Source organism: Euprymna scolopes, chromosome 1, assembly GCF_053919585.1.
Source record: "Euprymna scolopes isolate OS-2025 chromosome 1, ASM5391958v1, whole genome shotgun sequence".
Lineage (NCBI taxonomy): Eukaryota > Metazoa > Mollusca > Cephalopoda > Sepiida > Sepiolidae > Euprymna > Euprymna scolopes.
The window spans coordinates 183228354-183372532 of NC_136482.1; the positions used below are offsets into that span (position 1 = coordinate 183228354).

At 34.0% G+C, this 144179-nt stretch overlaps 3 protein-coding genes across 6 annotated transcripts; 1 reads left to right on the plus strand and 2 right to left on the minus strand.

Annotated features, from left to right (window-relative positions):
• Positions 1 to 11401: 11401 nt before the first annotated feature.
• LOC145277999 (uncharacterized) lies at positions 11402 to 17251 on the minus strand. The gene is made up of 2 exons (XM_080130172.1): positions 17113 to 17251; positions 11402 to 13083 (listed from the first exon to the last, which is right to left on the minus strand). Exon 2 carries the CDS (start codon positions 13007 to 13009, stop codon positions 12299 to 12301), a length of 711 nt encoding a protein of 236 aa, XP_079986298.1. The 5' UTR covers positions 13010 to 13083; positions 17113 to 17251; the 3' UTR covers positions 11402 to 12298.
• Positions 17252 to 17255: 4 nt separating this feature from the next.
• Positions 17256 to 59876, plus strand: LOC145277985 (double-stranded RNA-specific adenosine deaminase-like). Of its 4 annotated transcripts, XM_080130138.1 has the most exons (13): positions 24103 to 24271; positions 30507 to 30683; positions 32629 to 32882; positions 37520 to 37700; positions 38488 to 38644; positions 41908 to 42031; positions 42332 to 42467; positions 49630 to 49756; positions 53429 to 53593; positions 54127 to 54236; positions 56760 to 56942; positions 57747 to 57972; positions 59267 to 59876. In XM_080130138.1, the coding sequence occupies exons 3-13, from the start codon at positions 32670 to 32672 to the stop codon at positions 59511 to 59513; spliced, it is 1869 nt and encodes a 622-aa protein (XP_079986264.1). In that variant the 5' UTR covers positions 24103 to 24271; positions 30507 to 30683; positions 32629 to 32669; the 3' UTR covers positions 59514 to 59876. The 4 variants fall into 4 exon arrangements, with proteins under 4 accessions (XP_079986274.1, XP_079986256.1, XP_079986264.1 ...); XM_080130148.1 differs by lacking the exons at positions 24103 to 24271; positions 30507 to 30683 and adding an exon at positions 17256 to 17389; XM_080130130.1 differs by lacking the exon at positions 30507 to 30683 and having other exon boundaries at positions 24053 to 24271.
• An 11297-nt stretch (positions 59877 to 71173) lies between these two features.
• On the minus strand, positions 71174 to 90817 carry LOC145278006 (elongin-B-like). Its single transcript, XM_080130183.1, has 4 exons — positions 90687 to 90817; positions 77921 to 78064; positions 76202 to 76301; positions 71174 to 71588 (listed from the first exon to the last, which is right to left on the minus strand). The coding sequence occupies exons 1-4, from the start codon at positions 90687 to 90689 to the stop codon at positions 71473 to 71475; spliced, it is 363 nt and encodes a 120-aa protein (XP_079986309.1). The 5' UTR covers positions 90690 to 90817; the 3' UTR covers positions 71174 to 71472.
• Positions 90818 to 144179: the final 53362 nt, after the last annotated feature.

The window sequence follows — 144179 nt, forward strand, 5'->3', positions numbered from 1 at the left end:
ATTCATTGGACTACTGTTCTCATCTTGAGTGTAACATTTTCGGTTGATGTAACCTCTGACCTTCTTCAGGTGTATTTTGTTGAACTCGGGAATTTGAAACAGAACCCTTTTACTTCATGGTAGCATGCTCTTGTTCTGTCAACCACGACTGGATAGAGGTCCTAAGTAATTTTCAATTGTATTTTTTAGTTGCTCACACTAAAAATTGAACCTTCAATCTTGGGGGAGAATATCACTTCTACAATTATTTTTTTCCTATTACTCTAACCATTGCACCACAGGTCCTTGTGGACATTTCTAGTATGAATTTTAAGAGCCTTAAACTTATTTTTATTTCTAGTTGTAAATATCACTATTTATTACTAATTATTATCACTATATATTACTTTATGTATATTATTGTCTTACATATTACTGTATATATAATCTATTATTTATAATTAATGGTTCCTATATCATGTTAAATTCTCTACTAGGTCTACTTAGTGAAGATACACCTGAAAAAGGTCAGAGGTTACATCAACCGAAACGTGAAAATGAAACACAGGATGAGAACAGTAGTCTGATGAATCCAAATAATACAAATAACCAATCCTCATCTCAAAAATTCAGAAAAAAAAAAAATGAGTCAAGAAGAGTTCCGTGTTGGCTCACTTTAGTTTGTACAAGACTGTTGCAAGAAAGTAACGTGTTATATACGGATTGTTATTTTTAATGTTTATTCACAAGTTTGTGAAACAAAAAGTTTATTTTTCAGCCAAGTTTAGCCATCTTTTTGAGTCTGTCATTAATAATTATTGCAGGTCGGTTTTGTTCATATTTGTGGGTTGGATTGTAGACTTTGTTTCAGTGAGATTTCATTCATTGCTCTTGCATTGAAATTGTTGCTTGTTTAATGTGAGATCGGCGATTACTTTTGCTTTAATTAAAAACAATGCTGATTTTTAAAAAAATTTTTTTTATGATTCAATTAATTTCCATAAATTAGACACATATCTGATCACCAATGTTTAAAAAGTAGATACTTACATATTCCTTATATCTTTTCATAAATCCTCCATTATTCTTGACATTTCCATCATTCACCTAAATATGCATTTGAATTTAGTCTTCCAATATGCTGTTCTTATTTCACATTAAAAAAAATTCTAATAAATCTTTACCACAGTTGTTTGATTTCTATTCAGATTGTTTAGAGAAAGCTCTCAATACCAACAAATAAACAATAAGTTAAATCGGATACAATACAAGGCATGTTTATTTTTTAAAGTGCTCTGATAAACTTATAGCACTTGTCCCCCCCACCTCGACATACATTCTCTCAACCAACTTGACAAGCAGCAAAATCCAACCCCTTCAGTGTCAAGGTCCCTAGATGCCAGAAAGCCTGCTAGTTTAATAAGTTTCTTCCCTCAAACTGCCAGACCTTGGAATTCCCTTCCTGTCTCCTGCTTCCCTGACTGTACTGACATGCAGGAGTTTAAATGTAATGTGAACAGACATCTCGTTACTCAACTCCCGACAATCCCATGTACTCCAAATCATAGCACTTTATGACCAAGTGACAATATATCTTGTTCAGAGTTAAAAGGAATAAATGAGATGTAAAGAATTCTCTGATCTGAAAGGAGGCATTCCCAGTCAGCAATTGAGTATTGATACCTTCTGTGCTGGAAAGCGACATCGGAGGTTTTATTGCACATTTTTTATATCTTAATTGAGACAACTGAGTTCTTGGAAGAACGGTCGATAGGTGCTGTTTAGGACAAACTGTAAGGAAAGAATCAAGAAACTTGCAAAATGTCTGCCAGCATTAGGTGTGTGAGCAGGTCTGCTGACAGTCTGTGATAGATAAAAAAGAAAAAAGCAAAGGAAAATCATGACATGTCCTTTTTTCATCATCAGTAGTAGTAGTCTTGCTTGAGTGGATTAGCCATTATTAAAGTGGTTATAGTCAGCTAACATACTTCCTAACTTCCGGTGTACCGCTACCAACATAATTTGTCTTTTTCCATAGACATCTGCAAGAATTCTTGTGGCAGTGGAGAATCAAAGCCAACTATTTTGGTAATATTATGTATTGGATATGTTTTTTTATATTTGAAATATTTAAAAAAAAATCGTTCCTTCATGACAATTCAGCCATACACGCATGAACAAAAAACGTTCTTTCTTGAAATATAAAAAACCCATCTACTTCCGCTCACGCGGTCATAGCCCAGTCGGTTAAGTAGCAACGTCGTTATCTTAAGATTGCACGTTCGAGCTGAGATGTCAGGGTTTTTTTTTTTTTTTTTTTTGATTTTTAAAGTGTTAATATTGAAACGGGGTATTTACGCCATTTTTTTTTTCATCACGTTTGCTGTTTTTTTTTCTTGTTTTTCTGATTTTTTTTTTTAAGAAGTTCTAACATCGTTCGCTTATTTTTATTTTGCATCACATTCCCCCCCCCCCACCATCACGTTCGCTGTTTTTTTTGTTTGCTTTTCCGATTTTTTTAAATTTTAACATCGTTTGCTTATTCTTTATCTTTTTTTTTTTTTAATAATAATTAAAAAAAGGTTATGACATTCGCTTATTTTTCATTTTCCATTTTGTTTTGATTTATCCCCACCCCCACCTCACCATACCCGGGCAACACCAGGTACCCTCCCCCTAGTATTTATTATATAAATTATTTTTATAATTTCATAAACATATTTCTTAGAAAATTTCAAGTTTTATTTTTTTAGATTTTCTTATTAAAAGTGCAAATAAAGACTAAAGCGTTATTTTTATCTTTTTATAATTTTGTTAATTTTTATTGTATACTTTTCAATAATCTCCTTTTCTTATATTTTATTTCAATAAATCACTTCACAATAGAAATACTGAATAATAAAAGTAAAGGAACTCATTTGCCTTGTCACTACTTCCGGTAGCAGCCACACCAAAAGTTAGGAAGTACGTTAGCTGACTATGACCATTGAAGTTCATATTAAATATTTCGCTATTTATGGTGCTTGTATAGAATAATAATAAATAAAATGAACTCATTTTTTCCCGTCTGATTTTGACATTAATAGGATTAAAAATCAAGATATTTCATGCAAATATAATATGCACAAATGGCAGAACAATATCTGAGGTGTGTTATAGGCTTATTATTTCTCAAATTCCTCGATAATCTTAGATTTCTATACTTTTTCTGCTGAGAAGTCACGGCCAAAATCGGTTAAGATCAATGGAAGTGGTAAAATATTTTCTCTCTAATAAATTCCTCCTCCCCCTGCCACCACTTAACACCGTTTGGGGATCGTTCACAAGGAACAGTTGAGAAGAGAACACCGGTTTGGCTTCGTAGTTCTTTCATGTGAAGTTATTTAAAATCACTAAACTAAGCTGCAGTGCTCTGTGGCGTAGTGGTTAGCGTGCTGGACAATTCACATTATATTTTCATGTTCGTGCCGACCTACCGTAGTCGTTTTTTTTTTTTTTTTTTTCCTAAACAACTGGAATGGACTTTTCTTGGTGGCCGAACTGTTAACGTTGCAGATGTTTTTTTTTTTTTTTTTTTTTTTTTCACACTTTATTTTCCTACTTTTACTCATGACTCCGGGTTTGATCCTTCCTACTTACCTACTATAACATTTTTAAAGACCCCCCCCCCCCCCGTCCCGGAAAGAAACACTCGGGCAACGCCGGGTACCCCCGCTAGTATAGAATAATGGGATTTCAAATAAATGCATTTTAGGTAAAAATATGATGACACACTTACATGTCATGTTGACATATGTAAAAATTCAAATAATCATGAAAAATGATAAAGTAGAAAAATAATTACAAGTAAAAATAAAATTTACCGAATTATAGAAATTCATTGTATGTTACCGTTGACCAATTCAGTATGCTAAACTGACTTACCTCCCTTGCTTTCAATTAAAATCAACCATTTCAAAATAGAAATTGGCGGACCAATGTTTTTTTTTTTTTGTTGTTGTTTGTTTAAATAGTTCTAGCAGATATACTCGAACATTTTTTGTACTTTTGGGAAATTTTTTTTTTTTTTTTTTTACAAGGTGGTCATCACTTATCAAGGCTTGGAAGCCACTCAGGAGTAAGGGTTATTGCGTGTACAGTACATTAGTATTGGAGATTTGATAAAATATATTAAGGGGGCGGTTCATCAGGAATTTGTTTATGTTGGACTTGAAGACATCCAGGTTGTAGTCAGGTGGAAAACATGCAAGCGGAAGAGAGTTCCACAGGCGTGCACTTCTAAGAAAGAAGCCTTGTTCATGGAATCTACGTTTTGATTTTGGTACAGATAAAGAGTGGGGAAAATTTTTGACAGTGGTTTCAGTAAGACGCGTGTTTTTCATGAAAGATTGGTGAGAGGGGACCAGGGATTGGAGCTCAGTAATATGCCATGGAAATATTTACTAATTTTGACAGGTAATAGTGTTTTCACATAAAATGCATTCATCGCCCCATTAGCCTCCTCCCACTTTTCGCCAAAATATTTGAGACCATAATTAACCATGCTCTAGTCCGGCACCTTACAGATGCTAAACTTCTGACTGACAAACATTATGGATTTAGACAAGCCTGTTCCACCACAGACATCCTCACTGTAATCTCTGAACGTATATACCATTCACTGGACAAAGCGGGGGAGGGCAGAGCGGTAAGGTTTTTGACAGGGTATGGCATGAGAGTCTCCTCAGGAAATTAAATCATACGGTATCACTGGTAGAATACTTAACATAATTAAATCATTCTTAGATAAGAGAAAAATCCAGGTTGTCCTCGACGGTCGTACATCCAAACAATAGGATATAAATGCGGGAGTGCCTCAGGGGTCTATCCTTAGACCTCTATTGTTCCTAATATTTATTAATGACCTCCCCGACAAAACTGCCTCTGAGATGGGTATATATGCTGATGACACCACACTCTATAACAGGCATGACTGGAAAACAAATGAACACATAACTAAAAAAATGGCAAAAACACTAGAGGATGACCTCCAATCTGTAGTGGAATGGGAACAAAAATGGATAGTCACATTCAATACTGCCAAGACTAAACTGGTTTCCTTCAATAATTACAAGAAACCTTCTCTGCCACCAATAGCAATGGTCAGTGACTCCCTATCTGAGAGTACATCTTTCAAACTGCTTGGCTTAACGTTCACAGGAAACAGGAGTTGGAACAATTACATTGAAAACATTGCCAGGGCCGCTGCGAAGAAGGTAGGCTCTCTCTACCGTGCTAGAAAACTACTGACACCTGAAAGTATCCTGTACCTCTATAAGGCCACCATTCGCCCATGTATGGAGTATTGCTGTCACATTTGGGCTGGTGCATCTGCTGCTAGTCTCTCGCTCCTAGACAAGGTTCAAAAGAGAGTCACCAATCTGATAGGTCCTGAACTGGCATCTAAGCTTCAGTCTGTCCCATCGACGAAACGTTGCATCTCTCTGCCTGTTCTACAAGTATTTTAATGGTGAATGCTTTGACGAACTGCAGACACTTGTGTCCCCACGACGTAGACACCCTCGACAAACCCAACAGGCAGCTAAATCCCACCCCCACGCAGTAGAGATCCCTAGATGTAAAAGATCTTTCTACTCCAGTAGTTTCTTCCCCAGAACCGCTAGACTCTGGAATTCCATTCCAGGTCCCTGCTTCCCCAACTGTACTGACATGCAGAAGTTCAAGTGTAATTGAACCAACATCTTGCTGCCCAAATCCCAACATAGTCCCCAGTAGTTGCTGCCCCTGATAGTAGCCCCCTATACCAAAGTGGCAATGTGCCTTGTTTGGGGTGAAAATGTAATAAAAAAAAAAAAAAAAAAATTGAAATCTCATTATTCTGCACAAGCACTAGTCACATCTCAAACCACAACAAAACATTAATTCTTCAAATGGATATTTTTCTATGCTTAAGCTTACACACTTAATAAAATGCTTTCCTCAAGATGATTTCATGATATGAAAGCTATTTGTTTTTTTTATTAAGTTGTATGGAAAATGTTTGTCAAACTTTAAAAGTAAATTAAAAATATTTAATCAACCAAATATGAACTTTCTTGGATTCCTGTACAGAATTTCACAGTCAGCGATTGAGTATCGATACATTTCTGCGCTGAAAATCTGTATGATATACGTACCTGTGACAAATATGTTCCAATCTTTAAAAAAAAAAAAAAAAAAAAAAAAAAAAAAAAAAAACGGGAAATAACTCAATAATTCAAACTTATAGGATTTATATTTTTAAAATATGCCTACAAATTCCCATTAATCACTTACAAATGATTTTCTTTACAAAAATGAAACTACTTGATCAATTTATGTAATTTTTGGAATATTATATTTTTGTTTTGTCACGGCTATATGCATCATAGAAGTTTTTGTCGCTTCTACACAATCAGAACGAAATTTCGGAAATTGTAATACTGAATTTCACATATTTTTAAGATGATTATATCAAAAACTTACAAAAATCTATAAGGTATAAAATTTTTGAAGAAAACGATTGTATTTGCAAGACACAGAAGAGTTCAAAAGGGAGGTAATTTTCCATTTGATTTATTTTATAAAAACAAACAAGATGACCGTAATTTTTCACCTGCTAACACGATTAAAGTTTTTTTTTTTTCAATAATTTAGTAATATTCAGTTAGTCTCGACTGCATAATTTGGAAGCTAACCTTGTAATTTATTAGAATTGACAAAAAAAAAAACAATTGGTTATCTGAAAACTTTGTTCTAATAGTGTAGAAGCGCCAATTTTTCTTTTAATATAGGGAGAATTCTGGACAAGAACCGTTTCTTGTTGCACACCTTTCCTTCAACTTCAAAATTCTATTTTCCCAGAATTGTAATAGCATCATTGCAAAGAATTTTTATTTTGTCATCCAAAGTTTTTTCCCCTTTGAGATAATTCTGCAAAGATCTGAATAAATTTATAGAAGCTAAAACTCACTGGAAGAGTGAAATAGCTGCAGCCAAGAAAAAGTATAAAGTTGCAGAAATTAGGAACTCACGATTTCTAGATTTCTAATAATACGGTGAATAATGGACAATCAACAGAAGAGCTAGTTATCCACTTGTCTTTATTCTCAAAATATCTGACAACTCGTATTTGGTGATATTAGGATACTAGCAAAAACTTTAAAATGGACACAGTTAATGCAATTCAGTCTTCAAACATTGATTTGGTCTTCGCTCAGTCTTTACAACACTAACTAATTATCAACAAGTTTCAAATTCCAAAGGCATTGAATAAAAAAACAAATAGAAGCAAAATTTACAGAAAAATATTTTTTAATATAATCTCAATAAAAACTGGTAAAATAAATTGCAATGTTTTTATTTTGAGGTGACGTCTGTTTTAGAGATTTAAAAAAAAATTTTTTTTTCAGAGGATATCATTTTGTAAAAATATTTGAATTGCTTTTTTTTTTTTTTTTTTGTATGTACAGTTTTTTGAGAATGTAATTTTAAAAAAGGGGGGGGGCACGCGCACACACACACACTTTTAAAGAAATGATATTACTGTCCTAGAAACATGCATCGACACACCAGAATGACGAAAATAATGAAATCAGAAACAAAGAAAATTATTATTTCTTAAATAGTTGGAAGTTTTTTTTTTTAACAATAAAAACTTTTTTTAGTTAGGAAGAAAGTTTCAATCACGTAATCAAAGGGACACAACCCAAATTTAAACAGTTACACCCTTTGGCCATTGTTTCCAATCATATCACTGCACTGTAAAAATAATATACACTCTTTGTAAATTGTTAAATAAATTTCTTGTTAATCAAACGGATTGTTTGCCATTCATTTGTATAATGTGGATTTATACACTTCAAGAGGCTCCATTTAATTCCCTTGTTTTTGTTTTCATTTAACAGAGTTGACAAAGTCAAACTGTAATGAGATCTCAACACTTATGGCCTAAACTTGCCTTGGTGACTGTCATACTTCCCAAATTTCACCTTGACATTAAATCTCACAGACCAATGACTGGCTTTACAAGTATAAGGCCATTTTCTGTCAGGTGGAGGTATGGTATGGTTTGATTTTAAGAAGTACACTTTCCCAGGCATTACCTCTCTTTGAGGAAGGGGTTGGTTTATTGTCAATTACCTGACGTGACCCTACCAGAAATGTTGACAAATCTGTTCATGGTTATTTTTGCATTGTCTTGCGTCACGTCTTTCTGCTGTGAGAAGGACATAAATACCTTTTGTGGCCTTAAACAAGATTTACCTTACATTAGGAAATACAAATCCAATTAATTTTTCTTTCAACAACCAGAGCAATAGGACTAAATATAGATAAGACTTAGTACATCTTTATATAGAACTAGCGGGGTGTTGCCCGGGTGTTTGGAGGTGTAAAAGAAAATAGTTCTGATAGGTAGGTAGGTAGGTAGGTAGGCTCGAACCCGAACCCTTGGGGTCAATAGGCTGATAACTTACCCCCACGCTACGCGGGCAGAGAACTGAGAATGGGTGAAATTAAACGATTAAAAAGTTATGTGACAGGTGCGTAAATTTAATGAGGTCAAACATCACGCTATAGGGGAAATGAAATCCCGCACTTAACTTTTGCTGTGAGGCAGTTTTTTTTTTTGGTGTCCCCAAGTTGTTGGGGGGAAAACCCAACTCTCCATAAAAAAGGGGGGGTGTCTAAATGAATAGCAATTGTTTGATATGACGGTTTTCACCGCATTGATCAAAGCTGATTTGCTTTCTGGACGTTCCCGGCATGAAAGCCGAGGAAGAGTGTCATCATTTCAATTTAGTTTCACTTTATTTATACTAAAAAGCCGTATAAACACGCAACACAGCGAAAAAGCGCAAATTTTATAAAAGTCGATGCAAATAAATCTAGGCACAACGTCCCTTCACAAATCGTAGATATTATTATCTAGGGGGTATATAAACAGTTCTAAGAAATAGTACCCCCCCCCCGAGAACCCCAGCCAAAAAAGTCTTTCTTGGACATACAATCATGCGTGCACCACTTTTGCCTTTATATATATATATATATTATATATATATATATATATATATATATATATGTGTCAGTATAAAAAATACACTTGTACGAGCGAAGACTTGAACCGAATTTAACAAGTCATTTTTTTTTCTAGGAGAAGGGGGTAAAAAACAGTTAAAGGATCCGTGGTGTAACAGATAAAGTACTAAATCATAAATTAGTTCAAAGTGAGTCTTCTGAAGGTTGCAGGTTCAATCCTTAGCACAGTCAATATTAAAACAATTATGAATTGCTGAAGAAATGTACCCAATATATAATAGTGATTTCAAAAGTATAAAAAAAGAAAAAAAACCTTTGATTTCATCGAAACCAAAACAATTAGCACTCCAGCCTTAGTCATTACCATTTGAGTTCTTGTCAGATGGACAAGAAATAGTTACAAATGAACCGACTTTAACATAAATATGTTGTAACTTGCAAGTTCCAATTTTTTTTCAATTTTGATCTCTTAGCAGCTATTTTTACCTGCATTTCTATATATAAAACAACAGGAACTGCAATTATTTGGTGAAACAAAAAAGCAAGCTATGAAATATTAAGACGACAATTATGAATTGCTGAAGAAATCTACCCTGTTATGGCTGAAGGAACAAGAACAAACTACCGCCATGGATTAAATAAAGTGTTGCAGTTGAAATTTTATACAGATTTCCAGAGTTGGACAGAAAAATTCCCTTCTAGAGTTTGACGAGATACATCTGAAAAAGGTCCGAGATTATATCAATGAAATGTCTGAATAAAATTCAAGACGAGAACAGCAGTTCAAATAATCCAAACTAGCAATCCTCATCAGGGATCATAGGTTTTTGATATCTTACAAATTCACTCTAGTAGTCCTCACAGTTCAGTGATCTCTAAACCCCACTTCATATGGTTTTTTCAATCATTTGTTTTGAAGAAACATATGCCATCCAGACATATTTCACTGTATCATGACTTTTCAGCATGGCGAATGTTTCAAGTAAAGATTTGAAACTTGCGCATTTGGTCAGCAGTTGGAACCTCCTGCACTTAGATAATACATCAGCTGAAAACAAAGATGGGAGTGGGGGGGAGGGTCAACACTACCTATGGAGGAGTCACCAATATTGTTAACTATATTCCTCTTTTCTTTTTTTTTTTTTTTTTTTTTTTAAATGTAAAGAATAACGGTTCAAATCTTTTCCTTCACCTCTTTATGTTGCTTGGTTAATTACAGAATCAGAAAATGTGACTTGCAATTAAAAATGGAAATAAAAATCTCCATTTGTATATGTGTGTGTGTGTGTATATATATATATATATATATATATAATAAAATAAATGATAAAAGTTTATATTCCAAATTTCATAATGTTTACTATCTTACAATTTATTCCTTCATTTTAGTTGACATTTATAATTCTTGACAGTATTTGTTGCGTATCACAAAGCATTCACTTAATTATTATATCAATCAGTGAATCTATTTTGCCCTTAACTCATCAGATGTAAGATGGTCAACATCATGAAATTTGGAATATAGACTTTTATACTTTGTAATTACATTGAGCTTCTTAAATAAGAATTGGTAGATATAAAAAGGAAATATAAGCGAATAAAGAGTATTTCCACAGAAATATATATATATATATATATATATATATATATAAGTGAACGTGTCCGTGTCTGTCTGCGTGTGTGTGTACATTTCCCTACACAATAACTCTGTCAATGTTTAGTCTACAGACTGGAAATCTGATATACAGGGTACTGAGATTTTGGAAAATCTATGTGATCGGTTTTCGACCAGAAATTTGGCTGTTAAGGGGTCAAAGTTAAACGATTTGACCTTTGAGAACTCTACCAAACTACTCTGACGATTTTGGGTCAGAACACTTGAAATTTTAGATATAGGTTCCTTGGACATGGATAATAATGTGATTTGAGCCCAAAACAATAAATGTTAAGGGGTCATAATAGGGGTCAAAGTTAAAAAAATTTACTTTTTTTTCTTCTTTTTTTTACTCAGCATACACCTCCAAACACCTAGGCAACGCCGGGTACCCATGCTAGTATATATATATATATATATATATATATTTATTTATTAATATAAACAAATTTACAAGGCCGCGACACTGGACATGTTAATGTTTTGGACAGACGGTCAGTTAAAACCACGTCCTCGTCAGGAGACTTAAAAAATGGTTGCTTTCTTAAGTCCTCAAATGAAGGAGAAAAAAAAAAAAAGAAAAAAGAAAAAGTTCTATTAAAATGTTATAAAATTTAAAAGGAGAGTGGGCATAACTCACTATGTCTGTGTGTTGGTCTGCCTCTATTTTTTCAAACTGCATCTCAAATGAGATGAAGTTTGCAGGGTGGTGCAAGGTGGGGTTCAAATTATTGCATTTTTTGTGAACCGTTGTTTTGTATATATAGAAAAGCAGGTAAAAGTAATTGCTAAACTGTCAAAATTTTTAAAAATTGGAACTTGGAAGGTGTAAGTCGACTTAAAAGCTCTTCTATTGATGTGCAAATATACATTTATATATTAAAGTCCATTCATTTTTAACTATTATGCATCTAATGACAGCTCAAATGGTAATGTTGGAACGCTAAATGTTTTGGTTTTAATTCTAGCTGATGGCACCCAAGTAATTTTTCTGTTTTTGACATCATTACTATATATTGAGTACAATATAATAGAGAATTGGATCTATAATAAAAAATTTGCATAAATTAGAATATCATTTTACGACTGGGCAACATTGGGCACCCTGCTAGTGAATTATTAAATTGCTGCATACAAATGTAAGTTTCCAGTTGTTGAAAAGCTTACTTTATCAGAAAAAATAAAATAATATTTTTTTTAAAAAAGTGAACAAGGTCTATTCGACGTTATCAGAATATTGCTTAAAACTGTCACTTAATAATTCACGAGCCACAATGGGATTAAGGGTTAGGATTATCCCTATTTACGTGCCTCCCTACAAGAGTAGAGTTAAATACATGGCTGATTTTTAATGTGGGGAAAATACAGTTCCTCAATAAGGGACACAACAGATTGAAAATAAAATTGCCTCAGTATAGAAGGATTTTTGCTTCTGATTGAACACAGAAAAATGAAATGTATTAGAACATATATTACACTTTGCTCCTAGCTAAAAGGCCAAAGACAATGTGTGTGTGCATGTGTGTGCGATATAAAAACATATCTTAAACTTTTGCAAAATGATATCATTTGAAAGTTTTTTGTTTTTTTTTATCGGTTGCCATGGTATCAGCTTTTTCCTGGAGGCTTATCCATCATAGCATGAGGACCTAATTGTAAAATATTACTTGACCGTTTTGCTAATAAGATCTGGTGTCGTTTGAAAAACGTTATCACACTTGGGGATCGCATCAGTAAGAGTTTCTTCTCTGACAAAACCTCATCCAAAAGACTGGGACGTAAACTTGACTCGGCAGAGACGTCACCTGACTCTAAGCCTTTCAAGGGTGACGGTGTGGCTGCTGCATCCAGAGGCTGTGGGGTAAGTATTTGTCCATCTTTAGGACAGACATCTTTCAGCACATCTGTTTTATTATTTGAGTGAGTTTTAACCGTTAACTTACGATTGGTAGGAGGTTCATATGGTGTTTTTTTGTCGACTGCTGAATTAGTGGTGCCACCTTTGGTAACCGCATGTTTACATTTCATCCTTTTGGGTTGATTGCCGGTGTAATTGGTGCCACAAGAACTGGTTGCAGCTGTAGAAGGAGGACCAACAGAAGCCGTCATTGGATGTGTGGAGGAAGCAGTTACAGCAGCTGAAGAACTACCAGCATTTCTGTTGGCACCTTGTCCAATGGAATGGTTTCTTGGTTTTCTTGTTTTGACACTTTCTTCGTCACTGTCGACAAAGTCAAAATGCTGTAATGTCTGTGTACGATCAGGATCCAGTTTTACTTTGACTGGCTGTGCTCCTGGGTCAGGTTTTTCTACTCCCATAATTCCTGTTTGGGAGGGACGGGGACGCAAAAATCGGTATTAATCACACGGGTAACAAGCATCCAGATGAATTTCTGTAAAAGAAATTTGTTTTATAAATATAATATGCATAGAGAAACAGAAGTGGGTTTAAAATCTAATAAATATCAGTGCTCTGATAGCAGAACAGAATCAAATTAAAATAGTAATGCCCACCAACCATAAAAACGTTTTGGATATTTCAAGATCAGTTCTATTAAAACAGTCATATTTTAAAAACAAAAATACTTCAAGTCCTCAAAATACCATTATTTTGTTCAGAAATGGATTTTCACATGCTTTAATAAATAATAATCTATAGTTTGAAAAGTTTTTAGGAAAGTTAATGATAAAATGAAAAAAACATTATACAACGGTCATTTTATGTCAGATATTTTGTTTACCCCACAATGCTTAGAAGCTCAGTACCAATCCCCTAAGAGAAATTTTGTCATACAATCAGAAAAACATAAATCTCACTTATTCATGAGGTAGAAAATAAACTAGCCCATTAGTTTTATTTGTTGTCTTAAAAATAAAAATTCAACATAACGGGTTTTGAACATTTTTTCTAAATATTTTTCGTACCCCAAATACAAAGTAAATGAATGTTTTTATTATGTTTATACATTAAAATGATAATTTTATGTCGATTTCTCTTTTAGTGCCATTGGTTTTTAGGACAGTGCTTGTATTATTTGGATTCTTCAGTCTACTGTTCTTGTCTTTCGTTTTATTCATACAACATCTGGATTGATGTAACCTCCGATCTTCTTCAGGTGTATCTTGTCGAACTCAGCATGCTTATTGTATCGTGCTATTTTTTTTAATAGCATTTTCAAGTTAAATTCAAGTTCTACGTATTTTTTTTTTTTAAATTACATTTTTAGGTGAAAGTACAGAATTGTTACAAAACACTCCCCTCCCCATATTAAGAATGGGTTTCTAAATGTTATTTCAGCATCGTACAATAAATGTATAAGTACCAAACTTTCCGTCAAAATACAAATACTGGGAAGTATTTTGTTTTATTTTCAAATTTTGAGCTGTTCTCGAGACCCCAAAAGTGACAGCCTCATGTCTGCCATCTTATCGTTTTAACTTAACTACTTCTGTTCCATAAACTTAAACGCCATTATAGCTGATTTTATAAAGAAAATAATCCATTGGAAAAATATTAATATCTCCGTAACTATTAATTTGCGACGGATATAGTTTTCCGATTCTTTTTTAGCAGACCGAATTCTACAAAAACATTTTTATCTACTAGTTTAAGTTCACGCTTTTTCTTAAATAATACCCATTTTTCAAGAAGTCATAAGCTTCGAAAGACAGTAAGTCTAAATATTCCAGTGTTTACCACAAATTTTTAATGGCGATTTTTAACACTGCTAGAACACGACCGTTTTTGTTTTAATAATTATTTTATTCTAAATAACTATAATCTCCGACCAAAACGAATATCCAGCTAAAAAAAACAAAAATAAAATAATCCGAAAAGCGCAAAGTTCAAGCCAAAATAAAAAAAAAAAAACAAGGGCACACACGCCAAAATTCTTTCCTTTCCGGATTAATGAACGCTCCTTAGAACGTGTTGTGTACAACATCGGAGCCGATGCGTATTTCGCTATGGGGGTCTCACTCGTGTATGTCAGCCAAAAATTGTCCTGTCGACTATCTTAACAGGCACTAAAATTCACCAGCCACCTTTTTCCCCATTGCACCACGTGCTCAAGATCAGAAGAAAGAGAATCAAAGATCTTTCTTACTTCAGTCTATTGTAAAACAAGGAACATTGTCCGCAATATATTTGTTATGTGATCATTTTTTTTTTTTTCTTGTGTTTGTGTATTGGTTGAAATTATGGGTTTGTATTACTATACATAGATTTGAAAAAGTTGTCGAAAAAAAACCCAAATATATAACAAATAAATGTTATCAAAGGCAAGATAAGTTACATTTCTACCTAACTGGATAATTTTTTAGTGTTTTTATTGAATGTAAAATGTTTAGGGTTTGTATTACTGTACACATAGATTCGAAAACGTTGTCAAAAAACAAATATATAACAAATAAATGTTATCAAAAGCAAGGTAAGTTACTTTTCTACATAACTGGATATGTTTTTAGTGTTTTTATTTAATGTAACATGTTTATTCAGCTCAAAGAATAGTGTTTACCGAGGTATTGGAAAATTTTAAATGGCGCCCAACTCTCTCTTTCACACGGTAAGTTTGGGAAAAGGAGTTAAAAATTTAAAAAATATGCCAAATACTGTTAAAACCCCACCGAATATATGTCAGCCTATGTTACGATAACATATATTAAGCGAGTTTATAACAGTATTTCGTCTAGTTTTTTATTTATAACTCCTTTACCCATACTTACCGTGTCCGAACGCCATTTTAAATTTTCCAATACATCAGTAAACACTTTATAGCTGCATAAACATGTTATATTAAATAAAAACACTGAATAAACATGTTACATTAAATAAAAACACTTGAAAATTATCCAGTTAGGGAGAAAAGTAACTTATCTTGCTTTTGATAACATTTATTTGTTATATATTTGTTTTTTGACAACTTTTTCGAATCTATGTGTACAGTAATACAAACCCAATGTTTATTCGGCTTGAAAAAATAGTGTTTACCGATATATTTGAAAAATACGGGTTTGTATTACTGTATACATAGATTCGAAAAAGTTGTCAAAAAACAAATATATAACAAATAAATGTTATCAAAGGCAAGATAAGTTACTTTTCTACCAAACTGGATATATTTTTTGTGTTTTTATTCAATGTAACTTATTTATTCAGCTCGAAAAACATGCAGTGTTTACCGATGTATTGGACAATTCAAAATGGCGGCCGACTCTCTCTTAAACACGGTAAGTTCGAGAAAAGGTGTTATAAATAATAAACTAGACAAAATACTATTAAAAAACACCGAATATATGTCAACCTATGTCACGGTAATATATATTGAGCGAATTTCTAACAGTATTTTGTCTAGTTTATTATTTATAACACCTTTTCCCGAACTTACCGTGTTTAAGAGAGAGTCGGCCGCCATTTTGAATTGTCCAATACATCGGTAAACACTACATGTTTTTCGAGCTGAATAAACATGTTACATTGAATAAAAACACAAAAAATATATCCAGTTTGGTAGAAAAGTAACTTATCTTGCCTTTGATAACATTTATTTGTTATATATTTGTTTTTTGACAACTTTTTCGAATCTATGTGTACAGTAATACAAACCCACAAAATACTGTTAAAAACCCTACGAATATATTTCAGCCTACGTCACGGTAACATATAGAGTCTCTAACAGTATTTTGTATAGTTTTTTAGTTTTAACTAATTTTCCCAAACTGAACCTGTTCAACAACACAGTCCGCCGCCATTTGTATTTTTCAAATACATCGGTGAACACTGTGATTTTCGAGCCGAATAAACATTTTACATTAAATAAAAACACTAAAAGATTAGCCAGTTAGGTAGAAAAGTAACTTATCTTGCCTTTGATAACATTTATTTGTTATATATATATATATATTTTTTTTTTTTTTTTTTGACAACTTTTTCGCCTTTATGTGTATAGTAATACAAACCAAAGTAACTTATGCCTTTGGTAACATTTATTATTACATATTTGTATTTTTTACACGCATTGGGGGGGGGGGGCATTCTCGTACAGATCCTCAAAAAAAAAAAAAATAGCGCGGTAAAATAAGTGCATAAGCACCGATAAAAGAAATATATATTACAAGGTGGTCACCACCACTTATCAAGGCCCGGAAGCCACTCAGGGATAAAGGTTATTGTAAGTACAGTACGTTAGTGTGGAGATTTAATAAAGTGTTTACTTAAGGGTGCGGTTCATCAGGAATTTGTTTACGTTGGACTTGAAGACATCCAGGTTGTAGTCAGGTGGGAAGCAGGCAGACGGAACACAGGCGTGCAATTCTAAGAAAGAAGCAAGCTTTGTTCATGGAATCTACGTTTTGATTTAGGCATAGATACACACACACACACACACACACACACACATATACATATATATTTCCTTTCTTACCTTTAGCTTAACGATTGTTTAAGCTGTCGCAACGAGGGTTTTCTTCTCTGACATTGGTTTCACTTGAACCTGTTCGCTTTCCAAAAATGAATCCAAATCGTAGATAACTTTTAACAAGAGAGAACAGCTGGGGCATTTAGCAACATCTTCACCGTTTTGCAATTCTTCCAGAGTTATTTCGAATCTATCACCGCAAGGACAAGGAAAATGATAAACCTCCGCCTCTTCGTCAAACTCCATATCTTCTATTTCGACTTCATCGTGGAACACAGACATGGTAAAACGAAATGGTGAACGAAAACCATTAAAAAAAAAAAAAAACTTTCTGTAAAAGGAAAACAATTTTGTTATATCTTATTTTTCCAGACCATGTAAGAATATAATATTTAATTAACAATTAATTCCGTTAAAATAATTAAAAAAAATAGTTTAAATATATAAAGGTTTTAAACGGAATCACTCGGGTAGAGAAATAGATATATATAAAATACGAAAATAACTTATATGAAAGTCAACATGTGAGGTAAGAAAGCGGAAGTGACGTTACCAGCAATACTACGGATGACCAAAAGTGCCAATATTTGATTTATATATTTTATTTCGCCAAACATGTTTAACAAAACAATTAGGCACAAGGCCAATTAAAAAGTGGTGAGAGGGGGGGGGGTTCGTCATCCTTATCACGGTATCTATGATGTGTTTGTTAATCCTAGTTAGAGTTCTCACTCATCATAATACCACAAACATATCAGGGGTCGTCCCACTTAAGATTTCCAAATCAACTAGTTTTTTAAATCTTATTATTATTATTATTATTATTATTATTATTATTATTATTAAATCTGTCTATATATATCTATAAAAGTGAGAATGTGTGTGTGAGAGAGTACACTTCTCAACTTATATGTTCAACCAATTTTTGTTCTACAGACTTGAAATTTGGTATATAGGGTATTCAGACATGTGGGAAATTTATTAATATGTTTTTATCCGGGGGAAAAAGGGATGTTAAGGGGTCAAAATGGTAATATTTGTGCATGGAAGCCCACAGGATTTTCATCTGTTTCACGACTGTGCATGCATAGTCGTGAATGTTGGAATTTTTTTGTGCATCCCTCCCCCTGTTTACTTTTATTATATTTTTTTTCTAGTTCTTATATTTGATTTTTTGTATTTCGTATCTTCTATGATTCTTAGTTTCGTATATTTTGGGTTTGTACGAAACTCCCTTTAATTTGAAGAAAAGGGAAATGCTAGCTCCTCGATGACGTCATGAGTCCAGTGCAAAATTCGCCTTCTTTTGAAATTCCAGCGACGAGGATATTGGATGTTATTTCATTGCCCGGTGCTCAAAATGGAATTTTGACGAGCCTCCTTCAAAGAAGAAAACCCAGCAAGAATACCCCGAACATGCGACGAGGCATGCTTCTGAAGACTATTTACGGGGATACGGTCTGCACGTATTTGGAAGGAGTGTAATTTTTAAAAAAAAGACCTTATTTTATATGGCTACAGTCTGCACGTAATTGGAAGGAGTATAATGATTTAAAAGGACTTTAAATTGAGATAAAAAAGAAAAAGGCACGTGCCTGACTGGCTTTCAATTTGTGAGTACATTCCTAAAATTTATTACATATGAGAGAGAGATTAGGAATTACCTTTTGAATTATGTTGTATTCATTCATGGATACAACATCTTCATTATAAGAACCAGCGTTATTTTTTTCATTATATATGTTACCTTGGCGTTCTTTGAATTTAATGCTCGCAAAGGGAAAAATTTGCAACCAATTTTATTGTAAATAAAATCTCTTCTTCGTTTTGGAACAAGACCTTTATATTTTATTCTTTACCCCCCCCCTTTTTTATTTCATGCTTTTATTTTTTTTTTTTTAGGCTAGTTACTCTCGTGTCAAATTTATCTGAAAGAGGATAAATTTCCGACATGAAATATGACAGCCTCCTTATGTTAAGCATGAGTTGCTATGTTAAGCTGGTGTAATGGTTATCATACTTGACTCGCTGTCTTTAGGTTTTGGTTTCGATCTCAGCTCTAATATTTTTTTTACTCACAAGAAGTTAACTGCTTAGAAAAAATAACATAATATTTACATGCACATGTCTCAGTTTCTTTCCGTTTTTTTATTTATTTCATTTTTTTAAAGGAATTTAATGTTACATTTAATACTGGTACATCTTTTAGTATATATATAAAAGTGAGAATGTGTGTGTGTGTGTGTGTGTGTGTGTGTGTGTGTGTGTGTGTGAGTGTGTGTGTGTGAGGACACTTCTCAACCTATACGTGGTGGTGAGGGGTGGGGGTTTATCGTCATCCTTATCACGGTACCTATGATTTGTCTATGCTAGACCTAGCTAGAGTCCTCACTCACCATAATACCACAAACACATCAGGGGTCGTCCCACTTAAGATTCCCAAATCAAATAGTTTTTAAATCTTTTTATTATTATTATTATTATTATTATTATTATTATTATTATTATTATTATTAAATCTGTCTATAGATATCTATAAAAGTGAGAATGTGTGTGTGTGAGAGAGGACACTTCTCAACCTATATACTCAACAAATTTTTGACCTACGGACTTGAAATTCAGTATATAGAGTATTCAGATATGTTAAAAAATTTTAATCCATTTTCAACTGGAAAAAAGGGCTGCTAAGGGGTCAAAATTAAAAAATTGATCTGTGGGAGGTCACCAAATTTTTTATCACAGTCGTGAAATATGACAGTTTCTTTATGTTAAGTATGAGTTAATTTGAAAATACCCTTTTGTAAGTTATGTCAAGCTGGTGTAATGGTTATCGTACTTGACTCACTGTCTTTAGGTTTTTGTTTTGATCTCAGCTCGAGTATTTTTTTTTGCTTAAAAACATAATACTTGCATGCACATGTCTAAGTTTCTTTTTTTTTCAGGAATTTAACATTATGTTTAATATCTATGGCTTTTCTGTTTATAATAAATAAAAATACTGCATTAATTAAAATATGCATATTATTTTATGACTGGGCAACGCTGGGTGTACATATACTAGAAGATGCACCCAGCGTTGCCAAGTCATAAAATATGCATATTTTAATTAATGCAGTATTTTTATTTTTAATTTCATTGCTGTCGCGTGGGGGAAAGTAAATAAACAAAATAGAAGTGTTAGTAAGGCCCCCCCCCAAATCTTTCTTGAGTGTTGGCATCTTGAAGGTTTCTGATTGGGAGAGGAGGGGTATTCACTCAGCAACACAGGGCTTACCTTAAAGGGTCTGGGGTCTAACAGAACCTGGAACCATCTACCTGGCTAATAGCAAAATTAAATGCCTCAGGCTCGAAGATCCTAATATTTTGGGGATGAACTGCTGAGTTACAGCCATGGTTGAAAGCTATATTACAAATGGCCAGAATATATGAACTATAGATATATGGTAGCACTGGCTTGTGATCACTCCAAAGAAGAGATGTTGGACTGCATTGAGAAATATATGGATATCAACTTAAACCCACATGGACTCAACTAGAAGCCAAGGTTAGCTGCCAATATAGCAACAAAGCCACTATATTAGAGACTATCAGGGATTTGTTTTGAATGAAGTTGAGAGAGGATGAGAATCTAAACTCCTTGTGTGAAAGGATTTGTACGCTAGTTAAGACCATAAAAACAAGGATTTTTTTACTCTTATTAACTCCAAACAAGGCATTTTTTTAAAAATTTATTTACATAGGAATCACCACTTATCAAAGCCCACTTTGACATCAGAGGCTACTATTTGGAACCATGTTTACATGGACACTATGTAGGGAGTTGAGTAGCAAGATGTGGCAACAATACTCCATGCATGGGCGAATGGTGGTTGTACAGATACTGTTAGGTGTAAGTAGATTTCTAGCATATTAGAGAGCGCCCACTTTCTTTGCAGCAAACTTGACAATGCCTTCAATGTGCAATGCATTTGTTCCGATTCATGTTGGTTGTGAATGGTATGCTGTTGAGCAAACAACTTTCTGGTTGTGTATTATTAGTCATGGCAATTGTTGGTAGAGAAGGTTTCTTGTAATTGTTAAAGGAAAGAAGCTTAGTCTTAACAGCATTAAATGTTAACATCCTGGCTTTCTAAATGCAGTTGACCAAGTACTTTATAGACATAGCTAGAAAGACCTAGACCCATTTAGAAGTAGTGTTTAAAACAGAGCAAGAGTCTCTTAGAAATGCTAGGTAAAATAGATACCGAAGGTTGGTTGAAGAGTGAGGAGGCCATGATAGGTGGAACACAACTGGAAAGAATGTCTACACCAAGTAAACTGGGAGCAGAAACCACCCAATAAAACACATTGGTTACGGGGTGGGGGGTAACTGTTGGAAACATGACTAGAGTGGGGGTCAGCATCCAAGAGATGGTTCAATTACAAGACTAAACTCCAGAGGGCCAGAAGGAGAGACATTTGGCCCAAGTAATGTATTGAAGTGAATTTATCGAACAACAGATGCCACTTTATTGAGTATTTTTGGACCTTACAAAGGTGTTTGACACCATAAACAGACAGGCCTTGTGGGTAATTCTTGGGAAAATTGAATGTCCTACTTTTGTCAAGATGTTTCAAGAACTCTACAGAAACATGAAGGCTCGTGTTGCATTTAACGGGCAATTATTTGGTGAATTTGCTGTTGTAGAACAGAGAGATATTCCGACTCCAACTCTAGTCTTTATTTACTTCACAATGCTTCTTGCATACGCATTTAAAGATTGCAATAAAGGTGTCTTTCTCCACTTTAGAATTACTGGATCCACAAAATATAATGGATTGTTTTTCAGCAGTATGTGATGCCTTTGGATTAACTATCAACATTAAGAAAATGAACGTGATGTTCACCATTGCACCTGGTGCTCCATACACTGAACTAATGTGATTGAAAGAAGGCTACATGTTGTAGACACATTTGACTGCTGGACAACACAGTATCACCACTTAAAGCAACTTGAGAAATTCCATCAGAAATGTTTCAGGCAAATTCTGAATATAAAGTGGTAGTCACTAACACCTGACACGGACATTCTCAAGAAAGCTGAGTGTTTGAGTATTGAATTGATGGTGATGAGAAACCAGTTGCACTGTGCAGGTCATATTGTTCAGATGGAGATTGTGAGGCTACCCAAACAGTTGTTTTACGGTGAACTTAAAACTGGGAAGCGCCCTCAGCATAGTCCAAAGAGGCACTTCAAGAATTGCATAAAAGATGATCTTATAGCCTTCAAGATTCTTGTTCAGAACTGGGAAACCCTAGAAAAATCCCAGCCCAAATGGAAAAGGTTACTTAGAGGTGGCTCTGAAGTTTTTAAAAGGGAAAGAATTGAATCATGCTGAGCTCAAGAAATCTTAGGAAAGGCAATGTGTCAGTTTTAACTAATACGTTGAACATTTGGAAATGTGAGGCTTGTAATCGGATGCTGCTCTTAAAAGCTGCTTACATTAACCACAAAAATATAGAGGAAGCAGAAAAAGTGGAGGCAGAAGTGAAACAAGCTTCAACAGACATTTTTATCTGCCATACATGTGGCAGACTGTGCAAGTCAAATGTTGGCTTGAAAAGTCACCTTTGGGCCCACTGACATGGTTTGGGTGTCACTGGCAATTTACCCAGTGAGGGTGGTGATGAGCATTAAGATGGCTAGCATCTGTTAAGATGAAGCAATTGCCATATATTTAACCGATAAACTCTTAAACTACTAATCACATAACACTAAAATTAACAAGAAATAGTAAGGATGGTTTATAATGAGTAAAATCTTTGTTTGGATGGATGAACAATGTGTACAGAAATATGTTAACAAGTTCAAATGCGAAATGGTCATTTCAACGTGCCGACATATTTTTATTACTTTTTGCATATGTGCAAATTAACTTGAAGTGCTTTAATTTTAAATCATTCTTATCTATCTGTCGATAGCTCAAATGGTAGGGAACGCAACTGGAGTGCTAAATGTTGTGGTTTTGATTCAAGCTTCAATTCATCCAAATCACATTTATTTTTCAACCAACACATTCCAGATGAAAACATTAACTTATGCATCATGGCGAAATTAGTAAAAAAATTCTAAAAATATTGCGAAAAATGATCTAGTAGAAAAAAAACAAATAAAAATAGAATTTATCGAATTATCGAGTTTTATCGTATGTTTTAATGTGGAACCAAATCAGTATGGAAAACAAGGGGCATAATCCTTGACTTAAATTGACAAACTAAGGGTCCGCCATTTTTAAACCAACGCATTTTAGGACGAATTGTGGCTATTTGTTGTTGTTGTTGTTGTTGTTGTTGTTAAAATACATCTAACACGTCTTCTATTGGATCATTTTTCGTAATTTTTGGAATGTATACCAATTTCGCCATGACATGTAAATACGTAATACTGCTTTCACCTGAAATGAGTTAGTTCAAAAAATCATCAATATAAACAAGCACATATTTATTATTATTATTATTATTATTATTATTATTATTATTATTGGCTCACATGGAGCTTTCACACAAGTTAACAAACGATCTGATTGGAGACCTGTGGTGTTCTCTAAAAGCTGAGTGACAACAAGTCTCCCCAGACGTCCAGCTCTCTCCTCCTCCTTCGATAGCATTTGCAAATAAATTTACATCATCACAACAGCCTCTTACCATTGATTTCTCGCTGGCAGTGGCCATTGGTTTATACTGGAATTTGAGTGGCACTAAGCCTCCCCAAGATTATTATTATTATTATTATTATTAATAATAATAATAATAATAATAATAATAATAATAATAATAATAATTTAAAAAAAAAAAAAAAAAGGAGGAATTCTGAACAAGGACTTTTTTTTATAGGGGTAACTCTGGACAAGCACCCAAAAGAAAAAGAAAATCGTATAAAAATCAGCTGCTGATTTAAAATGAATCATAATTATCTCCCCCTTTTCTGTGTAAGTTTATTGGGTGGCGGCGCTGTCATTTGACGTATAGAAATTGAACATGTTTGATTTTCACTTTCTGAATCGAGATTGTATTTCCAAGAAAAACAAGAATTAAAACAAAAGTATTTGAAACTTTTTTTATTCAACTAACAAGGTCTTTTATCGTTTCCGGTTGAAGTCCTTTCTTCCTACAACTGTATTACAGGTAAATATGAATAATAGAAAAAATACAAAAACGTCTCTTTCTAAAACATTTTTCGTTTCTTAAAAATTGTTGACTTATTCTCAATTCTTAAAAATTGACATTTTCACTTTATGAAAATGTTGGAATTCTCGACTTAATATTTCTCTTGTTAACAACCACGCCGAAGCCAGGTTACTCTAGATATAATATTTAGTTAGCTTGTCAAAAGTTAAGTCGTTCAGTTCTTTAAATTAAATGAATTCGGTTTCTTTTTTTTTGGTACTAGTTATTGATCCGTGCTGAAATAATGTTATTATTTAAAAAGCCATTCTTAACATGGGGAGGGTGTTTTGTACCTATTCTATACTTTAACCTTACAATTGAATAAAAAAAATACAAACAAAACTTTAATTAAATTTGGAAATACGATTTAAAAAAATAGCGCGGATCAGTAAGTGCACTAGCACACTTTTTTTTTGCGTTAATTTACGTCTGGTGAAAACAAAAACAATTCTAAGAAACCGCATTTTTTTTTTTTTAAATCCGGTCCTTATGCTGAGAAGGTACCGTGCTATTAATTTTTTTTTTTTTTTTAATAGTATTTTAAAGTTCAAGTTTTACTGTATCTTAATTAAATGGAATAAAATTGACTCGCTTCCGCAAAAAAAAAAAAAAAAAAAAAAAAAAAAAGGTATTATTATACAAACACCGTGACAGGGTTAGGGTTAATTCGCTGTCACGGTGTTTGTATAATAATACCAAAAAAAAAGTTCATCTTAAAGTTGATTTTTAAGAACAAAAACAGGGTTTGTATTACTGTACACATAGATTCGAAAAAGTTGTCAAAAAACAAATATAGAACAAATAAATGTTATCAAATGCAAGATAAGTTACTTTTCTACCTAACTGGATATAATTCACGTGTTTTTATTCAGTGTAACATGTTTATTCAGCTCGAAAAACATGCAATGTTTACCGATGTATTGGAAAATTCAAAATGGCAGCCGACTGTCTCTCGGAGAGGGTACGTTTGGGAAAAGGTATTATAAATAATAAACTAGACAAAATACTGTTAGAAAACAACCGAATACATGTCAACTTATGTCACGGTAACATATATTGAGCGAATTTCTAACAGTATTTTGTCTAGTTTATTATTTATAATACCTTTTCCCAAACGTACCCTCTCCGAGAGACAGTCGGCTGCCATTTTGAATTTTCCAATACATCGGTAAACATTGCATGTTTTTCGAGCTGAATAAACATGTTACACTGAATAAAAACACGTGAATTGTATCCAGTTAGGTAGAAAAGTAACTTATCTTGCCTTTGATAACATTTATTTGTTCTATATTTGTTTTTTGACAACTTTTTCGAATCTGTGTACAGTAATACAAACCCCAAAAACAGAGCCGAAGTTGAAAAATGAAACTAAATAGTTTTCTTTCTAGAATAATAATTTTAAGGTCTGTTGGGGTTGGGAGTCTCAAAACTCGGTGGGGTGGGTTGAAAAATACTGATTAAATACTGACAGAAATCCCAATAAATTTAATAAAATCCACAGAATAAATGTACTGATATTTATTCGACAGATTTCTGTCAGTAGTTTAATTTTTTCGACTTACATTTCTTTTGTAATTTTATTCAGGTTCGAATAAAAAAAGAAACCACCATATGAACTGAAAATAAATTAAAAAAATTTAGATGAAAAAAAAAAAATTCGTTTCATTTTCCATTTCCGGTTCGGCATTTTGATTTCTTAAATCAACTTGGAAGCAGACTTTCGTTCGCGGTGAATCCCCACGGAAGTAAGCTATTAGTCAATTTTACCATAAATTGTTAGTTGAACGTTACAAAACACCCTCCTTTCTCCATGTTAAGAATGGGTTTCTAAATAACGTTATTTCAGCACGTTACCTTACCCATATTTTATTTCAATATAAAGTGAAATAAAATTTAAACTTTTTTCTTTTTTTTTTAAATAAGGAAGCAACAACATTCAGATGCTTCTTCGCGTCTCAAATTCTTTTTTTCAAATACGTCATTGTATAACGGTATGTGGTTTTAAAATTTAATTTCAGATGTCGTAACAAGTAAAAATATCAAGAAAAATCTAATTTAGTGTTGATTCTTTTTTAGGATAACTTAATATTTTCTTAACTTTGGTACTTATGCAGAAAATGTACCGTACTAAAATAAATTTATAATTTAGAAACCCATTCTTAACATGTGAGGGTGTTTTGGTTTTGTTACTATTCTATACTTTCACCTAACAATTTAATAAACAAAAGATACCATAAACTTGAATTTAACTTAAAAATACTACAAACAATTGCACGGTACATTATCTGCATAAGTACCAAAGATAGATTGTTAAAAATAGATTAGCGTTCTTTAATTATGATTACTGCTATTTTTTATGTTGGTATTTACTGCAACAAGATATGACACGAGGCCAAGAGATGGAGGGGGGGTGTCTTCTCCAAGGAAGACACCTTGAATGCCCCCCCCCCATCTCAACCCTCCGGGATATCCAAGAAGAACGGATCCGTCAGCATGCCCCAGTAGGGGCGCTTCTGGCAATCGGCAATTAATCACGCACATCCTATTAGCGTAGAAAGAGGTAATACCTGGGAGGATCCACCACCTAGGATCGTGTCTCCTTTCGACAAAGAAGGATCTGGCTGGTGGTTCCCCAGGATGATGCCGACGACGGACTTCGTTTTGTATGACAGCTGGTGGCCAATGTCCGTGGCCACAACTACATTTTTCCGTTACGATGACGCAATTTAAAACTCCAAACTTTATCCAACTTTATTATTCAAATCTAAGTTTAATGTGAACGGATGGGGTATAATATAAAAAATATGCACCTTTTTATAAAATTCGTTCTTCAATCTGGGAAAATTACATATTGTCACAATTACCTAATTTTTGGTAGTTTTTTTAAGAGAAACTCCGTCAAAACAAACTTTACAACCCACCTCCATTTTGTTTGTCGCTAATTTAGTACTTCTGTAGTTTACGCACCTTGCTATTTTCGATAGGGGTTTCTCAAGTTAAAGTACTTGTACAATTTAATCAAGACATTAAAAAATGAAAATATCGAAAAAAGGTTATATTGTACGTATTCGTTATGGAACGAAGTTCTCCGAAAAAAAAAAAACAAACAAACAAAACATTTCACTTCATTTCATCAAGTAGTTTTTATTTTACAGCGAAAAAACAATTTATGATACCGAGCAAAAGGTTCGATTTTTAGGAAGAAAAGTTAGTAATTAAGATGAGGAGGGAGTGTCGACGCTTTAACTGGAGTTATCTCCCCCGTTCCGTGTTCAACGAATTTCCTAATGGCTTACTTCAACGCGCTCTCATAAAAACGTGTTTTTCTGCTGTAAAATAAAAACTACTTGATCAAATTAAATGAAATTTTTTTTTTTTTTTTTTCGATATTTTTATTTTTGAATGTCTTGATTAAACTGTACGGTACAAGTACCAAAAATTTAATTTGATCGCGTAGGTTTTTTTTTTTATTTTTTTACAGCGGAAAAACACCTTATGAGAGCCATTATGGAATTTGTTAAACACACCGCAACGGGGAGATAACTCTAGTTAAGGCGCCGACACTCTCCTCCCATCTTTAATACTAGCTTTTCTTTCTAAAAATCGAACCTTTTGTTCGGTATTATAACAAAGTGTTTTTTCGCTGTAAAAAAAACAAAACTACTTGACGAAATTAAGTGACTTTTTTTTTTCTTTTTTTTTCTTTTTTTTCTTTTTTTCTTTTTTTTTTGAGAACTTCGTTCCATAACGGATACGTACAATATAACCTTCCTTCGATATTTTTATTTTTTTAATGTCTTGATTAAACTGTACAAGTACCAAAAAAGGTATTTTGATTAAATTGTTAGTCGAAAGGGTTAATTTTTACATTAGGTCCAACTCCAATTTTCTTTAAAATGATGACATTTAAAGGTTTTCGACAATGCTGAATAAGAAAATCTCATTTAAATTTTGCAAAGACAAGTAGTTTTCGAGGTATAAAGACCTGTATTATGCACTGTAATTCACTCGCTGCCATGTTTGTACGCACACGTAGGTGTGTCAAAAATTTCATGAAAAATATTGAATAATTCCACCTCGTCTTTCCAAGCTTATAACTCCTCGAAAAATGTAATTCAAGCCCTAATTTTTTTCAATTAAAGGAGCGAGGACCAAGGTTTCATTAAAAAAGAAAAAACAAACAACGTGGGGTTTCTTCTTTTTTTTTTTTCTAAAAAGGTTTTAAACTTCAGACTTTATAGGTAAATTTCTAAAAAAAACACTACTTTTTTTTGTTTTAAATTTGAATATATTATTTGATCTTTTATCTTCAATTTGTGATATATAACACTTTGGTGAGTAAATTAATTTACTTTTTAACAGATACTTGAAAATTGGGGGGGGGGCGTGAATTTAAAAAAAAAAGTTTGTCTAAAATATTATATTCGGTTAATTGGAAAGAGCATAAAATTTCACATTAACCCTGAAAATATCGTAAAAATTGAATCAATAGAAAAATTTTGATAGATTTTTAAAGTTTAAAAATTGAAAAATACTGAGCTCATAAAATGCAATTAATTTCATTAGTTTAAAAAAAAAATATTTTTATTACTTTTAAAACAGCTCTAATAGTTTATTTTGGAAGTATAATCCATAAAGAAAATAAACAACACACTTTTAAAAGAGAAATTAAGAGTTTTTTATATTTTATTTGCAGTTTCGTGTTAGTGGTGCCAAAAATTCCTACAAAAATTCTGATACACCTAATGCACGCGTGATAAACAAACTTCTCTGCGACCGACACTGCCACCTGGCAGAAACAAATCCACTTTTTTTTCACAACTGAGAAATTATTAATGTGCATGCGTGTAAAACAAAACAATTACAACTTTTTTCACTTCCTTGAGTAATTTTGTTACGAACGGCTTTTGTATTAAATGCCCACAAACTCTCCACATTAGGAACAGCTTTCAGAATAGACACCCCAAACCTGCCCATGTTAAGAACAGCTTTCGGATACACCCCGAACCTCCCCATGTTAAGAACGGCTTTTTGAATAAACAGCCCATTTTTGGGGCAGTGGATGAAAAATAATTGCCTCAAATTTAGCTGTGATATTCGTTGTCAGCATACCTACCTGCAAATACTAAAAAAAAAAAAGAGTTGGGAGGGTGTGGCAGTGTTGATCGCAGTGAAGTACATTTGGTTATTGCATGCGCATACAAGTGAATTGCAGTGCATAATACGGGTCTTTATATCTCAAACTACTTGTCTCATAGTTGAAAACTTCTAAAAGTCATCATTTTAAAGAAAATTGTGGAGTTGGATCTAATGTAAAAATTTATCGTCAAAAGTACAGAATGGTTAACAAAGCCAGCTTTCTAAATGTTATTTCAGTAAGTACCAATTTATTTAAAAACTTGTTTTATATCATAGATAATTTGTAAACACTACTTCAACGTATTCTAGCAACTGGAGCTATTGAAATTGTTTGCTGTGATAAAGTATTTAGTTTCAGTGTATGTAAACTCTGTTCGCGTTTTACATAATAACTTGCTTTAAATATACGATCATGTAAAAACTTCCATTGTGTGCTTAAACGTGTTTGTTTTACAATAGACTGAGGTATGCATAAGTTAAAACGAAAACAGATATGGCGCCATGATGCTCTTGCTTTTGGAGTGCCGAAAATCGTGAAAATCTCAAAAAAAAAAAAAAAAAAAAAAAAAAACTAACAGAAATCCACTGCATAGATGTCACGGTGATATTCAGTGGATTTCCAAAGCGAAGACCATCATGACACCATGTTTGTTTTCGATTTCACTGTAGCACTCAGCACGACTTGCGTTTTATACTTAAAACATACTTTAAAATAAGTTAAAACACAAGAGTAGCTTATCTTACCTTTGGTAACATTTATTTGTTGTATATTATTTCTTAGCTTTTTCGTACCTCTGTCTATTGTTGTAAAACAAACCCGAATTTATCTTCAGATTTCATGTGTAATACTAAACAGGTTTTTTAACTTGAAATGGCTCATGTAATATTCCTAAAAAAAACATTGCATTCAGTTTAGAACGCCAATCTCATTTCGCCTTTCGCAAAAAATATTCAACGTTTTTATAAAGAAACTTGGGTGGTTGTGTAAATTAGTGATATTTTAAATCCATGCTTTTAATTTAAAAAATTTTTTTTTTATTGGAAATCGCTCCAGACCAGGCATGAAGCCACTTGATATAAGGAGCTAAGAAAAAGAAATACTACTTAAAGGTCAGAAACCAGCCAACGATAAGTGTTAGATGAATAGATTCCAACATAAAAAACAGCAATTTTTCCTCCCGTCAGAGACATCGCTCATGGAATATGAGAACTAAAGGACAAAGTAAGGAAAGTGAGTAACAAGGCTGCCAAAAGTCAATCTGATCCACTCTCTACTCTTCAGGTGGAAACATTACTATATACTTACATGTCATGTTGAAATTTGTATAAATGTTGTGCAACCAATTTAGTATGACAAACTGACTTATCCCCCTTGATTTAAAGGATCTGCCATTTTTTTTTTTTTTTTTTTTTTTTTTAACACCGTCTCAAAATGTAATTGTGGATGATTTTTGTTAAAAATACAGGTACTAGTGCACTTATTGATCCATGCTGAAATAATGTTATTTAAAAAGCCATTCTTAACATGGGGAAGGTGTTTTGTAACTATGCTATACTTTAACCTTACAATTGAGTAAAAGAACAAAACTTTAAATGTGGAAATACAATTTATAAAATAGTGCGGATCAGTAAGTGCACTAGCACCAAAATACATCTAGCACATCTATTTCATTTTTCATAATTTTTTAAATTTGTACTAATTCCAACATAACATGTAAGTACGTAATGTTTTTACTGGAAATGTGTTGATTTAAAAAAATCACCAATGTATACAAACACTGAAATTTTTTACAAATGTCGTAACTTTATTAAAATTGTTTAGTCAATCGCAACTTTAGGGTTTTTTCTTTTTTTTTTTTTTTTTTTTTTTTTTCTTTTTTTTTTTGTCTTGAAATAATTTAAATAAAAAAATAAATAAAAAAATTTTATAAATGAACTATTTCATCCATATTAAAAAATAAATTCAATAATTAAAAAAATTATGGTAAAGATTTAAGTACTGAAATTCAGTTCCTGTGGCTGCTTTGCAAACAAGACCATGTCAATGCAGAAAGTGCCCCCCTATTACATTTCACATAAGAAAATCAAACCTTCTTAATTGAATTTTTATGCTACCTTTGTTTATTAAATTGTGAAGATACTGAATAGTTAAAAATCCTTATCCCCATGCTAAGAATAGATTTCTAAATAACATTATTTCAGCACGGTCCATAAACTGCAGAATACCAATAAAATATTTTTATTTATAATCTACAACAGGACTTTGTTTTTTTTTTTTGTTTTTTTTCTTGTTATTACATATCGTTTACATTTCAGTTTTTTGTATAACTTCTGGTGCCATGATTGGTTTTTGTATGGCTGCATTGAAAGAATGGATGAAAGTTCCTAGATTAGATGTAGAACAGTTGAAGTAGCAGGTTCAGTTTACAAGAGAAGGCTAAGGAAAACATGGGAACAAGTAATGAGGATGGATTTGAGAAAAAGGGATAAAGGTGGTCAGATGGGTTGATTGGAAGTCAATTTCTAAAAGCTGTCCAACACATGCCATCATGTAAAATGAATGTTTAATTGAATAATGATAATTATTTAATAAGAAATGCAGATTATTCTAAAATAATCATCTAAATTTCTTTAACAAAATTGCAACAAAATGTAATTTAGTAATTTGTGCAATGACAAAACTTTTAGAAACGGCAACTCAATAAATTGGTTAAAATTGATATATTAACATTTAATCAATTAAAAAAAATTGTCAAATCTTGTCTTTAAAATATATGAAAGAAATCGTAAGAATGCAAAGTTTCTCAAAATTGTTTTTTAAAAAAAAAGAAACTGAATATCTTATGAATTAGTCCATGATTTCAAGTAATTTTTTTCATGTCAATTTTAAACCCCAAATTTTCTAGCTTTAAATTCTCATAAGTTTTGAACCACTATGAATATTTGCATAATTCAGTTTTGAATTCCATTTATTGAGCTCTTTTTAACTACTGTCATTAAATAATAGTCTAAATTAAAAAAAAAAAAAAAAAATCACAATATTAGAGGTTGACTCTCAGATATTGACATGCTTATCATGATTATGTCCTGTTCTAAAATTGTTCATGTAAATTTTATCGTTGAAAAAAATGTTTTTTCACTTTTTTTTTTTTTTTTTTTTTTTTTTTTTCCACCAGTCTGAAGCTCCTCCAGTCGGCTGTTCTTCTCTTTCTTCATTATGTTTCAAGCTACGCAGCAAGCTCATAAAAAATATGAGACAAAAACTCAACCATCACGTTACATTCCTGGTATGGATGATCCGCCACCAGATATGCTTCCTGTTTGCAATAATACTGTAAATTTTTCTGCAACTCTTATTAAAGAACTCAAGTCCAAGGCAAAAACGGCCTCCCAGTGTTTACATGAATATGCAAGTCAAATTAAAGCTCAGGTAAGTGTAGTTAGATGCTTTTTTTTGCTAAACTTTTCATTTGTGAGAAAAAAAAAATGACAGCTTGAAAAAAAACATGAAATTTTTAGAAACAATTTATCTTCCAAACATTAGGTTGGAGAATTTTCTTTTATCACAAATCTTAAATACATTTTTTTCAAATTTATTTTTATTTCAGAAACTGCTAACATTTTTATTTTTATTTTAATTAAATTTGTAGCAAATCTCTACGTGTGTGTGTGTGTGTGTGTGTGTGTGTATATATATATATATATGACATTTTGTGAGTTCATTCCCTATGGACTCCAAAATGGCTGGGCTATTCTGTTTTGTCTCTTTAATTTCATACAATTAATGTACTTTATGGGTCTGACAATGTTCTTAGATAGGTTTTGTATCAGAATGTCTCCAATAGGTATCAAAAAGATTCCATTAAAGAAGCATTTCAAGTTTGATCTAAGTTAATGCCTTCATATAGCCTAACATAAGTGCATTTGAGAAGTGATCACTGCACAAGCAGAAGGGCCTGGCGTATAAACTCAACAGGGAATTCTTTAAGACAGGTGCGTTGAAAACGAATGTTTGTTTTGAGTAAAATTGAACTATGATACTTGACTTTTGCATTTTGAATTGTAATTTAAGCCATTATATAAAAATAATTTCATGAAGTCAACAGTAGGTTCTGTACAGTGCAATGTAGACTACAATGTATTGTGGACTGTTACTGCGAAGAGGCATGTGAAGCTTCTTCCCAGTGCACTACGATGAGTCCCAGACTAGAGCAGGCACACTAATCAATTTGATTGAAAAATGTATTTCGCTGATTTTGATGACAATAAAAATATATTGAAAGTGTGAAACTGTCATTGATCCTCATTCAATTCTGGGCAGCGTTGAGTCTCCCTGCTAATTGTAAATATGATTTGAAGTCAATAAAAAATATATATTCAAAAAATTGAACTAAAACAACTTTTAGGATAGATTATTCTTTTGATTGTAATTCAAATTGAAGATATTTTTCATGTTAAGATATTTTTAAAATGCTAAAAAAAAATTTTCTTTATACTAATTCGACAATCAAATCAACTGTAGATTTTTATTTGTGTTATTTGGATTTGAAATAGAATTTCATCTGTGTATGAAGCTGCATTCCTAAACCTATTGTGATCAGTTATTTTAAGCGTTAATCCTGTACATATGAATATATATACTCAGTCACGTCTGATTGAACATGACTGAGTTCTTTTTTCCGATTCGCCGAGTGGTCTTTTTTATTTTGGCTGGCATGTTATATTTTATGGTGCGCAGTAGTTGTTCAACCATATTCTCAAGCGCTTTCAATAATATTCAATATCGCATTTCAATTGTATTCAATAACTAACAATAAAATATGAAATAAGAAAATCAATATTAAATGTATTTGGGCCCTACCCATCCTACATTCACCTTTTTTATAACCAACATGAAAAAAATAGAACTGTAAATATGTTGTAAAGCTGGGGTCATATTGGGAGACATATCGAGTACTTTTTAAAGAGCACCAAAACGACATGTTGCATAAGGGACATTCATATTGGAGATCATATTAACAGTAACGTTAGCGATAATACTGAGGGGAAACATTTATAACCATTCTGGAGTGTTTCTTCTTATAACATATATTAGCGAGGGTTGGGATACGGGATGCACATTCTTGGGAGAGTTACATAAAGTTCATAATAACGATGAGGGAGACAAAGTTCATATTAAGGATGTTTCACACATTACCTTTTCCTGTTGAATGATGACACGACACAGTTTTACATGATGACATGAAGTTTTCAGTAGATGCGAATAAATAGTTGCAGGTATTAAGTGTGTTTCTACTATTGAAGGAAGAAAATTTCAGCTTTCATTTAAGAGTAATGGAGCATTTTGCATAACAAGGAGTATCGGTTCAGTTTTGTATTAATCGGTGCAAAGCTATCTAGGAAGAGGCATTGTTATGTAATGAAGATCGCTCTGCATCTTAGTACATACTTTGGCTGATAAGTACCTAACTGGATAAGAGTGAACTCTTGTCATGCATGTCTTAGGAAGTAGGAATGTATAGATGTTTAGTGATCACTGTTAAGCGGTCAGCATGTGAAGGTTAGGTAAGGATTCCACTACAAAGGTGTGTGTAATGTAGGAGTTTTAGTGGCAGCTTGGGGGGGGGGGTAGAGCAGATTGTTAGCTTTCAAGAGACAGGGTTTTTAACTAACAGAATGCAGTAGTTTCATTAGGATTTAGTTTCAAGTAATGTTTTAGTTTGGGAAACAAAAAATAATTTTTTTTCTTCTATGTAGCATGCAAGTTTGACAGAGGCAGTTGTCTTGGAGGTAAAGAGAAACAATTAGTACATGGCGATTTGGAATTCAAAAAAACTTTATCAGATCAACCGGTCGAATGATGATGACGTCAAGGAACTTAGTCATTCTACATGATTAAACATTCTCCCTTCGCTTCTAAAGGGACCCTCCTCTTATCATGTCAGCTCTGTCCGACCGACTCTGCTGACTGTCCGATCCTGGCTGCCCGACTGCCTCTGATCTTCCTGGCTAACTCCTATATTGAGAATTCATTTGAATTCATGTGACGAACTCACGTGGCTTAACATACGTGGCTTGGCACATGTTCCAAACACACTTCTGCAGACAAAGAATTCTCACTTACCTATTTTTCAATATATTTTTAAATTGTATTGTTTTTTTAATTCAATTTCCATAAAAGAATGAACAATTAAATTCTTTTTACAAACATATCTACACTATTTTATATGAAATTTAACAATACGAAATTCTAATATTCCATTTTCTTAATCTATTTCTGAACCTTGCTTACAAAGTTCGAATCTCAGTCTATCCTAATCTCATTTTCCACTTATCTAAAGTTCTTACTTACAGGAAAAGGGGACAGCCTTTTTTCCTGTAACAAATACACCAAGCCTCAAAGAAAATGACAACAGCAGTCGCTCCTGACGATGATCGTATTTACAGATTAAAATCACTGAGAAGAATATGGCCAAACAACAACTACTGGGTGCCATAATATACAACGTGCCAGCTGAAATAAAAGACCACTCGGCGAATTGAAAAGATATCCAACAAAATCAAATCAGAAAAAAATAATTCAGACGTGCTTGAATGATGACTTGCTGCCAAAATATTCAAATATATATATCAGGTTGACAAAGTTTTTGCAGTTTTTAACTTTTAAATTTAGGTGAACATATCTTGGCTCAAACAAGTTTATTGATCGAAATAAGCACTATCAGAATCAACACATTTTTGTCAGTGCAAAACAAGTGTATTTAGGCCGGTGATGTAAAACTTTTGCGTTCTGATGCCGATGAAGTCACTGAAGGCGTTTTTGATATGACTTAGATTTTTTAAGCATTTCTCGTGCAGAAATTTGTCAAGATGCTTGAAAAAGTGGTAGTCGGTAAGTGAGAGGTCTGGAGAGTATGGCGAATGAGGCAGTTTCATTGCCCAATTCATTCAACTTCTTCAGGGTCGGTTTAGCAACATGCAGTCGGGCATTGCCATGGAGGAGAATTGGGCCTCTTTTGTTGACTAATGCTGGGTGTTAAAGTTTCTGATGCATTTCATTCATCTGTTTAGAGTACTTCTTCGCCATAATGGTTTCGCCTGTATTTAAAAAAAAATAATAGATGAGACCTGTCGCAGATCACCAAGCAGTCGGCATGACCTTCTTTTGGAGCAACTCTGGCTCTGGTGTCTAACCACAGAGCTGAGCATCCCCGGTTGTTGTAAAGAACCGACTTTTCATCACAAGTCACAATCTGGTCGAAACGGGTCGTTCTTTTTGCATAAAAGAAGGGAAGATGACATTTCATAACGGCATTTCTTTTGGTTGTCATTCAGTTTGTGAGGCGTCCATTTGTAAAGATTTTTGTCTTTCCAATCTCTCAAGTGGTTGGAAATCATAAACGTAACGTCTAATTCAGAAGCAAGTTCTTTAACAGTTGTGCATGAATTGGCTTCGACTAAGGCTCTTAATTGACCGTTGTCAACGTTTGATGGCTAACCACTACACCACTCATCTTCAAGACTCTTGTTGCCGCCATGAAAATTCTTAAACCACCATTGTGCTGTATCTTCAGTAATGGTTCTTGGGCCAAACACTTTGTTTATATCGTGAGCTGTTTCAGCAGCTTTTTTGGCCTAGCTTGAATTGAAATAAGAAAATTGTGCAAATTTGCTTTTCTTTTCCCCTTGTATTCAACATTCTGAAAAGAGAATTGTTTTCAAACAATTGTAATTCAAACGATTACATGGAACGAAAAATGCTCGTTAAAATCATACATAAAGTAAAGGTATTATAATGAAAAATTCTGCAAATACATTTGAAATGAAAAATTAAAAATCCTGCTAGAACTTTAGCCTAATATATTATCTCTTAATGGTTACTTGTTTATAAACATATGCTACGTTTTGTTATGAGGATATGGTCTTTGAATTTGCTGTCAATCATCAACATTAAAATTGAATATAATTTTTATTTTTTTAAATTCCAAAATGAAGAAATTGTTTGTTCAAATTCTGTGTTTATATATTGTCATTGTTAATGCTATTTGCCTTCTTTTGTATTTGTAGTTGACTTTTCATGATGTGGAACTCGAATTTGATCCTAAATATCCACTAGCCATATTTGCAGTTCAGGTGACGATGAATGGTAAACGCTACCCTCAAGGTGTTGGTAGAACTAAGAAAGAAGCTAAAAACAGAGCTTCACGTAAAGCCTTCGATATTGCTGTACTTCATGAAGAAGAGAGTGGTGAGAACGAAAATCAATTTTTTTAAATTTTTATGCATACTTATGTGTTGAGCCCCCCCCCTCTCTCCGGTTAGGGATTTTTACCCTCGGCCCTCAAAATAGATTAGACCATTCCTGTAATAACCTGGTCCCTGTTGATTGCAGTGTAATGTTGGTTCTGTTCAGTTCTAGGAATGCCTGTCCCTCCCAGGTTTAGCCTTCTCTCCACCAGGGAATGCTGATGGGGCTGTTCAGGGACTTATGCAGGTCAGTGTGCTCCTTCTCAATCCCACTTTCCAGCTCCGGTATCGTAGTTCTTGCAGTGGGAGAGAATTAAATATTCCCCTTTCCTCTAACATCTTTTAAAATCTTAACATCCGTTACTCAGTAAAATTTCAGATTATAAAATAAAAAGTAATTTGAAAAAATTACTTGTTCAATTTTTTGGCAAGGTGATTGAGTTTTCTATGAAAGTTTAATGTAAAATGCTCTTGGTGATTTTGTTGACTTGATGAATTTGGTTTAACATCTGTTTTATGTGCTGGCATTGACTTCCAAACTAACCAGATTTTTATCACTCTTTCTCTCAAGTCCATCCTTATCATTTCCACCCATGTTTTTTTTTTTTTGTTTGTTTTTGTTTCCCGTCTTACCACAACTTTTTTACATCTTACTAACATAACAACTCTCATCACTTACAAAAGTCTCCCGTTCTGCACACGTCTCGCTATCATAAACTTATTTCAATAACAAACAATTAGTTTTTTTTGTGTTTTTTTTAATTTTCCTCATTACATTTTTTTTGCAGGCCAAGCAGAACTTATAGAGAATCAAGAGGGAGTTGCCTCTGCCAATAACAGTAACATTTCACAAGAAAAGCATCCAGTTATGAAACTTTATGAATTAATGACATCAATGGGCAGAACTTGTGAAGTTATTTTGGCTGATGAACGAGGACCAATGGGGTAGGCTTTTTGTATTCAAATCTGTTTAAATCGGCTCTATCATTTTCATGGCAAGTGCTCGTCTGAGCTCCAATCTATGGTCACCCCCTTGCCAAACTTTCACAAAAACAAACACTATCAACAATTTTCCCAACTCTCTATCTGTGTATAATTCTAGACGTAGATTCCATGAACAAAGTTTATTTTCTAGAACTGCCAGCATGTGGAACACTGTTCCATTGGACTGCTTCCTGGAGTATTACAATATGGTAGCCTTCAATCTACTGTAAAGAAGTTCTTGTTGAGTCGTCCCCTTAAATAATCCAATTTTTACTCCATTTTCAACAGTAACAATTACTAAACTACCACCTTATATTTATTAACCCTTATCCTCAAGTGGCCTTTGGGCCTTGATAAGTGGTGTCTCCCTTTAAAAAAATCTAAGTTTTGATAGCAATAAAAAAAAATATATATATAGTGAATTAATATATGCCCATTCAAGCTGTTTCATGATGGAAAGCTATCTCAAACTTTAAGCATTTTACACATCCTCTCGAATATTTAGTAACAGTATGAAAATTTAGTAAATGAAGAAAAAGTAAATTTCTCAGTTATTTTATAAGTCTTTATTTTGTTTTAGTTCTTAAAAAAATTAAATTATTCATAAAACTTAATTTTTAATTTTTTTTGTAAATTTTAAAAGAATTCACTAAAAAAAAAAAAAAAAAACCCAAAACTTGGAAACAATATTGGGTACTAAATCAAAACCTGAAAAAATGAAAATATTGAAAAAAGTTTATATTGTATGCATTTTTTTTTTTTTTTTTTATTCAATTCGTACGGTCAAATTTGGTTTGGACCAAAGATCTCCGAAGAAAAATTTCACTTAATTTGAGTAGTTTTTTTTTTTTTTTTTCACAGCTGAAAAACATGCTTTTATGACAGCGCGTTGAGGTAGTCATCTTTGAATTTTTTTAACACACCACGGGGAGATAACTCACTTTAAAGTGCTGACACTCCCTCCCCATCTTTAATACTAGCTTTTCTTCCTAAAAATCAAACCTTTTGCTTGGTATCATAACAAATTATTTTTTCGCTATAAAAAAAACTACTTGATGAAATTTAGTGAATTTTTTTATTTTTTTCAGAGATCTTCATTCCATAATGGATATGTACACTATCACCTTTTTTCAATATTTTCATTTTTTTTTAATGTCTTGATTAAACTGTACAAGTACCCAATATTGAGACTAATTTTTGTAAAACTCCAACTTAATTAGCAAAATTTTCTTTTACAAAAATGTAAATTATATCTTTTACGATTAAATAAATTATCATGTGTGCCTACTTTTTATAACAAAATGTTCAATTTTAATATAGATTAAATTTTTTTTTATGGAATTAAAAATAGAATTATCTCCCTTAGTTGCTTGGTTCTAAAACCGGAGTGACTTAAGTTGAAAAGCAATTAATATTGTATAGTTTCCAAAAAAACGTGTCCATGTAACTCGCCATATTGCCTAGAATTAATCAGTGGATTAGTTTAGGAGATAATCCTGCATATCAAAATATAAACACATACACATATTAACTTTCAGAAAATATTCATTATATATATATATATATATAATAAAATGTATTTAGTTTAACATTAACAGTTTAATAACATCACTGATCATCAGAAGTGTATCCAACTAATTTGAGATACTTTTGATGATGCTGTGAAACTGCAGTAGTGTTCAGTTTACTATAATTTTATTATAGCTCTATCCAATAAAATATTGAGTTCTTTGTTTGTCCACGATCTGTTATCTTAATTTGGTTCCCATTGCGAGGTTGATTTTCTTGTTTTCAATATAACTGAAAATATGTTACTCGAAAGTTGATAAAAAAAAAAATATATACAAATAAATAAATAGCTTCCTTCTCTCCCTGCAAAAATTAATACTGGAACTAGTTATAAATTTTATATTAAAGTAAAATATTTATAGCTTTTCTGATTTTCAATTTTACTTTTTGTCCTGATTTTTGTTGCATAGTTCTTTAGAGCCGTGTCATCCCTTCTTTGGTGGTGCAGTTTATGTGGCTTGGATTCAATTCTCTTGAGCAGATATCTAGAACTCTTTAAAAAAAAAAAAAAAAAAAAAAATGAAACTACAAATGCTATCATTCTAATTTAAATATACTTTATTTGGATATTCACTCCTTGACTAAAACTGTCTTCTGGGTGGAAGTAGGTATGCATGTGTTTTTCCTCCCTTGTTAAATTCTCTTCACTACCTGCTTATTTAAAATTGCACTTACAATGAAAATTTTTTTAAACATGCACGAAAGTCTTGATGCCAACCATGGGACAAAGATGTCATATTTCAAAATTCACATTTGTTCAAGTAGCTTCTTTTTTGTTGCAATATTTTGGACTTGTAATGGGGTATGGTCCCACACAGTCAGACGATTCTATTTATAAACGATGCTGCTATGAACTGACGAATCGAATTAATTCATGTTCTGCTACCAACCAATCAGAAACCAGAATTGCTTCATAAATATTAAACCTTTTCTGGAGCAATTTCACATGCCCCCCCCCCCCATCGTCTCGACACAGTAAGAATATTTTGCTCTGTGGAACTGTCTACTGCAAACAAGTCACCTCTCAAAACTTGTTTAGAACAACGAACCATCAAAAACTGTTCTGTCTACTGCAAACTAGTCACCTCTCAGGACTTGTTTAAAACAACGAACCATCTGAAACTTTTATGAAACTAAACATGGCTTACACTTCTAGATTTTTTTTTTTTTTTTTTTTTTTTTTTTTTTTAAGAAAATCAAATTCTATGATAAGCTGAATGGGGGAAAAGTAGTGGGTGCCAGGTTTTGAATTTTGCTAAAATTGAACTTAATTTGACTACAGAGATTTTGTTTGTATTCAAAATAATAAACTCTTTACTCGCTAAAAATCGTAAAAAAATTTTCTTAAAAGAAAAATAACAAAAACTACTTGATTAATTTTTGTGATTTGTAAAATATAACATCTTCATACCGTGACAAGTTGGTACACCATAAAGACTCCCCCCACCCTTAAATAAGTGCCCAAATATCTACTATCTTTGGTCACACAGCTAAATCAACCCTTCCTCTATATGCTCCTATATAATTGGAAATGAGTAAATATGAGGTCAGACTTGGTCAATCATACCTAAATGAATTTGTGAATATCCAATAATAATATTTATGCTTAAACTGTTCAGTTGAATGTAAAAACAAAACTATTTTGTATTTTTCAGATTTAAGGCTTGTGTCTTGATTGATAATGAATATTTTGCTGAAGCAGTTGCATCTAGCAAAAAAGAAGCAAAAAGACTGGCAGGAATTGAGGCACTAAAGAAGTTAAATGTACAAGTTTCAAGTGTAAGTTTTGCATGAAACTATATTTAAAATTTGTTTTTTCGGGTGCAAGTAGTGGGTGAAACCAATTTTTATTTTCCCAGTGTATATCAAAGTTTGAAAGTAAATTTTTTTTGTTGCATATAAATTTTAGGAATTCAAATCAGTTAAAATTTTGGTATAGTACGCGATTATAATTTACGAAAAATATTAAGATGCATCCATTCAGTATGCATGTTTAGTTATTAAAATACCGTTTCAGAATGAAGCTTGGTAATAATATATGTACTAAAAGGTTGTAAAATCAAAATATTTTGTTTTCAGAATCCTACTCCTGAAGAAAAGAGTAAAGGTCAAAAGATAACAGATCTTGTCTACAAACACCTTTACATGTACCTGGAACAGTTTCCGGATCTGAGGAATAAAGAAAAATCTGTTGCTAGTGTTGTACAGATAAGTAGTAAGTGTTTCCCAACAGTGATTTTTTTTAATTTTTTTTTTTTTACTTTATACAAAATGGCCGAGACCTATCCACAAGTTATATTTTATGTAGAAGAATATCCATTGATGCTTCAAACAAAATAGTATTGCATCACTTTTATGTTCGCTTACAAAGATTAAAAATCAAGATATAAAAATATTAAACTTTGTGTTTCCTTATTTCAATTTTGATCAAAACCCATCCATGATTTTCGTTCTAGAAAATATCTAAAAATTTAAGGCTCAACAGGTTCATTGCATCTAATGACTATGAATTCAATTCAGTGCAATTTTTTCTTTATAAGGGAGTCACCACTTATCAAGACCTGGAGGCTGCAGGAGAAAGTTTAGTGAGGGTACGGTATTCATCTGGACAACAGCGTAGTAATCGTTAGGAGTAGAAATTGGGAATAACTTGATTATTTAAGGGGGATGGCTCAATAGGAATTTGTTCATATTTAATTTGAAGATGACCATGTAGTCAGCTTGAAAGCAGGACAGTTCCACAGGCATGCAGTTCTAGGAAAGGAGCTTTGTTCAAAGAATCTTCATTGAGATTTAGGTACAGATAGAGTAGGGGAAATTATTAGGGGATTTTTTTTTTTTTTTTTTTTTTTTGTAAAAGTTGGGGGGGGGGGCATAAATTAAAGCTCAGACAAGCACTTGCCATGAAAATGATAGAGCAGAGACAGGCTTGCAGTGACTCTTCTGTGGTTTCAAAGCGAGTTTTGAACTCTGTCAAGGCAGGATAAGTAACTCTGAGCAGCTCCTATCCAGATGTGACAATAGTAGTCCATCCTAGGACATATTTGGCTTTTATGCAGGTAGATGATTGCTTTGACAGTGAGATATCTACTGAAGTGATAGAATGATCCAATCATTTTTCTGGTGATTTTGGCAATGGATTTGATGTATGTGTTCCATTTCAGATCAAGAGTGAAGAGTGATGGAAAGAGCGAAGCTTCGTTTTAGATACATTAAAATTAACCAGACACCTTTTTCCTCATTGTACCATGTGCTCAAGGTCAGAAGAGAGAGAATCAGAAAGATATTGGTCATTGCCGGTCTTTGAAGTATTGCCATAGATGATAGTGTTGTCTGCATAAATATCTACAGATTTAAGAATGTGATTTGGGGGAGATCATTAATGAAGATCAGGAAGAGAGTTGGGCCCAGGATGGAACTCTAAGGGATGACAGTGTTAATACTATAAGCTTCTGATTTCTGCCCATTGACGACACAACAACTATTATGAACCTATCCGACAGAAAGGATTTAATAACTGAGAGCATTTCCAGCTATTCCGTAGTTGGCAATCTTGTGAAGTAGACCTTTATGCCACACTCTATCAAAAACATTTTGATATGTCAAGAGCAATTGCTCTAGATACGAAGACTCCGTCAAGTGAATCACTAATCCTGTGTGATATTAGTTAGCACATCTGCTGTAGATCTAGCAGAACCGAAACTGTATTGCATGCCACTGAGTAGATTATTTTTACTGAGGTGGTTGATCACTTCTTTATTTATTCATATTCCAGCAACTTATTCATGGTGCACAGAAGTCAAATCTGAAATATTTGAATTTTCAAATGTGATGTTGTCCAAATACCCCCCCCCCTCCAAGCTTTTGAAATATTGTAAAGAAACTGAAATTTGGGGAATTAATTGACGTCTAATACCTATTACTAAAATTTCACAAAAAATCTTTTTGTGAAATTTTAGTAATAGGTATTAGACGTCAATTAATTCCCCAAATTTCAGTTTCTTTACAATATTTCAAAAGCTTGGAGGGGGGGGGTATTTGGACAACATCACATTTGAAAATTTCTCAATTTTCGTTAAAAGCTTTTATCCTCTTTGTATAAAAGTAAATTATAGTCCATATTTGGCTCCCTTATGCCTAGTAGTTGTATTCCAAAATTCATAATGATCTGTTAATTAGTTTTTAAGTTAATCCTGTGCATAAACATACCTTGCTTTATGAAGATAACATTTTCCAATTTTTGTTTACTAATGTTGGTCTTCTGTATGAAATACCAACTTATTATGCAATGGAATATTGAATGTGGAGGTAATTTACTTTTAGTTCACTTGTTTTACACTTGGAATAAATAAGGTAAACTTATTCCAAATTCATTGATACTCCCACTCATTCTACTTATTTCCATTCAGCATCTTCAGCCATAGTGTTCTCTGATTATCTAAGTAATAAACTATGATGTATAATAACTAGGGCTATGACAACAGCATATTTTCATTGTTTGGACTCTCGAGTATATATCCGACATAGTTAGATAGTTAATCAACCGAGAACCAGATCACTCTATATAAAAGCATATAAGATGTCAACGGATACACACTCGAGAGTCAAAACAATGAAAAGAATATGCTGTTGTCATAGCCCAAATAATAATACATCTTTAACATTTTATTTAATCCTTAATTTTATGCTACCTAGCTGAACACCAAGAAAATACTGTGCATTCAAGTTTGTTTTTGTTTTTTTTTGTTTTTTTTTTACATAGGCATCACCACATTATCAAGGCCAAGAGGCCACTCAAGGATAAGGGTTAAAGAGTGTACAGTAGAAATTGGGCATTATAGTAATCATTAGTAATGAAAATTTGGTAAAGTTGATAACTTATATGGAACGGCTCATCAAGAACTTATTTACGTTAGACTTGAAGACAACCATATTGTAGTCAGCCGGAAAGCAGGAAAACGGAAGACAATTCCACAGGCGTGCAGTTCTAAGAAAAAAGCTTTGTTCATGGAATCTACGTCTAGGTTTAGGCACAGATAAAGAGTGGGGGGAATTATTGATAGTGTTTACAGCTAGTTAAATGCAGGTCGCCATATCCCATGATTATAACAGAACATGGCAATTTTCTTCACTCTCCAACCATGCTCCAGTGTATAATTTAGTGAGGTATCTCTTCCCCTACATTTATTTTTTTTTTTGATTCCTCAAAATCCAAGTCTATCTCTGACATCAAAATTTCCTATTCATGAATCCTTCTCATCTAATTCCTCATGATAGATCAACCCCCAAGATCTATATAAAAAAATCATTATCTATGACTCATCACTTATGGAGTGTCGTTCATCTTTATACCTCACCATATACATCACACAAAGATTATCTAGCCTGAGCCCAGACTAACAATAAAGAGAAAAAAATATTGTAATTATTATTCTTTATGTTCTATCTCTATTCACTCTGCGAATCTGAATCCAGAAAATTATGCAGGAAAGTACTAGTTCTGTCCTGCATCCGAATGGAACATACACACCTAGCACACTTCTTCCTGCTAAAAAAGGAAGACCCTCCAAAGTGTTTGGCGTGCCAAGAGCCCCTTACGGTGAAGCACTTCCTTCTAAATTGTAGCAACCTCTCACATATCCGAAAAAAAATGTCAACAGCATGGGGGAACTTTTTGAGAAAGTGAATCCAAAGACAATACTGGCATTTCTTAAAAAAAAGCAAACTTATACCAAAAAGTATAATCTTTATCTACAGAATGAGTTTAAATACATAAAAATACAAAAAAAAAATGCAAATCCCTGTAATCGGCATCAAATGACCAAAAATAAAAAGGTTAATATGCCACAAAACCAAACCAAAATTTCCACGGCCTTAAATGACCATAGAAAGGTTGATAGGTCGTTAAACACAAACAAATAATTGGCTAATCTGAACTATAGATTCACATTTCAAAAAATGAATTCTAATTTATCCTCATTCATCCATCTATTTACTTAAAACAATTCATGTGTCAGCCTGTATTGAGGATTATCTCTCTAATTTAATCTAACCTAGAAACTTGGGTACTTCTGCAGTTTAAATCCTGCCCCCCCCCCCAGCAGACGACGAAAACCGGCTCGAAAAATGCTGAGTGAGCTTATTCACTGAGAAATCGAATGGCAAAAAGATGTGAGCAGAAAACACCAAATTGTGTGTGTGGGGGGGGGGTGAAGAGTTTCATTGTGCTTCAAACAGCAAGTCTTTATCTTGTGACAAGAAAGGAAAATTGTTTTCCTTCAACCGGCAGAAACTACTATCCCTAAGGAAGTAGCCTATCCTCAGAAGTATTGAACTTGTTAGTTGAACTACTTCATTTACCCCAGCTTTCTACTTGTGTCGATTTCTATTTTAACATTTCCATAGTACACAATAATTACTTGGCTATCATTTTCTGCTCTGAGAGGTCCTCTATTTGACATCTCGTTTCAATAGAGGTATTCTGACTTTGGTCCTGGATATGACCTTAAACTATATCCGATGGTGAGGGCCCAGCTTGTGGGCTTTGGGGAGTGTGGAGCCACCCTTTAATTACCATTGCTCCCAGGTCCACTCTGACACGGAGTGGTAGTACCTGTTAGGCTCCCAACTATGGGTTAAATAGAAACCGACTTGAAAAAAAAAATATTCTATTAAAAAATTTTTCTTCAAAATAACTGGATTCTGCATTAAATAACCTGAAAAGGGTTGATATGCCGTAAAACAAACAACCAACCAACCAACCTGTCTTCGTTTTTCATAATTATAGCAAGTTCTACAAACTTTACATGCACTTATTCTATACCAGTGTAATTTTCTCAAATATTCCTGGAGGCTCTTGCCTCAAAAATGGTCGAAGCATTTCTTGCCCGCATCTTTTCTAATGTCCTGATTCGAAAGGACTAAGTATTTAGCTAAAACATTCAAAAAGCCTGTTCTATTTTGGCTGATAGACCAGATCCTACTTGACAAGACTGACATGCTTTCATTCTCGTTTTGTCTGATCTTAATTCCCTGATGATCTGTCATCCTATTGACAAACCTCGGCTTTTATTTTGGCAGGTTTTATCAGATCAGGTTTACACAAATTTGAATAATCTCCAGTGAAATCAAAACCTCTTTTTCTGGGTTGTCATATCATAGAACTATCATTTCCATTTCTAATAACTTGTACATATGATCCCAACATTTTGTTTTTATATGGTGGTTAACTTGGATGCATACAACCCCATTTTTTTTTGGTTGTATGGATTTCTTCCTTTATTTTTTACATTTTTTTTTTATTCTAATATATAATTCAGTTTGTGTCAATTTTTTTTATCTGTTTGACAATTTCCTTGCCTATTTTATTTTTGTTTTACATGATGTATACTTTAGGCTGGTGTAAAGAAGGTGAGCTCCCTCTATCCTTCTAGAAGATTACTCTCACTTGAACCTAACACATTCTTACCTCCTAAAAGGAGAAACACAACCTCAATTTATTCCCTGTCAAACACCGTTTACTATAAAACACCTAACCGAATGTATAGATCTCTCACAAATTAGAGAAAAACACTACAAGGAAATAAATCTGAAGAAAATCTTCGATAAGAACAACACTGGAAAAATCTTATCCTACCTCAAAGAAATAGGACTCTTCCAAAAAATATACTCCCCTCTCCCCCCAAAAAACCCTCATGTTCTGCAAAAACAAAAGCAACTCATCTTTTCCCACTTTTCCTTCCTCTTATTTTTCCTTTCTCTTTCTATCTCCCCCACTTTCTGACTGGTTTTCTAACTTAAAATATACCAAACATTAATACTGTAACCTTTTCCCCTCTCCCATTGCAAAACCTATTCATGTTCTGCAGGACAGGGAACAAAAATGATAAATCCACTTTAAAACAAAGAAACCAAACACTACAAACTAATGATTGAAGATACATAGAGCTTGAAGAATAAAAACAAAATAACTGAATACAACATCGAATACTATTTCCAAAATAACTGGATTCCGAAAAGGGTTGATATGCCGTAAAACAACCACTCAATTCTCACTTGAGAGTATCCTGTGCCACTACAAAGCCACCATTCACCCAGGGATGGAGTATTGTTGCCACATCTGCGCTGGTGCATCTGCTGCTAGTCTCTACCACTTGAAGAATAGCGTCTAAAAAAAGTGTCCAATCTGAAGATCCTGCTTTGTCAACTTAGCTCCAACTGTGCTTGTTTTACAAGCATTTTAATGTAACATGCTCTCATGAACTTCTTGCACTAATGCACCATCGACGTATATACCCCCCCCCCAACAAACCTGCTTAACAAAATCCCACCCCTTCACTAAATTAAATACCTGAAAGCTTTCTACTCAAATAGTTTCTTCCCTCGAACAGCTGGACTTTACATTCCCTCCCTGCTGCCTGACTATACTGATATGCATGTAGCAGTTAACAAACTATTTACAATAAGCGGATCAATGCCTGGGGCCAAAGTGATTCGGCCACACTGACCAATCGGTTGGCAGGGCGCATTGATTTGAGCTGTCCCTTTAAGGACTATTTTTAGCCCTTTGGGATCTCAGCTGCGATCGCCAGAGAGACGCCAGCAAGCGACCTATACAGACCTCTCTCACTCACCCCTCCCACTGCTACTTGTTGATAACAGCAGTCTGATGGCAGACATTTACACTCTTTCTCTCCAGTTTGAGATACAATCTCGCCTTTTTTAAATAAACCCTTTATTATTGTTTTGTTAAAAGCAATGTCGTTTGGCCTTGTGTTTATTTAAGTAATTATTAGGAGAGAAATGCACAACATTTCTCTCCTATATGCAGACATTTAAATATAATGTAAACCAACATCTTGTTCATTTTCTCTAACCATGGTTCCAAACAGTAGTCTCTTGTGTCCAGGTGGTGATGTGCCTTGTTTGTGGTGAACATAAGTGATTAAAAAAAAAATAAATAAATAACTTGCCATTCAGTCAACTTTTGCAATACATATTGTGATGTGGGGAAATTGTACCATTTTATTTATATATCTAAAATTTTCTTTATGAAAGTTTGTTAGAGGTCAACTTTCTTGATCTTTTCGCTTTAATGACCTTTTAGGATTGCTGTGACACTAGTATATATTTGTATATTTCAAAGCTGATCGCTTTTGTCGCATGAAACTTATAGTAACATAAATTGTCGTTTTATGTTTTATGTCTTTCTTTTTAAACTTATGCCCCACCAACTAAGAATTTCTAGTTGTAGAATGTCTCTGCCTTTTATGTTTTTAAATGATTTCCAAAGGAACTAAAAATCTCAAGTTAACCTTCAGCATTAAAGATAAATCCGGTTCACAAATTTAAAAATATTTTTTTCTTAATTGTTTCAGATAATACTATGCAAGTTGTTGTCCTGGCAATTGGAAATCGGTGTATAACATCAAGCATGTTAACAACTGATGGCAGATGTATTGTTGATAGCCATGCCGCTGTAATTGCAAGAAGAACATTCCGTCGGTAAGTTTGGTACTTTGCAATAAAATCCAGCTGAAAACGAACAGTCAAAGATTGCATGTCATTAAATAACCTAATTTCTTTAATGTGCCAATAATAATGATGTTCTAGCTTTGTATTAGACTTGTGTCCAAGCAGAATTTTGGGTTGATAACTAATTACTGAAAGTAGGTATTTATACATATAATCACTATCTTTATAGCTTGCATATATTTCGTTTTTATATGCAAAAAAAAAAAGAAGTCATTTAGTGTTCAGCAGTCACTTGCTAGTGTGTCTACTGTCTAATTTACATATGTTGACATAAGAGAGTAGGGAAAATAAGATCTAATATATAAAAGGCTATATGTCTGTCTGTCTCTATATTTTCAAACTCTCTCTCTCTCTCTCTCTCTCTCTCTCTGAAACTAAGTTGCAGAGCGGCGCTAGGGGTTTCAAATGATTGGATTTTTTTTTTTTTTTATGAACCATTCTTTTTTGGGTCTGTTAAAATAGTTTTTAAGGGGTCAAAATTGAAAAAATAGTTCTACATTTTGTATATTCATCTTTTTTAATCGATTCATATGCCTATCACGTTGGTACAGTGGTAACATCATCAGCTTTGAATGCTACAGTTTTGCTTTCAGTTTCGATTCTAGCCGAAACAAAATTATACAGATAAAAATAACAATAAGTTTCTATTTGCACTTTTAATAACAGAATTTAAAGTTATTTTATTTAAAATTTTATAAGAAATATGTTTATGAAATTATAAAAATAAGTTTTCAAATAACTTTTCAAAGTTTTGTATAATAGGTCTTTCATTATTGTTTTGGTGATGCACAGTTCCGTGGCTGACATTGCTTCATAAACTAAATAGTTAATTATTCAAAGATTTTTAATTCTTTAAAAAAAAAATTCCAATGCTTTTTAATTAAAATAAGATCGAAAGAAAACGTTTTAATAATTATTAAATATAAAAAAAATCAAAATGTAGAGTACATGCACAGGGAAGATATAGGTCTTGGAGAAAAAAAAAAGCAAAAGATCTGATTTGCCTTGTTACCACTTCCAGTAGCAGACACACCAGAAGTTAGGAAGTACATTAGCTGACTATTAATTTTTTTAAAAATTAACTAAAAAATCTTCACTTGCCAAACTTGTTAATTTTGAATATTAAAATGTGTAAATGTCTTAATCATGTGATTGACTTTTTCTTTAAAGTACATGATTCACCTGAACATAAATTATGAAATCTTTTAAGTTCAAATCCAGGCTCTTGTGGTCATTCACTACCTGGTACTGATGGAGAAAAAGTTGAACTCAATGGCTATGGGTAAAAATAGCAACTTGTATTCAATGAATAGTTCTCAGTAGATATTGTTTCCATGAGTTGAGCAGACTCCTATTGATCTGATAAAGTTTTATCTTCCTGCATGCGAGTCGTGACAGTTTTGGGTTTCCTTGGTTATAATTGCAATCAACTTTTGATTCCAATGTGTTCAGATTACACAAGAGTTCATGGTCTGCTTTGACATCTTCAGCTGACCACCTAGTTAGAGGTCTCAGAGCTATCAAGTATTATGTCAGTGTCCTTGGTTCGGGGCAAAGCACATTATTAAACCAGTGAAGTCCCCTCCTAATGGCATCTTCCATCATCTGAATAAGGGTATTTCCGACTTTGTCAAGTGGACAATTTCTGAGAATTTGTAAGCTTGACCAGCATCAACATAAAACATTACAAGCAGCAAAAAAAAACAAAAAAACACTGTTTTCTTAATGTTACTTTTATTTTCTTGTTTTGGGTAATCATGGATCCTAGATGTTTGAAATTTTCCAATGATTGTCCTGTCAGCTTGGGTTGTAAAATAAGGCTGCACTTCTACAGAGTTCTACAAGACTTTGGGTGGCAAAAATGATGCCTGAGGCCGAGATCCTGACAGTTGGGCAGCTGATCAGTAGGGAATTAAAACATTAGATTCAAATCTTCTCATTGGCCCTTTGGTGAACTAAATTGATGGTGGGGCCCGATCGTGTTATGTCAACCACTATGATATACATACCGCTAACACATATTCCCAAATTTGATGGAAAGTGGTGGCTGACAATTTGGAAGAAAAGAACTCGACATAGCTGCTAAGCCTAGACAATTTACTTTGATATCTTCAGCTAAGTGCCCGGTTAGAAGTTTCATAGCGATCAGATATTGTCAGTATACCTGAATTATACTTAGCAGAAATATGGATGCTAGAGGACCCCCTTCCTAAGCGAGTTTACTTCCTACATGGCCGTGTTTCAATTTTGCCTGTGAGGTAGGTAAGGAACATAGTTGATAAAACAAATTCAAAAATTATTCATGGCCCAAGAAGAACCATTTATCTTCAATATGAACTCTGATTCAGAGACTTTTTGTAATCTGATTTGAGATGAGCTGCATCAACATTGTGATGAATAATAATGATGCATGTACATGGTAAAAGTTTGTTTCCACCACTTTAAATGGTTACACATTCTAATAAGTCAGTGTACAATTTAGGGTGTACTAGCGGTAGTATCTGGCGTTGCCCGGGTGTTTGGAGGGGGGTTGAGCACCCAAAAAAAATGCGTTAGTAGGCAGGCAGGCTCGAACCTGTGACTCGAAGGCAGAAAAGAAAATGAAAGAAGTGACATCTTACCGCTAGGCTATGACGCTATAGGAAGTGAAAAGCGTTCAAATTTAGCGATGTCGATCAAAAAGTTGACTTACTAAGTGAATTAGTTCAGGTGGAGAAATGAACAACGTTCAGCTTTCTGCTGTTTCATTTGTTTCCCCACGATATTGGGGAAAACCTGCTCCCCACAAAAAGTGTCCAAATGAATAGCAATTGTCTGATATGAAGGGTTTCCCTCACATTGATCAAAGCTAATTGCTTTCTGGATGTCCCTAGCTGCCTCCGCCTTTTTTTTTTCTTTTTTTTTCTTTTCTGTTTTTTTTTTTTTTCTTTTTTTATAAAAAAAAAACACAAATACGAGAGGACGGAATAGCGTGAATTTTGTAAAAGTCACTCAAATAAGATAGACAACTGCCATTTGCAAATCATAGATATAATATATGGAGTATATAAAAAATTCTAAAAAAAAAAAAAAAAAAAAAAAAAATAGTACCCCCCCCCCTCCGAAAAAAGCCTTTGCTGGACATACAAAAATGCGCGCGGCCGTTTTGCCTTTTCTATATGTAGATGGTTTTCATCCTTTGCATTTGGCCATTACTGTAGCCTCTTTGAGAGGAGGAGAGGGACACATCATCGAATTGCTTTTCAGTTGTTTTGTACTGAAGGAAATAAGTGATAAGTGTTTACCAATAAATGTCATCTTTTATATCAAACATTTTTGATTAGTAAAGTTTGTGAATTGGCAAAGGACAACATGATTTTGTTGTTTTTGGTTTCTCTGATTCCTTCTAGAAACAGATACCTAAAGGTTGCCAATTATCCATCGTAAAAATAATTCTATGGAATTGACACTATTCAAATTTGACACCCAGAATGTCAGTCCTAGTTGTTATCCAATTTCTCACTATTAGCTCCTACTTTCGATTAAAACTCGCACATTTAATGATCACATGTTAATCAAAGCATGCTAATTCAAAATAAATGTTAAATTTTTTTCTTTCCTTTCCTTATTACTGTTTTAATTGGTAAACTTTCACCTTTTCAGCTACCTGACCATTGAGCTTCAACGTTTTTTAGATCACCCAAATTTACCAACTTGTATCTTCTATTTGCCACCAAATGAGAAGCAGCTGAAAATCAAAAATGATGTTACCTTCCACTTATTTCTCAGTGATCCCCCGACGGGTGACTATGAAATTTTCTACAAAATGTAAGGCATGGCTTTTTTTCCCTCTCTTTCTCATCCAATGAATTGCGTTCTTTTTGTCTACAAATTTACAAGATGTCTTATTAGGCACAGACCAATGAAAAGATTACTAAATAAAGTTCTGCCAAAATGTTTGGTTTTGTGGAAAGATATAATTAGGCCATTAATTCTATCTATTACTAATAAACTAAGCCACATTATTTCTTTGGCTTTAAATGTTGCATTGTCTAAGTTCTACATTGAAGCTGTTCTTTTGATATTTTTCTGAGGCTTGTCATACTTATGAACAAGACTATGACTTTTTACACATAATTCAAATTTTATTTAACTAATGTATATCTGTTTTCTGAGAAATTTATTCTGCTTGAACAATCCTCATAGGAAATCTAACCACTTTTTCTCCTTCAGTTAATTTCTTTTTACAGTAAATCCCATCTTTCATTCAGTGATCTGTATTTGAATTTATTAGATAGCATTAAAATTAGCAAAGGTGACGATTTTTGTTTAAACTAAGCATTTTTTTTTTTTTTTGTAAGGCCAAGTCGGTTACTTACACACGAAGACAATGAATTGGTTTCTATGGGAGCCCATAAACCAGCTTTTGAATTAGAAGACCATGGTGCACTCAGTACAACATCTGAAGAAGGTTTGTATTTATATTTGATCTCGAGTCAAAGTTCAGGTTTTACTGATTTTTTTTTATCACGTAAGAATTTGATTTTTAAATAATTCATTTTAAAATGGGTAAAGTTTAAATTTTTGAGCCACAGTGACATTTTTCAATGACTTATAGCATTTCATTTTTATCAATCACGTTAGTTTTTCAAAATGGATTTAGGTGATAATACACAAACTATGATGCATCACAAAAAACTGTTCAAAATATTTGTAAAGCAGAATAAAAAAAACTGATAATTACTGAAAATCTTATTGAAATTTGATCCAAACATTTTAATTTTTAGATCGTGTATAAAAGATTTAGTAAGAAAATTGTTGAATGAGAATTTTGTGATCTTTGACTATAAGTAATTGAAGTGAAATTTCTTCAAAATCAGCTGTGAATTTTTCAATAAAAAAAAACAAATAATTATTGCCCCCCCCTCTTTATTGCAAATTCCAATCCCACTTTTTTTTTATAGATGCCTTAAAAGCACTATAATCAAATCCATTTCATTTTTATAATAAACAAGCAATACTTTTCTCCAGAATTGGATATTTTGCTTTTTTAAACAGTGAAATTTTCAGATTTTCCTCCAATTAGCAATTCATTTGGCATATCCATGCTGAATTTATACTAGTGACTTCCACTGTTATTAGCAAGAAAATAATTTTGCACGAGTTACTTGCTGAAAAAAATTTTGCATTAGTTTTCTTACTCATCATTTATTATTAAACATTAAAGGGAGGTAATCATGTCATGACTTATTTCCCTTGACTTGGACAAAAATATTTCTTTATTAATAACAGCTTGATCTCTTAACATGTTTACAACACAATTCACACCATAAATTTTTGTTTAGTGATTCACGTCAATAAATAGAACCTTTTTGTAATTTACTCTAACCTATGCGTTAATGATATCATTTGGTGATTTGGATTAAAATTGTTTAATTTCGTAGCAAGTAAAATGTAACTTTAATCAGTTGGCAAAAACAATGTTGTATAATTTTTAAAGTTTTTTTTTAAAAATCTGCTATAATTTTTGTAGATTTCGATGACTTATGTATAATTTAAAAAAAAAAAAAAAAAGAAATTAGATTTTTTAACGCATCACTTGGGTAGATTTTTTTTTTTTTTTGTCAACATCGGTCAACAAGAGAAGAATTTAACATTTTACTAATTCTTAAATGATAGAATGCTGTATCCAATCAGTTGAAATAAGCGAACATTGAATAATACTCTGCGATTAAATAGTTCACAAAATTATGCTATGAATTTATGTCAATATTAACAATATTGAAGTAAATTTACACAATTATCAAAAATTATTTGAAATTCACATCTTAATTTTTCTGTACATGGCAGATTAAAACACAAAAGTAAAAATCTGTTTAAATACTTTTGCTTTTCCAGAATAATCCTTTTTATGTACAAAAGAAAATTGCACAAAAAATTGTTCCTACCTGTTAGATTAAAAGATCTGGAACCAAAATTTATGCAAATTTAGTGTTTTTTTTTAATTTTTTTTTTTTTTTTTTTTTTTTATTCTTCATTATTGTAGCGGAATTTGAAAAATATTTAATTTTAAGTGAAACCAATGGTATATACTGAATTATGTTGCAGTAATGAAAATATCCAACAATTATGAAAAACGATTAGGTAGAAAATTAGTTATTAATGAAAAGTTTTTGAAGACAATTAGCGAAAATTAAGTTTTGCTAAATTGAACAAAACTTTTAAGGTTTCAGAAAATAGCTACCTTCCTTTCGCTACAATTAGAACTCTCCAGTTTTTATTTATCTTTTTTGCAAGACTCAATTGTTGCTAATAATCCTCAAAAGCTATTTTCATTAATAATTAATTTTCTACCTTTTTTATTTTTCATAATTTTTGGATATGTTCATTACTGTGACATGACAATTCGGTAGATATCGCTGGTTTCACTTAAAATTCAATTTTTGAATTTTATTAAAATAACAAAGGACTAGTTTTATTTTGTTCTTTAATTTTTATTTTATTACGATTCAGCTGCTATTGCCGGCATAAGTTAAACAGTAATGCAAGCAAATTTTTTTAAAACTCATTTTTAGAAAAACAATATAAAAATATAAAACAAAGACATGAGATTCTATTAAAATCCTATTATACTTATGCATTTGAATGAGGGATGTTAAAATGCACAAGACCAAGAACAGGAGTTTATACTTCTCTTGCTTGAATTTGTCCATTGATCTTAATAAGGCCGATTTTAATAAACTCTTGCGTTTTGTCTTGTATCATCTATTTTTCCAAAAATAAATTTACAAAAAAAATCTTGTTTGACTTATGTCCCTTGATATTTGACAATGGTGACTAACGATTTCCAACAATAAAATTTTATTTTTTAAAAACAAGAAATACTGGATGAATTAGTCATTTTTGACGCATTGTCTTTTTTTTTTTTTTTTTTTTTTTTAACAGTTTTTCAATTTAAATTTATAATTTCCAACCAAATCTTTTACTTCTCCAGGAAAAACTGAACACATTATTGAAAATGAAGAGGTTCGAGAATTACTGACAGATCTCACACCAGCTCACATGATGAAAGTAATGTCCATCAGTGACAAACTACTAAAATGGAATGTTCTCGGTGTTCAAGGCGCAATTTTAAGCCATCTCATCTACCCAGTTTACTTTTATTCGATCACTCTTGGTAAGCATTAGAGAACCTTTGTCCTCACTTTCAGACCAAAAATGTTATTTCAAAATTAAAGCTCAAATGGTGATATTTAGCTGTAGCAATATATCAAGAACAAAATAAAAACCAGAAGTAAATTGGTGAGCATTTTGATAACTTTAACAATTCTAGCCTAATCCTAACCATTGCCTTTTTTTTTTTTTTTCAAAGATTATTAAGAGCTACTATGGAATAAAAAAAAAAAAAAAACAGCATAAGATTATATTAAGGGTCTTTTAAATACTATTTAGGTGTCACCACTATTTGCAGAAATTTGTTATCTTAACTTTTTTATCAATTCTTTTTCTTCTATTCCACCTTCACTGTCCTCTTGATGCTTTTAGGACTGTCCTCTTAATTTCTACTTCATATCATTTCGGGTATTTTTATCTGAAAGCTTTTACAAGTATATAAATGTTATTTTTAAGTGTTCTTTTAATATAATTTTAGACATGTTTACATGTCTCAGCAAGAAGTGTTGAGGTGACAGTGGTTAATGACACTGAATGACCATCTGGCAGAGCAAGGTTCGAATCCAGTTTATTCCACAGACTAGCTTTCATTAAAGTTAGTTTTATGCGTTAATGAGCTTAATGAATTAAACATTCAAGGTTTGATAAAATCTTGGTTAAAAACTCACAAATTCAAAGGAAGTCAAATATGGTTTTTTTCATTTTCCATAAAATTGACATCACAATTAAAAAGGAATCTTATTTATTTTTTAATTTATTTTTTTCATGTAGCTGTTTTAAAAATCTTCTGGGCCATTTTGTTTTGTAGGCCAAACCTTTGATCATGGTCACCTGTCTCGCGCCATGTGTTGTCGTTTGTATGAGGAACTGAATTCCGAATTACCCCCACCATACCATATCAACCACCCTAACCTGAATGAAGCATTCATCCCCTCATTCCAACAAAATGATTTGACTGACTTGTCTGTGAATTGGGCAAAAGGACAGGAATCAATTGAAGTAACAAATGCAACGACTGGAAGGATCATACCAGAGTAAGAAATTCTGCAAAATTGTCTTTTTTTTCTTATTTATTTATTTTTTTTTTTTTTACATGTTTTCAATGTGCCTTTTTCTAATTACCTTTCATTTATACTTTTCCAATGATATTAGTGCATAATTGAGCAGTAGAATTCTAACTCAGTCTTATTAATTACATAGTCTATCAGGATATACATAAAGCCACTCATAAACCAAATTTAGAATACTTAAATTATAAGTTCAAGTATCTTAACATGAACAAAAACCAATATTTATTTATTTTTTTTTTTCAAGTCTTCAATATGTGCATAGAGCTTATAAATAAAATTGTATAAGCATTGTAAGGAGTTTATACAGATCGATCAATGTTTTGATATTTGCATGTTGTTGAACTCCAAATCAATCTTGCATTGAGAGAATATTAAAATACAATCGAGAATCAGAAGGAACAGTCAGATTGTTACTTCCCCATGTTTTGTGGGCATTTGTACCTCTATCCCCCTCCCTTCTGCTCACCTGACCCCCCCACCCCCCGATCATCTGAGAAAATGTGTATAGTTGAGGCTTGCCCATTCATCTTGCATTGTCCATTCTCCTACACCCAACCAAGTACAGCAGTTGAGATAGAACTGTACACACAATCAATATTTCTATAAATGTCCTTCAAACTGTATGGATCTTTACTTTTTGGATTTTCAATTTCTGCTTTTACTTGCATAATGTGAAGTCTTGGAATGTCAATCATTTTAATTGATCTTAAAATAAAGATTTTTATTGAGTGTTCTTCGTCTTCTGACAGGAAATTAGGTCATTCAAATGACACAGAAATTTAGATTTATGCAGACGTATTTTCAGAGATGAATTAACACGGCATACATTGAAGGTTGTTGCCTTGCTCACTTGATAGAATCAAATGAATTGCCTGCTTTGTTCTGATCCCAACAGATTTTTCTATTTGGAGTTTCCATTTCTATCAACTTCAATTAGGAAGTCAAACACTTAAATTGTTAATGGAAGCCTTGGAATATTATCCAACTTTTAAGTCTGTCATGATCGACTGGAAATTGACCAAACTGTTTATATCATTATGCAGTTGTTAATGAAAGATACATTATAAAAAGGCAAACATTAGACTTTTAATGTTTTATGATCAACAACTGTTTGTAATTTCCCTTTTCATTTTTTTTTTTTTTTTTTTTTTTTTTTTTTTTTTTTTTTTTATATATTATTGTGCTGAAACATTAAATTCTTTTTCATCAAATTTGGATTCATTCAACTTTTTGATTCAATCTTCCCTTTTCTTTGCAGGTCTCCTTCAAAAAGTGGACCCACGATGGCAAGTCGCTTGTGCAAAGCAGCAGTCCTTTATCGTTTCCGACAATATTGCACAGATAGTCATAGGGAAGACATTACTCTCAACTTGAGTTACAGTGAACATAAAGCCAATGCTGTCTCCTATCAAGCTGCAAAACGTTTGTTTTATAAACATTGTATTGATGCTCAAATTGGAGGCTGGTTACGCAAGCCACAAGATATCGACAACTTTAAAGAGTGAAAAATGACCTCCCTTTATTTTGTGGACGTACTGCTGACTGACTACATGTCTTTCTCGGATTTGACTGATAAAACTAATCCCAACAAGAGATTTTCTTTTCCTTTAAAAAAAAAAAAAAAAAAATTATGAACTCAACTGTGATAGAAAGATACATTGGACAGAATACGTTTCATAGGAATTATCGTTTTTCTTTCTTCTCTTGAGTGAATTTTTCAAAGGATTTGATAATTGTCTGTGATTTTTAAATATTATTTTTGTTTACATGCAAAACATGTGCAAATATTTTGTCAATTCTAAAAAAAAAAAAAAAAAAAAAAGGGCGGGGGGGATACTTATTTAGAATTTTTTTTTTTTTAATCAAAACTACAGAAAAATCATGATGTACATACTCACCACAAAACAAAGATGTCCTATTCCAAAATCACAAATTGATCGAGGTAGATTTTATTTTTTTTTTTTTTTTAAGAAAATAAAATTCCACGATTTTTAGTGATTTTTAAATATTAGATATTTTCATTCTTTCACTTATTTATGTTGGATCAAAACATAACCGATGAAAAATCCTACGTCTTGCTTAGTCGTAAAATTTTATTTTAGTTTATATAAAAAAAAAAAAAAACGCTACTTCATCAACTCCCTTCCCCTTAAAGACAAAATTCACCCTTGTCACTTTCTCAATAACTAAGCTTTGGAATTTTTAAAAAATTTTACACAAACATTAAACAGGAGTAAAAAAAAAAAAAAAAATGAGTGGATTTTCGGGGAAAACACTGGTTGCTCTTCTAGAGGGGACTTTCGGGCTAAAATTGACACTTTTGTGCTTATTAAAAAAAAAAAAAAAAAAAAAAAATTGATGCCTTGGATTTTTATAAAACTTTCTAAAAGGTTGTAACTGATTTCTATATATAATTTTGTTTGTCTATACTTCGCAATAACTCTTGGGTGTGCCCCAGAGGCTCTTTTAGGGCTAATAAAAAACACTCCATTTTTTGGATTATTTTACCATATTTGTCCAAATTTTTTGTGTGTGTCTATTTAGCAGTTTTGCATGGTGCTGAACTCAAATTTAAATATGTTAAGGTCTTGGGGACTTATCCTCAAGTGGCCTTTGGTCCTTGATAAGGGTTAATGGATGTAAGGTAGTAGGGAAGTAATTGTTAATGATGTGTATTGGATGAAATTTGATTATTTATGAGGACGACTTCATAGGAACTTGTTTACATTAGATTTGAAGGCTACCATATTGTATTTAGCTGGGAAGCATGCCAGCAGAACAGTTTTCCAAAGGCATGCAGTTATGAGAAAGGAGCTTTGTTCATGGGATCTGCATTTACATTTAGGCACAGATTGTGGGGAAAATCCTATATAGTGGTTTTAAGTTTGGCAGGGGGGGGGCGATAGATTTGAAATCAGATTAGCACTGACCATGAAAATAACGATAGAGCAGAGACAGGTTTGTGACATCTCTTCTGTGGGAAAGAGAAAAGGACATCACCTATTAGGTTTCGAAGCCGGTTTTGAACTTTGTCAAGGCATGATTTTGATTTTTAGAATATGATATTTGTGTTCTGTGATGAATATGTGCATTATAAAGATTTTTCTGTATTTTTGTCTTTTTAATAAGTGTAATTCTAAATAAGTATTAAAAAAGTTCATTTCCACCTTGGCTGTTTTTTTTTTTTTTTTTTTTTTTTATTCTTCACTGAATATATATGTCAACTGCGAGATGATAAACATTGGCCAAATTTGATTACATCTTTAAAAAAAAAAAATTTTTTTAAACATATCTGCGCTTAAATATATATATATATATATGTATATATATATATATATATATATATATATATACACACACACCAGCTGTACACTGGCATGCGTTGCTGTGGCTCGAGTTGGTGTAACGGAAGAATCCCCCATCCCCGCTGTTTTAGCACTCCGAAATCTACCCAGCAAATATGTTATATACGAACGTGAGACGGACGTTTCCAACCCAAAAAAAGAAAGGAAGAATGAAAAAAAAAAAAATTGGTTCCTAGTGCCGCCTCTAAGGGAAACCTTGAAAAAAAATAAATAAATTAAAAAAAAAAGCGAAATGTAATGGAAATGATGTATGTTTTTATAAAAAAAAAAGATTGGAAAAACAGCGAACAAAGTGCAAATTTTATTTTTGGGGAGGGGGGGGTAAAAAAGTCCAGCTGTATTACAAGGAAAGAATCTGTTAAACTTGCCGAAGGAAGAGGAAAAACGGAAAGAGAAAAGAAATAAACAAACTGTAAAGTTCGTAGAAATAGAGGAAAGTTTATAAAAATGATTAAATGAAAAGAAACGATGGTGAACTTGCCGAAAAAAGATGAAACATGGAAAGAGAGAAGAAATAAATTTGAGAAAGGGAAAGATCGGGAGAACGAAAAAGAGGGAAGATACAGGGACCCCCACCCCACCTCCCTATAGAAGAAAAAATGAGTTCATTTTATTTAGATAGATAGAAGATATATAAAAACATTATTTTTGCACCAATATAGTTTTGTTTTTTTATTTTTTTTGTGTATGTGTTTAAGACTCGCCTTTTCAATGGTTGTGGCCTTAGGATCCAGCAACATTCTTTTGAGGTTGCATACAAGGTGGTGACTTAAAGAAAAATTTATTCATCCCCATAGCTTTTCATGAGTACAGAGTTTTATAAAAAAAAAAAATAAAAATCATTCATTTAAGTAAAAATGAAAAACAAAAATTAATGATTTTTTTTATCAAATTCACATCTGCCCAAATGAAGTGCTGATAACATTTGCGCTATTGAGATGAAAACGCGATTCACATGCTCACAAGTTACATTGCTACGAATTGTCTACTGCTCTCAGCTGTTATATAACGACTAATTTGTAAAGCTAAAAATGCAGATTTCCATGCTAAATGAAGTATTAATTGAAGCAGTTTGGTATTATAAATTTTGAGCCAAGATTCTGACTGTGAAATTAGTAAGACATGTTGCACATGAATGAAAGATTGTGTTATGAGTAGAACAACCAGATTTTACTGAATGCTCAACTGACCTTGCTCTTAAATTTATTTTTCATGAAACTCTCAAAAGGCAAACATGTCTTCAGTTGACAGAAAACAATGTTACTCATCAGACATGCATCTTTCACCCTAAGTAATACCCATTTAAAAAAAAAAAAAAGTACCTCCTTCATTTTGTAGTTGTTCAATTCAATACTCCCTCCCCCCCACCTCCTCATTTAAATCTAAACTGAATTTTTTCTGGAAGAAGTGAGAAATTTTCAATTGAAATAATTTATAATCATTCCTGTGGAGAATTTTTAAATTTTGTACTTAAATTAATTTATAATTTTCCCAGCCTGTCAAGTTAGACACACAACCACTTCCCTAAAGTTTTTATTTTTTATCAAAAAAAAAAAAACTTTTTGTCAATTGAACAACTTTTTTTTTTTTTTTTTTACATCCCAGTTATTTTCAATTTCATGTAACTTATCAGCTGCTAATAAAAAAAAATTGATTTGAATACTTGACTATTCCTCCCCATCTCCTCTTATTGTAAATTTGACATAAACAAATGAGGGAGTTTAAGGAAAGAAAAGATAGATCCATTAAGAGACTTAACTTTAAAAAAAAAGAAAGTGAACATTTCAGATATGAAAAAGTGACAAAAATTATACTTCATTTGCCCATTGTTTTAGAAATATGTTGAAAAAAAAAATATATACTTGAAAGTTTTTTGACAGTGCTAAGATAAGTTTCTTGGTGAGTTTTTCTCTCTCTCTCTCTAACTGGGCATGGGGCATCCTACTGAATGCTAGACATTCCAACAGAACGTTTTAAGATTCTAACTGTCCTTTTAAGTACAATTGTTTGAATCTTTCTTGCATTTGGTTCAGCAGCTGTTTGCCAGAGATTTTTTTTTTTTTTTTTTTGTCTGTTTGTCCTAAAATTACTGAAACGATTACATTGAGTAAAAAAAAAAAAAAAAAAAATTTGTAAAATTTGACTTGTTCAGATCATCGTTCTCACTTTTTCTCATATCCCATTCAATATATAACCTGACCTTCCTCGGGTATATCTTCTCAAACTTTGGGAATGTGTATGGAATTTTGAACAAAACCTTTATTTAATCCATGACCAGGTAGAAGCTAAATAATTCTCAATTGTATCTTTAGTATCACCCAACTCTGAAGATTGAACCTTCAACTTTCTGAAGAATAGAAATTTAATTTGTCTGCAAGAATCCATGCCATTCCTATTCTTAGGAACCTTGCCCCCCCCCCCCTTTTTTTTTTTACATAGGAATCACCACTTATCAAGGCTAAGAGGCCACATGAGGATAAGGGTTAAAAGTGTACAGTAGAAATTAGACAATATAGTAATTGTTGGTAATGGAAATTCGGTAAATTTGTTAAGTGGAATGGCTTATCAAGAACTTATTTATGTTACACTTGAAGACAACCATATTGTAGTCAGCTGGAAAGCAGGAAAATGGAAGACAGTTCCACAGGCGTGCACTTCTAAGAAGCTTTGTTCATGGAATCTACATTTAGGTTTAGGCACAGATAACAAGTGTGGGGAATTATTGATAGTGTTCTCAGCTAGATGAGTGTTTCTTGTGAAAGTTTGGTGAGGGGGGGCCCTAGATTGAAGCTCAGTCAAACACTTTCCATGAAAAAAACGATAAAGCAGAGACAAATTCACAACATCTCTTCTGTGAGCTAGAGGTTGCAGGGAAGACAAAAGGACATCTGAGGCTACGAAGTCTATTTTGAACTCTATCAAGGCAGGACAAGTCCTTTCTAACAGCTCTTGCCCAGATGTGGCAGTAGGGCAGGTCGATTTGCAACTTTTTTCAGAAAATCAACATGGCACTGGTGATGATAGTTGGGATTTGATGTGATAAGAACATATACCAAAAATTACATTTCCATCTTGAACAGAAAATTGAGTATTTAATTTTAAAAATCGTGTAGAAAACTGCTGAAAAATCGTTCATTTTCATAGCATTTTTCACAACACGGACTTTGAAATTTCACTTTTTATAAAATATTCAATTTAAATTGATATATTTATATGAAATACATTCAAAGAAAATAAATACATGAATTATTTTAATTATGAATCACAACTAGCAAAATATCAACTTTTACTGCATTGATTTAAAAAAAAAAAATTGTAAAAAAAAGCTAATTAGCAACTAAGTCTTTTAAATTTCACAATTCATAAAGATATGTGGAGATGTATTACACAATATAACAACTTGATACAAGTTACAGATCCATGTATTTTAATTTTTTTTTATTAAACGCAATAATATAAACATATAATAGAACTAAATTGTTCTGTATACTTTCCTTTCAAGGAAAATTAAGGTCTAATTTGCTGGCACGATGACTTTGTAATAATGTGTCTAGGTCTTGCTTCCTGCCCATATACAACTTTGAGAAAAATCAAATTTGACCAGTGTGTGGCTGCAAAATTGATAGCAGTAATCTTTTACATGTTTGTTTTTCACTATTTTTAAAAAAAATTACTTGAAAATACTTATTTTTTTATTTTTTGCGATGTAATATGAATAAAACTAACTATTGTTTGGGTAAATTAATAAAATTTAATGGATAAATATTTACCTAATGGACAAAATCGTTTTAATGCCCTCTTCTCTCACATCCAATTCATCTGAGTTTATCATCGATATTATATTTTCCGGAAGTAGTGTAAAAGCACTATATTTTGAACAGTTTAAAACTAATTTGGATTTCCATTAACTGTTTTGTTCTCTGAATCATATTAAAAATATACTGTTGGTTAAAAAAAAAAAAAGTCGGTTTTGATTTCAAACAAACTGCATACACTTGGATGATAAATTTGACCAAAATGTTTAATTTATTAGTGTTCGAGGATAGAAAACTCTAGTCCATAAACACATTAATCTTGTGGCTTATCTTAGCCATCTTCCTTGATTCAAGGGCCCAATTTTCTAAGTTAACTTCTCCACAAGAAATGCCAACAGCATACTCAAAAAGTAGCCTCTGGTCTTCACACTTCAATTGTTTCTTACACTAATTTATTAGAATTGTACTTGAGGAAAATCTTGATAATTATTGATACAGTTTCCCCAAAGACCAGTAAATGTTATTAGGCTTTTTGTTGTTCCATCAATTAATTTAAAAATTGCTGTAAATGGCAGTTCTACCAGTGGAACCTGAAAATTGGAAAATTTGCATGTTTAATAAGAGCCAGATTACATAATACCACTATTTTATTTTCCACAAACAAAAAAAAAAAAAAATAATTGCAAGTGAATCTATAGAATTAATTTTACCTCCTTGTTAGGACAAGTGCAGATTATGTGCCTTGTTTGACAATTTTCTGTCTTATACTTTACTGCAAAGTCATCAAATCTCAAGACAAAGTTTACAGCTACAAGAAGTTATATCAAACAGTCTGTCTAGCTGTTCCTTCATTCTTTTCACTTTGATTGCTGTAAGAGATTTCCTGTCAATCTGTTTGGCCCTCTTATAGCAAAATATATTGACCTTCTGTCCTATATAATATTACCTTAACAAGGGCAATTGTGGATTGACTGCTTGCCGAATACTAATTATTTCCTTGGCAATTAACTTAGAAATCTCACTATTTTTTAAGTGGGGATAACTTTCTAGGAACTAACTAAACTGGATGACTTGTCGTAAAGTTGGGGGTGCTGTTTCATCCAAACGACAAGGTGGACCAGCAAAGTTTGTGAACCACGGATTAAAACTGAACATTGTGCTTTTACTGACATTCTAATCTGAAAAGTAAAATAAATGGATTATAACTGAAGGAAACTGTTTTAGGCTATCTTCTAGTTTCATACGTAACAAATAAGTGCTATTTATAAGAAATAATGAAAAACTTTGTAGAGTTGAATTAGATGTATTGAAGAGAGAGGTCCAAACCAAATCAGAGGCATAGTAGTGTTTAGTGTAGACATTTTTAGCTCCTCCTTCGATAACATGAATTTATCCATAAAGAGATTCATTCTTGCTGTAGCTGTGCCATTTTAAACGAGTGTTTAGAGTTTGAAAAACCAGTGCTTGTCCATCTATGCTATTTTTAATAGTATTTTCAAATTAAATTTAATTTTTGTTTATTAAATTTTTAGGTGAAAGTACAGAATAGTTACAATACGACCTCCTTCCCATATTAAGAAGGGCTTTTTAAAGTTATTTTAGCACAATAACAGATGCACAAATAACCAAAAACCTTTAAAGGAGTTCTCTTATTACTTGTATTAATCTGTGGGTTATCTGATTTGAAAACTATAATTTTAGAAGAAAAACACTGCTTAAAAACAATTACTCCCTAAAAATAAAAGAAATTAAAATTTGACTAATTTTCTGCAAGGTATTTTTTTTATTAAGTAGAAAAACTTGAAAATTTACGTGGTTATGTTTCGTAAAGATTGTAGAATAAAATTGTATGGACTTTTTTTTTTTTTTTTAATATAAAACTGGAGTATTACCATATTTAAAAAAAAAAATTTCAAATAGAATTTGATTTGAAATATTAGGTTGATGCAAAAATGTTTGACGTTCATTTGAATGTCAAAAAATGCCATTATTTTTTTTTGCACCAACCTAATAGAAAAACAAAAAAAAAAAAGATAAAACGAATGTTTAAATTCACTGCAGACACTTGAAATATAATATATATTTTAAACAATTCTTTTTCGTTTTTCCTTTCGAAATAATTAAACCTAAATTGTAAAATTAAATAAACAGACGTTCATTTTCAATATCAATAACGAGCGTGTTTTGCAACGGTGAAATCTAAAATGTTTCCACCCAAAAAAGTTCCTGAAATGAAAAAGCGAACTTTGGCTGTTATTTAAAAAACAATTTTGCCTTTACAGTTAATATTTTAATTCATTATTCTCACTCATTTTATTTAAAAATGTAGTTTAAAATATATTCTAAATAATGATTCCATTTTCTTAACAGTACGGATTGTTTTGATGACCGGATGTTCTTGACAATTCACTAAAAAACTTTTAATCGCTTCAATTTTTCAACTTTTTAAAGTCATTTCCTCAAGCAAAGATAACGATTGAGAAAAATATTTCATGTAGATCTTTTCTATGTCAATAGTTGTATCATCACCATTGCCTCACCGGGGGTTCCAAAATCGACCTGCCTTAATGTGGCTGCAGTATTTCATCCTGTATTAAATTCTATACTAGAATTTTTTTTTTTTTGCATGATCAAACAAGTGCTGTTTCTATCATTGCCTAATTTTTACTTCTACCTATAAGGGTAGAAGTTTCTTTTCTCAAATTTCTTCCAATATCTTATAACGTTCTGACCTTCCTTTCAATCGGTAATATTTCCTGGTTTGTGAGAGCTGTTTACAAAATTTACAGAAATGCTCAAAAGGTGTTTCTTATAACTAAGGCTATGACAACAGAATATTCTCAACATTGTTTTGACTCGAGTATATATCTGACAGTTAACCAAGAACCACATAAAAAGCATAAGATAAACAGATCTGCACTCAGAGTCAAAACAATGAAAAGAATAGGCTGTTGTCCTAGCTCTAACAATTTTAAAATTGAAGATGTCACTGTACATCAATTGCACAGAGGAGATGCTGATCATTTATCACTCAAGTTAAAGACTTGAAATATCCAAAATAAATTAAATCATAAATACCAAAGTTTTAGTAGTGGAAAACTTTCCACAAGAGGAAAGTTCCCACCTGCTCAGTTTTGCATTATGTGAGGCATTGACTACAGATGTGTAGTATAATTACTGGTAGATTGCAGTGTAAACATTGGAGATGCGTATGAATGGCTGACTAAGCATTAGATGTTTGATCAATAGATTGCACAACTAAAAATATCTGGCCAGAGTCTGATAACCCAAGAAATATTTGCTTTAAAAATAAGTACCTTATGCAATGGAAAAATCTTTAAGAAAAACCATGTCCAGAGTTGGGTGGAAGTCTTGATAGCAATGACTAACAAAAGGCCAAGATTAGTCAGGAATAAAGTTTGCAGCAGCCATAACCAACTTCCCAGGAGGAGTAACTCAGCCAGACAGGTGGAGCCCTTTGAGGTTCTCAGCAAAAGGACAGGGTGACGGGACTTGGGTTTTGATCAGGTAAAGATCTGTCATTCAACCTTGTGAATTGATTACCACCTCTAGAGTGTTTAGAAAGAACAATCTTATTACAGAGCTGATTGTTTTGTGAACAATGCCATATTCATAGAGGTTAACCATGTGTAATACAATTGAATAAAGTATATCTGGATGGCAAAGCTCTTGAAATTTTGTTATCTAGTTGACGTCATTAGGTTGGGCAAGAATGTTAGTAATGGCAAAAGTTCAGAGCTTTCACCATTATTACCAAGCACATTCCTAATCCAATTGTAGGGGGGGGGGGGTACAGATGTCTTTTTTTCATTTCCGGTATTGTAGATACAAGAGTTACATCCCCTTTGTCAAGAAACTAATTTTATATGGAAAGCAGTTTTGTGATAAAGGGACAACTCTTGTATCCACAAGACCATGCAATCACATCCAATCAATTGAACAACACGTTCTTAACATAGGAAGTCAATATTTTGAATTCCAAGAATCTTTTTTTTTCCTCTTAGTACATTATTCATCGGGTCAATCAAAAGAGGGGGGAATAAGTATACGTTTCACTAACAAAATACATAGGAGCCAGGTACATCCAAGGGTGGAATACTGTTGCCACATCTGGGCAGGAGCTCCTAGAAAGGACTTGCCCTGCCTTGATAGAGTTCAAAATAGACTGTAGCCTCAGATGTCCTTTTCTCTTCCCTGCAACCTCTATCTCACAGAAGAGATGTTGCGAGTTTGTCTCTGCTTTATCGTTATTTTCATGGCAAGTGCTCGACTGAGCTTCAATCTATGCCCCCCCCTCGCCAAACTTTCACAAGAAACACTCGTCTAGCTGAGAACACTATCAATTCCCCACACTCGTTATCTATGCCCAAACCTAAATGTAGATTCTATGAACAAAGCTTTTCTTAAGAGTGTACGCCTGGAATTGTCTTCCACTTTCCAGCGGACTACAATATGGTTGTCTTCACGTGTAACATAAACAAGTTCTTGATCACCATTCCACTTGTTAATAAATTTACCGAATTTCCATTACTAACGATTACTATATTGTCAAATTTCTACTGTATACTCTTTAACCCGTATCCTCGAGTGGGGGTTGATATCTATGTAAAAAAATAAAAATAAAATAAAAATAAATAAATAAAAAAAATTAAAAATAAATAAGAAAAATTTTGATATTAGATAAAACTTTATTCATGGTAAGTAGAAATTACAAACTCTTATGTAGGAGAAAAACAAAACAAACTTAATGTATTGTTGAAAGCCAAACTTGAAGACAATGAAGATTTAGTTACTGCAGAACAGATGCTGTTCTGTATCCTAGTAGCCTTTTTTAATATCAGTCTTTAAAAAGGAGAAAAATGGGTTTCGATTACAGGACAGGTGAAACGTGCAATAAAATAAATATAGGCTTTTCTTTTAGTATTGTGTGACGACAAGTTGAGATGCTACAAGTCCAAGACAAGTTTCTATTATTGATATTTAACATGTAAAGTTGTTCTTAGGTCATCAAGAACATCGAGTGGGCTTATCAAATACAAGACATTACAAACACATTTCAACAGAAGTTTTGTTTTTGCTCACATTCACACAGCGCCATTTAGAATGGACAAAAAATTTCTCTTGGAAAGCAAAAGGCAAAACTAAAAAAAAAAAAAAAAAAAAAAAAAAATTAATTTCTCAATAAAAAAAATAAAATAAAAAAAAAAATTGCTTCTCTATATGGGTATAGATATAAAAAATCTTTTTTAGCCAGACACTTGAACAAATGAAGGCAAAAAGAATTCAATCTTCCTGTAGCAAGTGGGACTCTTCCATGCAACAGGGCACACAGTTGAAAGAATATACACTTGCTGGCCACATTACACTAACAGAGAGGAGGTCAACTTTGAAATTCGTAGGAAAAAAAAAAATAAATAAATGTAGAAAAAAAAATTACAAAGGAGAGGCTAATTAAGAGAAACTAGCCCTTCCCAAAATGGAGTTCCTATGACTTGATAGACAAATATTTGTATCAGTTTTAAAATGGCAGTTTTTCTTTGTGCTCAATATTTGGGCAAATCTAAATCAGAAAAGAAACCACTAAAGAAAAGAAAAAAAATCTGGCCTTCATTTTTTTTTTTTTTTTTTTAACCAGAGGTAACACTAATCATCTCCACTCCACTCTCGATCAAATTAGAACAATTATCATCCCTACCCCCACCACTTAAAAATAAAAGGGGAATTCTGTTTTTTTTGCTTTTTTTTTAAAGAGATCAGTGTGTATAAGATGTCAGCTAAGGAGAAATACAAACTAAAAAATTTAGACAAAATGACCATCCTAAAATGAAAAATGCAGAAATTGTGTAAAGGAAAACTTCAGTTGCATTTTGTTCTCTCAAACAATCATCTTTACAAATAAAGAGGGGAGAGGGGCTGCAAACAATTCAAAATCAAGAATCCTGACTTCTAATTAACAGAACAGCCATTGGCAAAGTCTGGACCAAGATTTTTTTTTTTTTTTTTTTTAATAAAAAAAAAAAAAAAAAAAAAAAAAAAAAAAGGGAGGGGAGGCATACTTGAAAAGTTTTTTTTTAGTTTTAATTTTTTAAGGGAATTTAGCAGGGGGGTGGGGGATATTCCCCCACTTTGTTTTTAATCCAGTTTAATTTATACACGTTAAAATTTTTTTTAATTTTTTTATTCATTTATTTAAATCGTTTAAGTTTGTTGTTGCCAATTTCATGAGAAGGCAACACAAAGTTGCCCCCGCATAGGTAGATTTTGCAAGGCAACACTAGCAACACAGGCGCACACACATACACACACAGATGCATACACATACACTAAGCAGCAGCTTGTTCCTGTACATGGGGAGTTGTTGAATCTTGAGGTTTCATGACATCTGGCAACTCTGGAGGACTGGACAAGGGACTCAACTCCAGAGGTTCAAACTCACCATCTGAAAATTAAAAAAAAAAAAAAATCCTCAATTCAGCAAAATTAGGCAACAAAAATTAGTTTAGAAAAAATTTTTTTACAATATGTATTGAAACTTACCAATAAAATGCTAATTGGTTCTTATTTTTGGAATACAGTAGAAACCTGGGATATGGCAGCCCCTCCTCCCCCAGGTTACAATGTGGAATACAAGGTTTTTCCAGCCCTGGTTACGGTGTTATTTTTGTTACAAATTTTTTATGTATCCCGGGGTTCTACTGTGTAGCAGTACAGTTTTCAAACATTCTGTAAATACCAAATGTGATGGACAGAACAATTTTTTAAGCAATTTATCCTCATACATTTTTATTTTTTTTTATTATTACCAACATTTTCTATTACACCCTCCCCTTGACTAGAGAATCAAATTTAGAATCAGACAACCAAGCGTTCATGTGCTTTTAGACTAAAGCTGCAACATAAGGTTAGCTATTTACATTTTATGTACAAGTCTCCCTCAACTGCACTCTAATCAACCAAATCTGACAGCATAGATACAGCACTCTCCATTAATACTAGCATACAAGTACATGTATTTGGCAATTCTTATCCACCAAAACAATTGGCTTGGTTTCTCTACTTACAGATGCAGCTGGTAACACATAGCGTCTATATCATTCCTGATCAGAGAGGGATGTTCCCGACCTGTCTCCCAGATTGACAAGATCAATGAGCTTCACTTCTAGATCTATTTTTGACTAGTTCCCAATAATTGTGAATGAATGCCCATAGCCCACTTCAGAATGCTGATCACGCTGTGATAATGGTAGAAACCCATCTTAAAGCTGAAGACCCATTATTCTTCAGGACAAGGTACTATAAGAAACTAGTGCTATGGCTAAAGATACATTAGCCTGAAAGTATTTCGTTCAAACTCCTTGGCTTAACATTCACAGGGGACATGAGCTGGAATAGATACATCGAAGGCATCGCTGCCGCAAGCAAGGTGAGCTCTATGGTTCTAGAAAGTTACTTATACCTGAAAGTATCTTGTAAATACTCAGGATAATTAGAGAAGAGGTTAACAAGTATGTTTTAATCACGTTGACACACCGGTTTTTGTTAGATCAAAGTTAAGCAATGTTGAGCCTGGTCAGTACCAGATGAGTGACCAATTTGGGAATTCCGGGCACTGTATGTAAGGATATGGACACCTCCCTGCAAGAGTTGCAAAAACGGGGATATACATGCAACTGGGGACCATCTGGCATCAATTGAAATGGATGGCTCTCGACTAGGGGAAGCTCCACGTTTTGATAAGCTTCTGGGCTTGACTTTACTCCTGATCTGAAATGGTACATGTACATCAAGTCTATTGCCAAGGTCGCTGGAAAAATGGTAGGATCCTTCTACCACTCCAGAAGATATCTCACTGCTGATGGAATTCTCTATCTATATAAAAGCCAAGTACGCCCAAGGACAGAGTACTGTTGCCACATCTGGGGAGGAGCTGCTAAAAACAGCCTATCCTGCTTTGACAGAGTACAAAATAGGCTTTGTGGCTTAGTAGGGGATGCCCTTTTCTCTTCCCTGCAATCTCTCCCACAGGAGAGATTGTGCACCTGTTTTTGTTTTATTGTTACTTCCATGGCAAGTGCTCATCTGAGCTAAATCTGCCCCCCCCCTCGCCAATCTTTCACAAAAAAGATCTGTCTAGCTGAAACCACTGTCAATTTTCCCTACTCTTTATCTGACAAAACCAAAACAGATTCCATGAACAAAGCTTCTTTCTTAGAAGTGCACGCCTGTGGAACTGTTCCGTCTGCCTGTTTCCCACCTGACTACAACCTGGATGTCTTCAAGTCCAACAAACAGATTCCTGATGAACCGCCTCCTTAAGGCACTTTATCAGATCAACACTAACATACTGTACACGCAATAATCCTCATCCCGGAGTGGCTTCTTGGCCTTGATAAGTTGCAATCACCTTTAAAAAATAAATAAAATAAAAAAAAACCTCTACAAGGCCACCATCCACCAATGTATGGACAGGGTTCAAAAGAGTTGCTAACCTAATGTCCTGAATTGTCAGCGAGGCTTCAGCCTCGCTCCTAATGAAGTGTTACATTATTCTGCCTGTTTTGCTAGTATTTTAATGGTATGCTTCAAACTTTTTTTTTTGCAGATCATCTAAGTTGGTCATTTGTATACAAATCCCAAGAGCAATAAGAGCATTCTATCATGTCTGTTAAACGAGCGAGATTGGAGATGCACCACTGTACAACTCATGCTCTACCAATCCAAGTTATGACAATAGGACCATTGCCAGTACCTTCAAAATGTGTCGTTGGATTGCCACAAACAGCAGGGACATGCCCAGGGTGATGAGAACAGTTTCCAGTCACGGTTATGGATTTTGATGAGGTTTAAAGCAAAGGCCACATGCCACCTCACATCTTCAAAGTCAGCACCAAAGTGTACCTGAATGTGCTGAAGAGTATAGTGATCCCCTGATGCAATCTGGTGACCGCTGGCAAATCTTGGCTGTGGCAACAGGACTCCGTGCCGGTCCACACATGCTCCAGAAGGAATGCTACAATTTTGTACCCCTCCTGACCTGAACCACTTTATTTGGTCATACCGAGAACATCAACATACCCTTCCACAACACCAAAGCCAATCTGATTGCTGTCATTTGCCGAGCTCCTGCCGGTGCTTGTGAAAAAGGCATGCTCCCAGTTCCAGACCCATAGAGGCAGTGATTTAGGCTAAAGGCAGCTATATGGAATAGCTGTCAACTACTACATAATCAAGTTACCTGAATTGATTTTTAAAGTTTAAAATAAAGTTGTAGTGTTATTTTCTTTAGTGACAACTTTATCATTCCAGTTGTGGAAAAAAAAAAAAAAAAAAAATTTTTTTTCAAAGAAACAAGAAAAATTTGTGCCGAGAAGTGCTGGACTGAAGGAGTAAAATTATGTTACAATCTGATTTTATTTGTATTGAACTATGTAGCACAATATTACTTTCTGGGCATTAATAATTTATCTAATTCAGGTTAGTTCTATATTTAAAATTCAAAAGGACATTTTTGTAGAAATGTTAAACTCATTTGCTTCATCTGGATTTTTCTGTTCAAACAGATTCTTCATACTATAGAGATTAAGTTTTATCAAAACTTGATTAAATACATCTCTCATTCTGGAATTTCCACTGGTCCTGCTAGTTTCAATTAGATTTCTATAGTAGCTGTATCCTACCTGGCGTTGCCCTGGATCTTTACTTTCACATTTGTTTTAATAAATGTTTTACTATAACACTTTAATCGTTATTTAACAGAATGGTCATAAAAATCTACAGATTCTATTGAAGTAATGTTCTAGTCGTTATAAAATAAATTTGAAAATTTGATACGAAGTGTTTCAAAAGTAATGCCTCCTATTTTTATTCCTCCTGAATGGATCAGAGGGGATTGTAAATTGTATTGTTATGATCACTAAACTTAGTTTAATCGGTACCTGTACAGTTTAATAAAGACATTAAAAAATAAAAATATCAAAAACGTTATATTGTACGTATCTGTTTTGGCCTGAAGATCTCCGAAAATAAAAATAAATAAATTTCCCTTTAATTTGAGCGAGTAGTTTTTGTTTACAGCGGAAAAACATTTTTATGAGAGCATGTTGAAGTCAGCCATTAGGGAAGTTTTTAACACGCCACGGGGAGATAACTCCCTGTTAAGCACAGACACTCCTTCCATCTTTATTACTAGCTTTTAAAAAAAGTTAAATTTTTTTTTCGGAGAACTTTGTTCCATAACATATGTACAATTTAAACTTTGATATTTTCATTTTTTTTAAGGTCTTCATTAAACTGTACAAGTACCGTTTAATCTGTTGCAGATATTGACAGCATGTAACTAAGCAATTCCTGTCATGGACATGTGTCAGCAGCGAAGAGGAGTCATTGAATTCCTCCATAGAGAAAAAAAAATAAAATTGAACTGATAAACATTCACCAACATCTGTTGAACGTTTACAAAATGAATGTAATGGATGACAACATGCAAGTGACAAAGCGCATTCTGGACTAACGAACAAGGCATTGTTCAAGGTGGCAACAATGTAAAAAATTACTAGGCACAAAAGGTTACTCATTTTAATGATATCACTAGGCTTTGTAGCTCTTTTGGATTTAAGTTAAAAAACACCTTACTTTTCGGAACAACTTTTGTATACATTTTAAATTTTAATTCTAGAAAAAAATTTTAGCAAAAAATAATCAGCAAGAAAATTAACCTTTTAAGATGCAAAAATCAAAAACTTGCATTGATATCATTCTATCGTCTTAAGGGAGAATTCAACATTTAATTTTTCCAAATTCCTAAATTTGGAAATATGCACCAGGCAACAAATAACTTTAAAAGTTTGTTTTTAACTACAATTAAGATGAAGAAACAAGACAGTTTTAGTTTAAGCTACTGCATTTTTATTTCCATAACTAAGTGAAAATTTAAAGATTTGCGAGTCACAAAGGCGGGAAATGCACACATACATGCATGTGACACGAGAAGTTGTCTTGTAATGTTATTCATATGGAGATTCTTTAACATTTAAGTTTTAAAACTCATCTTACCAGAAGCCTTAAACACTAAGCCGATGGTAGCTGGAGCTTGAGCACGTGCTGTTCCACTGGTATAGCCGCAATCACTTAATGTCTTATTGTCATCCAAGGGCTATAAAAAAAAAAAAAAATAAATAAATAAATAAAGTAAAAAAATAAAAATCTTAAAATGCTAACAAATGCCTTTATTCTGCAGGTTGCAAATGGCTTCGCTTTATTGAAACAAAGCGTTACAAATTTTTTTTATTTCATAGGTTTTATTTTTGTCAAGAGTCTAATACCTCTGTTTCATGTAAGAAAAGCGCTAACACCCGAAAAGTCAGGTTGCTATGGAAACCTGTTACATGAACTACATAACTATGCTACCAAAAACAGCCAATGAACTAACAAAAGGAAACAGACTTTTAAGAGACATTCAGCAAGAATTGTTCAAAAATTGATTTTCAACCTATATACAAGCATCATAAGCAAAGAATTTTAATAACTTGCAGTTTAAACATTTAATCTTCGAATGCGATTCAATATGGAGCAGGGGTTGGGCTGATACTCATGAGTTTTGTACCAAATAGAACAAAATCACATTACAGCAAGTTGCAATAGAATATCACTGGTCTGTAAACAGCTTCCCCGCTAAGATGTGTCCAGTTTTATTCCATGCACCTAGGCTCTATTTTAAGTCACCATTAACTGATATTCTTGCAGTTTGCATGAAACTGCTCATTCATAATGCAATCAATTAAAACAAAGCACAATTCTAGATTGCATAGTGCTTCTTAAAAAGAAATTTTTCAACTGTCCAATTTTCCAGCTTGGATTCTCCAATTTTCATACTTAAAATCTGCACATTTGAGTTTTTGCAATTTTTGTTAGTGTTAAAAAAAAAAAAAAAAAAAAAAAAAAAAAAGTTAAACATTTTGGCATTTGATTGCTCCAAACATTGCCGTTATCATGGCATCATGTAATGATTCAAATACTCATCATTGAAACGTAAATACTTAAAGAGTTCAGATCTATTAGAGCAAACATGCCAAAATTGGCAGACAGTGAGGGACCTATCAAGTTAGATATTCTTTTACACCTTGTCCTAGTGGTTGGGACACGAGTCCCGATGTGGCAACAATACTCCATGCAAGGGATTTGTAGAAGTATAGGCTAATAGATGTGAATAGTTTATCCCAGTAAAAAAGCTATCGTTGCAGATTTGGCAACATCTATGTACTTCTAAACATTGCCCAAGAACATGCCTATATCTATTGTCAATCTGCCAAGATACCTGCATTGAACGATTTTTTTTTTTTTTTTTTTCCCCAAAATAGACTATCAACAAATGCTAACAATTCCTTTCTGAATTGAGATGAGGTTAGATACATAGACTATACATCTATAAACAATAGATTTAAGGCTCTCAAAATTCATATTAGAATTTTGGGTAAGGACTTTGTAACAGATGAAGTACTTCAGTTGTAAGTGACTCTTCAGGGTTGAAGGTTCAATCCTCAGGATTGAATTGCTAATTAAGACTGGTCATGACCAGCGGAACAAAGAAAGTCCGCAGGTTACACCAGTCAATGTTGCAAGAATAAGAGATTAGAACAGCAGTCTGAAGAATTTGAATGAATTTCTACTTTTCTTTCAAATTTGATTACGATGATAGAATTCTTTACAAAGTTGAAATGAATTTGAGGAATAAAAAAAAATCCCTACTAAGCAAATCAGATTTTCACAACTCACCGTGTCATCATGGAACAATCTTTGATTCTCAGGAGGAACTTTCAAAATTCCCTCCACAATCTTCTTGACATCATAAATGGTTGTGTTTTCCTTAACATCTGTAAAGATTGTACACTTCTTCCTTCTGATCATCAAGAAGACATCCTGGAACAATAAAATAAATTTTAAAATAGATTTTTCAATCTACACCCAAGCAAATGGATTTTAGGAACCCAAACACCAAAATAATTCGGGGGGGGGGGGGGGGGGGGGTCCTCACTAATGAGCGTAAGGTTTTCGGTACTCCTGCATTTACCAACTTGCTGTTTCCAATGTTTCTTGAGTGTGCACGGCTGACAAGAATAATCAGAAGCAGATCACAAAACATTAATACGCTATCAGAAATTTATAAGCAAGGGAAAAAAAAAAACAATAAATAAAATTACAAACATATCTAACCTAACCCTAATCTGCACGATTAAAATGAAAAAAACTTTCATGGATTTGTATTAGCTATAAACAGACCGCACGGTAGTTAAAAATTGAGGAACACTTTTCTGATTATTCCTGTCAGCTGTTGAGCTAGCCCTAGAAACTTTGTGGAAACTGGGGTTGGAGGGGGGGGGCAGTAAATGCAGAAGCACCAGTTTTTCTTTAAAAAAAAAAAAAAAAAAAAAAAGTGATTACAGATAATATTTAGCACATTCAGAAAGGTTGTTTTTTTTTTTTTTTTTTACTCGGAACATGCGGGAAATTTGTTTTATACCATGTACACTTCTATTTAATGCCCAATCTAGTCGCTTTTAGAGTTCCAGCTTTTAACATCTTTAAGTACTTATGTTTGCTTTAAATTATTCATAATGAAAGTGTGAACTCAGATATGGTTTCAGGCTGTACTCAACACTTGAGAATAAAAAGTGTAGTGGTCAAAGACAACACAACAGCAAAGTAATTATTGGTGGAAATAGAGTAGAATTATGTGATAAGTAATGCATGCATAGTTACCTTTGAGTGCACAAGGCAAAAAAAAAAAAAAAAAAAAAAAAAAAATTTGGTTGCCATCTTGTTTTTATTTTACTTATTCAGTGAATGTTGACATATCAAGTAGGCCTTTTCAAGTTTACATGTGTAATACTAAATAGATTTTATATTAAAACGATTCCTCATTGAATGCACAATTTTTTAATGGCTACACAGGACTTTTTGCATTCTGTCCTGGCCAGGATTTGAAAAGGAGGGAGAAAAAAAAATTTCAGTGGTTTTAATGTTTGAGTGACTAAATGCTGGCCAATAAGGTCTGTTGCATGTACAGTGTCCTTTGTGATTTTCTGCAAGGAGCAACTATTATTTACAAGTCTTCTATAGCATGGATAGGTTTTGTGCTATACAGCAAATTAATTTCAAGCTGGTTGAAATCAAAAACAAGTGGATTGTTATATAATATATATATATATATATATATATATATATATATACACACACACACACATGAGTTTGTTCGTTTAGCTATTTTAATGAATTTGAAGGAATAGTTACTATAAAGAACCATCTGAGGAGTAAGCCTAAATTAATGTATTAAGTGAGAGTAAAGCAAATACTGATTGGGAATTCCAATGTCCTTTTCCCATTCTGACACAATAGCCATTGGTTTTAAAATCAGATTGTTAAAAAATTTAACTAGCTTTTTAAAAGCTTATTTAAACACTTCAGATTACTGTAAACAATCTGATTTTCAAAGGAAAAATACGTAGTGATCTACAAGTTTTAATTTTATTGGTCAATCAATAGTTATTTTTTCATTCGTACCAACAATGGAAAATAAAGTTTTAAACAAAACTAATCAAAAAAGAATTTTTAGCATCAGAAAAATGGACAAATTTTTAATTCAATACCAGTTTTTTTTACCATTCCCGATTAGTTGTCCCAAACAAATACATTTGATATGCATAAACGAATATAGGATTGGTTTCTAGAAATTGGCACGGTTGCTATATTGCCGTTAGTTTGGCATGTAAAAGTGTTATTGTTGAGCGGCACCATTGGCGAAAGAGATATAGATAGACATATCAATATTAGAGTAAAAGTTAAAATGGCATCCTGGCAGCAACTACTTGTTGCTTAAATTTAATAAAGTTGGTTTGTCATGCGCCCATAAAGAATTTCAAAAATCTGTAGTAAAATCCAAGTTTTAAAGGCTAATTCATCAGCACTGAATTCGATTTGATGTCCATTTTACATGCTGTAAATAAGTTGGATGGCTTTCAAAAACAGTTCAAAAACTAATCCATTTCTGGCTTCATTTCAACCCTTATCATTTCCTACTATATTTTCCTTAGTCTAACTATTCAGCAATTGTTTTTCATAAGTGTACATGAATATTTTGGCTTAACCAGAAGCTTCATTTCCATAGCAGTTCCAAACTTGTAAAAGTCAGCCTTGGAAGTCCAAACTTGTGAGTGAACATGAAACTCATGTCAGTGGCCGTGCACATGTTCATTTATAAAAATGAATATCATGTAAGAAGTTCCACTTTTACCACATTTTGCACAATTGTTTGGATTTCTTCCACATTTTACCAGATTGTTAATTTACAGTTTTAAATAATAAGTTATGAAAATTGATGCAACTTTTAACACCTAAGCTGGAAGATTAAAAATTGTTGAATACCCATTTTTTTGCAACAGATGGAGAAAAAAAAAAATCTTGGCAGTAAATTACCAATGTGTGGAGCCATATTCTAATCAGATGTGCCATTAACCTTGTTTATAAAATTATTAACATTAAAGCTTTACTTTTAGCCATGAACACGACCTGTAATATTCTTAGCAATTAAAACAATCTGTAAAGATAACATGAATAGTTGCAAATTCAAAAAGTTTCAACATGTTGAAACTCTAGTCAACTTCAGTGATTGAAAAAAATAAAAATATTATAATTAGCATACATCAATGATTGAAAAAAAAAAAAAATAAATAAAAATAAAAATAAAATATTCTAATTAGCATACATTTTTGGAGCACAAATTAAGTTTTTAAAATTTTTAGTTCTAATTTATTTTTTCTCAAATTGCTTTCTAACAATTTTAGTTAGATTTTAAAAACGCCTCTGAACCTTTGTAATAAAAATACTGGCACAGTGGCCTCATCAATAAGTCACCAAGCTGCTAAGATGGCATTTCAGAATTTGAAAGCATTTATTTTATAACCGAATATAAAACAGGTGGAAAACTACTTCAGTCACAAATTTTTAATGAAAAAAGAACTCCTGGACATAAACTGCTATGTTTTTAATTAGTCATTTTACGCTAAAGTGTCAACAAAATATACAAATCATGACAATTAACTGAGAATAGAGTCACAATCAACTTTTTACTGAAAAGTTGACACAACATAACATTGTGCGTATATGCAGAATAGTCTACCAAACTGAATTTTTGGTCTACAAACGGAGTTATTTGCACCTGTGGAAAATGAGAGAGAAGCTGCTAAGAGATCAAAATTGAACTGGAAATTGACAAACAAGTCACTTAACTTGTATCTTACACAAATATACATTTACCTGCGTTAATTCAAGTTTTGGTAGCCACGTGTCCTTAGGTCATATGACAGCGAATACCAGTAAAGAACTAAATTTTTGGTTTTGATTCTAGCCAAATGGCATCCAAAGTAGTATTTTTTTAAAACTTGAACTATATTGGATGAGAGAATTGGCTCTACAGAATATACAAAATCTGCAAACAGGCAATGCTGGTCAGCCTGTTAATCACAAGAATGATTTTCTATAGTACCGAAACTAAAATTCTCACACTACCCAACCCTACAGACATACCATTTAATGTGGTGTTTTAGCATATTTTTCTCTTTAAGCAAAGTCACTGGATGATAGAGCAGTGCATGTTCAATTAAGACAGATTGAGAGAGAGTAAATGTTACAGCATTAAAATATTAATTTCCACTTAATCTTTGGATTTAAGCACCTCATATACAAGGTATATGAATGAATAATGGGAGCTCTTTGAATAGTACGTACCCCAGGAAATCTAAAACGAACTTACGGAAATCATTAGAGCAAGTAGAGACCAACTTTCACTAAAGCCTTCAGAAAAATGGAAATCACATAACATACACTGTTGCAATGGGGGGGGGGGTCAACCCTGATCTGGTTGAGATGACTCCCATTACACCTCAAACCATGGCAAGATAGATCATTTATGAACCAGAGAGCTCAGCCAAGTCCTCAGCCGTCTACCAATATGCTTGTGTCACCCAAACAGACAGGTATATTAAGAACCTCTATTTACAAGCTGTATACCCAAATCATTGAAGAGGCACTGCAACAAGATAGCCCACAAACTGGAAGTATTCGATAATTGCTGTCTACTTTGCTTCCTTTATGTCCACTGGCAACAGTTTGTCCCTAACAGTAAAATTCATATTTGCCGCAGAATCCAAAAATCTTACCAAATGCCAGTGTTGGTTCAGCCACGCCCTTCGACGTCCAGAAGACTTCATCCATGAAGTCATAACTAGCTCCATCACCAGGCTGGAAAAAACATCTGGTTAACTCAAACCTCGCTCAGGACAGTGAAGGATGCTGAACCTATTCTGGGCTTTCATAGGGTCCATTGCTGGAACTGCAAAGCACTTGCTAGGTACGGGCAAAATGAATGCCGATGCTCAAGTTGTATAAACATTTTGACCCCTCCCTTTACTTAATTCACCAAAAATCAGGGAATCAACCAATTTTAATGAAAATTCAATATTTATCAAATAATGATCGCGGAATATAATGAACTAATTATTTTTATTTAAATCTTAGTGGAAATGTATTTTTTGTTTAAACAAAAAAAAAAAAAAAAACCTTTAAAGTTATGGTTTTCAGTAGTAAATAAACGCAAGAATTTATTCTTGCCTTTTTTATATAAATAAAGCATTATAATTTGTAACAATAAAAAATAATTTTTACAGGAACATTACGAGAAAAAAAAATCTCTAAATTCCGCATTAATGAATTCGGTATAACTTGAAGAAAAATGAAGTTCTCAAATTACTGATATTACCATTGAATTAAGCATTGTTTATTTAATATTTAAAAAAAAAAAAAAAAAGCTTTCAAAACTAAGTCCCTCTATTTTTGCCCGTACCTAGCACTTGCACTCATATGGAAGCAGCCTTAAATCATGCTTAGGTATTCAAGACATGAACTTGTTGGAAAGAGCCAGCCCAACCAATCTAGGGTGAATGCCATGAATTTTTTCATGCATTTTATAGCAATAAAGTGCAATGGATAACTATTTCTCTGTACTATTGAAGGGTTTTAGAGTTGAACTAGGGATGCCTGGAATGTACTTAACATCGAAACAGCTGCATCAAGATTTGCAAATTAAATTTGGAAACCTTTGCTGCAGCTCAGTGCTCTTTCAAGGCTATGAAATGTAAGCTGGAAAATTGCAATGGAGATGTAAACGAAGTCGTTAGCAGGAAAGATTATAGAGTTCTGACTGGCTGCACAACAAAATCCATGAAACGGCAAAAGAACAAGACAAGATCCAGGTAAGGCAATGTATATTAGAATGGTAACTGAAGTGCTAAACAAGCATCTTTTTTACTCCTTAATCAAAGAATGAATCTTGCTTTCCAGGCTGTTGGAAAACTGCTTCTGCGGTACCAGTATTCAAGAATTCTGGTGAAAGAACTGACCCATCTAATTAGCGCCCTATTAGCCTCCTCCCACTTTTCGCCAAAATATTTGAGACCTTAATTAACCATGCTCTAGTCCATCATCTTACAGATGCTAAACTTCTGACTGACAAACAATATGGATTTAAACAAGCCCGTTCCACAGCAGACATCCTCACTAATCTCTGAACGTATATATCATTCACTGGACAAAGCAGGGGAGGGCAGAACGGTAGCTCTAGATATATCTAAGGCTTTTGACAGGGTGTGGCATGAGAGTCTCTTCAGGAAAATTAGATCATACAGTATCACTGGTAGAATACTTAACATAATTAAATCCTTAGGTAAGAGAAAAATGCAGGTTGTCCTCGGTCGTACATCTAAACAGTATGATATAAATGCGGGAGTGCCTCAGGGGTCTATCCTTGGACCTCTGTTCCTAATATTCATTAATGACCTCCGACAAAATTGTCTCAGAGATGGGTATATATGCTGATGACACCACTATAACAGGCATGACAGGAAAACAAATGAACATATATCTAAAGAAATGGCAAAAACACTAGAGGATGACCTAATCTGTAGTGGAATGGGGACAAAAACGGATGGTCACATTCAATGCTGCCAAGACTAAGAAACATTCTGCCACCAATAGCAATCGCCAGTGACTGAGAGTACATCTTTCAAACTGCTTGGCCTAACGCTCACAGGAAACATGAGTTAGAACAATTACATCGAAAGCATTGCCAGGGCTGCTACAAAGATAGGCTCTCTCTACCGTGCTAGAAAACTACTAACACCCAAAAGTATCCTGTACCTCTATAAGGCCACCATTCGCCCATGTATGGAGTATTGCTGTCACATTTGGGCGGGTACATCTGCTGCTAGTCTCTCGCTCCTGGACAAGGTTACAAAGAGTCGCAAATCTGATATGCCCTGAACTGGCATCTAAGCTTCAGCTTCTGTCCCATAGACGTAATGTTGCATCCCTCTGCCTGTTCTACAAGTATTTTAGTGGTGAATGCTCTAGCGAACTGCAGACACTTGTGCCCCCACGAAGTAGACACCCTCAAACCGACAGGCAGCTAAATCCCACCCCCACACAGTAGAGATCCCTAGATCTAAAAGATCTTTCTACTCCAGACTCCAGTAGTTTCTTCCCCAGAACCGCTAAACTCTGGAATTCCATTCTAGGCAACTGCTTCCAACTGTACTGACATGCAGAAGTTCAAGTGTAACGTGAACCGACATACTGCCCAAATCCCAACATAGTACCCCAGTAGCTGTTGTCCCTGATAGTAGCCCCCTACACCAAAGTGGCAATGTGCCTTGTTTGGTGCGAATAAAGAAATAAAATTAAAAAAAGTATGGGCCAACTACTCATTGCCAAGGTTCAAGAAAACCACCTTATAAAAGTCAAGAAACTCCTTAGTGAAACACCCGGTAGAATTGAGGATGCTTTGGTTCTTATGAAGAGTTGCTTGCCTGCAGTTCATCCTATACGCCACAAAAAATTGTTAAACTGATGTTCTTCAGTGAAGGCAATATCATGCTACCAGATATCTTCACAAAGGAATGCAGACCCCATTCAGATGGCAATATGGAGTTCATGTCAATTGCTGGGTAAAGAGTGACTGTGGGAAAGCCATGTGTGGCAGCAGGATTTGATGCCATGTTAAACCTCTAGAAAAACCCAGAAGTGGCGCATTTTCACGATTTCAATACCAACATCTGGCACTCATTTCACATGATAGCAGCCCCATGAAGTATTGGGTGTAGAATGCAGTTGAAAATGTTCAACTTTACTGCCTACAACACCAGAAATTAATCAATTTTCAGGAAAAAAAAAAAATAAAAAGTTCAGACATCGCATAATGCACTGAAAGTCACATACTCAAGCTTCGTCCCACTTGGAGATGGTGTTGGAGGCTCACGGCAACTCCTTTGAATAAGCCATATTCGGCAAAAGATCCAGAGAGGCACTTTGAATGTTCAATTATTAATCAATATACACCCCCCTTCCTTTTCACATGTTATATTTACCCCCCCCATCATAAGTCAACATTATTGAAGTCAGACCACGTTACACAAGGACCACTACACGGTTACTATAAATATAATGGGTGCTAATCTTAGTTGATTTTACTGCACACTGCATTTTTTCCAGACTTCACTTGTATATCAGAAACTTAATTTGAAAACGGTCATAAAACTTACTATCAGTTACAGCCAAGGAAATACTGGCGCACGTCAAATTTTAATGCAATTTAATGACAATAGAAATCCCCCCACTAAAATATACATAACACACACAATGGTATCTCAATTTCAACTAGAAGCAATATTGAATACTTAATTGTCATCGCAATTAGTTAAATATTACTGCATTTAATAACAAGTAATAACGAATCCAGTATCCACCATTAATTGTAAGACCAACATCAGTTAGTTCCCTTGACTTCATACTGTTTATGTATAAACTTGTAATTTCTCTAAAACCATTTTCATAGATTTTTTTTCCATAAATTTTGGAGGTGTTACAATTTGACATGAAAAATAGATATTGGTTTTACTTGAAATTCAGGATTTCGATTTTTGAATTCCACTATAACAAAGTGCCTTTCAGGTTATTTTGGATAAAGTTTGGATGTAAATTTAATCTTACAAAGTGTACAATTATTCGTACTATACGTGTACATTCTTTTCTAAAACAGCAATGAGATTTTTCAATGCTTAAACACAATCTATTTGTATTATAAATCTCATTTTCATTTTCCACAGAATGAAATGACATGAATAAGTGAAAAATTTTTTTAACTTATTCAAATGCTGCATTTGTGGGAATTAGAAAATTAGACCTATTGCTCTAGAAATTAGTCTTTCTAGAGGAATAGGTCTAATTTTCTAATTCAAACTTTGAAGCCATAATTTGATAGCTAAGCGTACTATCAAAATAAATTTAGTACTTTTGTTTTGCATAGATTCGTGCAACCACATTTAAAGTTTGATATAATGAAAAAAAAAAAAAAAAAGGGGGGGATACCTACTAAAAAGGCCCTCATCTCAGGCATTACCTCCTCCTTCAAGAGGAAAGAAGGAGGTAATCAAAGAATACAACAGGTCCAATCATAGCAAAGTTTACACCTATCCAGAGTGCCGTTTTTGAGAGCTGGATTCCTCACTATAAACTGACCGTGTGCCTAACTTTGCTGCAGTAAGAGAAAAGTATAATAGGCTGGTCCATTAAACAGGTTTTATGCCATATTTATATAGTTAACTAGTTCCCACCAAAATAGAAATTTTTGGTAGAAAATGAAAAAATTATCCAGGTTCAAAGTAAAGCTAAAATTTCACGAAATTATGGAAATGATTACAAATAGGAACACAAAAATGAACATTAAACCAAACTGCTAAATTGATAATTTGAAAACTCTTGGAAACTAATCTCCCCACAGAACATTTAAAATGGCAGATATTAGAAAAAAAAAAAAAAAAAAAATCTACAATATTAATTCCGGGTTCCTTAAAATTTAACTTGGTCAAAGAAACAGTTCATGTGCTTTTAATATTCTTGTATTGCAGAAATTAGCCGTTTTAAAAATTGTAGAATCCCTCTGAATAGAATAGAAGAGACACATGTTCTCTTGTACAATACAATCTTGGAAAGTATTTTACGGGTTTGTATTACTATACACACATTCGACAAAGTTGTCAAAATATATAACAAATAAACGTTATCAAAGGCAAGATTAGTTACTTTACTACCTAACTAGATAATTTAAAGTGTTATTTATTGTAACATGTTTATTCAGCTCGGGGGGGGGGGGGGTTACCGATGTATTGGAAAGTTAAAAATGGCGCCCGACTCTCTTGGACACGGTAAGTTTGGGAAAAGGAGTTAACTACATAGTGTTAAAACCCCACCGAATATATGTCAGCCTACATTGAGCGAGTTTCTAACAGTATTTTGTCTTTTTTTTTTTTTTTTTTAACTCCTTCCCCCAAACTTACCGTGTCAAAGAGGGAGTCGGGCGAAAAAAAAAAAAAAGCTTCCAATACCAACATTAAGCGGACCATTACGAGAGTGCCCACTTCCTAAAAATGCGTTGTTTTTTTGGTACTCGTGCATTTATTGATCCGTGCTGAAATAACGTTATTTAAAAAGCCATTCTTAACGCGAGAGGGAGGGAATTTTGTACCCATTCTGGACATTTGAATAATAAAAAAAAATAGCGCGGATCAGCAAGTGCATTAGCACCGTTTTTTTAAGTATAATTTTGAAATAATTTAATGACTTAAGGGGGTTCTAATCGCGGGACATTTCTGTAAAGAAATGGACGGTAAGTCAGGTAAGTAAAAGCACTGAAGCAGAACATTATAACGAGAATGTGAACCTCTTAAGTCATTGAATTTTTTTTATTTTTTTAATTTGTTAAGCCATAATCTGTGATAATCGAGAAAAAAAAAAAAAAAAAAAAAAAAAAAAAAAAAATTATATATATATAAGTGTAAAAAACACGCATTTTTTTCCGGTGGGCACTCTTGCAAGTCCGCCAAACATTAAATTGGATAGCAAAAGTTGGAGCAGTTAGGTTAACATTTCTTGTACAGAGATTTTTAATCGAAATCTTTCACTTTCGTCGCTGTTGGAATAGAAAAAACCTTTTATTGAAAACTGAAGTTCTATTTATCAAATAGAAATTTAATGAAACTTGTTAAAACAAAAAGACATTTGAAGAACTACAAATCAAAGTCAACCTAAAAGTCAAATTTTTATTGAAGGAATTAATTTTTTTTTTTTTAGTTTAAAGTTCAGTATTCTTCCAATTAAAAGAAGAATTTAATACTGCTACAAAATTTTAGCCGAACGTTTTTTTTTTTGTTTTTTTTTAAAACTCTTAACTCAAGTTTAGTCATGGTTCCCGGCAAAATCGGTTTGGTTCAAATTCTGTAAAAGAACCTTTATTTTTGTTAACTGAAATTTACACATACAAATGAGGGTCATGTTATGAAAAAAAACTCAGTTTAAGGAAACTTTTTTTTTTTTTTTTTTTTTTTTTAGATTACGTGTAAAAAAAAAAAAAAAAAAAAAAAAAAAAAAGAGGGTGCAGTTTCGCATAAAAATTTAACGTAAAAATGATCATTTTCGATGTCATTCTAGCATTTCAGTATAGTTAAATTTTATTTGCTATAGGAGATATTTGAAACTAGTACGCCAACTCTAAATCTTCAGCTTTCTGATAAGCTTCCAGGATATTTACACACAATCTAATTTGGGGGAAAGGAGATAGAGGTGATAATACAAATTAAAAATAAATTTGTAATTGTTTTAGATTGTATTAGTTCCACCGAAATTTCCAGTTAGGAATTTAAATGTAAATAAAAATGTATTTCGTCATAATTGTGATATTTTATTTGGTTTGTGAAAAACAAACAAAATTCCAGTTCGAAAATGTTCAAATATTCCGAACAAAACTTATACGGCGCGTTTCTACACGTTTTGGCAAATGCGTGAAAAATAGGAGCTGAGTTTTAGTTTTGAAAATAAACACGCGGTTTAAAGTATTTTCTAAATCAACTTCTAATTCTTAAAAGTTCCGTACGTTATATAAAAGGCCAATGTCATTAATTTGAGTTTTTTTTGGTTTTGTTATTTATTTACTTTGCTAATTGCCTTTAAAATGCGTCATTTAATGCATCATTTGTATTAAAGCTATACATTTTTTTTTAAACTGTCTAGAAATTTAAAAGTGGGTATTTTCTAAGAAAATAAAATTTAAAAAATCCTCATGGATTTAAAAATGAAAAGGCGAGACGGAGTCACAATTTAGCCCGATAGGAATTGTTTTTCGATATTTCCATTTTTTTAATGTCTTAATTAAACTGTAGAAGTACCGAAAACTTTATACTGCATGCATGATTAATATCACCGTCAACTTAAATTATCAAACGAGGGTTTAAAAACCGATTTCATATATGTATATATATATATAAGTGTAGTCTGAAAGGCTATAAAAATTACAGAAAAATCCATGGCTAAGTAAATTGGTTATATTTTTAGATAACGACGACAGTAAAGGACTACATATTGACAGATTAGTAGAGAGGGTGAGAGACTGGATTAAAGCTAACATCAACTACAACAGCACAATTAAAAGGTTTAAATTGTATATATATATATAATATACCTGCATATTTGTTCGTACAAGGGTTCGAAACGAAAAAAGAAATGAGTAAATAAGATAAATATCGAAATAATTTTCTGAGCAATACAAACATTATTGCAATGAAACCAAACAAATATTTTTAAAGTCTATAAAGTTCCTTCAAAAATAAAAAAAAAAAAAAAAAAAAGGAAAGGAAATATAGTCGATTTAATTTGTATATAGACGTTTATATATGTCGGTTATATACATTTATATAAGTGTGTGTATAAATCCAAAAATTAGACAAGATATCTCCTTTGGTAAGGGTTAGATCCAAGGTTTTAAATTGAAGCGACCCACAAATAGATAGGAGTTAAAAGGAAGTATGTACACATGGAATTATAGAAAAGAGGGGGGGGGGATATATCCGGAATAATTTTAATTTATTTATAACAAAAAAAAAAAAAATAAATAAAATAAATAAATAAAAATAAATATAAATAAATATAAGAAAAAAAAAAGTAAAAAATAGACTATCCATACACACACACGCATATGTTGCGTAGAGACATAAGTACACATTTTCTGTAGTTTTATTAAGTGTGTGTGTTATATTTGAAATATACATAAAATTCAGCAATTATGTAATTGACTAAAGTAAACCTAAGGTAAGTTTGAATAATAAAAAAGGCTAGACGCTTTACAAAGTATATATCGGTAGAGGAAGAAAAGAGTCGCAGAGAGAGAAAAAAAAAAAAAAAAGTAGACATACGCGCACACACATGGAAATATAAAGTAAGACTCTCTTTAATAAATGAGCAGTTACGGTGACCATTGAAACCCTTAGAAAACAAAAAACATACAAACATAGACCTTGAAAGTTTATATAACCGAGACATTATTAATTTTTTGCTAGAGTAAAGTTAAGAATGGTTAAAATTAAAAGTAAATGCGTTCGCTTACCATTGTGTGTGAGTGTGCTGTAGTTGGCCGACAGCTCTGCTGGTGTAGTAATCTACGAAGTTATCTGCCCTTAGTTGATTTTTCAGAAAGAGGCTGAGCAGTTTTATCGTGAATTTACGGAAGGCCCTACGGTACATAATGCAAATTAAATAAAGCTTAATTTAAAAATAAATAAATAACAAAACAAAAAAATATATATATCACCTCTGCTCGTTATTGAACTTTTCACCAAATTCATGCATTGTTGTATATAGTTTTCGGTGCTGGTTAAGAATTACACTTTAAAAAATACAGACAAATTTTTCTGATGTGTACGTACTCGTCATGGAACAGGAACGAAGATGCCATATTCCTAAAATCACGTAAATTGATCAAATAGTGTTTTATCAAAGAAAAACAAAACACATTCTTTTAATTTATGAGTAAAGGAGGAGGGAGCCAGAAGACGCTATGTTTTTTTAGAATGTGTTAAAATTTAATGGCCTACAACTCAATTTGACTATCGAGATTTAAGGACCGTCGTATTTTCTTACCATTTTATTAATAATCGCTAAAATTCGTAAAATTTGATTTTCTTATTACAAATAAAACTACTTAATCAATTTGCGTGATTTTTGGAATATGACATCTTTGTTCCGTGACGAGTATGCACAGGATAAAGATTATACTGTATTTTTTTTTTTTTTTTTTTGTAATTAAGCGTAATTCTAACTAAGCATCAGTTTTTTTTTTTTGTTTTTTGGGGTTTTTTTTGTAATTTTAAATTAAATCGTATTCTTTAATATTTCAAGGTTTACTAGCTTTTAGAGCAGCTTTTAATTCAACCCTTGCAGAAGGTTGTTCAAGTTTGATTTAATCATAATGTGTCATATTTGTTATTGCCTTCAGCATTCCAAGAGCTCTTTTACCGTAATTGGTGCAACTTTAATGAAAACTACTGGGTCCTTCTGCCTTACACCCCGGAACCCTCTTTTGAAAGGAACTTTTCTCTTCTATCACCGGTTTTCTGTTTTGCAAAAGCATGACACCCTATCCATCCAAGTTTAGTCTTTTATCCCTTTGGAGTTTCGGGAATTCTCGCAATTAGTCTCACCTCTTTTCTAATAAAACCAACTACGCTTACCGCTTCTTCTTCTTCTTCCAGCCTCTGTGTATCGACAGCAGACAGAGCAAACCTTCTGTCTTTTAGAGATGAGTGCGTTAGAAGAATTACTACTACACCCCCCCCCCCCTCCCGATCCTATGACCACACATGGAACACTCAGGGGGGTGGTCTTTTGCGCCATGTGCTTCTTCGCGGCGGCACACTCATCATGTCTTCATTAGGAATAGTAGACACTCACTGCGTCTTCATCTGGAACGTCATCGGATGAGCACACATCTACATCCACATTGGGTGTCCGCTAACCCAGCATCACATTGATGGCCATAAATCTCTCACTTCCACTCTCCGAAGGCGTATCAGAGCAGGCCATTGGCAGGCCCAGTCCCACTATGGGTTGCAAGTCTTTCACATGGTGTGGTATTCCATCAACTGATATATTCTGCGTACTGATACTCCCATACAGCATAATCACATTTGATACACTGGTTCCTGTCAGATCATCAAAGTTAAGCAACAATGAGCCTGGCCAATACCAGATGGGTGACCATTTGAGATTTCCAGGTGCTGTATGTGCTCTCCACTTATCTTGGCATTTGTTTCCAGTCGTCCTGGACTTCTCCTTGCCACTGAACTCAAACAGTGCCAATTCAGGAAAAGTGGGGTTGGGAATGCACAACCCTTGCCACACAATTGCACACACAGCAGCTGCCCATACAGGGGTTATCCTTTGTCTTTCGAGACTGAACGGAGGCATTGGTACTTCCAGTCACACGTCCCACTCCATACTTTGTGGTACATTGTCCGTATGGAGCCTTTACCCATACTCAGTCACCCGCTTTGAAGACAGTCTGCTGTTGATTGTCATCGGTACCACTGTTTCGTCAATTCCTTTAAGACAGTACTGATAGATCATATTGGCAGGTGCTGTAGCAGAGGACAAGTCATCCTTTGGCATAACGGTGTACAAGATAACATATTGCCTCCGGTATAGTAAACCGTTTTCTGGCTGTGATCATTTTTACTCTTCTATGACATCGCTCGATGATGCTGTTAACAGAGGGGACATATGCATAGCAAAATCGAAGTTTGATTCGCCATTTATTCATAAAGACTTCAGTACGGCATAATCACATTGACACACCGGTTCCCGTCAATCACTGAAGTTAAGCAACGTTGAGCCTGATTATTACTAAAATGGGTAACTAATTTAGGAATTCCAGGTGCTGTATGTAGGAGGACGTCGACACCTTCCTGCAAGAGTTGCAAAAACCTAACGTTATCATCTCCCCTAATAGCAGACCTCGTTCATAGAAAAGAGTCATTAGCTGGTTGATTATACTTTTTGCATCTTGCCGAACAAGGCATCACCAGAAAGCAAACTGAGCAAGGCCGCAGTCAATTAATGTCAAAAAATGGACCCTAGTGTAATAAGTGATATCCATCACTATTCTATGCCATGTTTGTTTAGCATTTAAAGCCCCCTTTGACCAGTGTATGGATGACAGATTGATCAACTGACACTCTTCACATTCTTTGATGACAGTTCTCACAATGGCTTTGGAAACCCCAGAGTTAATTTATTTCACAAAGTAGCTTGACTGTTTCACACCAGGATGACCGCTTTGTTGCTGAACAATTTTGATCTGGTCCAACCTGATCGAGTTCATGCATGCAGTGCAGGTAGGCTGCACAGGCTCAGTGTTCCTTTTAATTGCATCAAGTCATCACTGAGGCACTCTTATCAATTGATTTGGCTTGTTTTGGCTAGATTTGACCAAGATTACATCCATCGACAGCACATATTCCTTTACCAGTTTCATTATTGTGTCATGACACCATCAGACGAGCATCTCACTCGTAGCTTTGGTCCATACCCTGGCTCTGCCAGTAAGAGTATTTGAGACCCATTTATGGACACATGCAAAATCGGTGAATAAGTGCAAGGTGGTCATCTTCCAGAGGATTGCCAAGTTCATTCCTTTAATGATGGCATCGAGTTCTGCTCAGTTAATAAGTTGGGAGTCCATTTCTGGACATAACCAACATGCATCCTCTATCACAGTGCTATTATATATCAATGACACACCGGTAGCGAGATAGCTTGCGTCAACCCAAATGTTAAGATCTTTGCCATTGATGCACCATTTGCCTTGTGCTGGGTCTTCTTTGTGGACTCTGGTGAGGACTTTCTTGATCATGGTGTTGAGAGGGGTGTCATTTACTTTGTCATCCCACTCTATAGTGATGTCACATGCTCTCCTCTTGATGAACGCCGTGGCAACAAAAGCCAACCGTCCATGAGAAGGTGTCTAACTAATTTGCCACATAATGGAAATATATTCCATCATGTGACAACATGGGGCATATCTGGGATCTTGTTCCTTCTTCTCTAATGCAGAGCATTATTCTCTCTGCAGACCTACAAACAAAGCACTCGTGCACCATCCTACAGTTTCTCTGGTTCTTCACTGAGAAGCCCAAAGTTGTAGAGATGCTCTTTCACATATGCTGTAGGCACAATACTCTTATCATCTACATACACGTCATCAATATAAAAGGATGTTGCCCACTGTATACACTTGTCCTTCATCAAGATAGCATCAATAATTGTTTACGTGATGAACGGTGCCACATTGAGTTCAAACCCCATGCGGGTTAAGCAATACTTTTCTTTCTTAATTAGTACTTTGATAGGGCCACAGTGATTTTTGCATGCTTACTTGAAGGTATGCCTTGCAAAGGTCTAACACTGATACATTCGATCCCGCTCGCCACCATTCTCTTAACTTTTCAGTGCATATGTTTGCGGGGGCCGTAAATGAGTCCACATGTTGATTTAATTCCCGATAGTCGAGCACCAGCTTCATTTTTTGTTAGTTCTGCTGAGTGATTGCCGTTAATGAGATCAGGCCTTTTTGGGGGCCCCAATTCCTTCTCTAGTACGGAACCAACCATCCATTATCAATCCAGGCTTGTAGTCTAGGTTCTGATGCGTTATTTGAAATCTGTGCAAAAGTCATGCTGTTCCAGCTCTATTGTTTCACCCAGAACAAAAGTTGTCCCAGCAAAATGTACCTTGCCTCCCTTATCGATATGCATGCTGCCAAATGTCTTGATAATGTCCATTCCCAGAAGGAGGTCAAATCCCAATGGTTTATCATTTACCACCAGTATGTCAGTCTTCAGGAGATTCTTGCTGGCTAATGTTAATGTTACATTGCCAACACCATGGCTTAACAGGCATTTCTGTCCTGCCATCAGAATCGCAGTATTTTCCCGTGCTTTGGGTTAACATAACAATCCACTTACAACAGATGATGAGCAGCCAGAATCCACCAATGCTATCCGATCTAACCCATCAATCTTTACCTTTATGATGGAGAGCACCTTTTCTAGTTTATGTGGAGAGAGAATAGTGCTAGCCTCTTGCCCTTTGCCTCATTTTCCAGACACCTTGATGCCATATGTCCTTGCTTCTTGCATCAATAACAGTGTATCTCCGGAAGCACGCTGCATGCTTTGCCCCCAGGCTGACAGCAGTCTCTGGCAAAGTGATTGGGACCTCCACACTTGTGGCACAGCACTGCAGCTGCATCTTGCTGATCAGAGGTTGAAGGTTGGTCCACAGGCACATGAGGAATAATTTTGTGTCTCTCGACTGCTGCAGCAACAGGTACCTCCACTTCTGCCTCCTCCATCATGAGAACCCAGGCCCTCGCAAGAATCTGCTCCAGGGTCATCTGTTCCATTCTGGAGCATCTCCACGACTGTTGCCTAATGGAACTGGAGAACCCTAACATGAAAGCACAACTGAGCCATCGATCAGAGGGGTTCTCTTCTATTAACTGGGCAAGATCCTACGGGTCACCCAAGTATTCGTTGATAGTTTCCCCAGGGTGCAAATGATGGGAGACAAACTTGTCATATGCCACAAACAGGTCCGTATTGGCATTATGGGTTGAGTGTGTGTCAACGTTATTGTTTAGGTTTACATTGGTGTTAGAGGTCGAGTCCATGTTGATATTATCATTCGAGTTAATTTTGGCATGACTGATTTACTTTGTGCTGACATTATTGCTCGAGTCCATATCAGTGTTACTTTGAAGTACATGTCAGCAATTACCATGGGTCAAGAGTTCTTTTGTTTTGTCTTTCTTTTTTTTTTTACACAGAACATAAGCATGTAAAGATGCTTGCTGGGAAGGCTAAAGCACAAGGACAAAATATTATGTTCTTAAGTTTCATTTTGTCTTGCCGTTTTCATGAAAAGAATGAGAACATGTTTGGCATCTCTTGTCCAAGAACTAAATTGCATCTTCTCGCCAATGGAAATAAAAATAGTTGAAATTTTTGCACATGTGCAGAAGTGCTTGCATTCTCCAATATATTTCTACATGAGTTTTAACATGCCAATTGAACTACAACTACTAATTATGCCAGAAATTGTTTGACAGGTACGTTTAGGCTAAAGTCATAGTATTGTGTCTTAGAGTTTCATCTCATCTTGCTGTTTCCAGGCAAAGAGCAAGATTATGGTTTTAGCGCCTCGTCTCCACACGTTTTGTTCAAGAAATGAATTATATCTTCACATCAGCGGGGTGGGTTAAGATTAGAATTCAGTTAGTGGAAATAGAAATAGCTGAACGTTGCACACATGTGCAAAAGTAATAAAATTGGCCAAAATTTAACATACCAACTGAACTACAATTAATTATTACTTCGGCTATGACAACAGAATATTCTTTTCATTGTTTTGATTCTCAAGTATACATCTGACACAGACACAGTTAATCAACCGAGAACAACAATACTTTATATAAAAGCATATAAAATATACACGGATACACACTCGAGAGTCAAAACAATGAAAAGAATGTTATTGTTATAGCCCTAATTATTACACAAGAGATTACATATATGTACAAAAGAAGTAGATCTATGTCATGTTACTGCTACAAGATCATATTGCATGAAAGTTGTAGGATTGCGAAATTCATATTGCATGAAGTTTTTGTAAAATTCATATTGCATGAAGGAGATAGTAATTGAGAAATTCATATTGCATGACAGTTTTAGTAATTATAAAATTCATATTGCATGAAAGTTTTAGTAATTGCAGAATTCATATTGTATGAACGTTATAGTAATTGCTAAATTCATATTGCATGAAGTTTTAGTAATTGCGAAATTTATATTGCATGAACGTTATAGTAATTGCAAAATTCATATTACATGAACGTTATAGTAATTGCTAAATTCATATTGCATGAAGTTTTAGTAATTGCAAAATTTATATTGCATGAAAGTTGTAGTAATTGACAAATTCATATTGCATGCAGTTCTAGTAATTGTAAAATTCATATTGCATGAAAGTTATAGTAATTGCAAAATTCATATTGCATGCAGTTTTAGCAATTGTAAAATACATATTGCATGAAAGTTATAGTAATTGCAAAATTCATATTGCATGAAAGTTATAGTAATTGCAAAATTCATATTGCATGCAGTTTTAGTAATTGTAAAATTCATATTGCATGAATGTTATAGTAATTGTGATATTCACATATATTGCATGAAAGTTATAGTAATTGCAAAATTCATATTGCATGCAGTTTTAGTAATTGCAAAATTCATGTTGCCTAAAAGTTATAGTAATTGCGGATTCATATTGCATGAAAGATTTAGTAATTGCGAAATTCATTATGCATGAAGTTTTAGTAATTGTAAAATATATATTGCATGAAGGTTATTGTGATTGCAAAATTAATACTGCATGAAGTTTTAGTAATTGTAAAATTCATATTGCATGAAAGTTTTAGTAATTGCAAAATTCATATTGCATGAAAGTTTTAGTAATTGCAAAATTTGTATTGCATGAAGTTTAAGTAATCGTAAAATTCATATTGCATGAAGGTTATAGTAATTGCGAAATTCATATTACATGAAAGTTTTAGTAATTGCAAAATTCATATTGCATGAAGTTTTAGTAATTGTAAAATTCATATTGCATGAAGGTTATAGTAATTGCGCAATTCATACTGCATGAAAGTTTTAGTAATTGCGAAATTCATATTGCATGAAAGTTTTAGTAATTTTAAAATTCATATTGCAATTGTGATATTCATATGGCATGAAAGATATAGTAATTGCGAAATTCATATTGCATCAAAGTTTTAGTAATTGTAAAATTCATATTGCATGAAGTTTTAGTAATTGTAAAATTCATATTGCATGAATGTTATAGTAATTGTGATATTCATATTGCATGTAGGTTTTAGTAATTGCAAAATTCATATTGCATGAAGTTTTAGTAATTGCTAAATTCATATTGCAGGAACGTTATAGTAATTGCAAAATTCATATTGCATGAAAGTTGTAGTAATTGTGAAATTCATATTGCATGAAAGTTTTAGTAATTGTGAAATTCATATTGCATGAAAGTTTTAGGAATTGCAAAATTCATATTGCATGTAGTTTTAGTAATGGCGAAATTCATGTTGCCTAAAAGTTATAGTAATTGCGAATTCATATTGCTTGAAAGTTATAGTAATTGTGAAATTCATATTACATGAATGTTATAGTAATTGTAAAATTCATATTACATGAAATTTTAGTAAGTGTAAAGTTCATATTGCATGAAAGTTATAGTAATTGTAAAGTTCATATTGCATGAAAGTTATATTAATTGTGAAATTCATATTGCATGAAAGTTTTAGTAATTGTAAAGTTCATATTACATGAAGTTTTAGTAATTGTAAAGTTCATATTGCAAGAAAGTTATATTAATAGTGAAATTCATGTTGCATGAAAGTTTTAGTAATTGTAAAGTCCATATTGCCTAAAAGTTATATTAATTGTGAAATTCATATTGCCTAAAAGTTATATTAATTGTAAAATTCATATTGCCTAAAAGTTATATTAATTGTGAAATTCATATTGACTGAACGTTTTAGTAATTGTAAAATTCATATTGCATGAAAGTTATAGTAATTGCAAAATTCATATTGCATGTAGTTATAGTAATGCTGAAATTCATGTTGCCTAAAAGTTATAGTAATTGTGAATTCATATTACTTGAAAGTTATAGTAATTGTGAAATTCATATTACATGAACGTTATAGTAATTGTAAAATTCATATGACATGAAGTTTTAGTAATTGTAAAGTCCATATTGCATGAAAGTTATAGTAATTGCAAAATTCATATTACATGAAGTTTTAGTAATTGTAAAGTTCATATTGCATGAAGTTTTAGTAATTGTAAAATTCATATGACATTAAGTTTTAGTAATTGCAAAATTCATATTACATGAAGTTTTAGTAATTGTAAAGTTCATATTGCCTGAAAGTTATAGTAATTGTAAAATTCATATTACATGAAGTTTTAGTAATTGTAAAGTTCATATTGTATGAAGTTTTAGTAATTGTAAAATTCATATTACATGAAGTTTTAGTAATTGTAAAGTTTATATCGTATGAAGTTTTAGTAATTGTAAAATTCATATTACATGAAGCTTTAGTAATTGTAAAGTTCATATTGTATGAAGTTTTAGTAATTGTTAAATTCATATTACATGAAGTTTTAGTAATTGTAAAGTTCATATTGTATGAAGTTTTAGTAATTGTAAAATTCATATTACATGAAGTTTTAGTAATTGTAAAAGTCATATTGTATGAAGTTTTAGTAATTGCAAAATTCATATTACATGAAGTTTTAGTAATTGTAAAGTTCATATTGTATGAAGTTTTAGTAATTGTAAAATTCATATTACATGAAGTTTTAGTAATTGTAAAGTTCATATTGTATGAAGTTTTAGTAATTGTAAAATTCATATTACATGAAGTTTTAGTAATTGTAAAGTTCATATTGTATGAAGTTTTAGTAATTGTAAAATTCATATTACATGAAGTTTTAGTAATTGCGAAATTCATATTACATTAAGTTTTAGTAATTGTAAAATTCATATTGCCTAAAAGTTATATTAATTGTGAAATTCATATTGCTTGAAAGCTATAGTAATTGCAAAATTCATATTGCATGAACGTTATAGTAATTGCAAAATTCATATTGCATGAAGTTTTAGTAATTGTAAAATTCAGATTGCCGAAAAGTTATATTAATTGTGATATTCATATTGCATGAAAGTTTTATTAATTGCGAAATTCATATTGCATGAAAATTTTAATAATTGCAAAATTCGAATTGCATGAAGTTTTAGTAATTGTAAAATTCATATTGCATGAAAATTATAGTAATTGTGATATTCATATTGCATGAAATTTTTAGTAATTGTAAAGTTCATATTACATGAAGTTTTAGTAATTGTAAAGTTCATATTGCATGAAAGTTATGTTAATTTTGAAATTCATATTGCATGAAAGTTGTAGTAATTGTGAAATTCATATTGCATGAAAGTTTTAGTAATTGTAAAATTCATATTGCATGAAAGTTATAGTAATTGCAAAATTCATATTGCATGTAGTTTAGTAATACCGAAATTCATGTTGCCTAAAAGTTATAGTAATTGCGAATTCATATTGCATGAAAGTTATAGTAATTGTGAAATTAATATTACATGAACGTTATAGTAATTGTAAAATTCATATGACATGAAGTTTTAGTAATTGTAAAGTTCATATTGCATGAAGTTTTAGTAATTGCAAAATTCATATTACATGAAGTTTTAGTAATTGTAAAATTCATATTGCATGAAAGTTATAGTAATTGCAAAATTCATATTACATGAAGTTTTAGTAATTGTAAAGTTCATATTGCATGAAAGTTATAGTAATTGCAAAATTTATATTGCATGAAATTTTAGTAATTGTAAAGTTCATATTGCATGAAGTTTTAGTAATTGCAAAATTCATATTACATGAAGTTTTAGTAATTGTAAAGTCCATATTGCATGAAAGTTATAGTAATTGCAAAATTCATATTACATGTAGTTTTAGTAATTGTAAAGTTCATATTGCATGAAGTTTTAGTAATTGCAAAATTCATATTACATGAAGTTTTAGTAATTGTAAAGTTCATATTGCCTGAAAGTTATAGTAATTGCAAAATTCATATTACATGAAGTTTTAGTAATTGTAAAGTTCATATTGTATGAAGTTTTAGTAATTGTAAAATTCATATTACATGAAGTTTTAGTAATTGTAAAATCCATATTGCCTAAAAGTTATATTAATTGTGAAATTCATATTGCTTGAAAGTTATAGTAATTGCAAAATTCATATTGCATGAACGTTATAGTAATTGCAAAATTCATATTGCATGAAGTTTTAGTAATTGTAAAATTCATATTGCCTAAAAGTTATATTAATTGTGATATTCATATTGCATGAAAGTTTTATTAATTGCGAAATTCATATTACATGAAAGTTTTAATAATTGCGAAATTCGTATTGCATGAAGTTTTAGTAATTGCGAAATTCATATTGCATGAAAATTATAGTAATTGTGATATTCATATTGCATCAAAGTTTTATTTATGGCAGAATTTATATTGCATGAATTTTAGTAATTGTAAAATTCATATTGCATGAAAATTATAGTAATTGCGAAATAATATTGCATGAAAATTATAGTAATTGCGAAATTCATATGGCATGAAAGTTATAGTAAGTGTGATATTCATATTGCATCAAAGTTTTAGTAATTGCGGAATTCATATTGCATGAAGTTTTAGTAATTGTAAAATTCATATTGCATGAAAATTATAATAATTGCGAAATTCATATTGCATGAAAGTTATAGTAATTGTGATATTCATATTGCATCAAAGTTTTAGTAATGGCGGAATTCATATTGCATGAAGTTTTAGTAATTGTAAAATTCATATTGCATGAAAATTATAGTAATTGCGAAATTTATATTGCATCAAAGTTTTAGTATTTGCGAAATTCATATTGCATGAAAATTATAGTAATTGCGAAATTCATATTACATGAAGTTTTAGTATTTGTGAAACAAAAATTCCAAGCTAAACTGTAATTAAAATAATAGGCACATTTAAAGGAGCATTTGAAACATTTAGTAATAAAGATCATAAGCGATTAATGTTATGAGATCATTTCAGCAATAATGGACCTACCAGGAAATTATAAATATTGTTAAAGCTAAACATTTCTGGGACAACTCATGGAAGTTATGGCCTCCAGAATCATGATGTGTACTTCAAACAAGCCAACATTTCTACATTAAATAATTGACAATCTTTTTTCTAATTTTTCGATATTGTGTGTCCAAGAGATTGATCTTTCTAATGGTACCAGGTTCATGCCGGTTCAATGTGATGACAAAAGTTTTTAGTGACATACAAACACACAAACACACGGACGACTGAGACTTATATAATAGATTAGATATATAATTTTTCAACTCCCATTGTTAAAAGCAGCAGTAACTGAGATGTTGTCATTTGACAGTAACTTAATAGATTAGACACAAGTCAGGACACGATATGAACACAGCCATGTTAAATATATCTTTTTTATTATTCTTTCCAGAAGTCAAGGGGACAGAAGTAACTCTATTTATCTTTATTGATTGATGGTGCATCTAGGGGGAATAACTCATATTATGACAATAACCAGCAATAATGATGGTTGTTATTCTCTTCAAACCAACATACAAGTTCATAGCTTTTGGCAATTGCCATTCATCTTTTTATTACATCGCATTACTTTTGGGCGACTTTCATGCTTGTCCTTTTATGACATATCAATGTTTTGCTACTGACCATTAGTTCGTTATGAATGACATCACACTGCTTTTGGTTAATTGCTCTTACTATCTCTAAAGTGGGAGTTCATTTTATGCTAAACTAGCGGGGGGTACCTGGCGTTGCCCGGGTGTTTGGAGGTGTGTGTGCTCGGGCGGGGGTGGGGGGTGTTAATCAAAACATAAGAATAAGCAAAGTAAAAAAAAAAACTAACGTAAGGCAAACGAACAATGTTAAATGTAAAAATGAGAAAAACAAAAAAAGAAGACGCGAAACAGAGAAAAACGAACGTTAAAAAATCTGAAAAATACCCCCCCCAAAAAAAAAAACATGTGAAAAATGGCTTAAATAACCCTGCTTCAATATTAAAATTTAAAAAATCAAAAAAAAAAAAGAAGACATCTCACACCATGATTCGAACCCAAAACCTTTAGATAATGAGGCCACGCTCTAAGCAACTGAGCTAAGACAACATCGACGAAATTGCGTTGCTTTTTCAAATATTTAAAGTAAATTATGTTCCGACGTCATATGACGCATGCGTAGAAGCAAACTTGTCATGAGAGGACGGTTTTTGCTGACGCCTCCCTGTAAAAAACTGATGATTTTAGGGTGAAGAAATTAATGTTTTTGGCCAATTTTTCGGTATTTGTCGGGCGACGGTTGGAACTTTAAAATGATACCAATCTGGCAAAAATCCGTGATCCGTGTCAAAAGTTTTTGAGAGACATACAAACACACATACACACATACAAACATACATACACACATTTTCGCTTATATATATATAGATTTATATGCAAATCTGATCCCTCACTCTAAATTCTAAAATAATTCTTTGCTTTTTTTAGGATATTCACAAAAAAAGTAAAATCTCATTTTTTTATGTAATTTAACTGATTCAATCTACCGTAATAAAACATTATTATTATTATTATTATTATTATTATCATTATTATTATTATTATTATTATTATCATGAACTCACTCATTAGGAGTTTTCACACAGGTCATCATCAGAGATTGCTCACTGATTACAACTGATGGTATTCTTTGAAATCTGGGTGACAACAAGTCTTCCAGATTACCAGTACTCTTCACCCCCTTTAACAACCTTTACAAATGAATTGGCGTTATTGCACAAGCCTTTTACCATTGACTTCTCGTTGGCAACGACCATTAGTCTTCACTGGAATTTGAGTGGCAATAAACCTCCCCAAGGCCCCAGTCTACTTCGCACCTATCTAATGGAGCTCTGGTTAGTGCTTTCGTTCCTTGATTTTTCCATCCTCCTTGATCCTTCGATTATATGGTATGGTGCCAGTCGACGCCAGTATTTCAATTTTTTTGTTTGGGTAGGGTAGTGGGGAAGTTAATTTGTAATTTTACAATTTTGCAGTTTCAGTTTTCTTGGTTGCATTTTGGTTTATCTTCTGTTGCATTTTCTATCTGATCGGTTAGCGTTTGTTACTCATGTAGATTAACTTCTGCATTCGAGGGTTTTAGTTAAAATTTCAGCTGTTTTCAGCATATTTGTCCATTGCATAGTTTGAGTCTTCCTCTTGATTCCAATTTCTCAAAGTCTTTTTTTTTCAAATTCTTTGGAACTGTTTTTAATGCTCCTACAATTATTAGTATTATATTGACTTTCTTCAGGTAATGCATTTTAATTGAACTCGAATGTTCAGTAAATAGTTATTTATTTTTTCTGTGAAAAAAAAAAAATTGTTGCTTTTCGATGAAAAGAATTTTTTTTTGTGGGATAATTTTGCGAGGGGAATGTTTCTTGTAGCAGGGAATATTTACACCACGTGTGTAAATGGAGTCGAGTTGACCCATATTGTTGTTGTTGTTTTTGTAGTAGTAGTAGTAGTAGGAGGAGGAGGAGGAGGAGGAGTAGTAGTAATAGTATCCATGGTGCGCATATAAGGCAGGGAGATAGTAATAGAAAAAGGTAGCATGAAAAACAACGAAAGTCTAGGCCGGGTATTAGAAGTTTTCGTTAGAGTAAGAGTTTCAGATTTTGCCTTTTATGTACTCAGTCACGTGATTGAGAACTGACTTGTTATTGGACAAGCCAGGAAGAAAATGGATTTCAAATATTGAGCCGTGAGAATTAGCTCCTGCCTTAGCAAGTTTCGGCTGCTACAGATCCCCATTTGGCCCCAATTGATATGAATGGCTCTCATCTCAAAGAAGCTGCCTGTTTTAACATGCTTCTGAATCTGTTCCTCACTCCTGCTCTGAAAAGGAATACTTATATCAAATCTGTTGACAAGGTCACTGGAAAAATGGTTGCATCATTGTACCGCTCCAGAAGGTATCACACTCCCAATGCAATCTTCTACCTATATAAGAGTCAAATTCGTCTAACAAATGGAGTACTGTTGCCACATCTAGGCAAGAGCTGCTCAGAACACTCTATCCTGCCTTGACAGAGTTCAAAACCAGCTTCAAACCTAGTAGATGATGCCCTTTTATATTCCCTGCAACCTCTTTCCCACAGAAGGGATGTAGCAAGTTTGTCTCTGCTCTATCATTATTTTCAGGCAATATAGTTCCACCCAATCAAACTTTCACACAATGCACTCGTCTAGCTACAGCCACAATCAACAATTTCCCCCACACTCTTTCGGTGCCTAAATCTAAACACAAATTCCATGACCAAAGCTTTTTTCCTAGAACTAATTCCACCCAATTTCCACCATTAACGATCATTACGCTGTGACCACCATTCACTCATTAACCCATATCCACTATATCGACTTCTTGCAGCTGGAGATTTTGAATATATTTCTTTTCTGGCTTGTCCAATCAGAAGCTAGCTCTATGCACAATGTATCAAGCAAACTACAACATCCTTCTCATAAACCCTTTCATTGTTTTTGTTTTAAAAAGGTGTTGGTTAATTATTCTGTGTTTCAAATTAATATTTTATTCAGGATTTTGTGCACTCACGCATATAAAACTTTTTAAAGATTCATCAGTCCAAATATGACAACAAGCTGCTTCAAATGATGATATTTAAGCTATTCCTTTTTCACCACATGCCACCACTCCTTCCTCTGATCTTAAAGATTACTCTGATGCCATTTAGTTATGTGACCAATCGGGATGCTGGTTCTATTTGATTTTTATCATGTTGCCTCATTGTCATCAGAGAACAAATCACTCATCACTAGGGCTCTGACAACAGAATATTCTTTTCATTCTTCTGACTCTCAAGTATATATTTGACATAGTAAGACACAAGTCAATCCACCGAGAACCACATCAGTCTATATAAAACATATAAGATATTAACGGCTATATATTCAAGAGTCAAAACAATGAAAAGAATATGCTGTTGTCAAATCCCTACTCATCACTAGGGTTTTAAGAAAGGTTTTATATTGAAATACAACCAATAAGTACCGAAAATTGGTAATTGAAAAAATCCCATCAAGTAAGGAACAGTTCGATTTTGATCAAAAGGAACACTTTTATACAACCTAAAATCACAAGTACATTTGAGAACATCACCTCACAAGAAAAAGGGTCCAGCATATAAAATTAACAGTAAGTTCTTTGATAAAACAAGGCTGTGTTCAAAATGAATGTTTCTATTTAAAACACAATTGAACCATGACAATTAACTTTTGCATTTTGAACTTTAATTCAAGCCATTATATAAAAAATAATTTTAGAAAATCAACTGCAGGTTTTTCTACAGTGCAATGTAGACAACAGTGTATTGTACACTATGTCACTGTTCGAGGCATGTGAAGGTTCCTCCTGTTGCACCATGTTTCCGACTAGAGCAGACAATTAATCGATTTGATTGATGAACGAGCGATTTCACCGATTTCGATGACAATAGAAGTATTGGAAGTGTAGAACGTTTATCGATACCCATTGAATCCCGGGCAATGTAGGGTCTCCCTGCTAGTATCTTATATATATCTATATCTTTTTTTTGTGCCCCCTCGACATACATATCCCCCTAGACGTACATATCCCCAACAAACCCACTTAGCAACAAAATCTCACCCCTTCACTGTTGAGGTTCCTAAATGCCAGAAAGCTTTCTACTCTAATAGTTTCTTTCCTCGAACAGCTAGACTTTGGAATTCCCTTCCTGCTACCTGGTTCCCTGACTGGGCAGAAGTTTAAATGTAACATAGACCAACATCTTGTTAATCTTTCATAGGCATGGTCCCTTAGCCCCTTATGTCCAAGTGGCGATATACCTTCTTAGGGGTGAACGTGAGTACGTGAGTAAAAAAAAAATAGAAATAGATATTTTTAAGACATATACGTAAGTTTAACAAGTTAAGTAAAGGATACCATGTCATTTGTGAAAGCAAAACGTTAAAAGCAAATAAAATTAAGAAAAAAAGAATTAAAGAACGTAAGAAAATTTTATTCATAAAAATAACGAATTGCGATTATTACAACAACAATTTTTTTTCTTTTTACAAAGGGGTCACCACTTAACAAGGCCTGGAGGCCACTCGAGGATAAGGGTTAATGAGTGTACAGTAGTCAATGGGAAAATGTAGTAATTGTTGGTAGTGGAAATTTGGTAAATTGGATTACTTAAGGGGATAGCTCATCAAGAATCAAGAACTTGTTTACATTGGACTTGAAGAGGATCATATTGCAGTCAGTTGGAAAGCAGGAAAACGGAACAGAGTTCCACAGGCGTGCAGTTATAAGAAGGACGCTTTGTCTATGGAATCATTTACATTTAGGTTTAGGCACAGATAAAGAGTGAGGGAAATTATTGATAGTGGTTTCAACTAGACGAGTGTTTTTTGTGTAAATCAGGCAAGATGGGGCCATAGATTAGAGCTCAGACAAGCACTTGCCATGAAAATAACGATAAAGCAGAGACAGGCTTGCAACGTCTCTTCTGTGGGAACAATTAACAGGTATTTATTCTTTCACAAGTTGTATCTGACCAGTGTTGTCCCAGCATGTTTTAATTTGCAATTTCTTCATTTTTTTTTGTTTTTTTTTAAACTATTCCATTTTTTCTCCGACAAAAGTATCGTTATTTTTGTTTTTATAAGAAGTAACTCTTGGTCGTCAGGCCAAGATAAAGTGTAGTATCTGTTCTTCAGATGCTACACTTCCAATTTCTTGTTCTTTGTCAGTGGAGGAGAAATCCTTCATGACTGAGACAATTTTAATTTTTGTTCCTTTTCTCCACGTTAAAAAACGACTCTGGTTTCTAACTCTGTCCCATAGGGAGGCATTGTAAATAGGAACTCTGTATTGACAAATATAAAGTTATGCTCTTTTTTTTCTTTTTTTTTTTAATGATGTTTATATATGGAAATAATTCCGATTTGTTGAAAATATTTTATAGAAAGAATTAAATTGAATGACAGTTTTTTTGTTTCTAATGCCATGTTGCAATGATCTGTAATAAGATTGAGGCACACTTCAAGCAAATGCTAAAAAGCAAATGGCTCTAATAACAACTCACTTTCTTTCTCCACTCGGTTGGGATTCACTCTTCACTTCCACAAGCAAGTTAGTTTTCACAGGAACATGTTAATTCAAAGTATTTTCAACCAATAAAAATCGTTTTAAACCCCACTAAAGTAATAAAGTAATATTAAATTAACCAAGCCTATAAAAACAATGATTTGATCAACAAAATGACCAGGTCCAGATTTCTCAAGCCAACCACACCTCGAACAAAACCCAAGAACGTATTTTCAACCCCTTCTTTGCACCTGTGTGTAGAGAAGACAAAGCAGAAAGGAATTTTCAATGACTATCAGTTCATACACATCTATACATGTGCTCACAAGAACAAGGTAAACCAACACACATACACAGTGCCATGCTGCCAAATACTCAAATACATATATTACTTACTTACACATATTATTCACACTATGAACATATCAACATACACATTTCTAAGCTTTGTAACTATTCAACTTTCTTCAAACATGAATTTGCATACATGAACACTTTTTTTTATGGAAATCGCTCCAGACAAGGCATAAAGCCACTTGATGTAAAGAACTAAAAACCACTACCTCAACAACAATGATAAGTGTTAAATGGAATAGATTCTGAACTAGAAAACAGCAATTCTTTGTACTATTTATCCATTTATTTATTGCAGACTATTATCCCCATCTTCTAATTGATGTTTCATGACGTTTCGGCCAACTTTTCCTTTGGCCTTCGTCAGGTGGTCAATATATATAGAGAGAGAGAGAGAGAGAGAGAGAGGAGATAGATAGATAGATAGATTTATGGGAGCCTTTTCTAGTCTAACACAAAACACGCGTTCACATCTCAAGCTATATTACTTGTCATATACATACACAAACATACGCGCGCACGTCCACACACGTACATATATTCACGTTCGCGTATATACACTCACATTCACGTGTATACACACACACGCTAACGTACACACATATACACACATATACGCACACATGTACGCACACATGGACAAAGTCACTTCCCCTTTCAAAGGAAATCCACACATGCGCAGAAGACCACCGGAAACAATTATAAAAGCAAGACCAATAAGCAGCATTTTCCTTTTACGGACCAGCTCTCGAGCTGAGAGGTTCGGCGAACCAGTCGCCTCCCTTTTAGGAGGCGCGCGCTCGCTCGCACGCGTCACGTCCCCTGCTACTATGTATGGGGCACGAGCTAACAGACAGTACATACACTTTACACGTTTTCTATCTCCATGGCCTGGATTGACTTTTTCTCATTTTCTCTCTCTATATATACTACAATAGACTTTCCTTCTCACCAGCTAACAGCGAGAGACGCACACCAAACTGGATTGACTTTCTCTCTTTCTCTCTCTACGGCAAATATATCTACCAGTCTGCTACAGATCTTTCATTTTCTTCCTTTGCGATAACATAACTTTTATACCTAATTTATATTAATTGTTGGTGTGGCTCTTGACTCTACCCAAAGATTCTATAGTTCAAATTTCTTGTAAACGTCTCTTAAGCTTCTTTTTAAAGAAGTTTTTTGAAGAAGATATTTTGATCGCAACAGGTAAGCGTTTCATAGCTTGAAATCAAAATAAATTAATTACAAACTGTATTGATTGATGCGTAAAAAGCAGAAGAAAGAGGTACACATTTATGAACGAAATTCTAATATAAATTGAAAAACATGATTAAAAGTAATACAAACTCAATGGCTTTATAACGCTAATTCAAAATGCAAGTAAAAGCTTAAATCAACAGCAAAGACACAAGTGAATATCAGAGTGCGTGAATAGCCTAATGGATTCAGAATTCCACTATAAAACGGCATCAAAACAAAACAGTTCATTGCAAAATTTCCGATCGTAAAAAAATTAATCCAGCAGGTTGATGTATGCCATTCATAAGACAAAAAAGGTCTAGATAAAAAGACACAAAGAGAATGAAGACATTTGCTATATTTCATACAAGATGAAGAAAAGACAATTTTTTCCAAAGGCAATGCAAGCGCGACTGAAACACAGAAATAAGCGGATTAACAAGTTGAAACACATGCTGAAGTAGCCAACCATCAAGAATTTCAAGATTTAAATTGAGTTCAAACCCTGTTGAATCTATTACAGTCGTTTGCACACTAATACTATTGTAAAAAAACATGAACTCGGAATTTCCCTTCACCTATTGTTAAAATAGCAGCTTGTATTCAATTAATCGTAATCTTTTACAAGGTGCTGGGTTTTACAACTAAATTTTGGTAGATTAGAAATAAGATGCGAAATAAACAAGCATAGAAAGTTACAAGCTGATATAAGCAACTCCTTTTTTTCTTTGTTTCTTCAGGTTACTCTTTCTTCTTCTTTCCTTTTGATGTAACGAATATGAGTACATCCGGGTCTTTCTACCTTGCAAGATTGTGGTTGGCTGGTTAAGCCATAAATACCGACTGACTGAGTCATCTTGGACAGATGTCAAATGATACATTGGAGGCCTCATGCAAAGGAACACCAGCTTAGACCACAGACACTCATTCCTTAAAGCAGTTCACCTGATTTTTACTGAAAATGTAGCAAAGCTTACTCAACTACTTCAAACGAATATATCCCTTTTATGACACATATCACTTTTTCAATTCTTTTAATGGCAGTGTGGCATCGGATTTTTACATTGTGATGAAATTCGAACAAATGCTAAAAAGCAAATGGCTTGAATAGCTACTCTCTTTCTCCGGTTTGTTTTGATGCGCTTTACTCTTCACTTCTAAAGGCAAATTAGTTTCCACAGGAACGTACTAACTCAAAATATATTAAAAATACTTCCAAAGGGTTATTGTATTATAAATCAGATAAATGAAACGAAACTAGTGAATGATTTGGGTCTAGTTTTAAATTGACCATTTTAAAAAGGCAGTCACTATAGTAGTGTACAAGAATTAATAAAATTTTCACTTTTACAGAATGTAGTTACACATTAAAAAGAGCATGCGTACTGGAAACATGACATTTTGTCAATTAAGATAAATTAGAAAGTTTTGATCGGAGTAAAATAAGTTCCCACCGTTTCATAAAAATTTTTGTTCTAAAACATGTTTCAATATTTGGCAAAGTGTTATATATTATTAGAAAGTATGTATTCTGTTCTACAAGATAATGGTCATCGTTTTTTGCTCATATAATTTTTTCTTGTTTTTCAGAACCGTCAAATGGACCGTCAAATAGATAAAAAAAAAATAACATTTTTGACACCTTCTTTTCACCTTTAATCAAGGTCAAAAAGCAAATAAAGTGACCAAGGATAGTTGTGCCGTATATGGAGAAAACGCTATAGCTGAGAGAACTGTTCGAGATTGATTTACCAGACTCTAACACGGTAATTTTGACCTCAATGACGCTCCTCGTTCCTGCAGACCAAGAATAACTCCGGGCTCTTTTGAAGGAAGATGGCCATCAGACATGTAGAGAATTGGGTGAAAAAAACAAGTGTCATTTTGCGACAGTTTTACGCCACTTTTAGTCGATGGGATTCACGCAAAAACTTGGAGTTTGGGTTCCACACGAACTTACTTTTGCTGTTAAAATTCTTTGATTTTCTTAAAAACAAATTGGCAGGAACTGATGCAACAACCTAATAATAGCGATAATAGTGAACATCTCCCATCTTTAGGATCCCCAGATGGCAGATTAGTAAACGTCTTTCAACTATCAAACTGTAAATAACAAATTGCAACAGACAATTGAGGAGATGAAAGAGGCTGTAATGAGGGTCACTGACACACTTACATAAGAGGACTTCCATGGGACCTTCCAGAAGTTGTTGGAATGGTACAAGTTCATTGCAGCCGGAGGAGATTACTTTGAAGGGGACTAGAGTTTCATGTGTGTACTATCAATAAAAGTGCCCATACGAAAAAAGTTTGGGAACTTATTGAAAGCACCTCATACTAATAAAAGGGTTTCAGAATCTGGGAGGTAGTCCATAGCTTGTTGATCAGTTGTCGTTTTGTTGTTCCGTACATTGTGCTTGTTGTGTTCATTAATTGCTTTCTTGATTGTACACACAAGATATAACAAAGAAGAAAACAATTTTATTTTTTATGATTTGGATGAGGATTAGTTATTCGTATTATTTGTATTTTTTTTAACTACTGTTCTTGTCTTTAGCATTATTTTCACAACATTTCGGTTGATGTAACCTCCAACCTTCTCCAAGTATTTCTTGTCAAACTCGGGATTCTTTTTGTCGAACTCGGAAATCTATACAGAATTTTGCACAGAACCCTTTATTTACTTCATGAAGGTAGCATGCTCTCATTCTGTCAGATATGATTGGATAGAGGCCCTAATTAATTTGCAATTTTTTTTTTTTGGGTCGCTTACACTAAGGATTGAACCATCAACCCTCAGGATAATATTACTTTTACAACTAAATTTTCCAAGTACTCTAACCACTGCACCACGTGTCCTTATGGAAAAAGTTTGGAGGTTACATTGACAAAAATGTTGTGAAAATGACACTCAAGATGAGAACACTAGTTGGAAGAACCCAAATAATATGAAATACCAATCTTTATCTAAAAAATTCAGAAAGGTAATTTTCTTTTGGTTGCAAAAAAAAAATGTTTTTTCAGTCTTATTTGTATTGATAATTCATCCATACTTTATTATTTATATTCTGTCAGCAAGTGTGCATGTATCTGCCTCTTTTCGGTTGTCAGTTAACTTATTGCTGTTGTGTATGCATGTGTTTCCGTTTACCTGAACTTTTAATGTAGTTTGTCTTTACAGAAAGCAAAACAACCAACTGATTCACGCAACAGAGTATTGGCCATTTTTCAAAATTACCTGTTCCCGGTTAACTGAGGTTAGGGCTAAACGTCCTGTGTAATCCGAGGAGGTTCACGTCATAAACCAAGTTCTAATACAAAATTATCTTTTCAAAGTTTACTAACAACTTTTTTGCAATACCTTTCGACTTTTAATTGCTTTATAAGAAATTTATACTTAAAAGTTTATCATTTTATTTTATTACATAAAAGCCTTAACTTAAATTCTATAGAAAATCTCTGGGCTGAATTGAATAGTTGGGTTTATTTCAGTATGTACTTTTTCGAAGGCAAACTCTAATCCAAAGACTTATACCAGACAAAAGCTTTTCAGGTAAAGTTCATCCTCTTTTTGCATCTAAGGATAAGGAATTAGGTAATGTATAAACACAGCGGCCTAGACTGAAATTAACCACTGATTTCTTAGAATGCCCCAAACAAGCCTCGTAAATAATGTTTATGACAATGATGTCATACAGACTGAAAAAATAACAACCTGGATGTGCTGAAGAGTGTGGTGATCCTCTGGCAGAGCCTGGGTGTGGCAGCAGGACTCGACGCCAGCTCACAAGTCCAAAGAGACCCAGGCCTGACTTCAGAAGGAGTGCTACAACTTTGTACCCTTCTCTCACTCATCCTCCGACCTGAAACTGCTGTACTACTTTGTTTGGTCATACGCTGAGAACATCACCAACATAACCTCCCACAACACCAAAGACAGCCTGATCGCTACTGGGTTGAGTATTCACTAGCACTTGTGGAAAAAGCATGCTCCCAGTTCTGAACCCGTATCAAGGCGGTGATTGAGGCTGAAGGCGGCTACATTGAATAGATGTCAGCTCTACTACATAATCAAGTTACCTGAATTGATTTTTTCAACAAAAGTTTTAAAATAAAGCTGTCTTTTTTGTTTTCTTTTGGGCGAACCTTTTATCGCTCCACCCTATATAACTAGATATCTAAAAGGGCCAGCCTGCATACTGCACCTTCACCTTATACTAATAAAAGGGTTTCAAAATCTGAGAGACTCTCCATAGTTTATTGATCAGTTGTTGTTTTGTTGTTCTGTACATTGTGCTTGCTGTGCTCATTAATTGCTTTCTTAATTGTACACACAAGACATAACAAAAAAGAAAACGTAAAATTTTCTTTTGTATGCTTTGGATGAGGATTAGTTTGTCATATTTGTTTATTGGTTTTTATAACTGACAAAGTGGATACAAATATTAGCTTGAGAGGAATATTTTATTTTCTTAGTGTTGTGAAGGAACATAACTGGCTATACACCGGTTACAAACTGTATATATATATTGGACTGTTGGGCAGACAGCGGCAGACAAGCAGTCGCAGTAATTGATTACGTGTTGATTATCAGACTTTCTTCCCCATACTTGTTACTATGTACTTCTATTTACCTTAGGCGAGCAGCCTTACGTTTCTGTATTATAAATAAACCCCATTACACATACCACTCGGTGTAACTCACGTTTGTCTTTATTTCCTAAGTATTTAGGAATATAACAATGGCGACGAAAGGATGTTCTTTCTCTTAACAGAGATAAATTACCGTACCAAGGACTGTGTACAATGCAAGGATTTTTTGTTTTACGAAAAAAACAAACTACACAAGGATTTTTGACCACGTGCGTCAATGAATTTAAAAATTTTTCCTACCTAAAGTAGCGAAAAGTACGGATTTTTCTTCGTAAAGAACTCACAAGAAATTATAGAAACATGTTCAAGGTAAAGTGGAATTTATATTTATTTTGACAAGTAAAAAAAAAAAAAAAAAAAAAAAAAATGGTCGCAAGTTGAATTCGAAACTACACTAAAGGATTACGAGTTTCGAAAGAAAAAATATAAATACAACGACTATTGTACCATTTTATGCCACGTGGGAACGGCAGCCATATATATTTTTTTTTTTTGGAAAATTAATTGTTTGTTATTGCCTTTATATAAATAATTGGAACTATTTGTCGTGGGAAGTAAGAAATATTTTGTGTATGAACTTACGTTGTTGAAAAAAAAAAAAAAAAAAAAGAATTATTTTACAAAGCCTGTTGAATTACTATGGATGAACTTTGTTGAAACGTGTTGTGTCTGCATATTGCTACTAATTTACGATATACGTAAATTTACGATTTTTCTTTGGAATTATTGTGTAGAATTCGAAAAGACATTTTTGTACTAGAAGCTAACATGGAACAATTAGCAGAGTTAACTAAGGCTCTAGCCCTTAGCATCCAGGAACAGACAAAAATGACTCAACAATTTTTAGCGCAACAACAACAACAACAACAAATTCAACAACAACAGCTACAGCAACAGCTGCAACAACAACAAGAAAGAACACAAAAAAACTTTAGAGGCACAACAAGAACAAACAAACATACTACAACGACAAATGTCGACACAGCAAAAGAATTTAGAAAAGCTAATTCTAACGTCGACCGGGAAGAAGACTAATTTTTCTGCCGAGGGTATTTCAAATTCACTAACGGAATTTCGTTACTCCCCGGATACTGGTGTTACTTTCCCTGCATACTACAGAAGATATGAAACAATTTTTACGAAAAGATGTTTAGACTGGACCGATGAGGAAAAAGTTACCCTACTACTACAAAAACTGGGTACTGATGAAAACACCAAGTATGCAAATCTAATTCTACCAAAAAAACCGGAGGAGGTTTCGTTCGAGGAAACAATTAGTACCTTGTCGAAAATATTTGATAAAAGGGATAGCCTATTTCACTCTAGATACAAATGTTTGAACATTCAGAAGGCAGAAGCTGAAGACTATCTAGAATATGCTTGCACTGTGAACTGTTTATGCGAATCATTTAAATTGAATGAAATTTCCGCAGACCAATTTAAATGTTTAATCTTTGTACAAGGTCTCACAGCACCAAGGGACAAAGATATACGTTCACGGATCCTAACAATTATGGAGGCGGATCCTAACATAACATTGCAAAAAGTCACTGAAGAGTGTCAACGTCTGATTAACATAAAGAAAGACAACACTCGCATTGAAGAGAAAAATATTTTTAAGGTGCAGCAAGTAAAAAGGCAAGGGACCACAAGAAAGTCCAGGTTCCAAGAACACAGGATCCTTAAAGGATACAAAGACCCAAAGCTAAAGTGTAAATGTTGTGGTAGTTTAAGACACAACAATAAGACCTGCTGGTTTAGGAACAAAATATGTTATGAATGTGGTCTCAGAGGTCACAAGGGAACATACTGTGCCCAGAAGAAAAGACAAGGGACCGATAATGTAAATACGCTTCGCATGAATAAAGAAAAAAGCTGCGAAAGACGGAAATATGTTGATGTTCGGATAAATGGACATCTGGTTACATTGCTTCTGGATAGCGGTGCAGATATTAGTATTATAAATGAAGATATATGGAAAAGGATAGGTCGACCTGAATTAACGAAAACCAGAAAGACGGCGAGAAGTGTGTGCGGCAAAAGATTAGAGTTCAAGGGAGAATTAAAATGCAAAGTGACATTCGCTAACCAGACTCATAAATCCAAAGTGTACGTCGTACCAGGAAAGAATACATGCCTGTTTGGGGTAGATTGGATTGTCCTGTTTAATTTATGGGAGAAACCCATAAATTCGTTTTGTAACGTTTTAACTGCAGAAAAAGCAAACCAAAGGGAAGACTTCCTGAAGGATTTGAAAACTGAATTTCCCAATGTTTTTGCCGAAGGACTAGGACTCTGTATTAAGACAGAGGCAAAATTTGAATTAAAGAAAAATGCCACTCCAGTATTCAAACCTAAAAGGAATGTGCCTTTTTCAGCGATGGACGCAATCGAAAAAGAGTTGGATAGACTTCAACAACTGGAAGTCATTGAAAAAGTTAACCACACAGATTGGGCAAGTCCAACCGTGTATGTAAAGAAAAAAAATAACAGAATAAGGGTCTGTGGAGATTTTTCAACGGGTTTAAATGACTGTCTATTGGACCATAATTATCCCCTTCCGTCCGCAGAAGATCTGTTCTCTAAGCTTAACGGAGGAAAAATTTTTTCTAAGATAGACCTCTCAGATGCTTACTTGCAAATTAAGATCAGCGATGAATGCTCCAAATACTTAGGCATAAATACTCATAAGGGCATTTTTAAGCTAAAGAGGCTTCCTTTTGGATTAAAGGTTGCTCCTGCTATTTTCCAGCAAATTATGGACACGATGCTGGCAGGGTTGGAATTTTCAATGGCCTACCTTGACGATATCCTAATTAAAAGTGAAAATTTGCAAGATCATAAGAAGCATGTAAAAGAAGTATTCAAAAGAATACAGGAATTTGGTTTTAAATTGAGCCCAGAAAAATGCGATTTTTTTATGAAAAAAATTAAATATCTAGGTCAAATAATCGACAAAGAGGGTCGAAGACCGGATCCACAAAGGACTGAAGCAATTGAAAAGATGCCTGCTCCAGATTCAGTGACAAAATTAAAATCGTTTTTGGGATTAGTTCAATACTATGCAATTTACATCCCTAACATACATAATTTAAGAGCTCCTCTTAACGAGTTACTGAAAAAGGGTGTTAAATGGAACTGGAATAAGGAATGTGAATCTGCTTTCCAAAATATCAAAAGATGTCTACTGTCAGACTTAGCATTGGCACATTTCAATCCAGAAAAGGAACTAATACTAGCAACGGACGCCAGTGATTACGGTGTTGGCGCTGTATTACTTCACAAGTATGAGGATGGTAGGACAAAAGCTATCGCCCATGCTTCAAGAACGTTGGTTGCAGCGGAGAAAAATTACAGCCAAATTGAAAAAGAGGCGCTGTCGATAATATTTGGAATTACAAAGTACAATCGATTTCTCCATGGACGATCTTTTATTTTGCAAACCAACCATAAACCCCTACTTACCATATTTGGATCAAAGAAAGGCATTCCCACACATACTGCGAATCGATTACAGCGATGGGCTGTAACCCTCTTAAACTATCAGTTTAAGATGGAACATGTATCCTCAAAAAAGTTAGGACACGCAGATGCATTATCACGGTTGATCCCTAAAAGAAGCGAAAGTTTCGAAGAAACGGTAATTGCTGCGCTTAAAGACGAAAGTGAATGTACAAGTTCAATGTGTAATATGATACGTGAACTTCCGGTAACTTTCGAAAAAATAAAAAAAGAGGCAGTAAATGACATTTTCATTAAGAAAATGAAAAATCAATTGGGATGGATAAAAAAAAATAAAAAGGTAGATCAAACAACGCCTTTTTCCATCTGTGAAGATGTGCTCATGTATGGTGAGAGGATCGTAATTCCACTAACGTTACAGAGGAAAATTCTGAAGGAATTTCATACAGGTCATCCGGGCATTTCGAGAATGAAATCCCTTATGAGAGGATATGTGTACTGGCCTGGTATGGACAAGGAAGTTGAAAAATGTGTCAAGACATGCAGAGGATGTCAATTAGCAGCTCGAGATCCTCCAGTAAAAACGACGCCATGGCCAAAGACGGACCTACCCTGGTCACGTCTGCATATTGATTATGCGGGACCTATAAATGGTTATTTTTACTTGATTATTGTAGATTCTTTTTCAAAATGGCCAGAAATATTTAAGTTTAGACATCCAACAGCAAAAAACACTGTGAGTGCGCTTAATGAAATTTTTAGCCGTTTTGGAGTGCCAAAAACCTTAGTGAGCGATAATGGAACAGCATTTACTGCTCATGAATTCAAAGAATTCTGTGACTCACTAAATATTCTACATATGACAACACCTGTGTACCATCCACGATCGAATGGGTTGGCCGAAAAATTTGTAGATACGTTTAAAAGGGCACTTAAGAAAAATCTTACTACGGACACAGACGAACAATGTATTCAAACATTTTTAGCAATTTACAGGGTGACACCAAATCCTAATAATAATGTCAATTCTTCCCCGGCTGAGCTAATGTTTGCAAGAAAGATAAGATCTGTCTTCGATAGGCTGCTACCAGAGAAAAAGAAAGTTTTCAAAAAAGAAAACCTTAATACCAAGTGCTTCTCCCCAGGTGAAAATGTATATTTCAAAAATTTTCAAAATGGACGAAATCAGTGGGTTGAAGGTATTATCAAAAAAAGGATTGGGAGCATGGTCTATACCATCCAAGGATTAAGTTTTGTCTGCAAAAGACACAGAAATCAAATACGTCCCAGACTGTCTCCAAATGTGGAAGAGACACCAATGGAAACATTGTGCGATATTTTTGATATACCAAAACCAGCGTGTGTACCGCAAACAATGAATATTTCGCCTGAACCGACCATACGGGCTGGACAGAAACCTTTACCCCGGGTAACGCTGACCAGAAGGAAAAGCGCAAGAAAGAGAAAAGTTACCAGGAGATTAAGCCCTGACCCTAAAAGGAAGAGGTATTTAAGCTAAAATCAGGAAGATTTCAGCTTCAGGGGGAGGTGTTGTGAAGGAACATAACTGGCTATACACCGGTTACAAACTGTATATATATATTGGACTGTTGGGCAGACAGCGGCAGACAAGCAGTCGCAGTAAGACGGATAGTCTTACGTGTTGATTATCAGACTTTCTTCCCCATACTTGTTACTATGTACTTCTATTTACCTTAGGCGAGCAGCCTTACGTTTCTGTATTATAAATAAACCCCATTACACATACCACTCGGTGTAACTCACGTTTGTCTTTATTTCCTAAGTATTTAGGAATATAACACTTAGTTTTTACATACTTTTAGAATTCTGTGTCTGCTCTTCGCAGGACACTGTGACAACCTAGAAGCCTGGAGACTGACTGTCCAATCCTTTTTAGGTCAATCATCGGTCAAAGACAGAGAGAGAGAGAGAGAGAGAGAGAGAGAGAGAGGGGGGGGGGCGAACAGCAACAGCAGAAGAGAAAAGGGAATAGATTTTTGGGTATCTTGGTTAGTTGAGTTCTTTTAGAGAAAGAGAGGATTAAAGAAACAATGTCTTTTCTTCATGGTAGTAATATGTGGCCTGAGGTCACTTAGGTTCACTCCTACAATACTCTCCTACCAGATAATGGAGTGTTTTTTTGTTGTTTTTTTTTAATAATAAAAATATTCATTATCTTTTTTCCATTTGACTCTCCTACCAGAGTTTGTTGTTTTTATTTTATGTTCTTTACTTTTTCAGGTGGTAAACTATTGGGCTCTTTATTTTTGTTGGTAGTTGTATTTTGTGTACATTTTTGCTTGTTTTCAATGTAAGGTTTTAAACGATCTATTGAAACTTGTGTATGCGTGTTTGGGTTAGTTTCTATAAGGAAATATTTAGGTGTTCGTTCGAGTAGAGTGTAAGGACCTGAATAGGGGGCTTCTAGCGGTTTTCAAAGGCGGTCAATCCTTATCCAAACTTTTTTACAGGTTTGCAGTTGATTTGGTATGTAATATTTTTGTGTTGATTTTTCTCTGTTTGAAAAGTCAGTCAAGTCAAATTTTGCCATGGTTTTATGTAGTTCTTTAGTAAAATTTTGTGTGAGTGTTTCTGGATTTTCTGAATCTATCATTAGGTGTGGCAATAACATTTTTGCACCTGTGACTGCATAGAAAGGGGAAAAATTAGAGCAGTTGGGCATACTTCGAATTCCCAAAAGAACAATTGGTAGGACTGAAATCCAAGATTCTTTTCGGGCCATTATAGCTGCTTTGATAGTTCTGTGAGCTCTTTCTATAAGTCCGTTGCATTGTGGGTGATACGATGTTGTTCTTAGCCTATAGAATCCGATAATTTTTGATAATTCCATGAATAATTCACTTTCAAATTGTGTGCCTCTGTCTGTTATGACATGAAGTGGGACACCAAAGCGAGTAATCCATGTATTTACAAAAGTTTCTGCAACAGTTTGTGCTGTAATATCTGCTATGGGTTGCGCTTCTATCCATCGACTGGTTCGATCTATGCATGTTAAAATATATTGACATGGATTGATGTAAGGATTGTTTGAACGTTTTGCTGGTGGTAGAGGTCCAATTATGTCGATGTGTATAGTGTGGAATCTTGACGATGGTATTTTCAACGTTTGTACTGGCGATTTTGTGTGTCTATATATTTTCGCCTGTTGGCAAGCTGTGCATGATGCACATAATTCTTTGATGGTTTTATCCATGTTAGGCCAGTAAAACCTAGCCTTAATCATTTTTATAGACGATTTTATACCTGGGTGGGACACTGAATGCAAACTATCGAAGATGGTTTTCCGTAGTTTGAATGGTACAAAAGGTCTGGGGTATGACGTTGATATATCGCACAACACGAATTGATCTTTTCCTGATATTGTATATTTTTTTAATTCTGGGAAGGACTGTATTTCAGTATCTGCTGTTTGGGCATCTGCAAGTGCTGGGAGGTCGTACATGTCGATCTGTACAGCAAGCGTTGGGCGTGATAGACAATCTGCTACATTTTGATCACCCTTCACATGGGCAATATCTGAGATTAATTCTGTGATTATGGCTAGTTGCCTTTGTTGCCTATCCGATTTTGCTGGTTTTAAACTGTGAAATGCACCGCATATTGGCTTGTGGTCTGTTAGAAGTAGTACTTCGCAACTTTCAATGAGGTGGCGAAAATGTAATACAGCAAAATAAGCTGCTAAAAGTTCACGGTTGAAAGTAGAATATCTTGTCTGTGTTGCTGTCAGTTTCTTCGAGAAAAATCCTATTGGTATAGGGCTTCCATTCACGACTTGATGTAAGGCAGCACCTACTGCATATTTTCTGCTGTCCGTGACAAGTTGATACTATGTGCAGCTTGGTTGAGGATGGGCTAATTCCATTAGCTTACCCAATATTTTAGTCAAGGTAGAGAAGGATTCTTTTTCTAATGTATTCAAGGTGATTAATCCTTTCGGTGTTAGTCGCATTCTCTCAGATAAAGGATAAACTAACTTTGCAAATCCTGGTATTAATTTTCTGTAAAATCCTACCATACCAAAAAATCTGCGTAGGCTTTTAGCATCTTTAGGGCATGGAAAGGATTCTATTTCTTTTACTTTATTTGCAGTTGGTGTAATTCCCTTTGAGTTAATTTTAAAGCCTAAGAAGTCAAGGGCGGTTACGTTGAAAATCGATTTGGAGAGTGATATTTTGAGATTGTTTTCTTGAAGGATTTGGAAAACTCTGTCGATATCTTTTTTATGGGATTGTTCGGCATTGCTGAAAATGAGTATATCATCGATATATACGAAGACACAGTCGATATCTCGAAAGATTCTGTCCATATATCTCTGAAAGGTAGCTGAAGAATTCTTTAATCCAAACGGCATAAATTCATATTGATATAGTCCCATTGGCGAAATAACTGCAGATTTTGGAATATCATCTGGGTGCATTTTAATTTGATGATAGGCTGAAATTAAATCAATTTTTGAAAATCGTTGTTTATCAGCGAGTTTAGTAGTAAAGAAATTAATATTAGGGATGGGGTATCTATCACTTTTAGTGACACTGTTTAAGGCGCGGTAGTCTCCACAGCAGCGATATCCTCCACTCTGTTTAGGTACTAGATGTAGTGGGCTTGACCATTCGCTGTCTGAAGGGGTTATTACTCCATTTATTAGTCTCTTAAATTCTTCCTTTGTAGCAGTCAGCTTTTCAGCAGACAGTTGTCTGGATTTAGCAAAAACTGGTGAGTGACTACCTGTGTCGATTCTGTGATAAATACCGCAGTAGTTATTGTTTTTGTTGGTGTGAGGAGAGATAATTTTTGGGTATTTATCTAAGCTTGTTTTAATAAATGTGTGTATATTTGCTTCGTTTATGACCACATTTACAGGAGCAGTAGTGCTTAATAACAACTTCTTTTTAGTGGTTGTTGTTGGGTCATAAATTGTCCTGTTTTTACAGTCAATAGTGAGGCCAAAGTTATTTAGAAAGTCAATTCCGAGGAGGGGATTGGTGATATCAGCGACCACAAATGTCCATGTAAAGGTCCTTCTTAAGCTTGGTATTGCAATCTCCAGGTTAGCTTATCCGTGGCATTTTATTTTCTCTCCGTTGGCAGTGGTGAGTGATACTGGTGTTGGGTATAACGTTACGCCTTTTAATGTGGACGTCGGTATTATTGAGAGGCTTGCACCAGTGTCTACTATAAATTGTAAAATTGTTGTCCCTAATCTTGCTTTGATTTGTAGTAGCAGTGAACTCAAGGAGACTGACACGGTTCGCGCTACTAGTTTTCTGAGGCTGTTGGTAGTGGTGTGGGTGGACGCGAGCTTGGTAACATTTTGATGTTCTGTTTCTTTCGCCATTTACACCATGGTTTGCAGGTTCTTGCCTGCTCAGCAAGAGGTGCGCTCTGCATATTTTAGTTTTTTGTTCTGGGAAATAGGGTTTTATTCCTATCGGTACACGGACGTTTTTATTCCTTTCTATGTGCTGCTGCTGAGTGGTGAATGCTGTTGCTGTTCCGTTCATGTTATTTAATAAGGGCATTAATTTGTCCGCTAATTTTCCAAGTTGGGATGAATTTAGTTCTTTTTGAGAGGCAATGACGGGGGAAATTGTTGCAGGTAAGGCCTGAAGAAATTTATGAAGAACAATTTCTTCGCCGACGCCTATCCTTTTTGCTATAGAGAGCATCTCCTGTAAATATGCTGATGGACGGCGTGTTATTGTGTTTGTAGACATTAACTTGTCTAACAACTCAGGCTTCGTTCTTTCATTCGCTTCAATTAAGGAGCATTTCAGTTCCTCATAGTCCTTTTTGTTTAAAATATGAAGCTGTATTTGTGTTACCACCTCTGCAGGCAGAGCTGATATGATTGTATAAAATTTTGTTGTCGAATTTGTAATGTTCCGCAGATGGAATGGCGCTTCCAGAATGGAAAACCAGCCATTCACTGTTGTTTCCATGAATTCCGGCGGTTTTATTGTAATTTGTTGTAAGGAGGCTTCTTCCATTTTAAATTTCTTTTTTTGTGTGTATGTAAAAATATATTCTAGTATTTTTCTTTTAACCAAAGAAAGGTGGAAAAAAAATATAGTTTGTTTTATTTACGTTGAAGGTTCTCTTTGTAAACGTTTGTGACGTGAAATAACAGTTACTTGTAATTTTCCTGAAAACTCCAAAAAGTGTTTCTTTCCTTTCAGTCCTGGGTAAAATTAGTTTGTTTCTTGAGGTTGTAATGTCCTTTTCAGGGTTGGATCAAATACTGACTTTTAACAATTGAAATACAAATACAAATACTTTCGTTAAGGTTACTAGAAATACAAATACAAATACTTTTATTCCTAACTCTAAAAATACAAATACAAATACAAATACTAACGCTAAAAATACAAATACAAATACTTTTATTCCTCAATCTCAAAATACAAATAAAAATACAATAACTGATTTAAACAATCTGAAAATATGCGAAGAAAAGAAGAAAAAAGAAGAAATATTTCCTTCCAAATTTGACATCTACATTACACTCTATATCATGTCCTCATTGCATTTTATCATCATTAGAGCTCTGAAAGTTTCCGGGCCAAGTTTGGCTCGCTCTGGGGTATAAAAATTACCAGCCTTGCTGAAAACTCTTTCAGATGGTGCCGATGTTGCACAGCACCCTAGAATATTTCTGGCGAAAGGCTTCAAAATCTTGAAGCTCTTGTTTTCCCGCCAGTACCTCAGTGGGTTGACGTCAAAAGCCAGAACACATTCTTCTAAGTAGGAATCGAGTTCTGCCTTTACAGCTGTAGTGTCGCTTATTGATGGACTTACATTTAGCTTCCCAGCTGGTGGCATGTAGGCAAAAAGACGAGGGCGTTTTGCATTCATGTCAGCCTCGTCTTGATTTGTGTTCACGGTCATGACAATTTTGAAATATAAAAACAATTAAGAGTTGCAGCATGTTAAAATTATACGGTCGATAGATAATTAAGTCCTACTGCATTTGGTATAAGTAATTTATTTTGTTTGTTTTTTGTTTAAAGATTAGGATATTTATTGAGTGGATTTTTAATTATTTTATCATAGTTTTATGATTTGCAAATACGTAAAATTGGGGAGATAAGATTTTTGGTGTAGAACATATTTTTGCCTAATGCATAATTATATCAAAGAGTTTTCTTGTTAATTTATTTGGAAGTGATATTTTCACCTGTGTACTTTTAGGGACAAGCACCAGGATAACATTAAGAAGTTTGTCAAATTAAAATGAAATTATATCTATATTTTAAAGTAGATGAGAACCCTCAGCTATCCCTCCTAAAAATGTAATTCTACTTTTTTTCAAAAGATTACTTGTGAACATCTAGAAAAGGAATATTTTATAATTTAAATTAAGTAATTAGTTTCGCATATAAATTATACATAAAATGATCTTTCATTTTCGGGCCATCATAACTTTTTAGGGTAGTTAACTTTTTTCTATCTCTAAGTCTGACTGGCAAAATTGTAAAACCAAATGAAATTGCCTTAAAAAGTAAAAGGCACAGAATTTATCTCCCATAGCCAAAAATATATACCCCAATTTAGAAGAATTTTTCTTTCATCGACCAAGGACAGACTAGATAAAGTTAGGTCATCAAAGCAGGTACTACACTTTAATGTAAGCATTGATTGACAACGGGGACAGATTACATAAAAGAGATGTTTATAAATGTTTTTTTTACGATTATGATATTAGTAACCATTTGGAGTTACAATCTATTTAGTATTACACATGAAATCTGAAGAAAACACTTACAATGAGTAAACATGCGAGTATAATCGACAGATTTCTAAGATGACAGCATAATTGAAAAGTAGTTGGTTATTATCTTAGACTCCACATCTACTTACCATTTTTACTAGTGCCATTTTTTCCATACCATATTTATTGGTACAATTTGTAAATAAGTTTCTATTTGTCAATCATATTCTTAAAAGAATTATGTCAGTCGTCAGAAGACCAAATTTACTCAGGGGATTGGAGGTATCAACTTAAAATATCTCTAAAATATTGATAAATTTAATTTTAGTCATAACTCTAAAACTAGACTTTGTTTCCAAGAACAATCTATGCGTCATTATTAAGGCAAATGTGTCTATTAATCCAAGATAGTTAGAAAATCTATAATTATTGACTTTTAATTAAACTTTTGGGACTACTCAGGAAAAAGTATATGAATACTTAAAAATATTCATTTTAAATACAACTTTAAATAGCTATAGTTATAAGTTTTCAAATTTCTATAAATTGAAAATAAATTAATTCAATTAATTTCAAAACACTACTTTTAAAGAATTTCAAACGAAAAATACAAGAATTAATTATTTCAGAGGAAATATACTCAGTGACCTAATTGGCAGGGACAAGGCGCCAGCACTAAAAAATGTCCCCAAAATGGTTTCATACTCAACTGTGGACTCTTTGAAAGGGTCCATATAGACATTTAGTAAGTAACTGTGAAACCGGATTAAACATTTAGGTGTGAGATTCGCTTAGTGCAAGAGGGTGTAAATCCATGAATGGGAGTGGGAGGTCAAAAGTTTTTTTTTTAAATCTACAAGTTTAGACATCCAAACAACTGTTTAAATTACTTTATTATAACTTTTTCTTTAATAATCCATATTTAATAAATATTTATATAAAATTATCCGAAAAAGGCCAAATTTGAAGCATAAATTTGAAAAAAAACAAACAAAAATTTTGAAAGCCAAACTGCTTCAAAAAAAGCCAAATTCGCGAAATTTGGCCTTAAAAAAGCCAAGCTGGCAACCCTGAATTGAAGCTACTTGACTCACAGACTTATCGTCACTCAACTAGCAGCAGCGTGTGTGACTGGAAGTGGACAGGGCTGGTAGACTGGTACACGTACGCAACATGTATGTGAACAGGGTTGGATCAAATACTGACTTTTAACAATTGAAATGCAAATACTTTCGTTTAGGTTACCAGAAATACAAATACAAATACAAATACTTTTACTCCTAAGTCTAAAAATACAAATACAAATACAAATACATTTATTCCTAAATCTAAAAATACAAATACAAATACAATTACATTAAAATTGTATTTAAATACAATTGAAATACAAATACAATTGTATTTGATCCAACCCTAGTCCTTTTTGTCAGGTCACCACTGCAATATTTGTTTATTGGTTGTTATAACTGACAAAGTGGATACAAATATTAGCTTGAGAGGAATATTTTATTTTCTTAGTTTTTACATACTTTTAGAATTCTGTGTCTGCTCTTCCCAGGACACTGTGACAACCTAGAAGCCTGGAGACTGACTGTCCAATCCTTTTTAGGTCAATCATCGGTCAAAGAGAGAGAGAGAGAGAGAGAGAGAGAGTGTGTGTGTGTGTGTGTGTGTGTGGGGGGGTGGGTGGGTGGGTGGCTGAGCGAGCAGCAACAGCAGAAGAGAAAAGGGGATAGATTTTTGGGTATCTTGGTTAGTTGAGTTCTTTTAGAGAAAGAGAGGATTAAAGAAACAATGTCTTTTCTTCATGGTAGTAGTATGTGGCCTGAGGTCACTTAGGTTCACTCCTACAAGTTATTCATATTATTTGGATTCTTCAGACTACTATTCTCATCTTTAGTATTATTTTCACAACGTTTCGGACGATGTAACCTCCAATCTTCTCCAAGTGTATCTTGGCAAACTCGGGAATCTACACAGAATTTTGAACGGAACCCATTATTTACTTCATGAAGGTAGCATGCTCTCATTCCGTCACCCATGTTTGAATAGAGGTCCTATTGTATTTTAAAGTTCATCTTCTTTTTGCTTCCAAAGACAAGGAACTAGTTAATGTGTAAACACAGCAGCCTAGACAGGGTTCTTAGAATGCACCAAATGCACCAAATAAGTTTTATAAATGATGTTTAAGACAACGATTACATACAGACTGAAAAAATAACAATATTTTAACTTACGTTTCTGAATTTTTGAGATAAGGATTGGTTATATGTATTATTATTCATTGGACTACTGTTCTTATCTTAAATGTGATTTTCACAACGTTTCGGTCGATATAACCTCCGACCTTCTTCAGGTGTATCTTGTTGAACTCGGAAATGTTTCTGTCAAACTTGGGAATTTGGACAAAATTTCGAGCGGAACCCTTTGTTTACTTCATGGGGGTAGCTTGTTCTTGTTCCGTCAGCCATGACTAGATAGACTGGATTGCGAATTACTTAGGACCTCTATCCAGTCATGGCTGACAGAACAAGAGCATTCTACCCCCATAAAGTAAATAAAGGGTTCTGCTCGAAATTTCATCCAAATTCCCAAGTTCGACAGAAACATTCCCGAGTTCAACAAGATACACCTGAAGAAGGTCGGAGGTTATATCAACCGAAACGTTGTGAAAATCACACTCAAGATGAGAACAGTAGTCCGATGAATAATAATACAAATATTTTAACTTGTCATGAAGCTGATTGACAATTTTGAAATGATTCAATGGATTGCCAAACATTGATTAATAAACAATTCTTGTGAATTAAATCTGTAATTTACTATGCACATTAAACCGTTATTTGCTGTTAATTGATGGTTGAAGATGAAAATGTCAAAAAAATAGATTTTGTTGTTCAATATAAAAAGTTTTTTTTTTTAGCAAAACAAACTTTCCATACGAAAATGATGTTTATAATTTATATGTGGAGTAAGACTTTTATTCAGTTTCAGGTTTTACATAGAACTCAAACTCAGCGGCTATTTTTTCTTGTGAATGAAATCTATAATTTACTATGCACGTTGAACTGTTATTTGCTGTTAGTTGATGGTTGGAGATGAAAATGTTAAAAAAAAAAATAGGTCTTGTTGTTCAATATGAAAAAAGTTTTTGTTTTTTTTTTGAGCAGAGCCAAACTTTCCATGCGAAAATAATGTTTATAATTTATATATGGAGTAAGGTTTGTATTCAATTTTAGTTTATACATAAAACTCGAATTCAGCAGATTTTTTTTTTCTAGTCCAGTGTGTCAACATAAATATTACCAGGAATTGCTTGAGTTTTAGAAGAGTTGGGAGAAAATCCCCTCCTATTGATATGGATATATTATCGTTTGATGAACTTCAAGCCGATGTATGATCAAAATGGCTGGAATGGAAAACCCTAAACAATTGAGGAATAAAAGCAGCCACTCAAATTCAGAGATATTCATGTCATCCACCACATGTGATTATCAAAATCCTGCTCAAACCATGAACTGAAGAAGCCTGAAAGATTACTTGAAAAAGAATGGCTGAAATAAAAAATGAACTTGACTGAAACTTGTTTTAGACAACAGCAGATTTTGATTCAGTTAAAATATACACAATCGACTGGGCATTTGTAGGGAGAACAATTATTATAACCTTTACCTTTTTTATTTTAATTTTGTCAACTCATTTTATTTGTGTACAAATTGGAATAATGTAAGCTTTCTTAATCCAGTAGACAACTGCGTGCATTATGGGACTTTTCATGCTTATGACCATTATTATCTCCCTATACCATTTGCCTCATCGTTTATGAATCCAGTATTTATTTTGTAAGACACGAAATAGTCTTCTATTGCATAGCTATATGGCATCATCCGGGGATTAAACAGGATTATTATAGTGGGTTAATAAAGATCTGGCTGTACATTGATGGCATAGGTGACCTTGTGAAGAAAGTGGCTACTAAGAATCAAGATGGCGCCCGCATGCGTTTATGTGGAAAAAAAGTCTCGTGGAATCTCGGGGAATCTCGGAGAATCTCATACCCTGATTCCATAAATAATGAGGAGAAAAAAGCGGGAAGTGAGACGAGTTTGAGTCACGAAAACGAACGGACGCGTGTAAAAGAAGAGGTAGAAGAAAAGAGTGTGGTGAACGAAACAAACAACAACTCAGTTGAAAGTAGAGTTGTAACGAACACAAGCTATTCCGGCATGACGTCAGGATTTGACCCCAAGCTAATTCCCCTGTTTGATGGCAGTAGCACTGATCACTCAGTGCAGGAATGGGTGGAAAAAGCAGAATTAATATGTCAGCTCAGTGGGGTGAAGCATATAGAATGTGTGGTCCCAATGCGCCTCACTGGGGGAGCATATGCAGTATACCAGCAGTTGGCTGATGAGGAAAAAACAGATTTTGCCTGCATCAAGCGCGCCCTTTTTACAGCATTTGCATTAGATCCAATTACTGCATGGAAGGAATTCATGGCCCGAAAATTACATCCTGGGGAAACGGTGGATGTGTATCTGGCTGAGCTAAAAAAGCTATCGGTCCTCTTTGGAGGGATGTCAGACAAAGGCTTGGTGTGCGCCTTTGTGGCAGGATTACCTAAGAGTGTGAAAGATCTGCTCCGTGCCTCATCCCAAGTGGACGAGATGGACATATCAGAAGTATTGGCGTGGGCACAAGCAATACTAAAGAAAAGCCCTAACACTATAGACCAAGTGGCAGTTGTACAACCATCACAGGTTGGATTGCAGGACCTGGGCGCAGGTACAATGTGCTATAAGTGTGGAGGACCCAACCATTTGGTCCGTGATTGTCTTTTGTCACGTCAACCAACTCGGAAACTTGACAGGCCGCAGTGCTACAAGTACAAAAAACGCGGACACCTGGCCCGCATCTGTCCGGGAAACGGGCAAGGGGAAGAAGCTACAGTGCCAGTCTTCTCCCCAGATCGTCATTGAGCAGGGCGCTACCCACTGTAAGCATACACATTAATGGAAGCAAGCACCTCGCGCTTGTGGACACTGGGTGCACCCAGACTCTCGTAAGCAAGATATGCTGTGCCACTTGGAAAGCAGAGAGAATTCCGGTACTGACTGTAGGCAGAGGTTCACTAGCCTCTTGTGGGGTGAGCATTATCCGTGCAAGCATCAACGATGGGCCTGCAGTAGCCATGCGAGCCCTGGTGATGGAGGGAGAGCTTCTCGGGTACGACCTACTCCTGGGTATGGACTTGATTACACAACTGGGTGGAATTACCGTGGACAGAACCGGCAAGGTACAGTTCTCCCGATGTGAGGAGCATGTTTGTGCTGCCATAACTCTCGACGAGCCTGACTTTCATGCAGAGTATGATAGAAACACCAATGCATGGACGGCGTCTTGAAAGTGATCAAACGATCAGCCACCAATATACTTGCGAAACCAGTTATCGGAATATCCCCCACCCATGTGGCTAAGGGAACAGTATGAAGAAGAACTGCAAACGTGGATCGACAATGGCTGGCTTCTTCCATACCCAAAGGATGAGCTTGGTCCCCCGCGAGGGCTGATTCCCTTGATGGCCGTTGTACAAGAGACCAAACAAAAGGTCCGCCCCATCCTAGACTACCGTGAGTTCAATGAGCATGTCGACCCATATACAGCAAGGGCTGATGTGTGTGCACTCAAATTAAGGGAGTGGCGACAGCAGGGATCGAATGTGGCAACTCTGGACCTACACAGGGCCTATCTGCAAATACGCATTGAGAAGAAATTGTGGCCATTTCAGACTGTGGAAATTAGAGGAACCCGATATTGTCTAACCAGGCTAGGGTTCGGTCTAAATGTAGCCCCAGGCATTATGACAGCAATCATGCATGCTATCCGGCAGCAAGATGAGGCAGTGCAATAGGCAACATCCTCATACATCGATGATATATTCGTCAATGAGAACCTCATGTCAGCGCAATCGGTTAGAATGCACTTTGAAAGCTTTGGACTGACATGCAAGGAACCAGAGCGTCTGTGCGATGGAGCAAAAGTTCTCGGCCTGCACGTGCGCAATAGCAAGGAGAGACTTTGCTGGAGAAGAGGAAGTCACGTTCCCAAGGCCCCATCAAACATCACTCGACGAACAGTGTTTTCACTTTGTGGAAAGATGGTAGGCCATTTCCCTGTGTGCGGTTGGCTCAGGGTGGCCGTGGCAGCCATAAAGAGACGTGCAACAGCCGTGTAGTCGGGATGGGATGATGCAGTACACAATGTCACCCTAAGGAGCATGTTGACAGAGACTGTGTCCAGAGTGACCAGTGATGACCCCATTCAGGGAAAGTGGTGCGTCAGCGGGAATGAGTTCATGGTCTGGGTGGATGCTAGTTCACTGGCCCTTGGAGTTGCCCTTGCAGTTAATGATTCCATTATTGAAGGTGCCTGTTGGCTTCGGCCAGAGAATGATTCGAGGCACATAAACCTGACCGAACTTGATGCCACATTGAAGGGCGTTAACTTGGCACTTCAATGGCACGCCAAGGTTCTACATATCATGACTGACTCGGCACGCACTCATCGGTGGATAACCGATGCATTAAGTGGAAGAGCACAGCTAACGACACAAGCATCGAGTGAGATGTTAATTCGAAGACGGCTTGCCACCTTAGTCGACACCATCACAGAGTACGACCTGACCGTGGACGTAATGTTGATCAGGTCTGCGCTCAACAGAGCAGATGCTTTGACAAGAGTCCCTCAACGATGGCTTCTGGCTGGTGCTCGGAGAGATGCTGATAATCTGCAAAACACATGTGCAGCAGTTGTGTGTAATGTGGATGCAGCGCGCATCATGGACATTCATCGACGGTGTGGACATCCTGGCATCAAGCGGACACTGTACTTTGTCAAGATGATTGATCCAGGAGTAAGAAAAAAAGATATCCGAAGAGTGGTGGAAAGTTGCGAGGCCTGCCAATCCATCGACCCAGCTCCAGCACGATGGAAGAAAGGGGAGTTAGGAGTGAGTGGTAAGTGGCAGAGAGTGGGCATGGACATCACACACTACAGTGGCAACCACTTCCTTACCCTCATCGATTGTGGGCCTACACGTTTCGCAGTCTGGAGACTCCTCGGGCGCCAGGACTCTTGCAACATTATTCGCCAGCTGTCATCCGTGTTCTGTGAAAGAGGGGCGCCCGATGAAGTGCTGACGGACAACGACCCAGCCTTTTGCAGCCATCAGATGAGGCAGTTCTTACAAGAATGGGGTGTGCGGCTGCGGCTTAGATGCGCTTATGTGCCTTCTGGCAATGGTATAGCTGAGAGAAGCCATCGCAGCATCAAAACAATTGCAGCCAGGAAACAGTGCACCATCACAGAAGCTGTGTACTGGTATAATCTCATGCCAAAGGATCGCGTCTCTCCAGGAACGGCGCCTGCAAATGCAATCTATCAGTACCGTGTCTGAGAAAAAGGAATCCACCCCGATACAACTGTGGCCACTGAGATAGAACGGAATTGATATGGCAAAGGGGATGCTATCTGGGTGAAGCCGCCAGGAAACCGATGTACTGACAAGTATAAATGAGGCACAGTGACCGATGTGGTGAGTCAGCAGTGTGTCCAGGTTGATGGCGGACCTCGTCACGTTAGGGACCTACGGCCGGCGACACATGTACCACCTCCAGTGAACGATGAGAGTGATTCTGACTCTGAGACGAGTGGGCCATCGCTTTGGTTTGCACCATCCCTATCAAGTAGTGACTCTGATATCAGTAACCTCCACGGAGATGAAGCCTTCCCCGAACATCAGGCGGTGGATGAGAGCGCACGCGAAGACGAGAGCAGCACTGTCCCCCTTCGTAGAAGCACCCGACGGTGGCGATCACCACCCCCCTGTCTTCTCTGTGATCATGAGATCAGGGGGGAGTGTGGAGAAAGTGGCTACTAAGAATCAAGATGGCGCCCGCATGCGTTTATGTGGAAAAAAGTCTCGTGGAATCTCGGGGAATCTCGGAGAATCTCGTACCCTGATTCCATAAATAACGAGGAGAAAAAAGCGGGAAGTGAGACGAGTTTGAGTCACGAAAACGAACGGACGCGTGTAAAAGAAGAGGTAGAAGAAAAGAGTGTGGTGAGCGAAACAAACAACGACTCGGTTGAAAGTAGAGTTGTAACGAACACAGACCTTAGCTGTCAATATTGTTCACAATATTCACGTGCACACTTTGATGGCCAGTTCTGCTTGTCCATTACTCTAGGGATAGTATGATGATGATGTGAGCTTTTTATTTCTCAATTATTGAGAATTAAATAGAAGCTCTCCATCAGACAATATTTCTTTGGAGGTACTGTATGTGCAAAACCAGAGGGTATCACATGCTCTTCTGGCCTTTCTGGATGGCATAACAGCAATTTATCCCAGCATATCTCCAAATCTGTTTATATAATGTAATTCTTGTCCTGCAAGTTGAAGAAATATATCACTGTCTTTTGGAATATAATTTGGGATACAATGGTGCTATCAAGGATTTTCTAGACTATAAATTGCATGTTTGGTATTGAGCACTACTTTGTTGAATACTTCCATTTAACAATGGCCAAAAGTGCTGCTGCTGCTGTCTGGCATTTGCCAGAATGCAATTAATATCCAGATGTACAGTGAAGTAATGCAAGTATTCTTCCATGGTTGTTTAGGATATACGTTTCTTATGTTCATTATCGTTACTCCTCCTTTCAAAGAATACAAGACTTCTCTTATGGGTAAATATTGGTGGATTATCTCTGATAGTTCATATATATACCCGGTTGGAAAAAAAAAAAACCCACAATATATTGCCACCAGGGTTTGATAGGGCGCTCTATTTGTTATGATTTTCCTCACAAAGATACAGATCGCATCTCTCTGAGACCATTCCTACTGATATTCTCATGTAGGAAATAGATTTCATTATTAAAGAATTCCAGAACCCTTGAAGACAAGGAAGGGTTAAAGTCCCTGCATCCATTCATATATTAACAGTTCATGTTGTAACTTAAGGAGTTCATTCTGTAAGTGATCTGCAAGCAATTGATATTTCATGGCTGCCACAGGCATGACTTGTCCCACATTATAAACTTTGAATCTCATTTGTAGGTGAAATTGTGTGTCAACACACTTTTGAGACAAAAAGTATCACCAAAATATTATTTTCACTAAACAAACAGTTCAATTCAAAAAAGTCATATTGTCTGTTTAAGTGACAACAAAAAAAAAGATTGGTTTTTAATTATCAATTGTTGCAGTCTCATATCACCGCAAAGTTGAAAAGGTCATATTCAAATCATAATTTTAAAAGATTATATTTCTCAAGTTAAATTGACAACAGGATTACCAAGAAACCATATTCCGACCAAATTGGTTATTAAAAACGATTTGTGCTGGAAAATTAAAAGGCTATAAGAATATATATGTCACACCTTATACATTTTAGAACAATAAATTTCAATCATGAATCAAAAAAATAAATCATAATATTCAGCCAACAATAAAACTGTGTTTACGATTTGAACAGTTATGGCGGACACTAGCCATATCTGATAAGTATACTTTCCTGTTATTGCCATTCTTGAAATAAAACACACTCCATATATTGTGGCTAGTGTTTAGAACTCTCTTTTTGAGGTGGAACAAAGGCTCTCATTGACTGACCAATTATAGATGAGCGGTAAATGCAACACAGTTTGTGATTGGTTAGTCAATCAGAAAACTCGGTTTAAGTAAAAGTTCTTAATGACGAACTAACAGGTGGAGCTCACTAGAAAATAGTCAGTATGAAAGACAAACAAACAGATTGAAAAAGAGACTGAAACTGACTACTGATTGTAAGCAGGGATAAAACAAGACTAAAAGAATTCTTTCCAAATTTAACCTTCTAATCAACAAGATACAAAGTACATTTCAAAATTCCATAATCAAGACTTGAATCAGTCAAACTCCTCAACTTGTCATTTCTCTACAAAAAGAGCAATATAACTTTTCATTTTTAGTATTGTCACATCTGTATCCCAATTAATATTTGCTATTGTTCACGGCAGGCTTTTTTTGTTTTGGGGTTGCCAACAGAACTAACCAGTTACCCAAGTCATCGACTAAGCCACATCAGCACCAAAGTTTTGAGGGACTTTTAAATACTGAACTACAGCTTAACACAACACAGAACTTGTACAGTAAGGAGCATTCCTTGTGAAATTTTTAGCATATGATTGTGGTCCACAATTATAAGTAACAACTGGCAATGCAATATAAAGATTCTGCAATGCATTCCCATCTAGTGGTTCATAGCATTACTTGATTTGGAAATTTTATTTCTTAATTCATTAAGCCATTAGCAGTGCAGGGGTGGTGGAGGAGAAGTCAGCCTTTCTTATAAAAAAAAAGGGGGTTTACTTCTCTTTCCCTTATAAAATAATTATCTTCTTGCCCACCCTTACTATTCTAAAAAAAGACCAATCTGATTGGTCAAGCTGATTCTCCTTAACCAATCAGCAGTTGTTGTGTTGGGTTGAATGCAACAAGCCCTTATTCTTCCTCTTTTCTGAATGTGAAATCGTCCAGTCAACAAGTAAAGAACTCTTTCCTTCTTAATTTAAATGTGACTATCTTAATCTGAACATTCTGAGAGCCGTCTGTTTATTGGACGTAAAAGAACTTTATAGTTGGACTTCTAAAGACGCAAACATAATTAATTTTGCGAGGACTTTTCTTTATTATTGTTTAATTTAATAATTCGATGCATATATTATCCTTATCTGTCTCGTGTGTCTTCTGTACTTTTTTCTTTCATCATTTTCCAACTTCAGCAAGTGAGGATTGAAGAACTCCCTTGCAGAAACATTTTTATTCTTGCCAGAGGTCTGTTCCTTTATGAGTCATCATCCTCGTTTTTGCCTACATCTACAGCCAAGGAAGAGGGAAAGATTGAGGGTTGCTTTGAGGATAAAATTCCTTCGCACATTTTAAAACCAGTATCAAAAAGCAGCCTTAATGATAAGACAACCTCTTTGTGCTTCATTGGTAAGTCACCTGATTTGTTAATGTAAATTTGTTCCTCCCTTTAATTAAGAGCAAGTATGCCCTAAAAAAGGAGAATAAAGAAAAGAATATTAGTGCGAGAAAACGCTAATGCATTTTGCATTACCTTGAACCGGTTAATTAGACGATATAGATTTTAATATTTTCGACCAGCCAGTCTTAAGAAGTCGCCATATTGAAAATAAAAGAAAAAAAAAAAGACTTTTATCAAGAAAAAAGAAAAGTCCAAACGAGAATGTCAAACAGGAAGCTGTTTAAAAAACGCGAATTACCTTTACAAGAAGAGGAAAAGAAGAACATTTAATCTTGAACAATAAGCCAAAATATTTGGTCAAAAGTCACCTATTTAAAAGAAAAAAATATCTGGGGAAAGAGACTGAAAAGAAACACTTTTGAAGAAACGGGTTTATATTGAACTAGCAAGGAGACCCGACATTGTCCGGAATTGAATGAGGATAAACAACTGTTCCACCCTCCCATACCTTTATTGTCACCAAATCAAGTCGCCCATTTTTCAATCAAATCGATTGCCTGCCTCCTCTAGATAGGGACACTCCTGTAATGTACCGGGAGGAAGCTTCACATGCCTCTCCATAGTGACTTAATCTATAATACATCCTAGTCTACATTACACTGCCAAGTATCATGGTTCATTTGTGCTCTAAACAGAAACATTCATTTCGAAAGTGCCAATGTCTTATCAAAGAACCAACTGTTGATTTTATGATATTATTTTTACATAATCACTTGAATTAAAGTCAAAGGTACAAAAGTCAAATATCACGGTTCAATTGTGCTAAAAAAAACATTTATTTTGAGCGCGTTCCGTCTTATAAAAAAAATCTACGGTCTATTTTATAAGCTGGGCCTTTCTGCTTGTGCGGTTATAAAACCTCCCAAATGCACTTTTTTTTTTTTTTTTAATTACATTTTCACCCCAAACAAGGCACATTGGCACTTTGTTGTAGAGGGCTACTATCAGGGACATAAGCATCAGGGGTACTGTGTAGGAAGTTGGGCAGTAAGATGTCGGTTCACGTTGCACTTGAACTTCTGCATGTCAATACGGTCGGGGAAGCAGGGACCCGGAAGGGAATTCCAAAGTCTAGCTGTTTTGGGGAAGAAACTACTGGAGTAGAAGGCTCTCTTGCATCTAGGGATCTCTACTGTGAAAGGGAGGGATTTAGCTGCTTGTGGGGTTTGTCGGGGGTATTTACGTTGAGGGGGCACAAGTGCTTGCAGTTCGTCAGAGCATTCACCATTAAAGTACTTGTAGAACAGGCAGAGGGATGCAACATTTCATTGATGTGACAGAGGCTGAAGTTTAGCTGACAGTTCAGGACCTATTAGATTTTTTATGCAACCACTCCTTCCTAATATTTACAAACGACAAATCGCTGACATATCTGGACCGAAGTAAGTCAATAATACAAAAATACGAAGGTGACAAGAGGAAATATCGTGCTACAGATTTGTTTTGGAATATGTGGAAGGTGAACCCAACGTATGGGGCGACATGCTTAGCAGAAGTAGTGGACAAAAGAAACTAAAGATATCAAACGACCCTAGCCCAACAAGCATTACATTAAGTGGTTCCAACTTGAACATCTACGTCCCTTTATGGTGTTTCGGAGATATAAAAAATTTGCAATTCGCCACTAACACACACTGCAAAATGTTCTTACACAAAAACGTATGGTTGATGCCTTTTTTGCTTATCACTCCACCTCTTCCATTCCAATGGACAGAATTTATAACCATCTCACCATCGCCATTGCGAATGAACAGCAACAAGACGAGACTCTAGCCAAGATCGTGCGCACCCTTCAGATGTCCAAAGCATTTGGTCCACTTATTGATCCCGATGACCACCAGGCCAAACTTTTCAAGAAGTCTCATCATTTTTTCTGTTTTAATGATATGAGACAATAAACATTCACCAAAGCTGGTCATGCCATACAAGCTCCGCGCCAGATACCTATATCAAGCACATGATAAATGCAACTTCTAAAGTGAGTACCAAATTATTCTTGTTCTATGTTATTCTTTACGTTTGTTGATTCATAATAAATGTGTATTTATGTACTTGTGAACTATTTGCATTTATTAAGTATTTGTGTTTGTTAAGTATGTTTAGTTTCAGTGAATCAATCAACTATGAGATCCCTAATATTTACAATGCAACCATTCAGGCATAATTCATATGCACAAACTTCTTTCCAGCTATTGGTGGGAGTCCAAAAATCAAGACGTATTTCAATTCTTGTGATATTTGCGCAAAATAATGCAAGGGGAATTATGGCAGACGCACCTACTGGCCCATTGAAAGAGACCCTTTGAACTCATTTTCATAAACTTTGTTATAATATTGAATTCGAAAAAGAAATGATACATTCTAACAATACCAGAGAGCTTTAGCCAGTACTTCACAGCCATACCATGTGCAAAGGACCACGCTATTGATGCCGCCAGCGGTTTATACCTATTCTTCCTTCACCACAGAGAGATCCCAAACATTGTATCTTCCAACAGAGAAACACACTTCACGGGAAAAGTCTATAGACAATTCTGCAACCAGATGTCTATCACACAAGAAGTTCACTGTCGAGATGTAAGTGACAAAGGCACTGAACTGTGCTTCACTACACTATTCAATCAACTATTAACGATGCATTAAGTTGTCAGAAACTATGCTTTTTGTATCCATCCTTCTACTACGATATGCAGTTCATTATAGCAAAGAATTATCAGGAAAAACACAGTGCCCAACAAAATAGCTACACTATGAGAGAGAAGGCCAAAAAAAATTTGACAGATGAGATTCGAAAATATGTGATAAAATATATATAAAAGAACTACAAGTGACAAACTTAATCTAAATTCATTCACAGACACACCAAGTTTAAATAGAAATGAACAAACATGGACGCTGGGGAAACAAACATTCCCTCACAACAAGGGTAATCGTGTTATTGCAACACAGCGACAACAAAAATGTTTCCTTTGATCGCAGCACAACCTGTTTGTTCTCAACTACGTCCACGCGCACAGTATATAAGGGTTTGCGTCATCAGCTGTCGCCAGCAGTTGGTGGCAGAGGTTGTCGGAACAACTCACATGGTTTACTCTTTTTCTTTCTAACAACAGCAGCAGCTCTAAACCTTGATGACAAGGACTTTGTTATTTTCTTCTTCTCGAAAACCTCTTGTCAACAAAAGACATTTTCATCCATTTCGTTTCTTCAATAAATATTTAATTTAATATTCTGTTTGTCTTTATTGTTACCATATGCTAAAGTTGTTATTATGATGGCCGTTATAAGGTATTGAGATACAATGCTTTATAACACCAAATATAGCACTATGGTACAGAAGTGAAATATGGAACGATTTTAGTTTACTGGTACAGACTGTGTTTATTCAAAAATGGTGACCAAAAACTTATAATGGAACTATTTTCTAAAATTGTATAGCTGGAATCTTCGTTCCGACAATGATGTCACAAAGTGATAACGTCAAATCCTCGGCATCGCGTCGGGATCAAAGTGTAGTATCTGTTCCGGCAGATACTGCAAGCAAAGACCCCACATATAAGACCTTGGTCAATGTAGGGGCAACCCTTCATACCAATTGTCACTATCCAGCTCCCCTACTCCCCGGGGAGTTGGTCACCATTTCCCCTTCACTCCTCACTTTAAAAATCGGCCTTGTGCCTAATTTGCTCAGTGGGGGAGCAAATAAATACCACAAAGTGATGACGTCATAAAAACGTTTATAAAAAATGACGTCATCTATTAAAATGTGGGATAACCGTAACCATTATTGTTGACAGCATAAAATGATGACGTCATGCATCAAATGGGTGGGAGGCAAGAGATTCGAGACGATCTGCTACTCCGTATCAGGCCGCGTAAAATGTGTTAAAGACTTAGAGAAAGTTTTACTGCTTAATAAATTAGGAAAAAAGGGATTTATTTGCTACATCAAAGGGGAATCATTTTACGTTTTATAGAAAAATGAACATTGGTTCAACTTTTAGCACATGATTGAACTTTAAAAAAAAAAATGATAATCTGAAATTTTAGTGCATAATTGATAGCATTCCGAGGAATTCTAAACGCACACATTTCCCAATTATTCTTTTTTTTTATATATAAGAAAATACTAAATATATTAGCTGAGAGTAAAGTAAAACGCATTAAGAAACCCAACATTAGCAATAATACTTAATATTGTTAGGGATATATTTTTCGTACAGTTTATTTTTCATTTTTTATTTATTTATTTTTTACTGTCGGATTTTTACTCAAGGGTTTCTAAACGAACGGAAGAAGAAAAAAAAAAGATACACAAGAAGAAAAAAATAATAATACGTGACTAAAAACTGGATAGCTTTTCTAAATTCACCTTCTTAGCAACAATTAACAATTATGACGTATTTACGTTTATATTTAACCCCGAAAGAAACAAATCAGACAACAAAAAATATAGTAATGATTACGTTATCTTAAACTTAATAATGATAATAATAAATAAAATATTTGTTGTATTACTGTGGATATAAGGATATTTTAAGCAGTTAAAAATAAACAAAAATAACTATAGGTGACCAATACTTCCATTCAGCCGGTGTAAGTTTCATTAGTTTTTTTTAATTTGTAACTACGTAACAAAGAAACGACGAAAGTTGGCAGATAAAACGGAAAGCTTTTGTTTTATATTTTGTTTGAATTAACAACCATTTGCTTCTTGTTATAAAAACAAAGTAGAAATCAGTGATTTTTTTTTCTTTTCTTTGTAGGAACTTTCCACAACTTTTGATTCAATGAGTTTACCATTCGTCTACCTGAGATTTTTTTTTTTTTTTGCTTTCAGTTGATCGCTTAAACCTCATTGCGAAAAAAAAAAAAATCTAATATAATTATATTAGTTCGCTTTTTACTGGTTAAACTTCTCATTTTAGTATTTTGTTTTTTGTTACGCCTTTAGAAACAATAAACAACGAATGGAACGCTTTTTAATAAATAAATCCAGCAAAAAAAAACAAAAAAACAATAACGCTCATTTTAGGTCAGCGGTGTACGAAAAATGTATGGAAGACAAAAACGGATATAATACACTTTTTATGATGAACGTTGAATTTAAAAACCGTGCTTAATTTATATGTAATAATATTTATATAAAGTTATTTATTTTTCAGAAGGTATGTAACAATTATTTTCTTACGTTTATAATAATAGAGTAGTAATAAGTTTTTTTTTTGTTTTTGTTTTTTTTTTCACGGTGGGCACCACTTATCAAGGCCCGGAAGCCACTCAGGGATAAGGGTTATTGCAAGTACAGTACGTTAGTGTGGAGATTTAATGAAGTGTCTACTTAAGGGGGCGGTTCATTAGGAATTTGTTTACGTTGGACTTGAAGACATCCAGGTTGTAGTCAGGTGGGAAGCAGGCAGACGGAACAGAGTTCCACAGGCGTGCAGTTCTAAGAAAGAAGCTTTGCTCATGGAATCTACGTTTGGATTTAGGCACAGATAGAGAGTGAGGAAAATTTTTGACAGTGGATTCAGCTAGACGGGTGTTTTTCATAAAAGATTGGCGAGGGGGGACCAGAGATTGGAGTTCAGATGAGCACCTGCCATGGAAATAACGATAAAACAAAGATAGGCTCGCAACGTCTCTTCTGTGGGAGAGAGGTTGCAGGGAAGAGAAAAGGGCATCCCCCACTAAGCCACAAAGTCTATTTTGTACTCTGTCAAGGCAGGATAGGCTGTTTTTAACAGTTCCTCCCCAGATATGGCAGCAGTATTCCATCCTTGGATAGAGAATGGCATCAGTAGTGAGACAGTAAAAAATAATGGAAAATAGTATTAACTATAGCGTTTAATGGCAGCATTTAAACATCAAATATATCTTTATATATAAAGTAGTAGCCTTCGCGTGAGTGTGTGTGTGTACAAATTTCTACAGCCCACACTACTGGACCGATCATGACCAAACCTGGAATGATGATGGTCCTTCACCTAGGGATGTATCACATCATTTTCCAAGGTAAAGGTCAAACGTCAAGATCATAGCCTACATATACTTTCTTACAGCCCACACCACTGCACCGATCATGACCAAAACTGACATGATGAGGGTCTCTGACCTAAGGATGGTGTATATTATTTTTCAAGATCATGGTCAAAGTTAAGGTCAGATTTGGTGCGTCTCTTACAGCATTGTATCACTACATGGGTACCCGAGTGTTATGCTGTTTCTTATTTTATTTTTTTAAGACACACACACATTAAAATTTATAAATTCATTTGCATGGGAATTAGAGCATTCACCCACACCAAACCAGCTCCGAAGTAGTTTCACTTTTATTATACGAAAAAGCCTAATTCACATGTGGCGATCCAAAAATGTGGAATATTTAGCTTTTCAAAGTCGGGCAAATTAAATAGACAGGCGACCCCCATTGTTAACTCATAGATATTATGATTTTGACGTGATATAAAAAGTTTTAAGAATGAACGACAGCGTGGCTACCGTAATATGATGGCCTAGTGACGACTATAATTTAGTCTGGTGACGTCATGAACATCGGTCTGTTGAAATTTGATCACATGTCTCATGACTAAACCGGAAGTTGGTTTAAAGTTTTGGAGGGTAAAATAAATTTAAACATGCCATCGAGATGTATAGTTCCAAAATGCCGAGGTAACTACGAAAATGGACCAAAAGTTACCGTGTTTCATTTCCCCAAAAAAAAGGAAATAATTTACCAGTTGATTAATGCAATAAAAAGAAAGGATTTTACTCCATCTAAATATAGCAGAGTAAGTGTTAAAATGTTTGAGATATTTTAAAAAGAAAAACAAAAAAAAATGCGCCTTTTTTATTTTTATTTATTCATTTTTTAGAATAATTCTCAAATACTTGCCACAAGTGCATTTGCTTTTATGCTTAGCAGTGTATTCTTACAATATATTGATGTTGTGCATGTTATGCCATCTAAATGTCTTCTAGCTGAGAACTTGTTTGACATAATTAAACGTGTAATAATTGGCTTTGAAGATATAGGGTTTAAAGTATTATCTGTTATAACAGATAATAATGCAATAAATAAAAAAGCTATGTCTTTCTTTTGTAGCCCATCAAAGCTTACAATTGTATATCCCCATCCAGTTAGAACGTCTAGCCCTCTTTTCTTCTTATTCGACTCAGTTCATATATTAAAATGCATTAGAAAATAATTGGCTTGGCCAAAAAGATGAACGTAAATGCATGATGTTCCCAAAGTTTGTTATAATGGAAATCATGAATTAGATAACATCCAAAGTGCTCCATTTTCTAGTTTACATAAACTTTATATCTCAATCACTTGTGAAATATTGCTATAAGTTGACTTCAAAAGCTTTTTCTCCAACTACTTTTGAAAGGCAAAATGTTAATTTGGTTTTGCAAATTTTCAACGAATATACTATTCAAGGTTTGCTAACCTTAGGAAAACAGGAATGCTTGCCAAATTATGCAGAAATCGCAGAATACATTAAAATATTTTATATTTGGTGGACAATACTGAATGTGAAAACACCATATAAAGGTTGTTGAATTCTTAATAAATATGCTAATCCACTTACATTAAATAGTGATAATTATAGTTTCCTAAATGTGT

Coding starts and splice junctions, on each gene's coding strand:
- LOC145277999 (XM_080130172.1), bottom strand. CDS start 13,009: ATGGGAGTAGAAAAACCTGACCCAGGAGCACAGCCAGTCAAAGTAAAA.
- LOC145277985 (XM_080130148.1), top strand. CDS start 32,670: ATGTTTCAAGCTACGCAGCAAGCTCATAAAAAATATGAGACAAAAACT. Junction 54,237..56,759: donor CAGTACAACATCTGAAGAAG/GTTTGTATTTAT, acceptor TTACTTCTCCAG/GAAAAACTGAACACATTATT. Junction 57,973..59,266: donor ACTGGAAGGATCATACCAGA/GTAAGAAATTCT, acceptor TTTTCTTTGCAG/GTCTCCTTCAAAAAGTGGAC.
- LOC145278006 (XM_080130183.1), bottom strand. Junction 76,302..77,920: donor GATTGTTCCATGATGACACG/GTGAGTTGTGAA, acceptor TTTTTTTTATAG/CCCTTGGATGACAATAAGAC. Junction 71,589..76,201: donor CTTAGTGTTTAAGGCTTCTG/GTAAGATGAGTT, acceptor TTTAATTTTCAG/ATGGTGAGTTTGAACCTCTG.